The 144,179-nt window shown below is 36.9% G+C and overlaps 3 protein-coding genes, 2 long non-coding RNA genes and 2 pseudogenes across 15 annotated transcripts; 3 read left to right on the top strand and 4 right to left on the bottom strand.

Annotated features, from left to right (window-relative positions):
• Positions 1 to 37,781: 37,781 nt before the first annotated feature.
• LOC147516780 (uncharacterized) lies at positions 37,782 to 38,751 on the bottom strand. The gene is made up of 2 exons (XR_015211165.1): positions 38,524 to 38,751; positions 37,782 to 38,166 (listed from the first exon to the last, which is right to left on the bottom strand). It is a non-coding gene; the product is annotated as an uncharacterized LOC147516780 (long non-coding RNA).
• Positions 38,752 to 40,883: 2,132 nt separating this feature from the next.
• On the bottom strand, positions 40,884 to 46,871 carry LOC147516779 (protein MOR1-like). 8 transcript variants are annotated; one of them, XM_086594623.1, is made up of 9 exons: positions 46,318 to 46,871; positions 45,829 to 46,237; positions 45,503 to 45,707; positions 45,202 to 45,401; positions 43,622 to 43,753; positions 43,428 to 43,493; positions 43,143 to 43,260; positions 42,979 to 43,069; positions 40,884 to 41,326 (listed from the first exon to the last, which is right to left on the bottom strand). In XM_086594623.1, the coding sequence occupies exons 5-9, from the start codon at positions 43,625 to 43,627 to the stop codon at positions 41,050 to 41,052; spliced, it is 558 nt and encodes a 185-aa protein (XP_086450749.1). In that variant the 5' UTR covers positions 43,628 to 43,753; positions 45,202 to 45,401; positions 45,503 to 45,707; positions 45,829 to 46,237; positions 46,318 to 46,871; the 3' UTR covers positions 40,884 to 41,049. The 8 variants fall into 8 exon arrangements, with proteins under 8 accessions (XP_086450749.1, XP_086450750.1, XP_086450752.1 ...); XM_086594624.1 differs by having other exon boundaries at positions 45,829 to 45,964; XM_086594626.1 differs by lacking the exon at positions 45,829 to 46,237.
• Positions 46,872 to 48,514: 1,643 nt separating this feature from the next.
• NAP57 (NAP57 homolog) lies at positions 48,515 to 50,638 on the top strand. The gene has a single exon (XM_086589229.1). It carries the CDS (start codon positions 48,607 to 48,609, stop codon positions 50,410 to 50,412), a length of 1,806 nt encoding a protein of 601 aa, XP_086445355.1. The 5' UTR covers positions 48,515 to 48,606; the 3' UTR covers positions 50,413 to 50,638.
• Positions 50,639 to 50,944: 306 nt separating this feature from the next.
• Positions 50,945 to 52,873, top strand: LOC147516777 (uncharacterized; annotated as a pseudogene). Its single transcript, XR_015213041.1, has 3 exons — positions 50,945 to 51,192; positions 51,685 to 52,195; positions 52,589 to 52,873. The product of XR_015213041.1 is annotated as an uncharacterized LOC147516777 (transcript).
• Positions 52,874 to 64,416: 11,543 nt separating this feature from the next.
• LOC147516776 (uncharacterized) lies at positions 64,417 to 65,243 on the top strand. The gene is made up of 2 exons (XR_015213739.1): positions 64,417 to 64,716; positions 64,992 to 65,243. It is a non-coding gene; the product is annotated as an uncharacterized LOC147516776 (long non-coding RNA).
• Positions 65,244 to 74,225: 8,982 nt separating this feature from the next.
• LOC147516775 (uncharacterized) lies at positions 74,226 to 78,692 on the bottom strand (annotated as a pseudogene). The gene is made up of 3 exons (XR_015211164.1): positions 78,149 to 78,692; positions 77,405 to 77,411; positions 74,226 to 76,103 (listed from the first exon to the last, which is right to left on the bottom strand). The product of XR_015211164.1 is annotated as an uncharacterized LOC147516775 (transcript).
• Positions 78,693 to 89,926: 11,234 nt separating this feature from the next.
• Positions 89,927 to 98,470, bottom strand: LOC147516774 (uncharacterized). Of its 2 annotated transcripts, none has more exons than XM_086589226.1 (4): positions 97,858 to 98,470; positions 97,661 to 97,776; positions 97,224 to 97,579; positions 89,927 to 90,756 (listed from the first exon to the last, which is right to left on the bottom strand). In XM_086589226.1, the coding sequence occupies exons 1-4, from the start codon at positions 97,969 to 97,971 to the stop codon at positions 90,473 to 90,475; spliced, it is 870 nt and encodes a 289-aa protein (XP_086445352.1). In that variant the 5' UTR covers positions 97,972 to 98,470; the 3' UTR covers positions 89,927 to 90,472. The 2 variants fall into 2 exon arrangements, with proteins under 2 accessions (XP_086445352.1, XP_086445354.1); XM_086589228.1 differs by having other exon boundaries at positions 89,927 to 90,750; positions 97,858 to 98,280.
• Positions 98,471 to 144,179: the final 45,709 nt, after the last annotated feature.

Below are 144,179 nucleotides of genomic sequence, written 5' to 3'. Positions count from 1 at the left end.
AAGGCACATGAAAATTACCTTGATTGTGAGATTGTCGATTCGAGTACGAGATCGTGGATTCCAGTGTAAGAAGTAGTGATGAGTAGTGTAAGAACCCTAAGATCATGGATTCCACACTAAATAACCCTAAATTCAACAGACGAGCGATGAGATGAGAAATAGAAGTGAAGCAAAATAAAACCCTAAGTTGGGGGTTTTAATCTAAGTTATTGGAGTGGGCCATGTTTAATTGGGGGGGAAAATAATTTGCTCTCGCAATTTTCTTGAAAGGGTAGTTTGGGCATTATGGAAAAAATGAACAGTGTTTTTAGAGTTCTGAGACAGATTGGGGGTCTAATTGTGATGATTGAAATTTTGGGGGTTAAACACAAAACTCGACATATCTTTGGGGGGATAACTCAAAAAGACTCTATTTTAAATCGATGTTCTTCCATTCTTTTTTCTATATTAACTTCTCTGCCACATGGGTTTTGCCCATCCACTAAAGAGAGGGCGCTGTATAGACCCCCACTTTGTGGCTCATTAACCCACGAATCAAGCCCAAATCAATTAAGCCCAAGGGCTTAATCCTAGCTACACCCAATAACTGGTCTATTTATGAATATGTACAGGTTCATTATTGTAGAAAGATAAGGATAAAAGTTCAAAGAGATAACAATTCTTTGGACAAACAAACACAGTCCTCTTAGGACTCAGTCTCTACCAATTCATAAAAAATATTCTCTCTCACAGTAAGGAACTACGTTGAAACTTGATCCCTAGATAATAGATCTTGGGTACGTAGGCAGCTATTATCTTGGTTCAGTTTCATCTCCCCCAACATCAAATTCCTCTGTTTTTTAGTGCGTTCTTTACCATTGCTCTCGTTGTGTTGAAGCGGGTTACTGCCGAAATATATACAAAATTTAATTGTGGGGCTTTTATAGTAAGAGGACATGGACGACTTAAACTCTTCAAAACTTTGGTTTTTTAGCATTGTCACCAAGTACGATACTGGTTTAAAATGTTGTACTTGAAGAAAAAAAAACATAGTTCGTGTTTTAAACAGAACGTCTCTTAAAAAAAATGGGTAAAAAAACGCGAGACATAAAAAACGGGTTTAAAACGTATAATACGTAAAAGAAACAATAAAAATAGATGATAAAGAATATGATAGGTAAGGAGTTTGATTTTTTATAAGAGTGGAAAAAAGAATAAACACACAAAATAAAATTAATAATAGTACAAATGAAAGAAAATTCAAATACATGAAGATATTAAATTATCAATTACTTATTCAAATACTAGAAGTTTTAGATTCAGTACCAAAACACGACTCTAAATAAGATACTACTAATTACCAACCATAATGGCATAATCAAATACTACAAATAAGTGAATAAATTTAAAATTTCCAAGTATTAATAGTCCAAAGAAAAATAAAACTGTCTCAATAAGTCAATCTAATGCCCACTCTTCAAAAAGATAACTCCAAAACCCTTTTTTATTCTCACGTTTTCTTTCAGATAAAAAAATAATAATAATAATAATAAAGTTTTAAATGGGAGATTTTCAAAATCTCGCGATAAATATGTTTTTTAAATTTAAAACGTGATATTTAAAAAAAAAAAAAAAAAAAAAAAAAAAAAACTCGGGTTTTAAACTGATACAAAACGTCTTACCAATTTAAAAGGTTTTGAATGTGTTTTTTTTTTAATAAAACGCCGAACTTGGTGACAATGTTCTTTAGTCCTTAGATATATATTATAGTTGTACCCTTCTTGGCTCTATTTTTTTGAGTATTCACAGAGTTTCCAAGAGTCTCCAATATTTGTAAAACTCTTTGGCTAATTACGAAAAAATATGAGACTAATATGGAAAAATCAGACAATTGGCAATCACATAGACTCCAGTTTTTTCTAAACTCTATTACTAATTACGAAAAAAAATATGATACAAAGAAAGAAACAATCTCATCTACTGTTTCATAGATTCTCCAACTTTTCCTAAACACTATAGCTAATTACGAAAAAATAGGATACAAAAAAACTAAATTGCTAAAAGTAACAGTTTCCACCGAAAATGATTTTCCTAAAACTCTTACGCTACAAAGAATAGTTTCCACACTAATCTTAGGTGAAGTTTAACATAAAAAAGTTTCTTTCTAGAAAAAGACAATGAAATAACGAAGGAAAAAATGAATTGAGTTGCCTGAACATTTACTTTCTACATTTGTTAACCTCACATGTGACTGGGACAAAAACAGAAAAATAAAAGTCAACTAATCATAAAATAAGTAACAGTGTACACCCAAAACTAAGCGGACAATAAATAAAATTGTATTGTATACACTATATGTCTATATGGGCCTAAACAAATAAACTTGGATAGATTTAATGCATCATCCACTTTGGGATTTAGACATTTAGTCATCGTTAAGGATTTCAAAAACCACAATAATTACGACATATTCTAATTAAATTTCTGAATTTATAAATTTTTTTTCAACACTATAATGTAATTTCCAATTTTATAAATTTTATAACATGAGGAGAGAAAGAAGTTCTATTTGCATGAAAGAAGTCTTGTAGCAGCTATCAGTTAGTCTTGCCTAAAAGGCATACGCCCATGCCATGAACAACTTATAGTACATTGAGGGTACAAGACTTTCGACATTGGCCTTGCCTAAAGAAGCAAGACCCATGTCTATTTTCATAGTTTTAAGTTTGCTCTGAAGAATCGCGAGATTAAGGGTTACTATATAAATAGAAACAAGGTTTTGGAAAACCTAAGCAACATGAACCAAGGCAACACAAGAGAGAGAAAACCCAATCTTGAAAGCAATCAAGATTGAGAAATAACCTTTACAGAGAGAAAAGCCTGTAAAGAGAGAGGAGTGATCTAGTAAGGTGAGAGACTGAAAGGAGTGATTGTAATCATCCTTCCCACTTTATAAAAGAATTAGCTCTTGTAGAAGTAGGCACCATTGGCCGAACCACGGTATATCTTTGTGTTGTGGCATGTGTTTTACTTCTTTACATTATTATCTGTTGTTAATAGTTGTTTAGAGAGTTGGGCATGCTAGGTCAGCTACAGTGAATATTTAGAATTTGTCTGGAGTTGAAGTGAGTTCAAATACAAGTTATCTGTGTAGTGGGGATCGATTGGTATCGGTATTAACCCCAACAAGTGGTATCAGAGCCTTGGTTAGATTAACCTAGGGTGTTATCCAAATCTTGGTCGGAAGGTGTTTGACGAAATTCCTAAGAGAATATTTGAGTTTAAATAACTTGTAGAGATGGACCATTCCATGAACACTCGCATGACAAATCTGAATAGAGATAACTACACTATGTGGAAAGCCAGGATGGAAGACTTGCTCTATTGTGAAAACTTGGCACAACCCATTGAGAATGGGGGAGTAAAACCGGATACAGTATCCGATGCCGATTGGAAGACGCTTGATGAAAAAGCGATAGGGTGCATTAGACAGTGGATTGACAACAATGTAATCCGCCTTGTATCCCAAGAGACCACAGCTTTCAGCCTGTGGAAGACTTTAGAAGACCTCTACGAGAAGACAAGAATGGACACACATAATAGCTCCTGTTACTCAGAGATCCTTGTTACAGAAAAGCAAGAGGGAGGCGCGCAAAAGCAGAAAACCATCTCATTCTAGAGGTGATGACAGAAGCAAATCTAGGGGTGAAGCTAGAACTCCTAAGGCAGAAAGGCAATGTTACTATTATGCCACCAAGGGTCACTTCAGGTATGAGTGCAGAACACTGAAGAGGGATGAGAAGAATAACTGTGTACATGAAGACATGGTACAGAGGAACGAAAACACAAGCAAATATACTACCGCACTAGTCGACGATCTAGTAGGAATTGTGTCAGATTATGGTGTGTGTTGTCTTAGTACCTCATGCCAGGATACAAAGTGGGTGATAGATACAGGAGCATCTTATCATGTCACACCGCACAGGGGATTCTTTATTACCTATAGCTGTGGTGAGTTTGGTGATATAAAGATGGGTAACAGTGGCATCTCGAAGATTGTAGGCATTGGTGATGTTCATGTAGAAACCAATGTCGGCTACACCTTGACACTCAAGGATGTAAGACATGTCCCTGACATTCAGCTAAGCCTAATTTCCGCTGGGAAGTTAGATGATGATGGCTTTCTAAACTAGTTTGGTAACGGGTATGGAAACTAAGAAGATATTCCATAATAACAGCCAAAGGGAAGAAAACTTGCTCTCTTTACAAGGCACAAGCTAGTTTGTGTCAAACAAAAGTAAATGCGGCAGAAGAAGAAGTTTCCTCTGAATTATGGCACAAGAGACTGTGTCATATGGGCAAAAAAGGCATGGAAGTTCTTGCCAAACAAAAGGCCTTGCCATACATCATAGGTACACATTTAAATAGATGTAGTCACTATTTGGTAAGAAAGCAACACAGGGTGTCTTTCCAAAGATTCCGGTCTCACAGAAAGGACAATGTCCTTGAGCTAGTTCACACTGACTTATGTGATCCTATGAAAGTAAAGTCCCATGGAGGAGCTTTGTACTTCTTGACTCTCATTGATGATGCGTCAAGAAAGATATATGCATATAGTCTGACCAAGGATGAAGTACTTGGCGTGTTCAAGACATTCCACAGCATGGTGGAAAAAGATACAGGGAAGCCTTTGAACTGTATTCACTCAGATAATAGGGGTGAGTATATAAGACCGTTTGAAGAGTATTGCAAGAGTCATGGGATTCGTCATGAGCAAACCGTTCCCAAGACACCGCAACAGAATGGAATAGCAGAAAGAATGAACCGGACCATTGTAGAGAGGATGAGATGCATGTTGTCTCACTCTAAGTTACCTAGAAGTTACTAGGTAGAAGCAATGCGTACAGCCGTGCATGTGATCAGCCTATTGTCGTCAAAGTCTCTGAATAGTGATTATCTAGAGATAGTATGGTCAGGCAGAGATGTTGATTATGGATACTTTAGGGTATTTGGATACAAGGCATTTGTTTATATTCTGAAATATGAGAGATCCAAGCTTGATGACAAAGCCAAGCAGTACATTTTTCTGGGTTATGGGGATGAGAAGTTTGGCTACAAACTCTATGATCCGATTAACAAGAAGGTAATCCGAAGTCGAGATGTTGTGTTCTTGGAAGACTAAACCATAGCAGACTTTGAGGAGGGTGAGAAGCTATAAGCTTTCACTAATGATCATGTTGATTCAGAACCAAAAGTTTCTATTGTGGAACGTGTAGAAGGTATTGAGAATACAGAAAACCATGGGCTTGAAGCTCATGATGAGAATCTTATTGCTCATGATGGGATAGAACCTATTGGTATAGAAGATGCAGGTAAAGTGCATGAACCACCACCTGGACAAGCAGAAGTGCATCCTCCTGAGGCACCAGCAGATGGGCAAGGAGGTCAAATAGAGAGAGACAAGCTTCAACCAGGTATCCACCATATACGTATGTTTTACTATTTAATGGTGGAGAACCTATGTACTATCAAGAGGCACTTGAAGGTACAAACAAAGAGAAGTGGTTGAAGGCCATGCATGATGAGATGGATTCTTTGCATAAGAATCACACTTATAAGTTAGTTGAAAAACCGAACGGAAGAAAAATTCTCAAGAATAAGTGGATCTACAAAGTCAAGCATGAGGAGAACAATCCACACCCAAGGCACAAAGCTCGCCTTATTATGAAGGGATTTGGTCAAAGGAAAGGTATTGACTTTGATTAGATTTTCTCTCCTATAGTCAACATGACTTCTATCAGGGTGGTATTGGGTATGATCGCAAGTATGAACTTGGAGGTTGAGCAGCTAGATGTCAAGATAACTTTTCTTTATGGAGACCTTGAAGAAGATGTCTACATGGACCAGCTAGAGGGGTTTGAGGTCAAAGGCAATGAGCACCTAGTATGCAAGCTGAAAAAGAGCTTGTATAGGTTGAAGTAGGCACCGAGATAGTGGTACATAAAGTTTGATTCCTTTATGGCGAAGTAAGAATACAAGAAGTCTGCTTTCGATCATTGTATGTTTGTTCAGAAATTTTCAGATGGGGATTTCATAGTGCTCTTGCGGTATGTGGGTGATATGTTGATAGTTGGCCCAAACATCAACAAGATATCCAAGATGAAGAAAGACTTGAGTAAGTCCTTTGAGATGAAGGATTTTGGTCAAGCAAAGCAGATACTTGGGATGCAAATCACTTGTGATAGAAAGAGTGAGAAGTTGTGGCTTTCTCAAGAAAGCTACATTGAGAGGGTGTTGAAGAGATTCAACATGGATCAAGCGAAGCTAGTCAGTTGTCTGCTTGGTGGTCAGTTCTGCATGACCAAAGAGATGTGTCCAAATGGTGAGCATGAGCAGAGTCAAATGGAAAAGATTCCTTATGTATCCGCAGTGGGTAGCTTAATGTATGCAATGGTGTGTACAAGACCGGATATTGCTTTCGCCGTGGGCGTTGTAAGATGTTTTCTGTCAAATCCGAGTAAGGAGCATTGGGAAGGTGCTAAGTGGATATTGAGATATCTTAAGGGCACTTCGAAATTGGGTTTGTGTTTTGGTGGAAGTAAGCCCTTACTTGAAGGCTACACTGATGCAGACATGGCAGGTGATGTTGACTCGATGAAGTCTACCTCCGGTTATCTGGTTACTTTTGCAGGGGGAGCAGTTTTGTGACAATCTAAGTTGCAAAAGTGTGTTGCCCTCTCCACTACAGAAGCCGAGTATATTACAGCCACTAAGTGTTGCAAAGAGGTGCTATGGATGAAGAGGTTCTTCAATGAACTAGGGCTAAAGCAGAAACAGTTTGTAGTCCTATGTGACAGTCAGAGCGCCATCCATTTGAGCAAGAATCCTAGTTTTTATTCTAGATCCAAGCACATACATCTGCGTTATCATTAGATTAGAGAAGTACTCGAAGACAAACATTTGTGCATTGAGAAGATCCATACCGACAAGAACGGGTCGAATATGATGACCAAAGTCTTACCGAAAGGTAAGTTTGATGTTTGTTGTGCTACCGCTGGAATGGTAGCACACTCCTCCTGTTGATTTGGAAATTGCATGAAGGTATCCCCCCTCACTGTTCGGGAGGGGGAGATTGTTGGAGTTATCCCTCACATGAGGAGAGAAAGAAGTTCTGTTTGTGTGAAGAATTCTGAACGCGCGCGCGCTCAGATTGGTCTTACCTAAGGCGCGCTAGTGCCCATGCCGTGAACAACTTACAATTATTGAAGGCGTGCGCGCTCGACATTGGTCTTGCCCAAGGCGCACCCGCGCCCATGTCTATTTTTGTAGTTTCTAGTTGCTACAGTAACCGCGAGATTATGGGTCACTATATAAATAGAAACAAGGTTTTGGAAAACCTAAGCAACACGAACTAAGGCAAACAAGAGAGAGAAAAACCAATCTTGAAAGCAATCAAGATTGAGAGATAACATTTATAAAGAGAAAAGCCTGTAAAGAGAGAGGAGTGATCTAATAAGGTGAGAGACTGAAAGGAGTTATTGTAATCATCCTTCCCACTTTATAAAAGGATTAGCTCTTGTGGAAGTAGGCACCATTGGCCGAACCACGATATATCTTTGTGTTGTGGTATGCGTTTTACTTCTTTACATTATTATATGTTGTTAATAGTTGTTTAGAGAGTTGGGCATGCTAGGTCAGCTGTAGTGAATATTTAGAATTTGTCTAGAGTTGAAGTGAGTTCAAATACAAATTATATGTATAGTGGGGATCAATTGGTATCGGTATTAAAACACTTGGCTGCTAGATTTTCTAACTGGAGCGGTCCAAATGACGGATCTTGTTGGTCAACTACATTTGGACCCCATAAGAGGAATGCTTCACAATATCCATCGATGTTGATAACCTCATAGACCTACTCAATCAGACACCCAACCTTTTGTTTTTCGTTTTCTTAAAAAAATCAATTAAACAAGTGTAGTGGTGCTACAAATATTACTAGAGTCCTCTCTGAATAGCGACTCATATTCTTCCAAATACATATTAATTGGCTCCTATAGGCTATAGTCTCTATTATACTATCTGTAGTGATCAGAAGAAACTGACTAAAATTGACAAGAACGGATTACTAGAAGTAAAGGTTAAGAATGGAATTGAGTTGAAAAGGAAATTGTTATTAAAGAACAATGTCAGTTACAATATTCTCTCTCTTTCTCTCTCCTGTTCTAAGTTTACAGATTTTCTATAATGATTTTGGAATGAATCATCTTCTTCCTTTCTAGTCTTTATATAGCGTTTGAGAAAAGCTTTGACCAATCACCAACTGCCGCATGTCCATACCCTTCTTCTTCCTTCACTTTTTCTGCCTTAAACCTGTAATTTACCAACTCTAATAACCATTATTGATATATCACAATATCTGGTCTGGAATATCGGAGTGACGATATTTGCCCACGACATCGCCCCCTCTCGAAACTTTCAAATTTTAACCTTGAAAATTTTGAATGTTTCGAGACCCAAAACAAATTTCACCAATTTCAAAATTTGAAAACTCAAGCGGTTACAGCTGTATACAACCCGGTTACATCGAAATTACAAACGCCGTATTTCACTTTCTCTTTCCTCATTTTTGAAATTATAAAACCCTTATTTCATTTTCTCTCTCTTCACTTTGCAAACAAGCTTGAAAAAAAACACCTAAACCCCACCACCATTAACGTCTTCAAAAAAGCTCAGTTTTGGCCGTACTCGTGTTGCTTTCAACAAATCACTCTGCATAATATCAGGTTAGTACCAAAAAATAACTTAACATGCTATTCCTTATTCCCATTTTATCATTTGGTGATAATATTTTAACTGATCTCACCATCTTCTTTTTCAAGATTATTCTACTTAGGGTTTAGGCTTTGAGTGTTTCAAAATTACCTGTGTATCCTTATACTAATTAGATTTTGAATTATAATCTTTGACAGTATGGCTAGGAGAAAAACTTGTGTTAACTTTATACACACTCTCTCGAAACAATCCTGGTTCAATGTCAAGAACGTATGCATTTGAGACACAGTTCTTCACCTCGAACCCCGACATTACCATCTCGTGACCTCAATACGTGCTTAGTAAATAATATATTATATACTTATACTATATATAGCGATAGTGGCTCAGATAAAGGATATAATTCTAATAAAAAAATTTATTGTTTCTAGTGATACTGACATGTCGAACGAAAGTATTGAATCTGCAACTCGAGTGAACTCGTCCTCTTCAGCGTCGTCATCACAAAGAACTGAGACTGACGAACCAACATGGCGTCCCTCGTATCTGGCTGATGGCCTACCCTGCCATCCCTTTAAGACTGTAGATTCAGACACTAATTGGGAAATTATTGACGATCAGAGTATTTGGAGTAATGGTTTGGATCCTTGTTTCTTAGAAAGACCCAATTTAGATATTGTTAAAGCTGCCTACAAAATACCAGATTCTATCCAACTTCGACATTATGCTGGAAATAAAAAAGTAACTTGATGCCAGAGTGGCGAAGAGAAAACCACCATTATTACTGTTAGGCAACTGGCTGCCGCCTTACGCCTTCCCTTATCTCACCTCGATCGAGAAGTACTGAACTATCTGACCATTTCTCCTGGCCAAGGCACAGGCAATTTCTGGAGATTGCTGTACATTTGTAATTTCTATAATTCTCACCTTGCACCCGATGTCCGGTCATCCTCAAGAATTCATCTCATCGATATCCAAAAACATTATACCTTTCTTGAACGTAACGAGAAGAACCAATATGATAAAAAGGAGCCCAGTGGTTATTTTTATCCCAAAAAATGAATGAACCGTGCTGGCATTATAAGGATAAACTGAGATAGTGATTTCAGATGGCCATTATACCCTATCGTTGTATCTGGGCAATGGGAGTCATCCGCTTCGATTGTTGTTCCATCCTTGATACATCATGTTTTTAACCTTAGAGGTACGTTATTTTACGATACTCCCTCCCTCCTCTATCTCGAGGCTGCTATTTGACTGGTCTATCGTTGCGACTTTGTTTCAGTGCTTAAACCAGCCTCGATGAAAAGTCTTGGAGAATCCGCTAGAGTAATGGATCTTCTAAAAGGCACTGAGGAAGAAGTCACCGCTCGAACTGGTGCTGATAAATACGGCAATCCCAAATTGACCGTCGACCTCCGGGATATCGATAATTATGTCGCTCCTTTATACTTCTTAAAAAGTACCGTCCTTCGAGGTCAAGATTCTTTACCTCCCCAATCTGTTATGCCATGTAAAACTACTCCATGTCCCTTACAGCCTTGTTCCTCTGAAAAAGTGCTTAGGAAAACTTTTGATTCCACTAAATTACCTACTAATACTCCTCGATGTTATTTTGAATATATGTTTAATGGTTTTAAAATGACTGAAGATCTTTTTCCTCAGATCAAACAAGAAATTCCCGATTTTTATAATTATCCTCTTTTAAACGATGTATTTGATCACCACTGCTTATTGTTCACAGATATGACATCTCGCATTCCCCAAGTTCCAGTCAAATCATCGAAATCCCTGGATAAGTTTCTGCTTCAGAAAAAACCAACCGATGACAGTTCTTCCCAAGCTCCCACTTCTTCCAAAGATAAAAATGTCGACACAGGATTTCATTCAAAAAAGGGAAAAGAACCTTGCCATATTCCAGCACCACCAGCCTCGAAACCAAACAAAACTACCAAAATTTCTACTAACGTTGCACCTGTTAATATTCCCTCCAAATCTTCAACTATCCCAGCCAATACGCGAACTACTGCTTCTGATTCTTCTTCTTCTTCTGGTGATTTTGAAGTTAAACTTGTCCTTCGAGATCAGACCAAAGTCCCCAAGATTGCTTCTCTGCTATCTGAACCTGCGATACCGGGCCTCAGAGAAGCTCTCGTGCTGAATACTATACTTCCTCGAGATAGGTCAGCAATGACTGAAATCAGCACAGATGAACAATTCCAACTTCTGTGTTCATCTATTGAAAAAGTAAGCATCTATCATTCCCCTTATTCTTATCTTAATTTACTTATTCTATATTCATTAATTATATCTCCCTCCCAAGTTAAAATTGCTATTGTGGGTCAATTTGACAGTGAAATGGCTAGCTTTCGCCGATATAGGGATGAGAATCAACAGCTGAAGAAGGACAAAGACAGTCTTGAACAATCTCTTGAGAAAGCTAAAAAAGACCATGCTGCCGAGATGCAAAAATATTTTGCTGAGCACACAGCGCTGCACTAGAAACTAAACAACACTTTTCAGGCTATGGAGAAAGAACTTGCTCAAACTAAAACCTCCCTCGCTACTGAAAAAGCTGAATGGGCAACTGAAAAAATTGACCTGGAAACTGAATTAGAGAAAGCCCATTCCAAAGTGGTTGCTTATGCTGAAAACATGCAATATTGTGTGGACACCATGAAAAGCTTCAAGCGATTTCTTCCTGCTGATATCATTAAAGAAAAAGGGCTGGATTCTGATAACGAGAGTGAGCTGCCCTCTGAGATTGGTGCACAAGATGCTGATAACGATGTTGTGGATTCAACCTCTCTTGCAAATAAGGCTGTCGAGACGAAGATATCTACTCCACCTTTTAATCCTGACTCCCTCCTTAGTACTCGTATCATTTTGGATGATCCCGAAATTCGAGCTGACCTCAACACCCTTCTTGAGACTAGAGATCTTGCAACAACCCAAATCGAAACCTCAAAACAGCTTTAGTTTCTTTGTACAGTTGTCTTTGTAACTGTAATGTTGATATAATGATGGGCCTGGCCATCTATATTTCTTTAAACTCCTTTTTGAAATATGAAACTATAGTTTTTGTGTTCTACCATCTGGTTATATGTGTCAAATAACTTTTGAAATTCTTTCATATAGCCTTAACTGATGCTTATTAACATTTTTACACAGTACCATCGACATTCGATACCACTCCAACCAAAAATAGTATCAATACTTAGTAAATATTGGAAAATCAATTTTGATTTTCGATACCACTCCAACCAGAAAATAGTATCGATATTTAGTAAATATTTGAAAATCAATTTTGAGTTTCGATACCACTCCAACTAAAAAATAGTATCGATACTTAGTAAATATTTGAAAATCAATTTTGAGTTTCGATACCACTCCAACAAAAAAATAGTATCGATACTTAGTAAATATTTGAAAATCAATTTTGAGTTTCAATACCACTCCAACAAAAAAATAGTATTGATACTTAGTAAATATTTGAAAATCAATTTTGAGTTACGATACTGAAAATCAATTTTGAGTTTTGATACCACTCCAACCAAAAATTAGTATTGATACTTAGTAAATATTAGAAAATCAATTTTGAGTTTCGATACTGAAAATCAATTTTGATTTTCGATACCCCTCCAACCAAAAATAGTATCGATACTTAACATATATTTGAAGTTAAAAAATGATTTTTGATACCACTTCAACTAAAAATAGTATCGATACTTAACATATATTTGAAGTTAAAAAACGATTTTCAATACCACTCCAACTAAAAACAGTATCAATACTTAACACATATTTGAAATTAAAAAATGATTTTCGATACCACTCCAACTAAAAACAATATCGGTACTTAACATATATTTAAAGTTAAAAAACGATTTTCGATACCACTCTAACTAAAAACAGTATCGATACTTAACATATATTTGAAGTTAAAAAATGATTTTCGATACCACTCCAACTAAAAACAGTATCGATATTTAACATATATTTGAAGTTAAAAAATGATTTTTGATACCACTCCAACTAAAAACAGTATCGATACTTAACATATATTTGAATTTAAATATATTTTGAGATCAACTTTTGCATTAAAATATCACTTATAAATACATACCTTATTAACTCACCTCACATTGTTGCCCGACATCGAATTGACCCGAACTTGACATTTCTGCCAAGAACTGGATTTAATTGACCTTAACTTGCATTTCTGCCAAGAACAGGATTTTATTGACCTGGTATGGAGATGAGGATCTACAGATCACCAGGATTTTTTTACCCGAACTTGACATTTCTGCCAATAACTGGATTTTATTGACCTGAACTTGCATTTCTGCCAAGAACAGTTTTTTATTGACCTGGTATCGAGATGAGGATCTACAGATCACCAGGATTTTCTTGACCCAATTATCAATCATATAATTCTAGAGATACGAATATGTGTTATCCATGTATAACTATTGATTTCGAGAATGACAATATATTTATTGACTGTATAACCTTGATAACAAAAATTACATCATGATACTTGAAATATTCTTTATTGATAAAATGCTTTCAAATTGCTTACATTTTGAAGCTTTGGTAATATTACACCTTCAACCATTTTTAAGTAATAAGCTCCATTGATTCCAACCTTGTGAATGATATAAGACCTATCCCAGCTTGCTGCTAGTTTGTCAGCCTCTTTTTCTTTAGTAGCTTAAGTGACCACCTTCAATACCAAGTCACCTTCCTAAAAATGTCTTTCTCTTACTTTCTTGTTGAAAGCTTTTCTAAGCTGCTTATGATAGGTGTCGAGCTTTAGCCTTGCTTGCTCCCTTGTCTCCTCGAGATTGAGAACTTCTGAAGCCATTCTTTCATTATTTTGAACATTCTCTATCATCTTTGTTCTGGATGTCGATACCACCATTTCTGATGGAGTTACTGCCTCCATACCATAAGCCAAAGTAAAAGGTGATTCACATGTAGCTGTTCGAGGTGTTGTTCTATAAGCTCATAAAATGCTATTTAGCTCATCCACACAAAGACCTTTCTTGTCTTCTAATTTTTTCTTGATATTATCCATAATGGTCTTATTTGTTGCCTCTGCTTCCCCATTACCTTGAGCATAGTATGGCGCAGATGTGAAGTGTTTAACCTTGTAAGATTCCAAGAAAGCTTTCACCTTTCCTCCTTCAAACTACGGACCATTATCTGATATGATAGCATAAGGTAATCCATATCGACATATGACTCGTTCAAAAAGGAAATTTATGACATCCTTTTCTTTGATATACTGCAGAGCTATGGCTTCTATCCATTTTGTAAAATAATCTGTGATTGCCAATATGAACCTTCTTTTGCCTCTCCCTGGTGTAAGCGGACCGACAATATCCATACCCCATAGAGCAAGAGGTCATGGGTTTGAGACACAATGTAACTCTTCAACTGGAACATGTATGACTTTCCCATGAATTTGGCACTTTACACACTTTTTCGCATATCGAAGGCAGTCCCTTTGCATTTGAGGCCAAAAATATCCCTGTCTCGTGATTTTATTGGCCAACGATCTACCAGCTAAGTGGTTTCCACATTCGCCTTCGTGAAGCTCAGCAATGATTAGCTGCACTTCCTCATTTGATATGCATTTCAAATGTGGACCTCCAGAATTGTTTCGATTCAATTCATTATCAACCAATACATATCTTTGGGCGTCAGACTTGATTCTTCTGGCCTCATTTTTGTCCTCCGCTACTTGATAAGAGCCCAAAACTGTAGTTTTAACCCTGTAACAGTCATACTTTTAGACCAATTATGTGAGTAATAATTAAGAGTTAACACTGATCACGTGTTTTTATGCATTTCAGGTTTCAAAGTCCATTATGTGCAGAAATGTGTCACTTTAGCGAGATAAAAGAGCAAAGGTCGGTTACTAAAGAGTTCCGTGATTAAAGGCCTAGATTCAAGAAGACAAAGCCTTCCTAAAGCCCGGTCAAAAGCTGAAAAGTCAACACGGGCAGAAACAGCACACAAGTCAGCAGAACTTCTGATGGCCGTATCTTTGGACTCAGACCTTGGAATGGGGCCTACCTTATGTCAAACCAACCGGCTCGGAAAGAGCTTTCCAATGGTCCAAGCCTTGACCCAATCAGAGGAGCAGAAGTGGACGAAAAGTCTGTTGAAGCCAACTGCAGCTGAAGAGGCCTGTTTGGATTAGAAAATATTGGGTTTTGGGCCTGATTCTCTGGCCCAAAACATGGCTCCAAGCCCATGCACGATTTTTGGATCTGGACATATAAAAACCAAAGCTTAGCTCTTTGTTAATGGTAGCTAGTTAGACATAAAACAATATAGATAATTCTAGATCTAATTTAATTAATTAAATTAAGTTTTAGTTCCATTTTCAATTCTTGTTTTAGATTAAGTTTTTGAATCATTGTTCTTGATTGATTAGATAAATAAAATAGTTATTTTATCAATTTTGAATTGTGTTATTTCAATCTATTAGATCTAGTTTTAATTATTGTTGGTTACCATTTCTTAGTTGTTAATTAGAATTTAATTATCGTTTAGTTTAGATTAGTAAATTTCGAATCTTGATAATATGTTTAGTTTAAATTCATATGGGAATGATTGCGGAATGATTCAAGGCTAAAACCTCCATTAGAGGGGTTGATGAAGCCTTGATGAAAACTTAGTGGTATAGTGTAGAAGCATTGTAGAATCTATTCCAATCTAGAAGGTCGTGATTCGCCATAAGAATGGGTGGACGACCTCACATGCTAGTTAGTACTCGGTAGAAATGTCATGAACACTAGGGATTAGAACTCGAATTTCTTGCCGTAAGAACGTAAGAATCGAGATACAAGAATCTATGCTAGGCTATTAAGTTGGATTCGAGGTGGATTCAATTCCCCTCTAATCCTTTATCTAAATTCAAAACAATCATATTTCCATAGCATTCGTAGTTAGATTCAACATAATCAATTTCATATAGGTATCGTGAGTATAACACACCCCATTAAAGCTCTCATTAGACTTAAAAACGACTAATTAGATTATAAAACAATTCCATGCTAGAGCACTAGGAGTGGAACGAACTTCCTACTCCACTATATCTCATAGGATTGAGAGTAGAGAAATCTTTGATAAGCATATAGGATCATAAATAGTTTTAGTTTACTTACGTTTTGAGTTTCATCGTTCATTTCGTAGGTAAGCTATTCAAATTTATCATTACCAAATGGCGCTGCTGCCATCTTAGTTGCACTTTAGCATTGTTTTCATAATAGAATTAGTCATTTTTAAAGTCCCATTAAACCCACCCACCCTTGTTTGATTCATACTGTGGTTATCCGTTTCAGCGTCGAAAAAATTCGCGACAAAATTACATCGAAGCCGACGGCGCTTATAAGGAGCGCGACTCTGCGCTCTATAGTTCGGAACACTGGCGCCTCGCCCTCATACCGTAGCGACCAGCCCTGATTTTTATGGACCACGAGACCGACCTGCCTCACACCGAAGCGACATGGGCTAAGTCATCGAACAAGGAGCGATCAAGCTATGCGCGAAAGCACACATTGCGTTCTAAGCCAAAAATCCCGGATTTCAACGGGTTTGTTTCAAACTTCGATTTTAAGTTTTTCGGTTGTTCTAACTTGTTATTTACATCGAACACGCAGCGTAAACAAGACGCTATTCATAAGCGAAGCAAGGACGCTATCAGGTATTCCTTTCTTCCATACCTCGCATCTCCAGTTAGAGGTTCATACTAATATATCAAGATTGTTTGGATTGTTGTCGTGTTTAGACTTAGACTTGCATGAGATTAAGGTCTGGTCGGAGAAAAACACCGAACGTAATTAACCGTCAACGTCAACAAACAAATCTATCGAGTATACCAATCACTACACCTCTAACTAATATTCCACCAACCACACCTGACATAATGGCTGAAGAAAGAGAGACTCCTCTCTCCGACTTTTACAAAGCCTTGAGCGATAGCCCTAAATCTTGCATCGTTCTAGCAGACCCAGTGGGGGATTTTCAAATTCCCCCAAATATATTTAATTTGTTACCCGTTTTCCATGGTTTAGACCATGAAAAACTTTATCAACACATGCGTAGGATTGAACAAGTCCTTACAACATTCCATCATCCTACGGTTGGTGCGGAACAAATTAAATTGAGGGTATTTCCCTTCACTTTAGCTGATAAGGCAGCGTCTTGGTTAACTGCCCAAGCGCCTAACTCTGTGGACTCGTGGGCTAAACTTGTTCAGCTGTTTATGGAACATTTTTACCCACCCCTAAAGACGGATGAGATGCTTTCCAAGATTCATTTTTTCCGACAAAATCCTCATGAATCGTTTTCTGAGGCTTGGAATCGTTTCACCGATCTGCTTATTGAGTGTCCACACCATAACCTAGCAAAAGACACATTAGTTCGTGCCTTTTTCAAAGGACTTCAACATCACCATAAAGAAGTCCTTGACATAATGAATGGGGGTAGTTTCCTAAGTAAAGGAGCCTCGGAGGCTTACAAATTTTTAGAAGATCAAACTAAACGTAATAACAATTGGGGGTAGTGATGATATCCCCCGCCTCATTAGTTCTTCTTCAACAGATTAAGGGCGCCGTATGTTTGAGATGAAACCCGATCTAGAACTTAAAAATTTAATTGAATCTCTAACTAAAAGGTTGAGGCTATTTTTCAGGCAACAAAAGCCTATCCCCCGTAATGAATGTTAACTCCAACCCATGTAATGTCCGTTTTGAGTCCCCGAGCACCTCGACTCCTATTGTCCTCTCGCCTATGAACAACAACAATTAGAGCAAGATAATGTTTATTCCATTAATAACTATCCTATTCCTAATGCCCCATGGAGACAACATCCCAACTTTAGTTGGCTTAAACAATCAACAAGTTTCACCTCCGTGGTCTAATAACCAAAATGTTAGGCAAGTGTTTAACAACTATAATCAAGCTCCACCTAGGCAAGGCCGGGGACTAAGTCGGGGAAATTATAATAATTATAACAACCAAGCGCTTAACCGCGACAAGGTTTAGCACAAGGTCGGGGTAATTATAATAGTTATAATACCAATAGAGGTATCGTTCGGTTAACAATAGTAACTATCACAACCCACCCATAAATAATCAACGGAGATAGTTCCAGTCCACACCACTGTGACTACTACACAATCACACCGGATCAGATAGACGCCTTTATACAGGTTACCCAACAACTTTTCCAATCAATGACTCAATCAAACCAACAGATCTTACAATCTATAAATCAGGGCATACAACAGTTAGCCCAAGAGAAAGCCCAACCAAAAGGCGTGTTTCCAGGACAAGCCATACCCAACCCTAAAACAACAAACACAGCCTTTGAGGTAAACGGTAATACTAGTACGGAAACGACAATAGTAGGTGACCTGAATGCCATCACCACTCTCCGCTCTGGAAGAGTGGTTGATAACAAAGTAACTATGCCTATAGTTATCCCATCAGTACTCCCTACACCGGATATCAAACTAGATACTGAAATAGAAACTGAAGAGCCTACCACTGTAGAGGTACCAATTAAACCACAACCTAAGAAACAGAAAGTCAAGGTAACACATCAAGTCGAGCCATACGCTAAATATAGAGCAAAACCACCATTCCCTCATAAGTTAGCCATGCTAACCAGGGATACAAACTTTGAGGAGATTAGGAACGTTTTCAAGAATCTAACGATAAACCTTCCTTTTCTCGAAGCTATTAAAAAGCTCCCTAACCACGCTAAGTTTCTTAAAGAGTTGTGCACTACTAGGCGTAAGACCAACATACCTAAAGACGCTTTTTAACCTGAACAATTCCCAACTTTATCCGAAAAATAATGGAATCGTTAAGTACAAGGACCCCCGGTCGCCCCATCGTAAAATGCACCTTAGGAGATTCCCACTGCGGCGACCACTTTATTAGACGGGGGAAAGTGTTAACTTACTCCCGTGATTACTTGTATAAACAAATAGGTCTACAAGAAATGCAACCTACAAAAAAAATAACGTTGCAATTAGCGGACAGGTCAATTAAGTATCCTAAGGGTGTAGTGGAAAACGTGCTTGTTAAGGTTCAGGATTTCTACTATCCTGCTGATTTTGTTATCCTCGATACAGAAGTCGTCAACGACTCATTACCGATCATCTTAGGGCGCCCCTTCTTAGCAACTGCCAATGCACTTATAAATTGCCACGATGGTAAGATGTCCTTATCTTTTGGCCATCTTACAGTTGAGGTAAATGTTTTTAAAATGATGAAACAATTACCAGATTCGTCTATAGATGGGGAGGTTAGCATGATCGAGAGCTTAGCTCAAGATTATTTTAACAACACGTTTCCTGAAAACAATATGTACAAATTCCTTTCTTTTGGAACTTCAGATTTTGTAAATGACTCCTACTTAGAGGAAGTCAACACCATCCTTGAGTCCACACCAATTGTAGACACTTCGGTTGCTCCACATATTGAGTATGAAGACTTGCTACCTAAGCAAGTATTCATTATGCAAAATGAGGACCCCGACGAAACATCTATTGATTTTCCTTCCACCCAAGTGCTTAAACCCCTTCCACCAGAGTTAAAATATATTCAACTTGATCCGGATGGTAGTCATCCGGTAATTATATCTTCTCTGTTATCTAAGAATGAAGAGACACGTTTAATCCGGGTGATTAGGGAATATTGGTCTGCGATTAGTTGGTCCCTAGCCGACATTAAGGGAATTGACCCTAATGTTTGCACTCATCGTATCCATTTGGAGGATAACGCGAAGACTTTTCTGAACCTCGGCCGCTTTGAACCCCGCCATGAAAGAGGTGGTTAGGGAAGAAGTCTTCTTACGACTTTCGATCGCGGGTATCATATACCCAATCTTTAATAGCGAATGGGTAAGCCCCATTCATGTAGTTCCTAAGAAATCGGAGTTACCCATGGTGCGAAATGGGAAGGGTGACTATGTTGTCACACAAGGTCCTATGAAATGGAGGATCTCAGATTGATTATGACGGTTAAATGCTATGACACGAAAGGATCACTTTCCCTTACCTTTTATAGATCAAATCCTCGAACGCCTAGTCTGGTCATGCTTTTATTGTTTTCTCGGATGGCTACTCGGGCTATTTTCAGATTATTATTGATATTGATGACCAAGAAAAGACTACCTTCACATGTCCCTTTGGAACGTATGCCTATAAACGAATGCCTTTTGGCCTTTGTAATGCTCCCCGAACCTTCCAATGTGTATGCTTCATATATTTAGTGACATGGTAGAGCTTTATGGAAGTTTTCATGGATGATTTTTCTATCTATGGAGACTCCTTCACGATTGTTTGTCTAACTCGCCTAAGGTTTTGACACGGTGTGAAGAAAAGAGCCTCGTTTTAAACTGGGAAAAGTGTCATTTCATGGTGAAAAAGGGCATAGTACTAGGTCACATCAGTATCTAGTGATGGCATCGAAGTAGATAAGGCCAAACTAGATAAGATAGCGACTCTACCTAAAACCACGGACCGTCTCGTGATATTAGAGCCTTTCTAGGCCATGCAGGTTTTATAGGCGATTTATTAAAGACTTCTCGAAAATAGCTAGGCCTTTAACTAATCTGCTTTTGAAAGATGCAATCTTTGATTTTAATTTTAATCGTAAGCAGGCTTTTAAAACTTTAAAAGCCGCCCTAACCTCTCGCACCAATTATACTGACCTCCCCGATTGGTCTAAACCTTTCGAACTCATGTGTGATGCTAGTGACTATGCAGTTGGTGCAGTCTTGGGACAAAAACTAGATAATAAGTCCACTATTATTTATTATGCTAGTAAAACATTAAACGATGCTTAACGGAATTATTCAACTACAGAAAAAGAATTCTTAGCCGTCATTTATGCTTTAGATAAGTTTCGTCCTTATTTGGTTGGTTCTAAAACCTTAGTTTACACAGACCATGCAGCCCTTAAGTACCTTCTTGTGAAGAAGGATGCTAAGCAGAGATTAATCCGATGGATCCTTCTCCTGCAAGAGTTCACATTAGAAATAAAGGACAAAAGAGGGTCGAAAAACGAAGTTGCCGACCACCTATCTAGACTCACAAACGACGATCGATCGATTCGAGTCCATACTGGGACTCTTTTCCCCGATGAGCAGCATCCAGATGCCATTTTTCAAGCACCATAGTATCTTCGACATTGTAAATTATTTAGCGGCTGATGTTATGCCTTATAATTGGTCAAGAAATGAACGTAAGAAGTTCTTGGTCAGGGTTAAGTTATACTACTGGGATGAGCCCTATCTTTTTAAGTATTGTGCGGATCAGATTATTCGTCGTTGTATTCCCTAGTGGGAATACAATGAAGTTCTATCGTTCTGCCATGACAAAGAGCGTGGTGGCCATTTTAGTGGGATGAAAACAGCCGCTAAAGTTCTTCAATGTGGATTTTATTGGCCTACCCTTTTTAAGAATGCCCAAGTGCATTGCAAGACGTGTATTCGTTGCCAACAACTTGGGCGAATCACGAAGCGTAATATGATGCCATTAAATCCAATCTTGATAGTAGAAATTTTTGACGTTTGGGGCATTGATTTCATGGGTCCTTTCCCGGTTTCCCACGGTTTCATTTATATTCTAGTTGTTGTGGACTACGTGTCTAAATGGATAGAGGCCCTAGCTTGCCGTAGCAATGACCATAAGACCGTTGTATTTTTTATTAAAGAATATATTTTCTGTCGGTTTGGCATTCCGAAAGCCATCATTAGTGATGGTGGAACATATTTTTGCAACAGAGTTGTTGCATCCTTAGTGAAAAAGTATGGAGTTACACACAAAGTAGCAACTCCTTATCATCCACAAACTAGCGGACAAGTAGAAGTTTCTAATAGGGGAATCAAAAAGATTTTAGAAACAACTGTAAACCCTGATAGAAAAGACTGGTCAAAGCGTCTATCAGATGCCTTATGGGCGTATAGAACTGCTTTCAAAACTCCTATAGGTGTCAAACGCAAGTTGCAATTGAATGAGCTTGAAGAAATCCATAGCGATTTGTACGATCTCGCGAAAGATTATAAAGCTAACATGAAACGTGTTCATGATAAGCATATCTTGCGCAAAGAGTTTGTGGTCGGTCAAAAGGTCTTGCTTTACAACTCCCGTCTACATATTATCCCAGGAAAACTAAAACCCGTTGGTCCGCCCCTTTCTCGTTATGAAGTCACCCCTTACGGGCAATCACCTTGGTAAATCCAAATGACAACAAGCATTACCTTTCAAGTTAATGGTCAACGGTTAAAACATTCTCACGAACTTCACGTCCCCCGATGTAGAGGAGTTTTTATAGGACCCTGTCTATGAGGACTGACCTTGTCATTTGGTGTACTTCCTTTCACTCCCTATAGTGGTAAGTGCACCATTCAGGTAACCGGGCCCTCCCTATGGAGTGTGTGGTTGTAAGTACCGGATCCTAAGTTCACGGTTAACATAATTCACGTTTTCCACTTTTGCATGTTTTCTCGGTTTTTGAGTCATGTTCCTCTATGGGGTGAATTATGTATTTATTGTTTTTCGTGTTTCTTATAATAAACTAATAAAAAATAATAAAAATTCTAAAATCATAGAAATAGCAATCCAACAAGTCTTGGGAATCTGACTTTAAACGACCCACGTTTTAAACAAATTTTGTGTTTAAAAATTTGTTTGGGGGTCGGCAGTTGATCTTTCCATCAAGATTGCTCGAACTTTCCATTGGTGTTGCTTAGGCCCATTACTTGTAGTTCAATTGGGTTGACGTAATCTAAACCTAGAATTCCTTCGTTCGCATAACTTACGTCACACACGCACTTCGAGGCGTTCTTCCACCCTTTTATACGTCACCCATGGTTGGAATTGAGTGTTTTATGGATCATTGGATTGGAAATTCTCTACTAATCATTTCCATAACTCATTCGCCAAAATCGGGCCAGTAACGAAGCGGCAAATTGAATTTGAAATTGCGCGAAAAATCGAAAAATTTCGGAATTCAAATTGGGCTTGGGCCCAAACCGCACGCACAGTGTTTCCCTTTCAATCCCGCCGGTTACAAGTTAAATCAAACCTTGAAAACCAAAATAAATTAAAAAAAAAAAAAAAAAAAAAAAATAGAGAGAGAGAAGGAAACCTAACTACACCCACACCAAGATAATCAAAGCCAACTTAAATCTTCTCTAAACCATTACCACCACCACCCCAACTCCGAAAAAACAACCACCAGTTCAAGTAACCACCGCCACCACCGTGTTTTTAGTAGTTTTTCTTCACACTCGCCTCCCCCACAGTCTACAAAACCATTACTTGTCTAAGAAACTTCAATGGCGCTACGACGTAGAATTTTGCCGGAGCACGCGTTTGCTTCCGACAGTTTCGCGCCATTTTACGACGCGGAGATGATTAAGAGGCATTGGAACAGACTGTGGTACTCGACTGAGGAGTTATATCACTATGATTTGATAGAACAGTTTTATAAAAAGCGAGAATTGGAAAGGGATAGGATTTTCATAAAGTTAGGAGGAACGAGGAGGAAAGTAACGAGACAGTTGTTGGCCGAACTGTTAGAAATTACGCTTAAAAGCAACCTGGTAACGACAATTCAGGAATCCCAGTATACTGGAGTTCCTACTTTGATGAAGAATACTGTCCTGGAGGGTGAATACAATCCGACATCTCATTGCGTCCACCAGTCCACCCTGAGAACCAATCAACTGGCTGTAGCTCAGTGGATTGGTAGGAACGTCCTCGGGAAAGACAAAGTCGGTGATATCGGCCCGCAATGTCCGTGACGTTCTCGGATTTTGCAAACAAATAAGTATAATTTCTGCATCCTTGATTTAATGTTTAATGTGATTCGAGGAGTGGGGAAGAGCTTTTGGCCTCTTCCCGTATTGATCACTAAGATCATGCTCTCCTTTAGAGCCGCCGCAAGATCTGCTCCCCTATTAAGATCAAATTGCATTCTAATGCAAGTATCTATCTGGATTGCATCCAAGAGACTTGGTCGTTATGCGAAGAAAAAATGGTTGAGTCGAGGATGAAAGGGAAGATATGACATGTCCGGATGAAGATGCATTAGATAATTGTAATTTAATTTAGAGAACGATGCAAGTGTTGCAAACTGCCTTGCGGATGCGTTTATGGTATTTGTGGAAATATCCGAGATAGACAGATTGTAGTTCAAAAGAAGCAAGGGAACCTTCGGAGGAGATTTGAAATGCTCGGGAAGGGGTTCCGGACGATATCTTGTCTAACATGGAGACTATCCACCAAAGATCAACAAACCCAAGATGCGATTTTCGATCGAGATGGAAGCCAGCTTTGTTCGAATAGAGATGCTACGACGATGCCACCCGTGGAGGACTCTGTTTCAGCCCGAGTCCGATTGGGCATGAGCGTCATCGCCAAAGGACAGATGGTTCAAGCCAATCTCCATCCTGGGCCCATCATCATCACGTAACTAGGTGTTCACCATCGGTTGTGTTATTTGTTATTTCATAATTTTGTTTTATTAGTTGGATTTTAATTCAAGAGTTAAATTTAAATAGTAATGTGTTTATTTAATGTTGTTTTTTTTTTTTAATATAATTGGTTATTTTCGAAGTCGCTTGTTTTATCATTAATCCCACCTCCCCGAATTTGTTTGGGGTGGAAATATTTATACCGAGCATAAGTCGTTATATGATCATCTGCTGTAAAGTTGTATTGGAGGAAAGGTTGATAATTTGGCCGATATCAGCATATCTATGATTTGTGTGGTGGTAGCATGAAATCTAGGAGAGTTTAGAAGTTACTATTCTAAATCAAGTATGAAAGATACCAGGATTTATAGAAAATCATGGAAATGGTTTGTTTCCGTTTTCGGGTTTGGAATTTTTCTATTTCCGGAAATTGCCTTCAAACAAATTGGGAACTTCCCGATTCATTTTGGTAGCTCAGAACCTATTTAAACTCCTTTCTTTCTACACTAACAAACCACACTACACCCCACCATCATCCCGCACCTTCCACTCCAAGTTTTTCTTTCTTTTTGCTCTAAACACCGGTTTCAGCACTTACGAGCGCGCCTGCGCCCTCTACATTTTCACGAAATTTTGTTAGAGCGCGACCCGCGCCCTCCTTGAACGCGACCCGCGCCCAAAACACTGTAAAAGCATTAACACACGAGCGCGACCGCGCCCTATGTGAGCGCACCCGCGCCCTGCCTTCTGTTAACGCGGGAAATTCCAATTTTCAGAGGGTCAGTCCAGGATTTTTTGGAACTGTTCAAAGAGTAGTTAAGATGACATCTCCTATAGTCATACCTGAACAGTCTTTCGAAGATGTGTTGGGCACCGAGACCTATGGACATTGGTTCCGGCTACGGGATCCCGCAGAAGATTAGGATGGCGCCATCTCATCGGTAAGTGATGACGATTCATATTCACCACGCCTTACCGCTTATTTCTACGACCATGTTAAATTCTATTGTAATCAGGATGGAGAACAAGAATTCTCCATCGTAGTCGAAGACACGGCACATCAATTCGATAAAATGTGGTCGCTTTAGTTTCAGGATTACCAATACCTGATCATGTTCACACATGGGCATATATGACCGATAATGCATATCTTTATGATTATACATATTTCCATGAGTATTATGGGGAGGGTATTTCGAGTAATGGACCGAGGCGATATAGCATTGCCCTTGGTAGCCTTTCCCTAAACGTAGGCACCACCATGTTATTCATCCCGATGAATATTTTAGGGGAATGGCGGTTCATTTTCGCAAACAAGATCGGCTGGTGATATTTTCCTCGCTTTAGGCGAGGGACGTCGCCGATATGACATTCCCGAAAGTATTAGTCGCTAGTCTTAAGAGAGCCCAAACCATGAGGCGTAAGTATCTTCTTATGCCTGTGTTAGTAAGCCGCATCATGCGTAGTTGTTTACCCGTATTCTATGCACAATTCACAGATTGGAAAGGGTTGAAGTCATGAGACCCAATTAATCGGGTGGTTCGTTCATAATAATGACTTGGCGGGATGGCAGGTGCAGCACATTTGGTTGCCCCGTACATCCCATCGCATTACATGATAACACTTAACAAGGTTAGCATTAGTAGATGATAACCGGGCAAGCTTGGCAAATTACAATGGACGGCGGGATGCGAAGGAACCTCGCCTCACTAACGAGGGAAGAGGATGCTTAAAAGCGGGGAGATAAGGTAAGTTTTTAGTTTTGTTAGTGTCCGCTTATGTCCCAAGCAATTTAATTTGGTTAACCCCATAATGGGTGGAACTCTTATAGAGTTCGTCGGTTTTATTTCCTATATTAGTACGCTCTAACTTTGTTTTGCGGATGTTCCCGAATTTCACACGCTTCAATGGTATTTTTCCTACCCTTTTTATTTACAATACTTTGAGGACAAAGCATGATTCTTGTTTGGGGGGACATAGAAACACGTGTAATTAAGGCATCTGTTAGGATATAGATATGTATAATATGCATTTGTTTTCTAGTTAAAGTTTCAAAAATTTCAAAAATATAAATAAATAAGTTTATGCTATACACTTAGGAATATTGGTATTGTTTTCTTTTCTATGCTCTTAACAATCTAGAAGTCTCACGTAGCTTTTTGCATCAGAATAATTGTTAGAAACTTAGGTTAATATGTGTAGGTAATAATCTTTGCATCTATCTATAAATATATTACATGAGTATCTATGATTGTTAGTAGTAAGTTTTCAAATCTAGGCTAGAGTACTTATTCTACAAATCTCGTGAGAATATAGCCTAAAGCCTTATATGTTTTAAACATTTGAGAAATGACACAAGGGAGAAGTAAAATCGGATAGAGAAATCACACGCCCACTTGCTTGATCACTATGCCATATCCTAAGCGAGAATTTAGGCCTTCTTTTGGATCGATATAGCCAGAAATTCAAACCTATGAATTATTTTCGCTAGTCGCCCCTCTGAGCCTTTCTTTAGCCTTTCATAACTCACAAATCCTTACCCTGTTACAAAACAAAACAAAATAAAAAATTCAACTTACCCAATATAGAATAAGTCTGAGAATAGAATGAGTGAAGAAAGAAGAAGAGAAAAACCTGTGTAAACTGAAATTAGTAGTTGCTTCAAAAAAAGAAAAGAAATTTCCATCCAAGGAAAAGAAAAAAAAATAGAAATAAATAAAAACTCCAAAAAATAGAATAAAAGGGAGTCAAAAGCCAAAGAAAAGAAAAAGAAAAATATGGCTAAGGATGGAAACAAAGTATAGAAGCAAAAGAAAATAACAAGGTTTTCTCTAAGTTACATAATACGAAGACTCTATTATCTCAGACTTGTCCTTTTGAATATCCATTTCATTCCTTCTTAAACCATTTCCTAATCCCCGCAACACCTAATAAAGACCTCTAGCTCAATTAGGATTAGGTTAGTGTGATAGTAAGTGGCAGATGTGTTTGATCGACTCTGGCTTCCTTGTTTGTCATTGAGATTGTAAGGTAAAGTGTGCCCCATCGCATTAATCGGAGTAAATAAACTCGAGCGGAAAAAATGAGTGGTTTTTGTCTTGACATTTATGTGAGGACCTACTTAAGGACGCGTTATTCGAAGTTTCATAAACTAACCCGCTAGGCATTTCATAATATTACTCGTAGTATTTATATTTGTATCATAGATGATTGATTATTATGCATGTATTAGCTTAGGGTTTTGACTTAGTTATTCTTATTCAGGTTGCTAGTGAGATGTATAGATAGTTGGGACATGAATGAGGAAACAATAGTTTTATTTCTTAGTCGTTGTAGTATAATTGAAGTTTGTGAGTACCTTCATCGGAAAACTCTCACGAGGTTATAACTCGGCCCACTAGAGAATTCCTAGTGGTTTAAGGCCTTGTTGTGATATGGTCAATGCAATCGCGACTCGGAAAACGAGAGTAGATAGAACTCCATTTTTGGTCACTTATTCTAATTTCTCATCTTTGCTTGAGGACAAGCAAAATGCTGTTTGGGGGTGGTTTGATAAGAGCCCAAAACTGTAGTTTTAACCCCTAGAATACCATCATACTTTTAGACCAATTATGTGAGTAATAATTAAGAGTTAACACTGATTACGTGTTTTTATGCATTTCAGGTTTCAAAGTCCATTATCTGCAGAAATGTGCCACTTTAGCGAGATAAAAGAGCAAAGGTCGGTTACTAAGGAGTTCCGTGATTAAAGGCCTAGATTCAAGAAGACAAAGCCTTACTAAAGCCCGGTCAAAAGCTGAAAAGTCAACACGGGCAGAAACAACACACAAGTCAGCAAAACTTCCGATGGCCGTATCTTTGGATTCAAACCTCAGAATGGGGCCTACCTTATGTCAAAACAACCGGCTCGGAAAGAGCTTTCCAATGGTCTAAGCCTTGACCCAATCAGAGGAGCAAAAGTGGACGAAAAGTCTGTTGAAGCCAACTGCAGCTGAAGAGGCTTGTTTGGACTGAAAATATTGGGTTTTGGGCCTGATTCTCTGGCCCAAAACATGGCTCCAAGCCCATGCACGATTTTTTGGATCTGGACATATAAAAACCAAAGCTTAGCTCTTTGTTAATGGTAGCTAGTTAGACCTAAAACAATATAGATAATTCTAGATCTAGTTTAATTAATTAAATTAAGTTTTAGTTCCATTTTTAATTCTTGTTTTAGATTAAGTTTTTGAATTATTGTTCTTGATTGATTAGATAAATAAAATAGTTATTTTATCAATTTCGAATTGTGTTATTTCAATCTATTAGATCTAGTTTTAATTATTGTTGGTTACCATTTTTTAGTTGTTAATTAGAATTTAATTATCGTTTAGTTTAGATTAGTAAATTTCGAATCTTGATAATATGTTTAGTTTAGATTCATATGGGAATGATTGCGAAATGATTCAAGGTTAAAACCTCCATTAGAGGGGTTGATGAAGCCTTGATGAAAACTTAGTGGTATAGTGTAGAAGCATTGTAGAATTTATTCCAATCTAGAAGGTTGTGATTCGCCATGAGAATGGATGGACGGCCTCACATGCTAGTTAGTACTCGGTAGAAATGTCATGAACACTAGGGATTAGAACTCGAATTTCTTGCCGTAAGAACGTAAGAATCGAGATACAATAATCTATGCTAGGCTATTAAGTTGGATTCGAGGTGGATTCAATTCCCCTCTAATCCTTTATCTAGATTCAAAACAATCATATTTCCATAGCATTCGTAGTTAGATTCAACATAATCAATTTCATATAGGTATCGTAGTATAACACACCTTCGTAAAGCTCTCATTAGACTTAAAAATGACTAATTATATTAGAAAACAATTCCATGCTAGAGCACTAGGAGTGGAACGAACTTCCTACTCCACTATATCTCATAGGATTGAGAGTAGAGAAATCTTTGATAAGCATATAGGATCATAAATAGTTTTAGTTTACTTACGTTTTGAGTTTCATCGTTCATTTCGTAGGTAAGCTATTCAAATTTATCATTATCACTACTTTCCCATCAACTAAATATGAGATATATGCTTCCATCCATGACGCCCCCAGTGTATCAATCTCCATGACTGTTGAGTCGTCAATGTCGATGCTTGGCTTTTCTTGAACTCCGATATGCAGAGTACGACCCTCTGTGCTTTCCATCATCGCTGCAACATATGCCAAGCCATCCGCATGCCTATTCTCATTTCTATTGAGATGTTGCAGTCTTATTTTACTGAAATTCTTCAACTTGGATTTTATAAAATTCAAATAATCAACCACATTTTCACATTTTGCGGAGTATCCCTCATTTATCTGGCTGACTACTAGCATCGAGTCACTGAAAATCGATAACTCTTTTATATTGAGAGATTTAGCCATCTCGAGACCAGCTATTAAGGATTCATATTCAACCTCATTATTGGATGCATGGAAACCCAATGTTATTGCAGTCTCGAGCCTTTGGTTTTCAGGAGTAACCAACACTACTCCAATGCCACACCCCTTTCCTCCAAAGGATCCATCGACAAATAGTCTCCAACCATTTGTTCCTGCCCATGGATCGTCTGCATCGATAATATCTTCAGGCTCTTGCAGCATTGTGAATTATTCTTCTTCCATGCTCCAACTGGCATCCTCAGATGGAAAGTCAACCAAGAAATCAGCCAGTACCTGACTCTTTTCTGATACGTAGTTTCGATACTCGACTCCAAATTCATTTATTAGCACAGACCATTTAGACATCCTTCCTGACTTAGCAGTTTTTGCCAGAGTTTGCTTTAATAGAAGATTCATCATCACGATCACCGAATGTGCTTAAAAATATGGTTTCAATCTTTGAGATGAGAATAAAAGTGTCAAGGCATACTTTTCTATCATTGAATATCGAGTCTCCGCCTCGAGCATTGTTTTACTTTGAAAATATACTGGTCTTTCCAACCAATTTTCTACTTCACGAGGACAGAACTTATCGCAAAACCCGATACAGCCAAATAGAGAAGCAAACTTTCTCCCTCATCTGGCTTTGTCAAAGTTGGCATTTCTTACAGATATTTCTTTAATTCAGAAAATGCTTCTTCACATTCCTCATTCCAACAGAATTTGACATTCTTTTTAAGCAACTTAAAAAGTGGCTTACAGCGATCAGAAGTTGTGGATATGAATCTATTGAGCGCCGCTATTCTCCCTGTCAGCCTTTGTATTTGCTTTCGAGTTGTAGGTGATGGCATTTGTTGAAGCGCTCGTATTTTATCAGTATTAGCATCGATACCTCTCTTCGTAACTATGTATCCCAAAAAATTTCCAAAACTGACCCTGAAAGTACATTTTTCAGGATTAAGCTTCATATTAAACTCTCTCAATATTCTGAATACAGTGTCGCGGTCCTTTATGTGATATCCAACTTTCATAGATTTGATGACCATATCATCGATATAGACCTCGACAATACGTTTGATGAGTTTCTTGAACATCTTTTCCACTATCCTTTGGTAAGTGGCTCCCGCATTTTTCAATCCAAATGGCATTCTGATGAAACAGTATATCCCTCCATTGACCACGAATGCCATTTTTAATTGATCTATCATAGCCATTAGAATCTGAAAATATCCTGAATACCCATTGCAAAAACTAATCAACTCGAAACCAGCTGTTTGGTCGACCAATTCATCAATTCTAGGCATGGGATAGTGGTCCTTTAGACACTTTTTATTCACTTCAGTAAAATCAACACAAATTCGAACTCTACCCTCTTTCTTGGGCACAACCACTATATTTGCTACCCATTCAAAATGCTCAACTTCTCTGATGATGCCATTATCAAACATATTTTGTATCTCCTCTTGCACAGCTTTTTCATACATTGGCCTCACTTTTCTATGCTTTTGATGCACTGGAGTTGCATTTTCTTCCATATTCAGTTTATGCGAACATATATCTGGATCGATACCGGTGAGATCCGACACCGACCATGCAAAAATATCTTGATTCTCTTTCAAGAATATCACCAACTCCTTTCTTATACTTTCACCACCATACAATGAACGATGATGACGCCACTTTCTCACATCGATATTAATCTTCTCCACCGCCTCTATGGTTTTTCTTTCCCATGGTGGTTCTTCATGTTTGTTCATCTCTTGAGTGAACTTTACCTGCTCCTATATCTGCATGTTGGCATCGGTAGGTAAAGCTTGTCAGAATCGCTTGTTGAATTCTCCAAGGCGCCCGATTAATGTCTTGGCTTTTCCCTTTCATCATTCCCTTTACTGTGATGAAATTATATTTTTCTGATTCGGACTGATCACCCCTGATCTTGTGCAATCCATATACAACGGGAATCTGATAACTTGATAAAATGTACTAGGCACAGCACGCATTTTATGTATCCATTTCCTTCCCAATATGGCATTGTGATCAGATTGGTGCTTGATGACCATGAATGTCGTCATCACCATTTGAGGCCCAGCTCGAACTGGCAATTTTATCTCTCCAGCAGGTTTGGTAGAAGTTCCATTAAAACCATATAAATTGAACTTTGGTGGTTTCAAATGTGACTCATCGAGACCAATTCCTTTGAACGCTTTCCAAAATAAAATATTAACTGAACTACCACAGTCTACTAATATCTTCTGTACATCGTAACCCGAAATGCACAAAGTGATTAGCAACACATTATCATGTGGCAACATTACCTTAGACAAGTCTTCCGGTATGAACATGATTGCCCCAGGAATGCTAGCCGATATTAGCTGCTGACTCACCGATACTGGTTCGTTCGATATTGACCTCGAGCACTTCTTTACCCATCGAGATCTTCCTTATCTTATCTCGAAAAATCTTTTTTTGAGGAATTTCCCCCTTATAAATCATGTTTATTACGCCCAATGGCTTCTCCCTTATGGTCGATGTCTCTGCAGGTCTAACATCAGCACGAAACTCTCTCAGCTTCCCATCTTTCATTAGCCTATCTATTTCTTTTAATAATTGGAGAGACCTATTAGTCTCATGATTCTTGATCTTGTGAAATTGACAATAAGGCCCTCCTTTCATTTCCCTAAGAGTATATTTCGGCCATACCACAAAATCTTCCTTTGCTATCCTTCACAAAATATCTTCGGGTGTGGAATTGAGAGCTATGAAATTGCTAGGATCGAGTTCCTCTTTCAATGTTCTATCATACTTTCTTCGCTGTTGTGGCTGACTTTCTCAATTTGTATAATGCTCCTGAGGCCTTTTGTTTTCTGACCTCGAGGAGTCTCGACTTTCATAGCAATCATTATTATCCTTATCTTTCTTCCCCGCATCGGTGACTTGTAATACTGTTTGCAGCGTAGCGGCTCTCAACCCCTCCTCTACTATGATATCTCTATCCACCTTATCGTACAACTCTTGCAATGTTTTCACCTCTTTCCTCAACAGATATTTATGCATATAATATCCTGGTATTACTCCAGCTTGAAAAGCTATGACAGCTGCCATCTCTGATTCATCCAATCTTTCTACTGACTGTGTTTCAGCCTTGAACCTTGTTAAGAAATCTTTTAATGACTCCTTCTTCGCTTGCTTCAATTGGAACAAGGCTGACACCTGCTTTGGCTTCACCCTTTGGTGACCATAATTAGTAAGGAACCTTTCTTCAATTTCTCGAAAGCGTGAAATGGACCCCTCTGGAATTGTACAAAACCACTTTAATGTCTTCCCTTTCAAGCTTGACGAAAAAGATCGACATAGTACAGTATCCCAATATTCGGTGCCTTGATATATTGAGAACTGATGTTGATAACTAAAAATATGGTCCATGGGGTCAGTAGCTCCTTCGTATTGGCTCAATTTTGGATTTTTGAACTTCGGAGGTAACGAGGCCCTCTCTATCTCCTTTTTTAATGGATTTCTACCGACATCATCTGCCATCTTTCTTATCGACGCCGAGACCTTTTCCAATAACTGATCTCCTAATTGCTTCTGCACCATCTCCTTTGTGACTAGTGCTTTACCTTCTTCTTCTTGCACCACTTTCGGTGTCGTTCTCGCTACAGATTGTACTTCTTCAAGATGACTCCTTCTTCTGTCTTCAAGATGACTCTTTCGTACAACTGGAGTTCCAGAACTCGACTCCTTGTCATCCTTCTCATACAAAGCGTCTTCAACACGCTTCTCCTTCTCTCTCCTTATTGCTTTATTCTCAGCCATTAACATCTGATTCTGTTTTTCTAACTCATTCATCCTTCTCAACAAGTCTCTCAGAGATACTTCTTTTTCTTGTATCTCATCCACCTCTTCCACCAGTCTACTTGCTGACCTTCTAGTTATTCGATATGTATTCTTTGAAGCTGCTTGAGACGTACTTGCTTCTTCTACCATTAATGTTTTACTTGTTGTCGCTCGTTTAAAAGGCATCTTGATAACACTCTTTAACCAAATTCCTATTCTCCACTGATCCTCTCAAACTCTTTCCAACTCCTTCCCAATAGATTCGCAAACTTCAAGGAAACCAAGAAAAGAATGTTCTTTCTTGATCCTTAATCCCTCACCGACCTTACCAACAGTTTCTCTTTCTCACCAAGATTTCAATCAATGGATTCGATCAAAGAAAAAGAAACGAAAGACAAAACAATCGATCTTTGTCTTTAAACCCAGACGGCGCCAATGTAGTGATCAGAAGAAACTGACTAAAATTGACAAGAATGAATTACTAGAGGTAAAGGTTAAGAATGGAATTGAGTTGAAAAGGATATTGTTATTGAAGAACAATGTCGGTTACAATATTCTCTCTCTTTCTCTCTCTCATGTTTTAAGTTTACAGATTTTCTATAATGATTTTGGAATGAATCATCTTCTTCCTTTCCAGTCTTTATATAGTGTTTGAGAAAAGTTTTGACCAATCACCAACTGCCGCGTGTCCATAACCTTCTTCTTCCTTCATTTTCCCGCCTTAAACCTACAATTTACCAACTCTAATAACCATTATCGATATATCGCAATATCTGGGTTGGAATATCGGAGTAACGATATTTGCCCACGACACTATCCATCACTTTTGTGATCTCTTTAGGACAGATTCTGGCGCTAAGAATCCGAAGGTATCGACAGCGAATGGGATGTTAGCTTAGGTGTCGAAATTCAAACTTAGACCAAACCAATCTTATATTTTGCTTGTCTTTTTAGCAATCACAGGCTCACAGCACCTATACTATCAATTCAATATTATGCCAAGTGAATATGGATGAATCATTTCTCTTTATTAAATTGATTAGAAGTTAGTACGTTCTAGAAAGCCACTATTAAGTTGTCTTACAAAATAGAGTTAAGGACTTAATGAAGCGCCAGACTGAACCTGGGAGCCCGGATCCGACACCAAGCTTATGCATCCTGTATGTCGTCATCTTCTTGAAATCTACCAATGATCCAAAAGAAAGCAAGGCGTGAAAGTTGCACTGCCGGATCAAAAGCATGTGAATTTTGAATATACACACTGGCACTAATAGTAGTGGGGTTTTTTGTTTTAATCCGTGGACTATAAATTCTTTAACAGGAAAATGAATTTTCGCCCTTCTTTAGTACGAGTGTATGTCTGTATGACGACTTGTAAGGTTTTGTAATACGGTTACTTGGCGACTAACAACTTAAGCATGATTAGAGATGCTTTCTAAGTCATCCTATTTTGGCATTTATAAGCACAGTGAAGTCAAAAGAACTTGATTACCAAAAGAAATGAATCACTACTGGATTAACTCGTTAAGAACTTGTTCGATATCGAAATTAAAGTCAAACTTAGTACAAACCCATTTTATCTATTGCTTGGCTTATCCATTCTGTTGAAATATGTAAAGTATTTCACGTTTCTATAAGTGTGGATATGTATTTAGTAGTTGTTGTTTTGAATAGTTTGACACCCAAGTAAGTCAAGTATAAATATATGAACTAAAGGATAGAGAAATAACACTCTCGAACCCTATTCTCCCAGCCTCCACTCTTCTCCATTATTCTTCTTCTTGGTTTTCCTATTACAACAATGTCACAACTCTCATAGCATCACTACTAACATGGTATCGGAGCATCAGGTTTAAATCTAAATTTAGTGATATGCTAGGAGAGGTATCCCCCAAAATAAGTATACAAAAAAAAAATCAATTCTTTTTCAGCTTTCAGTATTCAAATTTCAATCTTTCTCATAAGAAGAGACTAACAAAGTTTGTAGTTCTTCTGTCTCGATTCATAGTGCACGCCTATATTTTTGTCTTCAATCATAGGCGCGCACCCATCTATTTGAAATAACACGTTTCCGCTGGTGTTTGCTGATCTAGTCTTCTCTTTCTCTGGATGAGCTCTTTTTGGAATGAAGCTCTTTGGTTGACAAGGCTGAAACTTGTCTGTCTTTTATTCTTTCTGGTGGTATTGTTTATTTGAGTTAGAGATTTTTTTTTCCGGCGAGCAGATCTGATTCTATTCTTTTTTGCTCTTGGGTTTACTATTCATGGAACTATTCACAATACGGTTCATGACAATGTTTACAAGTATTATTCACCACCACTGTTTACAGCATTATTCACAGTACTGTTCACGGGCACTATTCACTGATATTGTTTACAACACTATTCACAGTTACTGTTCACCACTGATTTGTTGATATGATCTTCCCTTTCTCTTGATGCACTATATTTAGAAGCTCTTCAGTTTAAAAAAAAAAAAAAAAAAAAAAAAAAACTAAACTAAAGTTTTCCATGACTTGTTCATATATGTTTCCGCATCCGAGTGTTTGTTAAAATACCCAACTAGTTTTCAATTTACTCTGAGTATCTCTTGCTTTCCTCTTTGGTGTTTGTTAATTCTATGAGTTATGAAAATATGGCTATTGGTGAATACAATATTGTTCTTTGACATGGGCATTGGTTGATCTTTGGTCGTATAAATTCGTCTTTGCATTTTTTTTAAGTGGGTATTGGTTATTGGTTGGTTGTTCCACTATGGGGATGGTCAGTCTATTTCTTGTGTTGGTATTTGGTGTCCTTTATTTCAAGTTCAAGTCGGAATAGACAAGTCTATGTATGTTCAAACTTAGACTTGTATATTCCAACTTGAGTGGGAGAATATTGAGATATGAGGACATTGAGTAGTATATGAGGCAAGGAGAATATGGAAACGTATGTGGAAGAGTACTCATGTCTTAGAGTACTCACTTTATCAAGGCGTGCGCCCCCCTTTGCATCTCAACAGTATGAGCAATTATGTCCCCACTATTCAGCACTAATGTCTCAGGTAGCAGTCAAGCCTAAATTGCACTTATCTATTCAAGTAGCAGTCACGCCTAAACTGCACTTTTCAGTCTTCAGTATTCAGGTAGCAATAAAGCCTAAATTGCACTCATCTATTCAGGTAGCAGTCACGCCTAAACTGCACTCTTTAGTCTTCAGTATTCAGGTAGCAGTCAAACCTAAACTACACTCATCTATTCAGGTAGCAATCACGCCTAAACCCCACTCTTCATCTTTAGTATTCAGGTAGTAGTCAAGCCTAAACTGCAGTCTTCAGTATTCAGGTAGCAGTCAAACCTAAACTGCACTCATCTATTCAGGTAGCAGTCACGCCTAAACTGCACTCATCTATTCAATATTCAAGAGTACCCATAACAATATTTTGTTGACTTCAACAATGATATTGATAGTAGCAGCTAAAAAGTGCACATCAAATCAGTGTTATTGTTTGCAATTTGTATTGTGACAGCTATAACAACAAATGGAGCAAGCAGCAGCCAAAAAGCGCGCCATTAAACATATGTTATGGTTACAGCTTGTGACTGTGGAACTACTTCAGTATTCAGGTTAGGTCATTGCCTAAACCGACAGTTTCACTTTCTAAAATGTCTCAACAGTTGTTTGAGTTCTTCAACTAAAGACGTTATATGCGAAAAGGGGAGTAATATTCTTGTCTTTATTTCTGTCATCCAAGCTGTAATATGTATAGTTTGTGTAATTACAATTTGAGGGGGAGTGTTGAAGTATGTAAAATATCTCACGTTTCTATAAGTGTGGATACATATTTAGTAGTTGCTGTTTTGAGTAGTTTGACACCCAAGTAAGTCAAGTATAAATATATATGAACTAAAGGATAGAAAAATAACACTCTCGAACCCTATTCTCTTAGCCTCCACTCTTCTCCATTCTTCTCTTTCTTGGTTTCCTATTATAACAATGTCACAACTCTCCTAGCATCACTACTAACACATTTCAATAGCACATTTTTAAGTAATCAGAGCACCTAGACATCACGAAATGGTATGCAAGCATTAATGAATAATAATCTCTTCATTCTATTCTCAATTCTACATGCAGTACACATGTAAAGTTCAACACATGCCCCTTAGTCACATTGTAATGGAGGATAGACAAGAGATGATGTATGCTGGAAATATTCAATAAAAAGCTAGGGGGTTACCCAAAAAAAAACTAGTGATGTAATCCCCCACATTGAAGGTACTTTATGCCTCTATCGAATTAATGAATGATTTGTATTCTTAAATTGAATGAAAAATAATTCTAGAAAGCCATAATAAAAGGGCGCGAGCGCGACTACAACACATGGTCCAGCACCCTAAAAACTTAGGAAATCCAACCTGATTGGCTAAAAAAGAATGATGTGGCGAGAACTAAAAAAGAGCGAGAAATTAAGATAACCAAAGACCGAGAACAACACAAGTCCACTTCTTCTTCCTAATTTCTCTATCTCAAGTCCTCATCTGCAAGATCAAAAGATGCAATTGTATCCGACAGTTTTAAATCCACCTTTTTGCTTAAGTCTACCAGCTTTCCAATGAAGAGCTCCATTGACGAAATGCCCAAAGGATGATATCTCCTAGCCGAGAAAGGGTGTCTTGGTTCACTTCATAAGTTGAAATAAGAGTGACAGTTTATCAAACTTGGATAGAGACGCAACCAAATTAAAATCTAAAAAGCAAGGAAGATAGAGTAAGCACAAAAGCCTGTTTTCTTCTTCACAAAATATAGTCCAACAAAGTTCGATAAACAGCAGGATTTGAAAATCTGCTTTATTTTTCTTAGTATTAATGCTATCGTCCAGCACATTCAAAATAACTCCTCTTAAAACACTAAATTATAGCTATGACTATCCTACTAAACTCATTGCGTTATTTCCCTGAGTGTATTTCTGTTTCTATGTGTAATAGCAACCCTGAAAAATATACAAAGATTGTTTCCAGGGAGAAGGGAGTTACATTACCTATTATTAGTTCAACCCTTCAAATTTCTAGATCGTCCTTTTCTTTGACGGACAGAGAAGCATGGTATAAAAAATTAAGATAGAGAAATCAGGAAGAAGAAGTGGACTGTTAGTTCTCGCCACGTCATTCTTTTTTAGCCAATCAGGTTAGACTTCGTAAGTTTTTAGGGTGCTGGGCCTTGTGTTGTAGTCGCGCCCATAATAAAAGTCGTCTTCCAAAATAGAGTTAAGATAGCAATAATACAATAGCTGATGCGTGATGGCTAAATGGAGAAGGACGGCAAAGAAAAAGGGAACCTGATTTATAATATATTTATTTTTATTTTATTTTGTAATTAGAGCGAAGAGGACTTTTTGAAGTGTAGATTGGAGATGGTCAGATGGAAATGAATAATTATATCAAGAAGTAAGAAAGAAAATGTTGGAAATTCTTATCTAATTACAAACTCTGGTAAGTATGAAAAGCAGAGTGCATATAAAAAAATAAAACAAAAAGCCGGTGGCGTTTAAGAGTACTGTTTTCTTAAATCTGCACAATATAACTTAACCATTTGATCTTATCAAATATGTAACTTGAATAAAAAAAATGAAGTACAAGAAAATTAAAAACATTTTTATATGTCCACAATAATCGCAAAGAAAGAGAGATATAAAGGTATAGTTGCGAGTTTGTATTCACATTGTGCATTTTTTTTACATAAAATTGGGTTGTAGCCCAAGTATAGTTGCGAGATTGGGAGTGAAACTCTGGCTGTCTGGCATGCTTTCGGCAGGACTGACCTTGAGTTTCAATGGCCCAATGAAAGGTCCACAAAATGGACCTTTACATATTTATTTATTTTTTTTAAATATAGGTTTTTGTTTGGGTTTCTAACAATATAATGGATTTTTTATAGTTTAATGGGCCTTTTGTTTTGGTTTATTTTGGGGCCTATGCAAATGCTTAAACAACATATGCCCAGGGCGGTCCTTGCTTTCAGGCTGCTTCAGTGCACGGACCAAAGATCAACTGTATGAAAAGATAGATTGTTTACAAGCATAGTATGATGTACAAACTTACTTTGGACCCAGCCTATTAATAACTTTCCGCAACTATTAACCAACAACGTAGCCAAATCTCTTTGGCAACCACATCATCAAGTCCAATCTTCATAGTTACGTAGGGATAATGTGCGAACATGTGTTAAGATGGTTTCAGCGAAAAACGACACTTATAGCCATCCAAACTGATATTTTATGAATTGGTTGGCTGATATTTTTGGTGTTTTGGTAGAACAAATGATGTTGATCGACTCCAAACTCTCTTTACTGTTATTCTATGGTTACTTTGGTTAGAAAGAAATAAGTTCCACTTTCATCAAATTTCATCATTGATTTACCGCCATCCAAGCATTGAAATTGTCAGATGAATTACTGATTGCACATTCGACAATTAAACTTGTAGTTCTGCATATGCACTCGTCCATTGTTATATATTGGTTGCCACCGCCTTCAAATTATTTAAAATTTAATGTGGACACTTTTTCGTACGGAAATCTAGTGGCATTTTACGTGATGCTTTTGGAAAAATTATATTAGAATTTAGTATTCCTATTCGGAGGGCTTCTTCTCTCTATGCCTAGACATTGGCATTGCAAACGAGCTTGCAAATGAGTATCAAATTACAGCTAGATTATGTCATCTTTGAAACTAATTCATAGTACCTTTATAGTTGCATCAAGAACAATTCACAACTTTTGTCTTGGGAAATTATGTCCATTATAGTGGATATCAAGGACATGTTAGTTCTTGTTGGAATATCAGTTTAAACTTCATTGGGCGTACAAAGAAGGTAACTTTGTTGTTGATCATTTTGCCAAGCTTGGGTTTGACCAGGCTAGCACTACTACAGAATGACACTTATACCACTGTTTTTAAGTGTGGTATAAATATATTTACCACTGTTATACAACCGTGACAATAGGTGGTGTGGTATATAATAATAGCAAAACTGTGGTATATATGTTTAACGGATACCACGGTTTTCAAAGAACGTGGGTTTGTATGCCCATTATATACCACGGTTGTCACCGTAACCATGGCATATAAGCTATTGAAACCATGGTTTATATTAGTGTATGTGTTATAATACCGTGGTATATAGTTATACTAAACACTATGGTTTATGCCAAACCGTGGTATATATATATAATAATAATAATAATAATAATAATAATAATAATGCTAATAACAGTCTTCCACTTAAAAACCGAACCTGCATAACAAAATTTACACAGCCTGCCTACATACAACATTTCCATCCCAACAAATTCCAAAATGTACAATAAACTATCAAACATTGCAAAAAATAATAATAATAATAATAATAATAATAAAACTTCCATTAATTTTTTGAGTGCACTAAGAAAACAAACTTCAAATTCCTTTTCATAAATTAAAAAGGTAAGACTCATAAATTAAACTGGAGGGATCCGAACATAGCTAAAACTCATCCTCATTCGCTTCCAACTGAAACACCCCATTTTCCTAGATGAACTGAATAATATCGAGTCGAACACCGTCAAGTTCATCTTGCGTGTATGTCTCCTTCAGTGTAGCAATTCTATACCTCTTTGTAAGATTTCTGAAGAGGTAATTAGTGTGCAGGAGATCATATGTTTGAGGATATGTATTAAAAGCCTCGCACCAGTCATGATATATACCAATCAAACCTCGGTCGAAAACAACACACATAGTATCTAGTAGATTGATTGGTACCACACTCATTAACCAAAGGGGCTTATCAATCAGTGTTGCTGTAAATCTGAAAAAGAATGGGAACATGTGTCAAATTCTGTAACTGAATTCACATACAATTATCTCATATTGTGATTATGTTAATAGTGACACTCCTAGAGCTAAGCACAGTGTCCAACAAACAACACACTTCAAACACAACAATAATCATCAATATCATTTATCCCAATGTTATGTTCCAAGACATAATACGTTAGCAAAACCAGAATAAGCCCTGGAACAACAAAAAAAAAACACATTATCAATGAGCACAACAACCAAAATCTTATTATGCCTTGCACACTAACATGTATGCAGGATATCTAATCAAAACCCAAAGCAATCCAATTGTAAAATTGGAGGATAAAAGTCAAATTAAATGTTAAATCGGAGATTTTTATTGACTTTAGCCGGATTCAGTCCACTTTTTGGACCAACAAGACCAGCAATATTTAAGAGTTAAAACCTTTAGATTTGGTCAGTACATTTCTTTAACAGAAATTGATATAATCATCATGCTCACAGCCAAGATGGGGTGATCCATGTCAACCCCGTGATGATGCCCACTTCCTGAAGACTAATGAGCTATTTTCTAACATCCTACCAAAAGATCAACTCTAGGTAATTTCATAGCTGTCATTATTGAAAGTGCACCAACATGGAGGCAAGTGTACAGAGACAATTAACAAATTGCGTTATTACAAGGTCTGGAGAAAATGGCCATTTATGCTTTCTCATGCAGTGGCTCAGTCACTTTAACTAAATATAAGTGCAAGTGCATGTGACAACAACACACAACATTCTCTTTTCGTCTTCTTTCATCATTCTATCTTCTCTTTCTCCTTCTACATTGAACTCTTCAAGTCAAATAATTCAAACTATTACTTCAACAGTCTTATAAAAATATTTATGGACTTTGTAGCACTGAAGTTAAACACAGGCAATACACTTAAATACAGTACAATACAAAAGCCACAAGATAAATGAAAATATAAAGGGAAAAAAGGTACAAAATCATATTAAGCGGATACAAATAACAAACCCAAAAACAAGAAAACATAAAAGAAATGTGTGGTTGGTTAATGCTAATGGTATGGTATGCATTCAGTACAGGACTACAAGTATTGGTCATCATGTTACTTTAACAAATAAGCAGTAAAGAAGGGTCAAATGAACCTACTTAATCACTGAATTGTAGTTTTCACAACAACAAATAATACACCAAACAAACAAAATGGACAATGAACTAGCACAAGAGGAACAAATTTGGTAGAAGAATCAAAGAGCCCCTGATAACATTTAGAACAGGTAGACATAATAGTACGTAATCGAGGGTTTTCTTTTCTTAATCAATAATACAACGTAATCGATCCTTCAAACTTAAAAGCAGATTTCCTGAGAATATCAAATAAGTTTGTTAACTGTGGAACTGGAAACAATATTATACACTTGAAAATTTAGTATTGGCATGATCGGAGCATAATCAATTAGGTATATGTTAATAAGAAATATGAACTAACTAAATATTTTTCTATCAAATAAATAACGAGAGACAGAACTCATAGAAGAACACAACAATGATAATAGATCCTAACGATGAAGCCAGTTGAATCATTGCCACAACAAAAAAAAACGATAGTAAAAATATGTGAAAGAAGATAAACCAAGAACTGAACACACCTCTGGACCTGAGAGGCTCCCACTTGAAGTTGAAACCGGTGCTGGTAAACCAAATTGTGAGCAAAACAGCGAAAAGAACAGCGCCAAAAGCCTTCCGAATATAAAAAATTCAAAAAAATGCATATTCTAACAAAAAAGGATGACTGAATTAAAAATACGCGGACCTGTAGTTGTGCTAGGAAGCAGACCACCTCCAGAGCCCCCAATCATTTCTGCGAGCTTCTTTTTCCTCACCTCGTCAAGTTTCTCAAGAGACCTTTCTAAAGGTCTCATTCCAACAGACTATCAGAAAGAACAAAGAACAATAAAAAAAACATTCCATGTCAAAAGAGAGCAGTAGAGACTACAAAAGTAGAATCTAAAACACAGTTGCTTTCAAAGGTTGGATTTTTCCTTTAGTTACCATCAAAGTAATCTCACTAACAGTAACATACTTTACAACAAACTACCTTAGCTATTGCTGCCATGACAGAAAATGAGGCATCTCTAACTTCAGGGGTTCCATCATTTAAGCACTACAAAACACATAAAAGTTTATCAAATGTACGAAATAAACAGCTTATACTTATTTTGCCCAACATCATAATGTAAAAAAAAGTAAAAAGAATAATAAGTGAGCATTGATGTGCACATATTCACTGACCTCCATACATATGGGCTTCCTTATGCAACTTAAGAACAACAGCCTTGTTGCTAGTCTCGATACAATATGTAACCCAATTCAAGGTTAAAGAGCAGACGAGGGGAACTTTATTTTTCACTGCAGTTCTAACATCTGCAATGGCATAAATTCTCAGGAGCGTGAGCTTATAGGTTTCAAGAAAGCCAGCAGTTTATGCAATGTTAAATGTAATATAATCAGCTAACCAAAAAAGTGCATAAATGGATAAACATGTACCACAATTACTTGCAATTACTTATATGCTGGTAAGTAGTACCATAGATAAGGAAACACATGTCCATGTGTAATACATAAGAAAACATGCAATATGTAATAACTAATAACTCAAGTAGTAGGGTAGAACTTGTCTTTTTTGTTTTTTTTTTTATCAGTAGGGACTTCTTATTTTATGCTTTCATCGGTAAAGTGAAGATTTTCATTCAAATAAAAAAGGAGTAACCTAAAAGCACAAGGAAAAAAGGAAAGAAAAAAAATACAAGAACATCATCAAAGACTAAAACCCTAACAACCCCACATCCAGGAACTCTATAAATAATATCACTCCATCTCACAATAAAAGACTCAAAATTAATGCTTCTAAAATCCACAAACACTTTACTCCACTAGCAAAGAAGGCCTTTTATGGTCAGGATGACATTCTGGATATTCATACATTTACCATCAAACTGTCATCTAATACTTTCCAACCATATCCCACACGATCACAAATGGAACCATTTTCTAAATACATTGACCTCTGGGTTGGGTCTCATTATGAGAATTCTGAGCCTATTGTGAGCCCGGTCAATTTCTACTTCATTTTGTTATGCTTGCTGCAGTTGAGAGATATCACAATCGCATTCAAACCTATACCCTCCCGGTGGGCTAGAGATTGCCTCCATTCCATTGAAAGCTTACTATTAAAAAGCTAGAACAGTTTAACATACAAATGTTATTACAACCACTTAAAATCAATTGATTGATTCCATTTCAAAACTTTAAAATACCATATAAAGACCGTAAATATATTTATTTGCAGTGTCCATAATTTACTGCCAAGTCTGCATCCAATAACGTCGTTACAGTAGATCAGCTAGTCTCTTTTTTTTTTTTTTAAGAAGCTAGAGGTTAGGCAGACCTCGACTTGTATTAATAAAATCATGTTCTCAAGTAGACCAGCTAGCCTATGGTCTCTCTCTCTTTAATTAAGCTAGTAAAATAAGGACAGGTTGTAAAGTTGACAAAAAATGAATACAGTGGTTGAAACATTAATAAGATCTTGACAAAATGGGCTTGGAGGACCTATGGCATTAAAACAAAAAGGCCCAAAGTAGAAAAGCAAAGGACACTGAAACAAATGCGTATCCTAATTTTGCCTTAAAGTAGCAGTAGTTACCAGGCAATGGTTTCGAGTGGCACCTAAAGTCCAAAGCGACTATGTAGATCTCCTACTAAATCTGCAAACCCCCACATAAACAGAGCTACATGCCCACACCCTTGCATTCAGTTACTCTGTTCTGTGACATACTGACATGTAAGTACTAGGTAGAAAACTGACTTACTTGAGATAGCCTGCTGAACTTTTATCGCTTGAATAAATAGGCACAATAGAAAACCAGGTTTTGAAACCAGTCCTTCCTCCTTGCAGCGTTACTAGACAACTAGTACCAAATCATCACTTTGATGTCCAATGCCACTATCTCTGCATGATTTTTCCCCTCCATATTTTGTCAATGAGGGGATACCAGATCACACCATAAACCTGAATAAGGTGTTGTAACCTTAGGACCATCAACATAATTTGATAACTTCTAATGGAGTTAAAAAAAAATAACAGGGCCGCTACGTACTTGTTGGTTTTACCTGTAACAAAATGGTTGTTTAAACTTAAACACAAAACCAATACTTCCACAAGATATCCTTCCATCCACCCTTGTCAGACTTGCAACTTTCCAACCAAACACGAGCAATTTGAGGTTCATAGCTTAAGTGTAACTTGTTTTGAATTAAGTTCCAGATACGTTGACTGCTACTTTCTCTCTATTATAGAAAAGCTTCGGTAACCAACCTGGCGTGCAATTTTGAAAAATAAAACAAAAACAAAAGTTGCAGCTATCAGATTCAAGATTACACAGTTTCCCTGTTGAAACAATATTAAGCAAATTCTACAAGGAAAGCCAGATTGATACCTTTGGTGACGAACTATAGAAAAGAATGGAATAGAGATGAAATTAGCAGCATATTTCTTCTTTGTTAACATACACTCTTTGTTTCTTTTTTAGGACTCTCCCTCATTTGACCAGTCACATTTGCCTTAAGCTTTTACTGACAACAAAACATAAGCTGCATCATTTTTAGGAACCAACTGAAGTAAATGCTTGGATGCCCATTCACCCAAGTTTCTGTTCCCATGAATCCTACAGCCATTCAGTATGGATCTCCAAACAACTGGCCAAGGCATGAAGGGCATTACTTCAAGCACATGTTTGGCTTCTTCAAGGAACCCATTTCGTGAAAATAAATCAACTAAGCTACCGAAATTCTCTTCTGATGGAATCATTTTGTAGACTGAACTTATTGAATCAAAGAAACTGCAACCTAGCTCAACAAGCCCCAGATGACTGCATAATGAAATAACAGAAACAAAAGTAACTAGAAAAAAAATGAAAGATTATTACCTCAAAGTGCAAACTACTTGTTTTCTTCTTCTTCTTCTTCTTCTTCTTTCTTTACTAGTAACGATTTTGATTTTGATTTTGAGGAGTGTGAAAATTAGGGATCTTGAAATAATGCGGCGGTGAGAGAGAGAGAGAGGAGAGAAAAAAAAGTTGTGTTTTATATTTCGATTTTTTTCGTTTCCTCTGTTCACCAAATTTTTAAGTTTTTAATTTGTAACACTTCTCCAACGCTTAAAAAGCGTTAGCAATTAATTCTGGAAATTCACCCAAATAAAACAACGCTTTACAACATTACCAACGCTTATTTAACGTTGGAAAATTACTAACGCTAAATAACCGTTGCAAATTAAAAAAGGTGCGTGTTGCAAATATCCTATTATGGTGTAGTGTATTGTGTAGTGACGGTGGATTTTCTCACTGTTGCAGGAATCCTAAGAGTCGTAGAACTGTAGAAGTTGTGGGGAGAGACCGAGAGAATAGCAGGAATCCAATTTGAATGAGTTTCGTACTGTGTATTTTTTTTTTTCGTATTTGACTATTTGGCATAAAGTCATAAACCACGGTAGAAAGTGGAAAATTTATATACCATTGTTTATGTTTAAGGTAGTGGGAATGTGCAGTACTCTCATGCTGAAAAAAAAAAAAAACTAACCATGGTATATGGCCCAACTTATCCCACGGTTTTCATGTAACTGTGGCATATACTAGTAAACCAATGACCAAAGAAATTTCCGCCGTGGTATATAAATATTTCCCATGGTTTTTGGAAGAACCATGGTATAAACGTTCTTATTGACCGTGGTATATGTGTCATTCTGTAGTAGTGTAGTGATCCTACATGCATGGTGGTCACATCCGATAATCGAGAGAGAAAATCTACCTTCTAACTTTGGATTTGGCTAGTGGTACCACTTCTCTATAGTGTATTAGGCCCTCCACTTTGTGTTAATAGTTTACTGTTTAATGACTTAGGCTAAGTCCAATGGTTTGGTGCGTCATTGCGCGAAACCACAATAGCAAAGTGTATAGAGTTAGTGGGATAGTGTTCGTGAACCCAATGTATTTTTTTGTACCCACCAGTGGCGTAGGCGTGCAGCGGAAAAACCCAAAAAAATGCATGCAGCTAGTTGCCATTAGTACTGGCGGGGTGAGAAAACAAATTTTGCTTTTGGTATCCGTCACTTACAAAGGCGTGTATAATTCTTTCTTTAATCCCCTCTCTATTTTACTCTTTCTCTGAATTCTCTCTCTATCTCTTTTATTACCGGAATGGTGATTTTGAGGTGGGAGAAGCAGTTAAAAGAGCAGCGACAAGGAAGACAGTGAAGCATGAGGAAGCTTGCAGGGCTAACCATCATTGTTTCATTCCGTTTAGTTTCGACACGTTCGGTTTCTTGGAACAACAGTCTGTTGGGCTTTTCAAGAGACTTCAGAAAGTTATGAACAGTAACGTTATGACAACTGGTTCTAACGAAGTTTGTTTTTAGAAGGATAGGATTTCTTTATTCGGGAAGGACTTTGCAGATAAATTTTGTTGACTTGTTCCTAATTATTTCAAAATTCTTCATAAAATCAATAAAAAAAAAAAAAAAAAAAAAAAAAAAAAAAAAAAGGTGTAAGATAGAAATGTAATTGGCCAAACTAAATACTTTCAAAATAAAATTTGGTCAACTTTGGTTTCTAGCCACTATTGTGAGTGATTGTGAGTCCGCGTGTGGAAATGTTGAACCAAATTTCTACCCGCCACTTATACTAGCGTGCAGACTAAATGGGTAAAATAATAGCGATAGCGGAATAGTGGGATAACACGCCATTGGATCTCAATTTTCTTCATATATAATGGCACCATTGAGCTTAGTCTTAAGGCTGTTTGTACGTTTCGTAATATAATATCACACAAATAAAATTGCAGTTACCAAAATAATTTCCTAGATGTTGACTGCTAAACAAATGCCCCCTTATATACCGTTCATAACATCCAAATACAAAAGCACAATCTCGAGACGAATCAATGATAATTAGTGTGGGGAGTCAGTGTCAGCCTATATATAGTCGACTACATCAAAAGCCGACTAGAATTCCAACAGTGATCCCATCTTCCAAGCCGTCGATCTTTCTAGAACTAAAGAAACTCTACATTAACAAATATCAACGGTCCAAACTTGCTAAAATCTCAAAAACCCTAAACCCTAATTTTGCTTACCTTCTCTCCATATAAATTCCAAACGAAAACTAATTCCCAAAACCCTTCTCCATTTTCTCCCTCACTCACTCAAACCCTAAAAAAAAATGTCTGACGTTGAACTCGCCCATTCAAAGAAGAAGAAGAACAAAACCAAAACCAAAGAACAAGACCAAACTGAAACAACAACAACAGCTCTAGTACCCATCGTGGACACACCAAAACAAAACGATTATCTGATCAAGCCTCAAAGTTTCACACCAACACTAGACACATCACAATGGCCAATACTACTCAAAAACTATGACCGGCTAAACGTTCGAACCGGTCATTACACACCACTCCCATCTGGTTTCTCCCCTTTGAAACGGCCACTGGAACTGTACATAAGGTATGGTGTTATTAACCTTGACAAACCTGCAAACCCATCATCACATGAAGTTGTTGCTTGGATTAAACGTTTATTACGTTGCGAGAAAACTGGTCATAGTGGTACACTAGATCCTAAAGTTACTGGAAATTTAATTGTTTGTATTGACCGTGCTACTCGTTTAGTTAAATCGCAACAGGGTGCTGGGAAAGAGTATGTTTGCATTGCTAGACTTCATTCGGCTGTGCCCGATGTGAGTAAAGTTGCCAGGGCGTTGGAGACGCTTACTGGGGCGGTTTTCCAGCGTCCCCCACTTATTTCTGCGGTTAAGAGGCAGTTGAGGATAAGGACTATTTATGAGAGTAAGTTACTTGAGTATGATGCTGATAAACACTTGATTGTGTTTTGGATTTCGTGTGAGGCTGGGACGTATGTTAGGACTATGTGTGTTCATTTGGGTTTGTTGTTGGGTGTTGGTGGACATATGCAAGAGTTGAGGAGAGTTAGGTCTGGGATTATGGGTGAGAAGGATAATATGGTTACTATGCATGATGTTATGGATGCGCAGTGGGTTTTTGATAATAATAGAGATGAGAATTATCTTCGGCGTGTTATTATGCCGCTTGAGGTTTTGTTGACTAGTTATAAGAGATTGGTTGTTAAGGATTCTGCGGTGAATGCTATTTGTTATGGTGCTAAGTTGATGATTCCTGGCCTGTTGAGGTTTGAAAATGAGATTGAAAATGGGGAAGAGGTTGTGCTGATGACAACTAAGGGTGAGGCTATTGCTCTTGGTATAGCTGAGATGACTACTGCAGTTATGGCGACCTGTGATCACGGTGTTGTGGCAAAGATCAAGAGGGTGGTCATGGACAGAGATACATATCCCAGGAAGTGGGGTCTGGGTCCCAGGGCTTCAATGAAGAAAAAGATGGTTGCTGAGGGATTACTAGATAAGCATGGGAAGCCAAATGAGAAGACCCCTGCTGAGTGGTCGAGGAATGTAGTTCTCCCAACTGGAGGTGATACTATGGTTGCAGGTCATGCTGCTGCGACTGAGCCAATACCTGCAAAGGGGGAGGTTACTGTTGTGGAGGAGAAGAAAAAGAAGAGGAAGCATAAGGATGAAGATGACGGTGAAGCCCCAAAGACAGAGGATAACAATGCGAGCCCTGCTCCTGTTCCTACAAAGAAAATTAAAGTCGAAGAAGCCGAGGAGACTGTTCTGAAAAAGGGGAAGGAGGAAGGAGAGGAACTTGTGGAAACAGTTACTTCAGAGAAGAAAGAGAAGAAGAAAAAGAAGAAGGCCAAAGAGAATGGTGAAGCTGCTTCGCCTGATGTGGAGAAGTCTGAGAAGAAGAAGAAGACAAAGAGCAAAGAGAAGGGTGAAGCTGGATCTTCTGATGAGGACAAGTCCGAGAAGAAGAAAAAGAAGAAGAAGAGCAAAGAGGTGGAGGATGGTAGTAATGGTACTGCAGAAGCGGTAGACAAAAGTGAAAAGAAGAAAAAGAAGGAAAAGAAAAAGGACAAAGAGGCAGAGTAACAACTTCAGATAAACTAAATTAGGGATTTATCTTAATGATTGGTGAACAGACTGTAATGTTCTTTTATGCGTTGTCTTACTTTTTATTAGCAGCTTTTGTGATTCCTTCTGGTCTGTTGCGGAAGTATTTTAATTTATTAGCTCGGCATGAGAGACTGCTTATTAGCTGTAACTATTTTGATAACGAGTTTTTTTTTTTCTAAGTATGGATTTGAAATTGCATGAATACCTAGAATGTATAGCTTCGGTTCTGTATGGGTCGGGAACTTGTTTCTACACTTTCAACTCTGTAGCTCTCCGTTTCTATACATATGATTTTGATGCAGATGTTACTTACTTTTTAGTTGTTTAAAGTCAGTTCCAAGTTTACTAGGGATCATATTAGCTACTGCTTGGAACAAGCAATGATGCTTGTATTGTCAAGTTTATTCTTATATTTCACAGTTTGTTATATGTACTAATTGATAATCTGAAGTTGAATTGCGGTGGACAAATAAGCTAAAGAGGAAGCTTGAAGCCTTAAACTTGTCAAACTGTAAATGTGTTAGTGGTGTTGTTGGGTGGCAGCATCTTACGCAGGAGAACTTTATGTAGGCATATTCCTCTCAGCTGTAGAAGAATTCTTTTAAAATTTCAGAGCTTGAAAGATAAGAAGCTGGAATTTCCTCTTCTCTGCAGACTGTCAGCGAAGATAAGTTATTTGAAGTTCTTTCTGATGTATTTTGGAGAGAGAGTTCCTCTACATTTTCAAGAAGATTTTTGTGGTACTGCTCTTCTCAGGTATAATAATACTTCAACCCCTCTTTCTAATAAGATGCATGTAGTTGTGCATTATTTTTCCAAGGGGAATGGGTGCATTTTTAATCTGAAATGGAAAGCGTGTTTAGTGTATTCTATGCAATGGGCGACTTTATTTCTGTGTGTGTGTTGAAGTGTTGATAGCTTTTTGGCTTCATGTTTTATGAAATGAGAAACTATATTTTGTGTTATAGTTAGTTTCTATTGACTTAATTCTTTCATAGCTTCTGGGTCAGTCAAAATTAATCTCTGTTGAATTCGAATGACAATAGCAACTTATATACCCTTAAAATGCAGCACATATAGAATGAATACACATGACTTTTAAGAATGCCCCTTATATTACTGCTGGAAAAAAAAAATAGAATAAAAAAGATCTACTTATATAGTCTTTAGGATCAATACAAAAGATTTACCTTCACCTCCTTTATTATTTTAGACACCCCATGTAACTCTTTCCTATATGTTCTTCAGTACAGAATGGCTCTGCACTGATCCTCGACGAACTGCTGTTGGCGTTGATTTGGACCTTGAGGCACTTACCTGGTGCTTGGAGAATAATGTCAATAAGATTGGGGCAGATGTGTATTCCAGAATATCCCTGTTTCATTGGAATGTTTCGGAACCTATGGAAGTTAAAAGAGTCAAACTTAAGCTCCACGATCTCAGTAATAATGGACATTGGGTGAGAATGAAGGCTGTTCGGAAACTACACCACAAGAATCTTCCAAGGATGAGGTTCCTAGTAGTGCATTTGATGATGGGCTCTTGAAGAACTCTCCTTTACCTGCAAGGGACATTGTCTGCACCTTCAATTATAGCTGTTGTTGCCTTCATAAGTGTTCAGAGGTAGTATTGTATTTCAAGCATGTTCTTACTTCGTTGTCCAGAAGGAGTGGAATATTTGTGATGGATGTAGGATGTATATGGAGGTACGTCATCAGAGCGCGAGATACATCTTCAGTGGAAATTCCCAAATTTCATTGTAAGCTGTTTTTGCATAATTTTTCTTGGAACTTGTTATTAAAACTTATTATTGGTGGTTAGTTATCGTCCCATGTTGGAATATCCAACTGAACCCACAAATCCAAACGTCCAAGCATTTGACCTATGTTGGTATCATTGTGCACCTCAACGTTGTCCTAGCCACCAAATAAAAGGAACACTTTGTATTCTTTCGTTCATTGAGCAGGAGCTAACCAAGTTGGCTGAAGAACGAAACTGTTGGCAACAACACTTTGTATGATAGTCATACTTTACCCAGAGCTAGTTATTTCACCCATTTTATGTTCAAGCTTCAATATAGCGACTACCATAAAAAAGTATTATGTTTTGTTGTTTTGATACTCCATCTAGTTGTTATAATCTTCCACTACAGTATATTTGGGAGCAAGCTGAGTTTGATGCTATACAGCGTACAAGAAGGATCAGTCTCCACTTCAATCTCTGAAAGGAGCAGCGCAAGCTTCTCTGTGCATTTTCTTATAGCTGGAGGCTGTAAGTTGTGCTTCTCCTTCACTAAGACACTTTAGCTATAGAATTTGATGGTTGTAAAGAAATATTGGTCAGTCTTGTAGTTGAAAAAACGTGTAATAGAATAGTTTATCGTACTTGCACAGTTGCACCAGTTTTGTAGGAAGGCAGTTCCTCTTTCTGAATTAAACTATAGACCCAAAATTTTCGTTCTTTCGGCATTTGTGGTATTGTGAATGGTCATTACTCATCACTGGCCAGGTTTGGCAAAACCATATTTGGATCCTGAAAGGAGTCATTAGTTTCCTGTATAATTTTCTTGTCCTCCGTTGAACTTGCAAAAGTTGACTGCTGGGTAGCTAGACTTCTTATATACGGAGTAAAATCCTATGAAAGACCACACTGGTATCTCTCAAATGCAGAGGTGCAGATCTGGTAGGGTACCCATATGGCAGAAATCTAAGGTAGTAAGCTTGGATCTAAGTTCTGAGCTGCCTGTGTGTAGTTTGCTTCAGTTTGACGATTCCTTCACCATTTTTTTTTCCCTCTTTGGTAGATTTTCTTTAGTGTGTTGGTTTATCCCAAGGGCTAGTGAAAGGAAAGTTTACTAACGGTTACACTGGTGGAGAGTTTGAAACTGAAAAGGTCCCTGTTCGTGAGGTGGAAGTTAAGCAGAAGGATTCGTTACCTGTTTTTTATCATTTACATAGCATCAAATCAGATTGGGATGATAGGTAATTTAATTTTACAACCCAAGTGGTGCTCATGGTTTTTGGTTCATCTGAATTGAAGAGAACATCGCCAGTAGCTTTTTGGTGTTCTTTTGTAAGTTTTGGGGCTTCAGAACTTGTGCTAAAACTCGATGCTCAAGTTTTATGAAAAGGAATTATAAATGGTTAAATAAAACCTAATTCATAAGAAAAAAATGGTATCTAATCGGTTGTCAATTCATCCGCATGGATATGTTGAATTTGTCAGCACTACTAATACTTTGCCTCTGCTAATCAGGACAGTGGATTCATTGGACTTAGGTATCCTGGGGAACGTATTAAATTCAGATTGAACTATTTGTTAGTTCTGGTTAGATAAATAAAGTTTTCTGTTAGAAATTATGTTTGAAAGTGGTACTAAACTACTACTAATAGACGTACTATATTATTCTTACATACGTGTACAATCTCATTGTGTGTATCTGTTCAAAAACTTCAAATTAACCTGTACTTTTTCTCCCTTTTTAAGTCCCTTCAGTTATGTATTATGTGATTTTAGTATGGAATGCTACCTATATTAATATCGGTTTCTCCCAAGATGCTCATAGTGAGCCACATCAGCAAAGTTTTTAAAATAGTCCCTATTTGAAAAATAATTACTTGCCTTCTTACCAAACTAACCCAGAATTTTGCCTGCTCTCTAATTTAATATAAATTAAAATTGTCCTTTCATGTGTTATGCTAAAACAAAAAACAAAGCTACGCATTATTTCATTATTTCAAATGTACGCATGGGATAAAAAAAAACAAATTCTAAAAAACAATAGATTAGTTAATTGATATGTATTAGTTATTGGATATGGATATGTATTAGTTAATAGATATGGATATGTATTAGTTAATAGATATGGATATGTTAAACTTCCAAGTGCTTCCCTTAAATATAGGCCAGACATGATGGGTTTAAGAATAAACAGGCCCGCCACAGGTCGGGCTGCATGGCTAGTAATCAGATAATCTTCAAACATCAGTATTTTGCCGTAGAGAAATTGTTAAAAAGACTCTTTCACTTTTCAGTAACAAGTATGCAAACCGTGATAAGCATTGGTGTTTTTTCAAGCCTTTAAACCTGTAGCTCTAACATTTTTTGGATAGTATGAATTTTTGAATTCTAGTTCTAATCTAAAAAATAATATAAAAATATTATGAGGGGTTGAATATAATTTTAGTGCATGGCTAGTAATCAGATAATCTTCAAACATCAGTATTTTGCCGTAGAGAAACTGTTAAAATGACTCTTCCACTTTTCAGTAACAAGTATGCAAACCGTGATAAGCATTGGTGTTTTTTCAAGCCTTTAAACCTGTAGCTCTAACATTTTTTGGATAGTATGAATTTTTGAATTCTAGTTCTAATCTAAAAAATAATATAAAAATATTAGGAGGGGTTGAATATAATTTTAGTGATATGAATGAAGTTTTCTAAATTATTTTAAATAATATGAAACTATTTCTAATTTCAATAAAGTGATAGAGTTTTTTGTAAAATATTTAAAAAAAAAGAAAGCTGATTAGAGTAATTAAAGGAGGTGGTTCTAAAATTTTAAAATAGAAAGATTAGAAATATACTGTTCTGTTGAGAACTGTGCCTGGCTATCTAGAGATATCTAGTCTAAGTAAATTAAGTGTCTTTAACGTTATGGATTTTTTTTTATTTGTGCAACTAGCATGTGTCTTGTGCTACGCATCAGTTCGCCAAGTTGTAAAGAACTAAAATGAAAATTGTTAAAAAAAAACTAAAGAGAAACAATTTTTTGTAAATCTCTCACTAAGAAAAGAAAAATAATTTTCTAAAAATGGGAAAGATATACAATTCCTATACATAAATTTTAGCTTTTAAATTAAGAAGACTATCCTAAAATTATTGAAGAAGGAGGTGGTTCAATTTTAATAGAGATTAGGGAGCCAATTATAATTAATAAATAGGAGAGATATAATTTAAATAAATGTAGGGAGGTGGTTCTAAAATCTTAAAATTGAGAGATTAGAAATACACTGTTCGGTTGAGAAGTGTGGTTCCTACAAACCCGGCTATCATATAGTGTAGAGATAAGCATATCTTTATCCATTTCGTGTACATGTACAAGGATGCTATTTGGCGAATCTATGCAGGATCTTTGTTGGGGACAATATCCTAGCACTTTTCTTTATAGGCCTAATCGGGAGTAGAGAGAAATTCAAAGAAGAGACCTCCAGTTACCACGCCAGGCCTGCATCTTTTGGCTCGGTTGAAAGATGCAGATGCAGGTGAGAACAACATTTGAATTGAAGATGATGTTTAACTCACCATGACCTAGCATTCCATATTCTTGCATCAGATTTCTAGATTCTAGATTCTTAATTTGTTTTTCTCCCACAACTTTGTTTACATATTGGACTCCTCTGTTTTGTTTTTTGCTTTTCCATTAGGATCGTCAAGAACAAGTGAGTGTCTACTTGATCTGGATCAGCTTACTCGTGTCAATTGTGATCCACGCACAAATGAGACCTTGAGTGTGGTTAATGCCGGAATACTGTGATCACCTTCAGTAGGTCCATGAGCTTGTGATAGAGATTGCGTATCATCTCTCTTGGAACATTCTGACGAGGATAAATCTCATGTAGGGACTGGCTGTATTTCTAAAGATACATCCTTTGTAGAGAGTAAGATAGTTTCTGCTGTAGAACCTACTGCTCAGAAAGCTTTATATTCCTTTTTTCCGGGAGTGACTCTCGAGGCCGAAAAATTAACTCTTGACACTATTTGTTTTTTTAATCACTCACAAGGACTAGATAGATGAAAGATCAAGTGTGTTCTTGACGCGAAATAAAAACGGCTTAGGTAGATGAAAGATCAAGTATACTCTTGATGCGAAATAATAAACGGTCCAGCCCAACCAAAACGACCCGGTGTATATAGTTGAACAATCATTATTCATACCTCAACATAATGTATGATCAGTAAGAACACTTATTGAAGTATGAACAATTATTGTTCACACCTATTTAGAGTATCATTGTTCATACCTTAACATAATGTATAATCAGTAAAAACACTTATTGAAGTATGAACAATTATTGTTCACACCTATTTAGAGTATGAACAATCACTGTTCATACATCAAACATGACGTATAAATATTAATTGTTCGTATTACCTATTTGAGATTCATATATCAACATGAGCTATGAACAATCAATGTTCATATTTCAATATGAGTTATGTTGTTTATAGCTCATTTTCACTATTCATACCTCAACATAAAGTATGATTAGAAAGAACACCTATTTGGGATATGAATAATCACTGTTCATACTAGGGGTGGGAATTTGGCCCTAACGACCCTAACCCGGCCCTGACCGACCCGACCCTAAGCCCTATAAAGCCCTCACAACTAAAGCCCTCACAGAGTTTAGGGCCGGGCCGGGCCCGGCCCTAATGCCTTCTAGGGCAGGGCTAGGGCTAAGATTCTAAAACATAGGCCCGACCCTAATTCAGCCCTCATTAGCCCGACCCTAACCCGACCCTAACCAAGCCCTAACCAAGCCCTAACCAAGCCCTAACCGGCCCTGTTTCACACTTTCACTATAAATACACATACCATAATTGTCCAACTCTTTGTTAAATATTTTCAATTAAAATAACATTGTCCTTTGTAATTTATCACTTACACCCAAGGGTACTTCCAATAACTTGTCTTATATAACAAAAACTTGTCAACTTAGCAGCCATGAAGAACAATGAGCACTAGCCCAATAAAAAATAAGACTTTATTCCTTTGATCATCAAGTCAAAGTCCATAACTTATTATTCTCAATTTCTTTTCTCACTTATTTCTTATAAATTATATTTTTATTCACATCCAAGTCAAGTCTAAAACTAAAAGTTTCCTTTCACACCATTAAAGCAAAATACAGAGCAGACATTTGTAACATAGAAACCAAAAAACACCCTTTGTCAGAAAAATGACATTTGTAATCTCAAACCTTTCTCCATCACTTGTTCAAAAGCCAATATTTTCATTTCCATATACAAAGCTTGAATCACTTTTAAATTAGAAGAAATGTAATATTATATTTGTTTGAATCTATTATAGAAATAATTTATGATATTACAAATAGTTTAACAACTTCCATGACCCTTAACCAAAACTATTATGTTTCTTCTTTATATCTATTACTTCTTCCTTTAAAATGATAATATAATTATTTGTCTATGTATTTCAATGTTAAATGTAATTTTAGTGAGGTTTGAGTACAAGGAAGAACAAATTTCGAACTCTCGATGTACTTCAGTTCATTAGATTGTGGATGTGCATTTTAAATTTTTGGACTTATTCATGATTATTACTAGATTGGTTGGACTTTGAGTTTGTAGATTATTGTACATTTTGTAATATAAATGAGTTTTAAACTGATGTAGTAAAAAAAAAATATATAGGCCCGGCCTAAAGCCAAAGGCCCCCTAAAGCCCTAACCCTAAAGCCCGGCCCTAAAGCCCGACCCTAAAGCCCTTAAAGGGCTAGGGTCGGGTCGAGCTTGAGATTTAGACTTGTGACCGGCCCCGGCCCGCCCTATATCTTGATTTTAGGCCGGGGAATCTCGCCGCCCTAATATTTGAAGGGCTTTAAATGTTTAGGGCCGGGCTAGCCCGACCCGGCCCATTGCCCACCCCTAGTTCATACATCAATGTTGTTCATACCTCAAACATGAGCTATAAACAATTATGAATATTGATTGTTTATACCTCAAAACATGAGCTATGAACAATTAATTCGTATGAACAATTATTGTTCATACCTCAACATGAGCTATGAACAATCATTGTTCAATCATTGTTCGTACATCAATATAATGTATAATCAGTAAGAACACCTATTTGGGGTATGAACAATCATTGTTCATACTTATTTGGGGTATGAATAATCATACACCAATACTATTCATACATCAACATGAGCTATAAACAATCATTGTTCATACTTCAACATGAGCTATGCACAATCACTGTTCATACCTCAACATGAGCTATAAACAATCATTGTTCATACAACAACATAGTGTATGAGGTATGTTCACCTATTTGGGTATGAACAATCACCAAATTTCTCTGCTTTATAAACATAACACAGAGGAGTGAAACTGGTATTAAAAAAAATTATATGCTTTATATAATTATATCTATGATAACACGGAGAGGTAAAATTGGTATTTTAAAAAAAGTAAAAAGGCCGGGCCAACTTATTTTATCCTTAAGGGTTACTAAAATTAAAATCGTGGGTTCGTAGGTTACTTTATGCTGGAATTTGTTCTTGTTAGTTACTAAAAAAAATGGTGTTCTCTAGAGTTGTTTTCTCCTGAAATTGGTCCTCTGGACCCTTTTCTTGTCTTCTTTTTTGGTAAAATGAATTCTCAATTCTGCATGTGGTACTTCACGTAAAGTTCAACACTCACCCTACCTTTAGCCACATTGAAAAGGTATTTTATGCCTCCATAGAATAACGGATAGTGATGAACCACATGAACCATCACCAGAAGAAATAGTGAGTATCAATGATGATCAGCAATTTGATGTACCCCCGCAAGTAGAGAGGACTTCTTCGCTGCACCCCACTAATGCCGACCAACCTCTCACTTCCATTGCTAGTATTGATCTACCCATTGCTCAAAGAAAAGTTGCTCGGCAGTGCACACTTGATAAAAAAAGTACTGCTCCTCCTATTGTTGAGAGAAAATGTGTTTGACATTGCACACATAATAAACAGAGGTATCCAATTTCTCATTATGTTTCATATGATCACTTACCTCCCTCTGTCAAGTCCTTTGCTACTTCTTTGTTGTCTATTTCTGTCCCTAAAGGCTATAGAGTGGCTTAACATTGTTGTGCGACAATGTGAAAATAAATTTGCGCGACACTCCGATTGTAACCATTTTCACACATTTTTTTTTTTGGTATAGATAGTTCTTTACTTCTCAAAAAAAAAAAAAAAAAAATAAAAAAAATGGATTCCGATGACGAATATGTCTATGATAATCAAATAAGATGGAGTGATGACAGCGAGGAAAAGCAAAACAATAGTAACAGTGCACTATTTTAGAGCAATCCAATGAGTGATCTAGATGATAAAGTAGGAACTTCTGGAGTTGGAAATCAGGGAGACACTGGAGTTGGTAACCAGGGAGGTGAGACGGACAATTCACACTACTGCTTCAGTATCAACAAGTCGATTTTGAATTTGTTGCAGAACCTATATGGATTTCAGACATCTTATACCGGTGTCTAGGAGGTGGCATGATAAGCATGTGTCAAGAGTTGTTCTTGACCAGCATGTATATTTTTTTTAATTTTATATTAGTACTAGTGGTTAACTTTAGTAGTTAATACGTGTATTTTTATTTTTATTTTTTTAATTTTAGTTTCATTTTGCGTAGATTAGAGATGTGTTATATATCGGGTTCGGTGCACTAACCTCCACGTGCGCTTAAGACGTGGTGGGATGATATTAAAAAAGTCGAGTCCTATTTGAAGAGTATAGTTAGTAAATATATAAATACATAGTACAGTAGTATAGTTTAATGAATCTCCTGAATTCTCAATCTTTATCTATCGAGAAATACTTCATAATCTAAGGAGAGTTTTCTCATAATAAAGAGTTTAAAAATGTACAATCTGTTGAACACCTCTATAAATCCTTCTATTGGACTTCAGTAGTACTTAGTATCCATGGCTCTGTACTTGAATTCATGAAGGCATTTCCATTCAGGACTATTACCAACAAAATACCTTCATATGGCGATATAGGTAAGCTTTCACATACAATATAAGCATTTCTATTTTATTTAGGTTGCTAATTGCATTACTTTAATACCAAACATCTAATAATATTTTCGAGAAAAAAACTTTCGATATCTGACGGCTAATAGCGCGCATTTTAGTGCAAACCCTTCCTACAGCAGCATAGTTTCTCTGAGAAAACACATTTTTAAAAGTTAAATCAAATCCCTATGATCCGAAAACTAGCTTGAGGGAGTTATGTGCTCTGAAGTGTGTTATGTTAGCGTTCTAACATATCACTTCAATGTGTGTGTGTGTGTTTTTGCACTTCTTCATTCACATTAGAACTTTTTTAGGCATATATAAGTCACCTTGCCAAAAATTCTCAGGATCTTATGATTCTCAAATGGTAAAACGCCATTAAAAAGTGTGGGAGAGCCAAGCTCAAAGGTGCGCATCATTTTCACCCAACCGGCCATGTCAAACTATGCATGCCCACCACAAAGTGCAAATTTAATTGGTTATAAACATAGTTATAGATCTAACCTCAAATTCAAATTGGTATCATTAGATACGATGTGAAGCATATCAAACTTGATATATTGAATAAATATTTGACCTGCGCGACAGTATCGATCAATGTAGCTCATGGTAGGCCCTACGTACAAATTTGCGACTAATATTTGCTTCCATCTAGAGTTGGTCAAATTTTGGGCTCAAACATGCAGTTGATGCCTCCACCACCTAGAGATGCTCTTAGGCCTTATCTTTTCACCGATGACCGACCTTAAATATTATGAAAAGAATGAGTGCCCATGAACAACATACCCACAACTCATGGCCGACTCAAATAGGGGAATTGCACTTTTAGAACAGTAGGGTAGTCGATCAATTCTTCAACTTCTTTGGCAATGCCTATTGGGGTCACCATCAATATCAAAAATTCTATATGAACAAATAACTTTGAACAAATAATTGTGAACAAACTGATGTGGTAGTGCAACATTCATGTTGTAGTGGGAGTTGACAGTGCAATATTCATGTTGCAGTGATATTTGATAGGGCAACATGACTACTATTCTTAACAAACTGCTATGGCAGTGCAACATCCATATTGCAGTGAGATTTGATAGTGCAATACCCATGTTGCAGAGGTAAATAGTGCGATTTGACAGTGCAACATCCATGTTGTAGAGGTAAACAGTGCAACATAGCAATGGGAGTTGACACTACAACATCCATATGACAATAGTAATTGACACTAAAACATGAATGTTGCAGTGCCACGTCAGTTTGTTCAAAGTTGTTTGTTCATATATAACAACTCAACAATATTGTTTCTTTCAGATTTGGCACAAAAAACACTACACGGTAGCAGCTCCTCCCCTTCGTATCTTTTTGTTATTATTCATAATATTTCATATTTTGCCCCTAGGAGAAATTTCTATCCCCGTCGAAACCAAGCATAATACGATCGAGTTGTTGTGAAAAAATAAACTAAATTCCGAACTATTTATATAAGTGTGATTCCAAAAATTATTTGGACTACAAGAAATGTTGGCTTTATCCCTCACATGAGGAGGAAAAGATTTTATTCTGCGTGGAAATGTTTGAGCGCGACCCGTGCTCAGATTGGCCTTGACCAAGGCGCGACCCGCGACCATGCTGTGGAAGACTTCTAGTACCTTCAGTGCGACCCGCGCTCGACTTGGTCTTGCTCGAGGCGTGACCCGCGCCCAAGTCTATTTTGAGAAGAAATTGTGGACCGCGAGTTTGCAATAAGAGTTAGAGTTTTTGACAAAACCTAACACCCAAAAAACACACGAGAGGCAACACAAAAGTCAGAGAAAATCCAATCTTAAAAGCTATCAAGATTGAGAGATAACTTTTACAGAGAGACAACCCTGTAAAGAGATAAGAGTGATCTAGTAAGGTGAGAGACTGAAAGGAGAGATTGTAATCTTCCTTCCCACTTTATAAAGAACAAGCTCTTGTGGAAGTAGGCACCATTGGCTGAACCACGGTATATCTTTGTGTTGTATGCGTTTAATTCTGCTTTACATTATTATTTGTTGTTAATAGTTGTTTAGCGAGTTGGGTATGTTAGTATAGGTTGTAGTTGATATTTCGAATTTGTCTGGAGTTGAATTATGTTCAAATACAAATTATCTATGTAGTGGAGGAATCGATTAGTATTAGTATAAACCCCAACAAGAAAAGCCTTTCCGCGATTAGTATATAGGAGTGTACGTGTAACATAATTAAGAGTCCAAAGCTAATTAGAAATATTCTTTTACGTCAAACTACTCTAGGATTTTCAGGAACATTTCTTGGATTCCATTAAGTACCTAATTTACTTTATTTATTTTTATTTTTTTAAAAATGAATGTCCAAAGAAAAATCATTCAAATTTGCCAGAAAATTTAAATAATCTCTCTCCTCTACTAAGGCCTGAAGCAAACTTAGAAGCTTGATCAGCTCCAAATTAGCTTCTTCTATCGAATACTACTTCATATTGTTTTACACTTTTACTACTAAAACTGAAACTGATCGATAGAAGAATCTCATGGAGGGATGATTTTGTGTATACGATTATATTGTGCACATGCTAATAGCTTACCATGGTACGTGTGTACTTAAATACTTCAGTAACCCCTTATGATAGAGAAAGTGTACGTAGGTGGTGATCCTATTAATCTAATGATCGAGACACTATGGAATTCTTTGTGCGTTGTTTGATGATAGTGTGTTTTCTGACTTACATACATTTGTACTTGTAACCATTTTGATTATCTAATACAATTACCCTTTTAATAAAAAAAATAAAAAATTAGTTAGATATTAATTAGAACCGTTTCAATTTCATGGTTCATCCGGACTTCCGAAATTAACTAGTATTGCGAAGCTAGTGAGGAACTTATACATGTTCTAATTGAGAAGTTCAATATGTTCGAATGTCAGATTTAAGGAATGTGTCTAGCAACATAACATGTATTGGTAAGGGTGCGGTTGGCCAGGAATCCTTAAGGTTCATTCCACCTTCGATCATCAATGGAAAACCTGGGGTTAAAGTAAACACAGACTTTTGAATGTATGAACGCTAAGAACCATAAACTAGTGATACGGAGTTTCTTGGGAAGGAAGCTGAGTTTCTCTTATGTGAAGGACATAGTTTCACGAACATGGCAGTTGAAGAACCTTCACTATGAAAACTTATGGTCGAAATATGTTCAGCTTTGAATTGAGTAATGATGATGATAGAAGAGCAGTTCTCAACATAGGCTCTTTCCACATAGCAAGTCAGTTGTTCATTCATTGAAGCAGAAAGTACTGAACTCAAGACTTTACCCATTTGGGTGATCATGAAGAATTTTCCAATGGAATCCCTATGTTTACTGATAAGCTGAGGGAAACCAAAAGAAGAACCACTTATGCAAGAGTTTGCATAGAAGTTGATACCACATGCTGTTATCCAGATTATGTTCCAGTGCTAGTTAATGACGCAAGGGAAATCAAGGTTGAATTGGAGTATAACTGGAAACCCCAAAGGTGCTCCCAGTGTGCGGTCTTTGGTCATGGAGGTGCTAACTGCCCAGTAAGGAAGATACAAGAAGAGGAACAGGTCAAAGAGAAGAAGAGCAAGCCAGTGTGGGTCAGAAAAGAAGGGGGTGAGCCAACTGCTGCACAAGCCCAGAGCAATAATGAGGAAGTAATAGAAACCCATAACCTAGAAAAGCTGAATAATACTACAGAGGAAGAGTCTGATTGGGAGAGCCCAAGCAAGAAACACTCATTCAAGCCAAGGAAAGATATCATACCCATAAAGTCGACTGATGCACTGAGAATCCAAGGGGATAGAGGAAGTGAACAGGTCGAGAAAACACATGAAAATCCAGCAATGGGCATGCTTACTACGACAGACAGGAGGATAGAAACAAAAGAGAGAAAACCCCAAAGAACTGAGCAAGCAAAACACAAAAGCAGAATTCAAGCATTACTCCAATGCAGAGAGCTAGTTCAAGTGGCATGGGAAACAAAACTGTGAAGACAGTTATGGTGGGTGCAAAGTACACTCACCTTAATCCTAATCCCAATGTTAAATGATTAATGTAGGATGTTGGAACATGACGGGCTTGAACCAAGAGTTTAAGCAAGTAGCTAGATAATAACCTCTTATCTACAAAATTAATGATTCTTTGATTGATAAAGAATGGTCCACAAACCTGTATTTCTCAGGATCCTCTTCCAATGCCTGAATATATGCTTTGGAAATAACTTCTCTATCTTCGTTACTCGTGTAACCTTCCATGAGCTTATCATACACAGTAACAAAACCAAGAGCAAATACAGCATCATAACAGTATGTCTTCTTGTACCTCATTTAATGTTGTTGAACAATTAGCTCCTGCAACACAGTGTTGTATATACTAGGAATTGGTCTGTTGTACGCCTTGAGAAAATTCATTTTCGTCTCAGATACCGGTGGCACATCTGATCCACATAATCTCAGGTATAGTTTTGTTTAGTTGAAATAATACTTAGAAATCTCCTTAAGACTTAGAAATCTCCGAATACTGTGACCTTAAATAGTTTTGTTTAGTTGAGATTTCATGTTTTTTGTTACCTTAAGAGATACACGCTGTGGACCTTTGTTGCCAATAATATGTTTTGTTTTTTGATGCATTGGATATTAAACGACGTATCTATATTTGCGCTATACATTATGTGATTCTGATGCAGATGGTTGTGTGTCTTGTTTTGATCCCCCCCCTCCTGTTTATGCAGGATTTTAAATGTTCAAAAAGGCAGGACATGGAGTTGCAAAAGCCTCCTCTGGGTAGAAGTGTTTTGTCTATCCCGGATCGTAGTTATGCCTGCAATGGTATTGAAAATGCGTCAACCGACACATGATTTAGTAGATTTTTGTCAGAATATAAAGCCCTTTCTTATATGTTGAATTATGTGTTGGGCTTCTTTTGGCCATGATTTAGTAGATTTTTTTCATAATATAAAGCATCATGTTCTTTTCTAGTTGAATTGGCAGAATATCTGAATCATCTTGTTTTATCTTATCTCTATATGTGGCTTTGTTATAGTATGTAGCTTTCTACAGAGATTTTGTGTTAGGATAGAAATTGATCCAATTGAATGGATCTGTACTGGGCATTCTCGGCATTCTCTGTATGTAGGCTTTGTTCTGATTTGGGCTTCTATAAAGATTTTGGGCTAAGGATGAATTGGGCTCAATTGACCTGGGCTTTGTCTGTATGTAGTAGGCTTTATTAGGCCATGATTTAGTAGATTTTGGGCTAGGGGCGTTTTTTGGTCTTGATTCGGCCTTTTTTTAAAAAAAAAAAAGAAAAATGACACATGTCGAGTGTTGTAGAAAAAAACGACTGCAAAAAAAATGGGTCATCATTCGACACCCAAAAGTGTCTTTCTCAACAGATATGGTGTACCCCCCCCCCCCCCCCCCTAGAAAATTTTTGTGTGTATTTGGGATTGCATTGGCTTGTAATGTGAAGTCTAAATTCTTGTGTTTGTGGAAAGGTTGTAAGCTCTGAATTTAGCATCTTGCTAAGTGAGGATTTATCTTTCGCATTGTATTATCCCGTTCCAAAAACAAAAACAAAAACAAAAAAATTGAGAGTTAGTGCCCAAGGATTAAAACTTCCAAGGATTAAAACTTAGAAATTTTTAGTTATTGAATCTCCTTAGGTTAGATGTCACGATTGGTCTGAATTTGTTTATTTCCCTAGAAGTTTGCGGTATATCTTTATATTGTAGCATAGCCACTCTAAGTTTCGTTCACGTAGTTAGAAAAAAAAATATATAGTAAAGCTGCAGACTTTTTAGAAGCCTTTTTCCGCCCCTCCTCTAAATGTAGAGGTGAATAATGTTGTGGAGAAACTTCAAGTGAAGAGTGTTGATATGAATGTCATTTTTTTTATTAGTGGTTGTAGGACGTCTACCTAATAGCAGCTAATCTTGCCAAGCAGGTGTGGAGTAGATATTATTATTATTATTATTTTATTTTGGTCAGCAAGTAGGGTTTTTGACGATGTCCCTTACCCCTTTTCATTAATAACATAAAAGCTCGTTACATTCTCAAGTATTGTTTGCCATTGGCATCATCAAAGACAACTTTCCTAATGTCCTTAGAGAAAGAACTAGGAATGGATTTCCACATAAGTGGTACTAGGAACATTTACAGTTAGATTGTTAGCCAATTTATTGGCTTCTCTATATATGTGCTTGACATCAAATGCCTCAAACTGAGTAAGTGATCTTCTAATGCTCTTCATAATGTGTATGACCTGCCAAGGATACTTGCTTGTGTTCTTCATGTGAGAAACCACATTTAAGGAGTCAGTTTGTGCATGTACGTAGCTTCTTGATATTCTTCTTGGTGGCTAATTTGATCCCTTGTTCTAATCCATGTAGTTCAATGCAATCAATAGATCTGAAGTCAGACTTACCCTTTGTAGCTGTAATAACTTCTCCCAAGTGGTTCCTAATTGTTACTGCCCATCCGCCATTTGTGCCCTGTAGTGTACCATCTGTATTAAGTGTAAAGTAATCATGCATAGGCTTCTCCCAATGTACACCACCTCTGAATTGGGTGCTGGATCTGTATATCAATTCTCCACAAGTCTACTAGCCTCTGTCTTTCCATTCTCATTTCCAGCTTGTATTCTATGGCACATAGCTTTGTTCTGACATCACCAAGAATTAAGATAACCATTTGTGGAGCCAGGCAGGTTTTCTTATCAAATATTCTAATGTTTCTCTCCTTCCATATCCAATACATGAAGCTATTAAACATTAGCCTGAATGCATCCTTGCTGCACCCGTTCCAAGTTCCAGTTTTAATACACCATTGAATTTCCTCATGCCATGCCAGAGCTTGCTGTCTAGTATATCCTGCCTCTTGTAGGAGTTGCTTCCATACCCATTTAGAAAAAGAGCACTCATAGAACAAGTGCATTTCTGTCTCACATTCTCTCCAGCACAACACACATAGATTGGAAATGGTGACACCATTCTGTAAGGTTAGAGAGTCTTCAGATATTCTTGCAATGCAAGGCAACTTATGAAGGAGTGCCTTGGGATTATGTTAGGAAACCAGACCAAAGCATGCCATGGTATGGACTGTTTTGTCTGCCTAATGGCTTCATATGTGTCCTTCATAGTGTATTCCCCATGTAGCGATGCAGTCCATACCACTTTATCTTCCTCTCCACCAATTCTTATGTTTTCTTCAGCTCTTGCAACAATGTCAAGTGAGTGCACTCTGATTTGGCGAGAGAAATGCCACTGGCCCTCCCTGATAACAGATAACATAAGTAGAACTTTGAGTTTCCCTAAGAAGTAGATATTAACAAAAGTAGAAATTTGTGTTAAACATTTAAACCCAATTAATAGTGTTACTTCTTAGTTCTTATTGGTTATTGGTAAGTACATGGCCAAGTATGCAGCTCATGTTCTATCTGTTGTAACGCTTGAAGTCCTAAACTTGTAAACAAATGAGTGATAGTTTGTCTGAGATAATGACCAAAAAATACATTGAACTTTGCACTTGGTTTCAAAACAGACAACGTACTTTTTTTTTTATTCAAATAAACATTGTACTTTCACAAAGTTTCAATTTAGGCATTCCGTCCAATTAATTGGATGTCCAGCTTACATGGACCATTAAAAAATTTCCCAATTCTAATTTGCCTATGTGGCAGTTGTTTAGACCATTATTCATTCAACATTTCGACACACCAACTCATCAAATTACAACTGATCAACATTTTGACATTTCGACACGCCAACATTTTGATATTTTGACATTTCGACACGCCAATTCAAAATATCAATATTTGGACTGATATATCAGTTGTAATTTGATGAGTTGGCGTGTCGAAACGTCGAAATATTGGCGTGTCGAAATGTCGATCATTTGTAATTTGATGAGTTGGCGTGTCGAAATGTTGAATGAATGCCACCTCATGGTCTAAACAACTGCCACATAGGCAAATTAGAATTGGGAAATTTTTTAACGGTCTATGTAAGCTGGACATCCAATTAATTGGACGGAATGCCTAAATTGAAACTTTGTGAAAGTACAATGTTTATTTGAATAAAAAAAAAGTACCATTATCTATTTTGAAACCAAGTGCAAAGTTCAATGTATTTTTTGGTCATTATCTCTAGTTTGTCTTTATTAAATTTAATTAATCTCATTCATTTCCCAGTCCATCTCAGTGAGAGGGGTTTGTGGGTATCAATCCCAGTTCTACTGATTAAGATAATAATACAAATAATGCTGATAAATCAAAAGATAGATAAGTTTAGGGTTTAGGGTTGTTGGGGATTATATCAATACCAATCGATTCCCCCACTACACAGATAACTTGTATTTGAACACAATTCAACTCTGGACAAAATCTAAATATCAACTACAACCTATACTAACATGCCCAACTCGCTAAACAACTATTAACAACAGATAATAATGTAAAAGCGGTAAAAGCAAACCACAACACAAAGATTTACCGTGGTTCGCCAATGATGCCTACTTCCTTCAAGAAGAGTTCTTAGTAAAGTGGGAAGGAAGATTACAATCTCTCCTTCGGTCTCTCACCTTACTAGATCACTTTTATCTCTTTTGAGGGTTGTATCTCGTAAAGGTTCTCTCTCTTTGTTTTATGCGGATTCCAATCCTTCTGACTTGTTAGGTTTTTTTTTTTTTCCAAAACCTTGATTTTGGTTTTTATCTCCAAAAACCAAATTTCGCGAATCTTGTAAGCGAACGAAAATTAGACTCGAAGGCGAAGGCCGCTCTTTTTGTGGCCAATGATATCTTGAGATCGCGAATTGGCCCCTCTATGGCGCTGGTCGCCCTAGTCTCATTGGAACCCGGCCTTGAAGTCACGCTTTCATCCGGCCGGTGGCGCTCGACATTTCCAACGCCGAATTCGTCCGTTTCTCTCCAGCTCTGTTTTCTCTCCTCATGTGAGGGATAACTCCAACAATCTCCCCCTCCCGAGCGGTGAGGGGGATACCTCCATGCAATTGCCAAATCAGCAGAGGAGGTGTGTCGCCATTCCGCAATAGCACAACAAACATCAAACTTACCTTTCGGTAAGACTTTGTCTGGTCTTCATATCCGACCCGTTCTTGTCGGTATGGATCTTCTCGATACACAAATGCTTGTCTTCGAAAGTACTTCTCTAATCCAATGATAACGACGTGTATGTGCTTGGATCTAGAATGAAAACTCGGATTCTTGCTCAAGTGGATGGGCCTCGACCGTCACATAGAACTAAACTGTTTTACGCTTTTAGCCCTAGTTCGTCGAAGAACCTCTTCATCCATAGCAACTCTTTGCAACACTCGATTGGCTGCAATATGCACGGCTTCAGTAGTGGAGAGGGCAACACACTTTTGCAACTTAGATTGCCAAGAAACCGCTCCCCGCAAAAGTAACCGGATAACCGGAGGTGGACTTCATCGAGTCAACATCACCGCCATATGCGATCGGTGTAGCCTTCAAGTAAGGGCTTACTTCCACCAAAGCACAAACATGATTTGGAAGTGCCTTTGAGATATCTCAATATCCACTTAACACCTTCCCAATGCTCTTTACCGGATTTGGATGAAATCGCTTACAACCCAACGGGCGAAAAGCAATATCCGGTCTAGTACACACCATGGCATACATCAAACTACCCATGCGGATGCATAAGGAATCTTTTCCATCCGACCGCTCATGCTCACCCTTTGGACACATCTCTTTGGTCATGCGGGCGGCCACCAAGCGGATAACCGACCGGCTTCGCTTTGATCCATGTTGAATCTCTTTAACACCTTCAATGTAGCTTTCTTGAGAAAGCCACAACTTCCCACTCTTTTCGTCACGAAAGTGATCCGCGATCCCAAGTATCCGCTTTGCTTGACCCAAATCCTTCATCTCAAAGGACTTACTCAAGTCTTTCTTCAGCTTGGATATCTTGTTGATGTTTGGGCCAACTATCAACATATCATCCACATACAAAGAATAGCACAATGAAATCCCCATATGGAAATCTCACGAACAAACACACAATGATCGGAAGGACTTCTTGTATCCTTGCTTCGCCATAAAGGAATCAAACTTTATGTACCAATCGTGTCGGTGCTTGCTTCAACCCATACAAGCTCTTTATCGGCTTGCATACTAGGTGCTCCTTGCCTTTGACCTCAAACCCCTCTGGTTGGTCCATGTAGACATCTTCTTCAAGGTCTCCATGAAGAAAAGCTGTCTTAACATCTAGCTGCTCAACCTCTAGGTTCATACTTGCGGTCATACCCAATACCACCCGGATAGAAGTCATCTTCACTACAGGAGAGAAGATCTCATCAAAGTCAATCCCTTTCCTTTGACCGAATCCCTTCACAACAAGGCGAGCTTTGTGCCTTGGGTGAGGATTGTTCTCCTCATGCTTGACTTTGTATATCCACTTATTCTTGAGAACTTTTCTCCTGTGGGGTTTTTCAACTAGCTTCATAAGTGTGATTCTTATGCAAAGAATCCATCTCGTCATGCATGGCCTTCAACCACTTTTCTTTTATGCGTACCTTCAAGTGCCTCTTGATAGTACATAGGTTCTCCACCATCCGATAAGTAGCACGTCACATTATGTGGTGGATACTGGTTGAAGCTAGTCTCCCTGTCGGACCTCCTTGCCCCATCTATCGGTGCCCGGGAGGTTGCACTTCTACTTGCTCGGTGGTGGTTCATGCATCTCATCTGCATCTTCTATACCAATAGGTTCTATCCCATCATGAGCAATAGGATTCTCATCATGAGCTTCAAACTCATGGTTCTCTGCATTCTCAATGCTTCTACACGCGTTCACGGTAGGAACCTCGGTTCTCAATCAACAAGATCATTGGTGAAAGCCACAGAACTTCACCCTCCTCAAAGTCTGCTATGGTTTGGTCTTCTAAGAACACAACATCTCGACTTCGGATTACCTTCTTGTTAATCGGATCATAGAGTTTGTAACCAAACTTTTCATCTCCATAACCCGAGAAAAATGCACCGGCTTGCTTTTTGTCATCAAGCTTGGATCTCTCATCCTTCGGAATATGCACAAATGCCCTGCACCCAAATACCCTCAAGTATCCATAATCAACATCTCTGCCTGACCATACTCTCTCTGGATAATCACTATTCAGAGGCTTTGCCGGCGACAGGTTGATCACATGCACGACTGTACGCATTGCTTCTACCCAGTAGCTTCTAGGTAGCTTAGAGTGAGATAGCATGCATCTCATCCTCTCTACAATGGTACGGTTCATTCTCTCTGCTATTCCATTCTGTTGCGGTGTCTTGGGAACGGTGCGCTCATGACGAATCCCATGACTCGGCAATACTCTTCAAATGGCCCAATGTACTCACCCCCATTATCCGGCGAATACACTTCAACAACTTCCGGTCTCTCTTTCCACCATCTTTGTGGAATTTCTCAAACACGCCAAGTACTTCATCCTTGGTCTTCGGACTATAGGCCCATATCTTTTCTTGACGATCATCAATGAATGTCAAGAAGTACGGCTCCCCGGTGGGACTTTACTCTCATAGGACCACATAAGTGCGTGTTGCACTAGTTCAGGGACGTTGTCCTTTTTCGTGGAGACGGGAATCTTTGGAAAGACACCGTGTTGCTTTCCTACCAAACAATGAGTACATGTATTTAAATGTGTACCTTTAATGTCCGGCACGGCCTTTTGCTTAGCAAGAACTTCCATCCCTTTTATGCCCATGTGACCGGTCTCTCTTGTGCCACAGTTCGGATGAAGCTTCTTCTTACGCGCGTTTCGCTTACGCTTTACACAAACTAGCCTGTGTTTTGTAAAAGAGCAAGTTTTCTTTCCTCCTGGTCGCTACAATGGAACCTCTCGCTTTCGGTTTCCATACCCGTTACCAAACGAGTTTACAAAGCCATCGCCATCTAATTTCCCCACGAAATTAGGCTTAACCGTATGTCGGGGACATGTCTTACATCCTCGAGTGTCAAGGTGTAGCCGACATTGGTTTCTATATGAACATCTCCAATGCCTATAATCTTGAGACGCCATCGTTACCCATCCTCACTTCACCATATTCACCACGGTAGGTAGTGAAGAATCCCCCATATGCGGTGTGGCGTGATAGGATGCTCCCGTATCTATCACCCACTCAGTATCGACATGAGGTACTAAGACAAAGACACACCACAATCGACACAATTCCCACTAGGTCGCCGACTAGTGCGGTAGTATCTCGCTGTGTTTCCGTTCCTCCGCACCATGTCTTCATGTACCACGGTTATTCTTCTCATCCCTCTTGATTCTCGCGACTCATATCCGAAGTGGCCTTTTTGGGCACAATAGTAACATTGCCTCTACGCCTTAGGAGTTCTAGCTTCACCCCTAGATTTACTACGCCATCACCTCTAGAACGAGATGGTTTTCTGTTTTGACCTCTCCCCGTTTCTCGTGAAAAGGATCTCGCGAGTGAGAAGAGCGCTTCTTGCACTCCTTCTAGTCTCCTCATTCAACAAAGGCGTGGTAGCCATCTCCATGGTAACAATTCCATCCTTGGCCGCTCCATGTAGAAACCGCTAATGTCTCCCAACTTTTCGGGTAGAGAGCCTAATAGAAACAAAGCCTCAACTTCGTCTCCCAAATTGATCTTCATCAAATGCATCGATTGATGATATTCTCGTACTTCATTAAGATGCTTTCGGACATTGAAGAACCTTCTTGGTACTTCGCGGTAATCCGCAAACTTCTTAACGACTAGCACTTTGTTTCCACCCGACTTCCTCTCATAAAGGTCTTCGAAGTTTCTTCCATAGATCGAAGGTCGTAGTCTCGGGCCACATGGTGAAAGACACCGTCGTCAATCCACCGTCGAATGTATCCAATCCAATCGTCAAGCTTTTTCCACTCACTCATCGCCTTTTTTCGGTTTTACTCCCTCATTCTCAATGGGAAGTGCCAAGTCCTTGCAAGATAGCAAGTCTTCCATCTTGGCTTTCCGGATGGTGTAGTTCTTCCTATTCGGACTCATCATACGAAAGTGTTCACGGAATGGTCCATCTCTACAAGTTATTTAACCTCAAATCTTCTCTCGTGAATTTTGGCCAAACACCTTCCCGACCAAGATTCGGATAACACCCTAGGCTATTCTAACCAAGGCTCTGATACCACTTGTTGGGGATTATATCAATACCAATCGATTCCCCACTACACAGATAACTTGTATTTGAACACAATTCAACTCCGGACAAAATCTAAATATCAACTACAACCTATACTAACATGCCCAACTCGCTAAACAACTATTAACAACAGATAATAATGTAAAGCAAAGAAAAGCAAACCACAACACAAAGATTTACCGTGGTTCGGCCAATGATGCCTACTTCCACAAGAGCCAGTTCTTAATAAAGTGGGAAGGAAGATTACAATCACTCATTTAGGTCTCTCACCTTACTAGATCACTCTTATCTCTTTACTGGGGTTGTATCTCTCAGAAAGGTTTCTCTCTTTGTTTTAGTCCGGATTCCAATCCTTCCGACTTGTTTTTTTTTTTTTTCCAAAACCTTGATTTTGGTTTTATCTCCAAAACCAAATTTTCAAGGGTTGAAGCAAAGCCCACGAAAATTAGACGAAAGCTGAAGGCCAATGTATCTTGGAGATCGAAGCGCTGGTCGCCCCTCTATGAGCTGGTCGCCCTAGTCATCTGGAACCCCGAGCGAAGTCGCTTCATCCGAGCTGGTATCGACATTTCCAACGCCGAAATTCGCTTTTTTTCCTCGGCTCTGTTTTCTCTCCTCATGTGAGGGATAACTCCAACAGGTTTGTGGGTATCAATCCCAGTTCTACTGATTAAGATAATAATACAAATAATGCTGATAAATCAAAAGATAGATAAGTGGTTGACTAAGTAAAGACTTTCGTTATATCACTCTTTCATTCTTTCTTTTCGTTGGTTTTACCATTAAATTTGCTTATTTTCTACATATTTTCTTCCTTCGCCATTTTTCACGTACAACAAGCTAAGTTGCAAGCGTGCTGTTCAAAAGTTGTAGATGGAAGCCAAATTCTTTCGCTTTCTAAAGATTGTTGGGGTTGGATTCAAAGCCAGAGCTGAGTCAGAGGGCCGCCTATTGTATTTGAAATTGGGTTACAGCCATGAGGTGGAACTGAGTGTTCCACCAGCTGTTCGCGTGTTCTGTTTCAAACCCAACATAGTTTGCTGCACTGGGATAGACAAACAGAGGGTGCACTAGTTTGCTGCTACTGTTCGCAGCTGTAAACCTCCTGAGGTTTATAAAGGCAAAGGTATCATCTATGTTGATGAAGTCATCAAGAAGATGCAAGGAAAGAAGTCCAAATGATTGTTGGGAGCTGTTATAGGGTTGCACTGCTTGAGGATGGCCTTTGTTTTGTTTATGTTACCTGTTGCAGTGTACTGTTCTAAAGATCCTCAGACTTATGAGAATGTAGCCAGAAGTATTTGCAGCTTAGTTCGGAGAGTTCTTGTGTAGGGTACTGTTTCTTAAGATTTTAATCCAAAGGTCCCAACGTCAGTTTCTCAGTTATGATTATCAATAGTATTTTTTTTATATTTATAGTAATCCACATTACAAACCCCTTTTGTCAAGGAACACCTTCATGTGAATCACCCACACACAAAAAATACTTGTATAGTGTAAGAAGTGTCAAAAGGAAACTGTACGTGTTCACAAATTTGCACAGAATTAAACTTTTTATTTTTATTTATATTTGGTGCTGAACCCAAGTTACTTCTGGTCTGCCTACGTACATGGAGGGGACATAAAGCTTTACCCCATTGACAGGATCAAGTAAACACGTAGTTCTTTTTTCAATTACAAGCAAGAGGATTCAGTTCTAGTATGTGAGAATAGGCTCCAAAATCCCGATTTGTGGTCGCTTCCTCTAGCAGCTCACTGCAACTCCTTTGCTATACCAGGTATGAAAACCAAGTACCTTGTCTAAGTCAGCGTTTTCTGATATCACGTTGATCAATCGCCCTTTTCGCTGGAGATTTCAACCATTATTATCTTTGTCTCCCTCGTCACCATTTTCTGAAGATGCTTCAGCGGAAAAACTTTCCTCCTCGTCCTCAATAAGGGCTGCCTGTGCCTTCAGTTCTTCAATATCAAAATTCCAGTTGCTTACTCCCCTTACATACTGATTATGCGATATCTCCTCTTTTTGCACATCCTGAATATTACTAGGTGCTTGCATATGTTCTACGTTCACCTTCACTGTTTTTGGGCCCTTCCCAACAGTAGAAGGAATCTTCACCAAAAGTGCTCGTACGCAACTAGACTTGTGATTCTTAAAGAATCGATGCCTCAAAAGTGTTGTTGCTGAAGGTCTTTTTGATGGATCTTTTACTAAGCACTTAGCAATCATCTGTTTAAATTGCTTTGAGAACTTCTGGTCTTTTGTATCATCTAAACGCGGTGGATCGTCCGTCAGGATTGTAAGAAACAGTTTCATAGGAGGATACTCTGAGAAAGGAGCATGACCGTGGGCAAGCTCTATGGCTGTGATGCCGAAGGACCATATATCTGCTTTAAAGTCGTATCCATGCCCTTCTTCCATATCCAGGATCTCCGGCGCCATCCAGCAAGGTGTCCCTGTTATTGTATTTCTTTTGTGTCGCCTATCACCAGAATCGAAAAGAGAAGCAGACACACCAAGATCTCCGAGCTTAATTGCTCCATGTGAGTCGACTAAGATGTTTCCAGCCTTGACATCTCGATGTATACACCCTTTCCCATTGAAGATACTCCAAACCCTTCAACGCCTCATATAGAACAGTAGGAATAACCCCCTCGTCTTGCAATCCGTTTTTATAAGCTGTCTTTTTTTTTTTTTTTTTTTTTTTTTTTTTTTGGGGTTAAGGCTGACCCCCACCTGTTTTATTGATAATCAACTTGTTACATATGGAGTTCCTGAGGCATCATCCTCATACATACCTTCCCTAAGAGTATAGTCATTAGAAAGAGGTTCGACAAAAACACAAATTCTAAGGCCTCAAGCCTAACACCAAATCTATTCAAAGTACACCATTACTAGAAGTACCTCATTCCACCTACTTTCCTTTCGAGAATTGTTTTGCTAAGGCTGGGTGATCTTTCGAAACATGCTTTTGGGCCTTATCAAACTCTCGGAAGAAGGTTCCACAATGGATGCAAGCAAATGTTTGACCCATTCGCTCATCCCAAATCTCTTTAATATAACCATCAAGATGCTTAACCTTTTTCCTGGCCAAAGCGGAAACTTTCTTCATCATGGCAAGAGTGGGATCATCAATTTCACGGGGAGATCGTTGAGCGTGCTTCTTAGTTTTCTTTTTTTCTTCTCAATAGTTCTCCATTCATCTCCATTAATCAGAGGTGTTACTGCCAAATTTTCAGAAGTAACCTCAACAAAATCTTGAGGATGAGTGCCTTCAACTTGGTTTGTAGCAAGAATAATGTGGTCATTGAAAAACTCATTCTCTTTCTCTCTACTGACCTCACCATCGATAGTATTCGAGCATTCATCCTCACTTGTATTCACAAGAGCTTCATACATTTGGTGGTGCTTGTCTTGGAGAAAACGTAGACTATCTTGCTGAGGTTCTATGCCAATGACACATTCTCTTATTGTAGTAGCTTGAACAATATCAGAGATAGCAACTAGTGTTGTGTCATTTGCAAGGGCAGCAAAATTGTTACCTGCATTCAAATTTCTCACTGATGGGCTGCCTAGGGTGGCTTCGATGATTGGCTCATCTGCGACCTTCTCGTGTCTATGTTCTTTTTTTCTCCATACCCCTTGAGTGCTCTTTACATTCCCATCGTTCTTACGCATCGTTTGGTCATTTCTTGCACTGTGAGCGGCTTTTGGTATTTGTTTTTCACATCCTGTCAAATTGTGACCAAAAACCTTGCATTTGGTGCAAATCAAGGGCTTCCATGGGAATTCTAATAGAATTGTGTAGATATTCCCACTTCTACTCTTCAATTTAATAAATGCAGGCAATTCTTTATCAGCATTGATATCAATACAAATCCTAGCAAAAGTAAGCATTTGTTTTCCCTCAGTTGTTTTATCCATGAATAGAGGCTTACCCAGAGAGCTAGCTATGTAACTAAATCCCTTAGCATTCCACAGATGTTTTGGTACATTATAAAGCTTCACCCAAACAGGGACTCTACTAATTAAACCTCTGTTCTCTTCAACCTCCATTGTCCAAGGTCGGATAACAAACAGTTTTCCTGCAATATAGAATGACCCGTTATCAAGGACACTTTCTCTGTCTTCATTGTTGTAAAACTTGAAGTAGTATATATTTCCATCAAGAGCTAAGTCGAAATCGCCTTTCAAGTTCCATCTTTTTGATACATTGGTCTTTACCATAGTATACGGGAGCTTTTTGTCGAGAAAAAACCCCACTACACGGTCCTCCCACTCCTTGGAACCTTCTTCAAACACCTGGTCTTCAATAACCAGTGTATCACCTGAAAATTCAGGTTCAAAATAAAATAACTCCTCACAACCAGCGGAAGGTGGGATTTCCTTGAGCAACGAGCTCCATCTTCTTCCCTCATTGTTTGGCTGTGAAGGATTTGGATTAGATGCTCTAGAGATATTCTCAAAGCAGGAAGTTTCCTTCTCAAGAGATGGAATCACCACAACCAAGGAGGAGTTGGTGGAAACAGCACGAGATGGGTTGGTGGTTGAAGTGGGTTGGAGTGGAGATTGGACAGTGGGAGGTAGAGGAGAAGGGGGAGGGGGGATGGGTAGTGTTGGAGGGGGGTCGGGGCCTGTCATCCATGATATCGGCCTGCAGGGAAAGTTTACATTTCTTTACTGTCAGCTTGTTTGGATTTGGCTTCGGAAATATAAGCTGTCTTAAGTATGTGTTGAAACGATTCTGCTTCCATAAACGGCATCACGGCCCATAAATCATTGCTGCTAACAAAAGCACAGTGTGCTTTTAAAACATTAACGTGGTCGACAAGTTTCATAAGGCGAACTTCTTTTGCAACCTTGTCGGGGCCTTCGTGATCAAAATCCAGAATCTTTATCGCAACCGTCTCCTTCAAAGGTTTGCACAACGCACGGTACACTGTTGCAGCACCACCCTTTCCTATTTCTTCGTATAGCTAGTAATGTTCTTGCCCTACTGGAAACTCCATCACCCTTGTTGCCGCAGGAACATGTCTCCAGAGATGAACCATTGCTTTGTATATTTATTCTTCTTCTTCTTCTTCCAGAAAACAAATTGAAACACAATTTTTAAGAAAAGGCTCAACTCCATCGCATATTTATATAGCTTGTGCCGTGATTCTGATTTGGAGAAGGACTCCTTTTTCAGTTAGGACTTGGAGTCCGTCTGTGTTAAGAATTTGAACTCTTGTTGTATCTAGGAAGTCCTATTCCTGTTTTTCCGGCCAGGATTTTGAGAAACATTTCTTTGAGGCCAAGAATTTGTGTTAGGATTCGAACTCAAATTTTCCTCAACCTCTTTTAATTTTCTTGATATGCACTACTGGATTCTTCTATACTAGTCCAACAACAACTTTGAAGGGAGCAGCATGATGATGTCTCGATGGTGCTTCTGAACATTTTTCGAAATAATTTTGAACATTGCAAAAAACCATTTTCTTGTGGGCTTTGGCACTTGAGTTTAGGCCTCACAGCCTAACATACAAGCCCAATAGCACTGAAACATTCAGGCCCCGCCCAGCCCAATAAATCTTAATATTTAGAAAATGCTCACAAAGAAACATATCAGAGACGGACGGACCCACGGGATTTGTAATTAAGTTAAGCTCCGAATTTGATTTCTGTAAGTTTAAATGGGTAAACAGAAGAGCTAATGGAGAGGCACATGTGCTAGCACAATGGCCATCCATCAGCTGCAAATGGAGCAGCTACCCTTTTGTGTTCAGGCAGACAAGATTATCCCTGTTCTGGTTTAATGGTTATTAATAATATATATGGTATTATCAAAAAAAAAAAGACGGACCCACGGTATACAGAAGGTATTTCGTTGAAGGGCGCGACTATCCCACGTGATCCAGCACACATTTTTTTAACGAAGTCACACTTGATTGGCTGTGAGTCATGACATGGCACCATAGATCGAGAAACAAAAATCTCACTAGTTAATGAGCCCAAAACCAAGTGAAGAAAACAGACTTCAAATTAAAAGTTTCTCTCTCTCTTCGGCTCTCTCTCCTCTCTCTTTTCACCATTTTCCCTTCTCTTCAATAATTTGATCTTGAGTTCATATGTATATACTTTGTTTAGGTAAACCCTATATACCATATTAAGAATTCATTTTCATTAATGATTTTTTTTCTCTCTAAATTTACTCTTGAATTTGTTTTAAAAAAAATGGCAAAGTGATTGTATAAAAGTCAATTTTTCTTTAATCAAAATCAACAATTTTGAGGTGCTTGAGAGGTGACACCAAAATTTGAATTATCGTAAGATACAAAGGAAGTGTTGTTGGGTTTGTGAGAATGGATGGGTTGCAGCATTTTGTAGTCAAATTCTTAATTTTTATAACTTGGGTACTTTAAAACACCAAATAAACTCGGTGAACATTCTCATCTCTCCCACCTGAATTTGTATTTGGAATTTGTATTTATGTATGAGTAAGAGAAGGAAAAGTAAGAAGGTTTTATTTCTTGGTATCTTAGTAGAAGGGAAAATAGTGAAATAGGAGAGAAGAGAAGAACGAAAAGATAGATACCTTTAATTTGAAGTCTATTTTCTTCTGTTTTCTTCCTCTTGGTTTTGGGCTCATTAATTTCGTGAGATTTTAGTTTTTCCATAGTGCCACGTCATGACTCACGGCCAATCAGGAGTGACTTCGTTAAAAAAAGAGAGACCGGTTCCTCTATAACCGGCGGGTACAGAGATCAATCTCTGTACCACACACACACACATCTCGGCGCACACACACATCTCGGAGCACACACACAGGTATCGAGGTACACACACACATCTCGGATTCGGATCAACGGCGAGATAACACGGTTACAGAAATGATCTCTATACCGGGTTGTAGAGATCTCGACTCCTTAAAAAAATGTGTGCTGGGTCATGTGGGATAGTCGCACCCTTCGTTGAATACTCAATTTGACAGAGTATTCAAACCTTTGCTATTTAGCCTTTGCTTGCCTATGATTCTTGTATTCAATCTTGATGTATGTTAATTCAACGTTTGCAATTTAAGCTAGTTTTGTTTGATTGATTATTTAAGGTACTCGACTACTCGCTATGGATACCTTCTATTTTGTGTTGGGCGGACCCAAAAAAAATAAAAATTATTACAAGTTTATCATTTACTTAAAAAACATATTTTGTGTTGGGCACCCCCATCAAGTTAACCTGTTGCCAATCTGTTTAGCCTTTCTCTTCTCTTCTCCCCCACTCCCTCCACATTCCTAATCCCTAAAAACTATATCCTAAGTCCTAAACTTCGAAATATTAAAATGGAATACCCCAACTTTTAAGAACATGAAGTTGAACCATTTAAGGAACAAATGTTTGAGGTATAAGAACAAATTAGATAAATGAGAGAACAGGTGCAGCAACATATTAGAGAAGATGAAAGTAGATATGAAATGAGAGATAATGAAGAAAAGAGAGGAATGGAAGATGACCAAATGAGAAAAAATGTTGAAAGTGAAGAAGTTGCAATGGAAAGTGAAGAAGTTGCAATGGAAAGTGGAGAAATTGCAATAGGAAGTGAATACGTAGATGATGCGATTAGTCAGACAATGGAGATGCCAAAAAATTGTCGACGACCAAGACAACCAATTAATAAAGTAAACCTACATTATGTGTTGTGTATAGACAATTCAAACTATGTAATTATGTAATGTGTATAGAAGTTCTTACACCCGAGACATTTTCCCTAAACGACCATAATTATACCAAACCATCAAAAATGACATGACCATGTCGTTACTCGAGATTTTGTGGCTTAACGACCTATATAGATCGCTTGAGTATGCTCTAAAAGATCTCTTCAGACCATCAACTTAACACTAAAACGACCCAGCCATGTCGTTCTGGCTATATACCAAAACGACTCAGCTATGCCGTTTAGTAAAAAAACAAATTGGAATTTTTTTCAGTTTATTCTTATCCAAATTCCAAACATACATACATCCAAACCAAACAAATTTTACCAATATAGATATCAAATTCAAGAAAATTGAATTAAAAACCAAATCGTCCATCATTTATATGAAACGATCTGTATGGGTCGTTTAGAATAGTTCACACCCGATGTGGTTAGGTTTTTCTGGGGTTACATTTGGTATACATTGGGGTCGTTTGGAGTATAATACATCACTTAAAAATTATTCTTCATGCAGGATCCTTTGCGGGGTTCCGAGAACCCTGGAAACTCGAATGACGTGGATGATGTTCAACCGCTTTCAATGGATACAACTGAAATATTTACTATAGAAGAAAAGGTACAGATTAGGCATTGATTTTATTTGTTTTTATTTTCTAAATGAAATTATATTAGTGTATTGATTGTTGTTTTCTTTCATGTTTTTAGGTATTTCATACACGTAATGAGGCAATTGGTTGGGCAACTGTGAGGGGAAAACTATGTAATATGGTTGTGGTAATTGGTATGATAAGGGGAACCAAGTAGCAAGGCTGGATTTAGCTTGTGAGAGTTCAGGTGTGTATCGTTAACACAAGAAGATAGGTGTAGATAAGGCTAATAAGTGAAATACAAGACCCATAAAATGTGGATGTCAATTTAAGTTAAGATGTTGTTTCCAACGCGACACTATCCATAGTTAGAAAATTGATGTTGTTAATGGTGTTCACAACCATCCACTGGCGAAGACTCCTTGAAAGACATGCATTTGCTATTCGGCTAAACGTTCCATAATTTGAATACTTGTCAGAGATGACTCAAAATTCAGTTAAGCCTAAATAAGTTTTAAAGTTCATTAGAAATATAGGTATCCTGAAAACCTATCCAGCATATATCAAGTCTATAATGCGAGGCATAAGGTGAGGATGTTGGATATGAACGGTCGCACGCAAATGTAGAGATTTCGTGAGATGTTAGCAAAAAACCATTATTTTGAGGAGGTGAGAGAGGATACGAATATGGATGAGATAACGGGGTTGTTATGGGCCCATCCATAAGATGTTAAGTTGGCTCGGACTTTTCCAAAAAATTTCATCATAGACGCCACCTACAAAACCAATAGGTATCAATGACCTTTTGTACAGTTTGTGGGGGTGACTTCAACCTGGAAAAGCCTTTCACAGTCTGTCAAGTGTTGCTTTGGTCTGAAACAGCGATAGACTATGAGTATATTTTGCGTCATTTTAACGATTTTCCGGGTGACGAAAGGTCATCCGTGATTATGTCTGATAAGGACTTGGCCTTGATAAGTGTCGCTGATATTGTGTTTCCTAACGCACACAAGCATCTCTATAGATGGCATATCACTACGTGTGTCCTTCAGAAATGCCATGATTTTTTTCCAACCACATAACTTGTAGAGAAATGCCAGTTCTCATGGAACACTGTAGTAAAATCAAAGACTAAGGATATCTTCAACCGTAGATTTGCTGCTTTGGAAAACCAATATAGGGTTGAGTACTCCAATTTTGTCAGTTATCTGCGGGAGACTTGGTGGCCTTACAAGAAAATTAATTAAGTCAAAGACTATCTTATGGTTACTGATGGAATTAGTTTCTATTGCATATGGCAGTGTTAAAATGTATTTGAGAATGAGAAGATCATGCGAATGATCTTGGAACTTGGGAATAACCAAAGCTTTCAAAATCTCAAAAAGGTAATTGTCTTCAATCCTTGACACTGGTATTATGAGTTCATTATTGTTGAATCAAGGTCCATAAACAATATGCAAATTGAGGTTGGATTTAGCTTTAATATTTATTCCAAATTCATCATTTATTTACAATGATTTATCCTTTCTGTCATTTGCTATTAGTCTACGTATGTGTAGTGTAATTGTGATAGCTATTAACATGTTTATTGTATGTATTTGCACTTGCTTGAGGGAGATCTATTTGTGAAATTCTAAGTTGCATGCTCTTAACGGGTATGTGTTCTCTTCTTAAGAAAACACGTGTAAGCTACTATTTCATAATGTTTATGATTCTTTTTCTTTCGTACTATACTCACTCTTTAATATATATATATATATATATATATATTAGCCTAGCTCCTAAAAAGACCTTAAATAAGTACCAAATCTAAAACAACCCACAACTTTACCTACAAAATGATTTAAAACCTCATTTTTTGTGGATATGATCTACTAACCACAAATAATATCTCTACAAAAATTCAACTTGTTTGACAATTTTTAACATCGTCAAAAGATGATTGCAAAAACTAGACATTTCTGGATCGTTAGGTATTTTTTTTTCAAAAGTGGACAACAATTTTTATCTAAGTTAGAGAATATCAAACGAGTTGAATTTTTGTAGAGATGTTCTTTATGGTTAGTAGATCATATCCACAAAAAATGAGGTTTTAAATAATTTTGTAGGTAAAGTTGTGGGTTGTTTTAGATTTGGTACTTATTTAAGATCCTTTTAGGAGCCTAGGGACGGAGCGGGGTGAGCAAGGGCCACTGCTCCCCCTTAAATTTTGATAAAAAAAAAAATATAGTAGTGTAGAGAAGGAGATGGATGTTTGCAAGCGGGTAGAGATGATAGTGTTTGGGTCGCCCAGATCCATCTTCATTTCTTAGGCCTAAAACATGTTGGGCTTGTAGTAAGTAATATCTAAACTGTTGGGCTTATAACAGATTTTGGGCTTGGATATATTGACATTTTTTGTTTACTTTATGTTGTAACCTATTGGGATTTTACCCCCCCGATAGAATTCCTGGCTCCGCCCCTATAGGAGCATCTATATAATAAAATAGCTTGGTTTTTAAGTGGTTTGTGTGAAACCTACATTGGATGGCTAATAGTTAATACAATAATACAATTAGTACATCTGATGGTAGACTGGCACGAGTAAAGAGTAAGTTGGTTCCAATTAGGAAACAATCTTTATGAAAATGCACTCAAAGAAATTACTACTAACTTATCTAAATTTATCTAAAACAACTTGGTTTTTAAGTGGTTTTTATGAAGCCTACATCGGATTGCTAATAGTTAATACAATCAGTACATCTGACAGTAGACCAGTACGAAAAAGAGTAAGTTGATTCCAATTAGGAAACAATCTTTATGAAAATGTACTCAAAGAAATTACTACTAACTTATCTAGAATTTATAAAACTTATCTAAATAACTTATCTAACTTATTTAAATTCCAACTTATCTAAATTTATCTAAATTCTAATGTGCTGATGATATTAATTCTCATAGCCTTCTTATCGACAAACTCTTCGGAGAGTATTTCCTTGGTGTTGTGAATCCTCTATATAATAAAGCACAATCTTTATAAAAACGTACTCAAATAAATTATTACTAATTTATCTAGAATTTATGAAACTTATCTAAATAACTTATTTAACTTATTTAAATTTTAATTTATTTAAAGTTATCTAAATTCTAACGTACTGATGATATTAATCCTCATAGCGATGGCTAATAGTTAATACAATCAGTACATCTGACGATAGACCGACATGATTAAATAGTAAGTTGATTCTAATTAGGAAACAATCTTTATGAAAACGTACTCAAAGAAACTACTACTAACTTATCTAGAATTTATGAAACTTATCTAAATAGCTTATCTAACTTATTTAAATTCTAACTTATCTAAATTTATCTAAAGTTATCTAAATTCTAACGTACTGATGATATTAGTTCTCATAGCCTTCTTATCGACAAACTCTTTGGAAAGTTAATAAAACAACTTGGTTTTTAAGTGGTTTGTGTGAATCCTACATCGGATGGCTAATAGTTAATACAATCAGTACATCTGACAGTAGACCGACACGATTAAAGAATAAGTTGATTCCAATTAGGAAACAATATTTATGAAAACGTACTCAAAGAAATTACTACTAACTTATCTAGAATTGATAAAACTTATCTAAATAACTTATCTAACTTATTTAAATTCTAACTTATCTAAATTTATCTAAAGTTATCTAAATTATAACGTACTGATGATATTAATCCTCATAACCTTCTTATTGACAAACTCTTCGGAGAGTATTTCCCTAGTGTTGTGAATCATCTATATAATAAAGCAGTTTGGTTTTTTATGGATTTATATCAAGCGGTCAGGGAGAAAACAGTTTTGGCATGATCTAACGGTAATTATAACACTTACTAATACCCACAAAATTAGGAAATAAGAATAAGAATCATTCATCGGGCTAATATCTCTTTTTCCTTCAAATCACTTTTAGTTTTGGGATGATCTAACGGTAATTATAACACTTACTAATACCCACGAAATTATCTCTTTTTTATTTAAATCACTTTTAGTTACCAATAAACAAATCAGTTTTAGTTACCGGAAAAAAAAAAAAATGACCCTACGTCTTTCACTCTTTCCTCTTCCTCTCAAAGATACCTTACAATTTTCTTCTTCCTAACCAGTAAGGTAACACCCTTCTTCTCACCCTGTCACGTTTGAGTGCAAGGATCTCCCGATGCAATCCTCAGTTTAAGGTAAAAAAATCTCATTACTTCGTTGTCAGTGAGTTTTGTTGCTTTTTCCATACTATTTTTTCATTAATCTTCTTCAATACTATCTTCTTCTCTTCAGTAAGAATTCTTAACATGATTTATCTATCTCGGTTCTCTCCACTACATCATGCTCTCTCCACCACTCTTAGTCTCTTCTTCAATATGTAATATTAATTTGTATTTAGTTTACATAGTGGTTTAGTGCATAGTTTTATGGGCGTAATGAAAACTATGCCTTTAACACTCAATTTAGATTTCGGCGGGATGGGATTTTGGCAAAATCCATTGATACATGAATAAATATTTTCTATTGAATACGATTTCTCGGGATTAAACGACAGTTGTGAAGGCAAATACATTTTAACGTCATTTTCTTCTAATTGTTCAAGTTTATTTCTATGTACAGAACAACAAAGAATCTACATTCATTTTGGTATGTACAGAGTGCAGAGACTTCAACGCTTCTTTTGCAAGATTGAACTAATCAATGGAAGGTTTACGTGTTGTTGAATGGGAACTTTTTTCACCAACATGGTGAGAACGGTCCGAAAGTTACAAGAAAATGTAAGAGTGAAGAATTAGCTATAATGGAAGCAAGTAAGTTAGTGAAAAAATTGTTTTTCACTATTTATATTTGAAAAGTTATGTCTTATTTGTCTGTAGATGTATGCTTCATTTTGTGCATTTTGTAGTTGTAAAGACGTGTAGAGTGGGAAGCTAAATGTAGAAGAATGTATCGTTTCCTAATCCCAAATGTTTGTGCTGGACTCATTCCCTATGTTTATTGTGTTGCATAAGTGCATGGTCAAGGATGTAACAACAACTAAAAGAGTATAAGTCAAGGCACAAGTAGAACTTCTACTTCTTATGATATCATCACTCGAGTATCGAGGATCAGTATCCTCTCTTCTTATCAGATTTTTGAATCCTCATAATTTATAATATGATATTTTAGTTTCGATAAATTTTTATATTAAGGTTGTAGTTTCTTGGATGTTTTCGGCCTCTTTGTATTGTGACTTTGTGTGCACTTATTAGGACTTCATAACCGTACCTCACAGTATATGAATTTAGTTATCATTTGACAATTATTAGTTATGTTAAATCCAGGTACAAAGGATTGTGGGTTGAATTGAAACCAACATTTTGAGAATGTGACACATGAAGACTACCTCACACTAAGATCGGAACAAGTAGATAAAGGTAGGCAAGAAATCACCCTCTTCATAAGATACAATTGAGTTGCATATTTGGGCTCAGAAGTTTGAAAACTAATGATTTATATCCTTGGATTGTATAACGAACGTAGCCAGATTGACAAAATATTATATTTTCATTATTGCATTGTGAAAGGTTGGCTATGGCTTTGTGATTAAGATTAGTTGCAAGAAGTGGCTACAGAAGTTCAGATTTCATTGTCAATTGGGCTCACTTTTTAATAGCTAGCTATTAAACTGCCCCATGTTGTCTTGAGCATTGGTTGTGGGCTGTCTTTAGCTTCCTACGCAGTAGTGTTGGTTGCATATATGCTGGATTTAGCAAGGATCCAATTTGTTTTTACTTATTAATAGATCTATGACTTTCACTATTATTATATTTATGCAAGAACTATCCAACGAAGGAAATAAAGACGACAATATTTTGGCAACTGACAGATTCTCCACCCATTGAAATTTGCAAATTGGGTATTATAGGCATTAAGAGCAAATTTTGGAAGTTCATTTGAGTATCAAACCTATTCCCAGTGGTATCTTTGAGTGGCAGATCGAACTATTCCCAATACAGTAGTATCTTTGAGTAGCAAACTTATAAATTTGTTTACAATAGCTATGTTTTAATTGGGCATATTTGAAGCTCCATGGGCTCTATATTGGTCATTTGAAATATCTTTGTTTGTTCAATGTAATGACATGCATAATTTGTAGTGCATCTTACATATGATCTCTTATGCATTTTTGTAGTAATTGTGTAATGGATATGATTAATTAGATACATTGAATTCATTTAGCTACTGTCTTCGAACTTTTGATGTTGACAAAATCAAGAAAACTCGAGAACTTTTTGTTACTTCAGCAGTTCATATTAGTTATTGCTTTTGTTGTTGGTTGTTGACACTTCGTTTGTCAGTCCATTGGATTGCAGACTTGCAGACATGTCCTTTAACATAAAACATTTGATATCAATTTGGGATCTTAATTGTTTGATCCAAGCATGTTCTACCGCAGGACTATCTGTATAACTATTGATGATAATAATTATGTGCTCATGATTGAATAAGTTAATCTCGCTATGTATTTAGTAAGATTAAAAACAAGCAAGCCAAAAGACCCACAAAATTTCTCTTAAGAAGATTGTCATTGACAAAAATTGCATTTGCTTGCTTAACGATACGGATGGGGTGTGCTTCAATGTTCAGTCTAAGTATACACATGTGCGACAAGTTCTCACTAAGAGCTTAATAGTGCTCCAACAGCGTTTGTATAACCCTTGAGCTTTAGGTTCTTATTGATAGCAATATATACCTTGGATTATAGGAGTTTGTTATTGACTTTTTATTTAATTTTCTAATTCTTATAAAGGAACTTAACAACTATTCAAGTTTTGTTGGCATAAGACATATTTACTCATGGGATTTGTAGCACTTGTGGGTGCATTACTTTTATGGGCATATTGCCATGTGAAATTGAGTATGTATGATGTACAAAAGTTCAATTTAAATGTAAAATAATAGTGAAAACACTCTTGATTTTTTCCCAATAAAATTGGGGTTAAAATAATAAATTGACACGATTTTATTTTACGAAATTCACCCATAATGACTCGAGTGGCATAGCCACAGGATAAATTCTAGTATATATATATGACATCCTTTTATATGTAACTGATTACTTTAGTCTCAAAATAATAAATGGATTTTGAACAAATTGGTGATTACCTAGTTCAAATATAGACATCATATCACAAGGACACCATAGATACTACTTAGAGTGCCTCTCGCGATAGCTATTGCTTGAATATTTTTAAATTGAATGAAAAATAATTATAGAAAGCCATAATAAGAGTCATCTTACAATATAGAGTTAAGATGGCAATTATACATAGCTCAGGTCGAACCCGGAACTAGGGCTGTCAATGGATCGGTTTGGATCGGGTTTTGGAAAATCCGAACCCAAACCGATAAGAAAATTGGAAACCCAAAACCAAACCGAACCGATAATATTTCGTTTAATCCGAAACCGAACCGAATTGATAAAATATATTGCAAACCGAACCCGAACCGAAAACTATAAAATTAATTAAATTTTAAATTAAATTAATTAATTTTAACCACACAATTGATAAAACATATACAAAATTAATCATAAATATTACTAAAATGCTATCTTATCGGTTCGGTGGAGGGCAAACCCAAAACCAAACCAATATCTTATCAGTTCGGTTCGGTTTCGGGTCGGTAGAGAGCAAACTAAATTATCAAAACCCAAACTGTTTTTTATCGGTTTGGTTCGGATCGGTTATCGAGTTATCGAAACCCATTCACAGCCCTACCCGGAACAGATTCAGTAATCAGTATCCATGAAGTAAAAACCTGGGCCTCTAGTCATGTAATGCACATGGAATTCAAAATTTTCAAAACAAAAGAGTGGAGGGGGCCGAGATGGAGTTTTCAGAGCTTCTTCAACCACATTCTCTCTAAAAATGTCCAAATTTTGGCGCATAATTTTCTTAGGGCATACAACCACGAAGCCCAATCACTGACATCAAGACACAAAACGGCCTAGAATAGATGGAGTCACTACTTCTATGTACAATGTGTTTCTTTTTGGTTCACGTCTATGGCGGAGTTCTTCCTCTTATTGGAATGAGTAACAAACAACAAATCCATATCCACTTCCATGTCCTTGTTACACTGAACACTGAACACCCATTGCAGTAGAAACAAATAATTATAGTAATAAAAACAGAGAGAGAGAGAGTTAAATTAACACTAGACAAATATACACATTATCTGTGCAAATATATCCTGCAAATTTGCAAAGTTTTCCAAATAAAATTTGAACTAGAGTTGGTGATGAGCAGAAGACTTGGCAAGTGTTTCCACTTTCCACTACAAAAATCCTATTGAAAATGTAGAGACCACGTGAAAAGTTTGCTGCCATTCAAAACTGCAAAAGTTTACCTGAATTGGCATTCTTTTAGAAAGATTTTGAAGGTGAAAACAGGAAACACCAACCAAGCCGTCCACTTATCTCCTGTTCTTGTTCAATTTCCAATTGCTAAAGTTAACAAGTTTGCAAACGAAACAAGTACAACGGGACTTTGTTAACTAAGATGGCATACTATGACCATACTTAGACAAGGAGGGTCACCTTGCCTGTCTGATCTCCCTCTTAGTTATGGGTTCGAAGAAAGGAGATGGAATCTTGTCTAGTAGATCAAAATCAAATCAGGACTCTATTCCATACGTATCACTACTCTAACAACAAAAACACGGCAGGTCTTGATGGGTAGCAGGTGAGAAGTTAAGATGGTGATGAACTGGGTATATCAGGACTTGAGTCGACCATATTATTTGACGAGGTAGCTTGATTGGTGCTTTCAACTTGTTTCTTACGGGTCTTGCCTCTATTTGTTTTTTGATCAGTACGGGCCTTGCCTCTATACATGTGTTTCTCACAGTACTTCTGATCTGGGTGACAATCCTTTGTACATCTCCAACTTTTACCATCTGTTCTTCTGCATCTCGTATCTGTTTCCACTCTCTTTTCACAACCTGCTGAGACAGTTCTGGTACGAGGAACTGAAACTAACCAAAAAAAAAAATCAATAAACAACCAAACCCTCTCGAACGAAAGCCAAAGGGGGAATGATGAAAGCAAAGCAGATACCAAAATACTGATATGTTATTTGAAAGTCAATCAAATATGATCCCATTTGTACACAGACCAAGGACAAACTAGACGGCATAGGACATGAGATACCTCCGACTTGTGAAAACATGCAAGAAAATCAAAACAAAGAGGGGGAAGCTCATTGAAAACAAAAAATCCTAGAATCCTAAAAGAACAAGAATGCAGGTGCCGACTAGCAAAGTCGGTAAAACCTTTGGATGATGATACCAGAGGTTTGGGGTTCGAACCCCGCCAGCATCAAAGAGTTACTGATCTCATTTAAAACAGGCTTGCCAATCAAAAAGAAAAAAAAGAAAAAAAAGAACAAGAATTACTTGAAATAAAATTAAAGCTAAAATGTTACAGACTTGTCACTGCTTTTGTCCAAGACTTTTAGGGACATTAATTTTTCATTTCTTATACATTTTGTGTTGGGCAGACATCTTCTAAAGGATATGATTTCCGGGGGTGGGGGTTAACAACAAAATAAACTTAGGCGTCACTAAAAGATCATGTGGAACTAACTTTTGCAGACATTTTTTGCTTTCTTTAATAAGCAAGCCAGTAACAGAAACATCCTACAAAACCATTTTACACTATTCAATGAATACTAAATAGAATAGTTTGAAACACGCCTGTCAAGGGGACTTAACAAAACATACTTAGTCGTCACAATAAAGACTTGATGTTAACTTTCGCAGACAATTTTTGTTTTCTGTAAAAACCAAGGCACCTTTCATTCAATGATCTTCCAGCAGTCAAACGCGTGAATAACAGAAAGGTTGTACAGATCCAATTTAAATTAATCAATGAAATTTAAATAGTTTGAAATACTCTAACAAGCCTGTGACATAAAATGGAAATACATGGAATGATTCTCTTTTACCCCCCTCCCCCCCCCCCTAATGCAAGTATTCTTCATTGCATAATGACTAGAATTTTAAAAATTATATTGCCTTTCAATTCCTATCTATCGATTTGGAGACCACCTATCAGGCTGCTCCTAAAGTTGGTCTAAGTGCACCGGATCCTAACTATAACTACAGTTGAAACTTCCACACCCTTTTCCCACTATTAAATGTATAAAATCGACAGATATGCAAAATACTATATTAAATTGGTATACACAATGATCAATTGCACATATAAATCTATTTAGTTTTAATTTTCAGTAAAGTTTAAGAATTGTCAAAAGTGCAATATCAAGCATCCCAGTGTATCATCTTTCCCTTATCACCATTCCTAAAAGTGTAGCGAACAAGAATGGAAGGATTATGTGATGCTTCCAATAGGGCTCTTCGATGTTGTGCCATAGGAGCATGTCTGCAAGCCAAAGAAGCTTGGGGGCTTCAACGTGAGATATGTTCACATGACCAACTCAGCTCTCTTGACTAAGTTGATATGGCGCAGAAGATCAAGTTCTTTGGAAGGAAATTACCAAGTCAAAATTTGGAACACCCCCCCCCCCCCCGCCCCCTAGGATGCTGATGTAGGGACGTAAATGGTTCCCACAACTGCATCCTTTGGCAAGCAAGAGCAAATTTAAAGAAATACCACCAAATTGGTTGGGAAGGGTAGTAATGTCCGATCCCAAAATGATGTTTCATGCCTCAAACCCTTCAAGGAAGAGTTTAGACAACTTTCGTTACGACAGTGCCAAAGATGGTTTGATAGCGGCTCATATGATATGGGATAACAACCAGCTCTCATGGGACTTCAAACTCAGACATAGTGCGAGGGATTGGCACATCGACGAACTGGTGCATATTTTGGGAGCTCTCCCCAACTACTCCCACTCAGATGAAGATGCCAAACTGGCTTAGGAAGGGACGAAAAATGGTAAATTTAGCTCACGGTTTTTCAACACATCGCTCATCTATAGCATTGTAACTCCTCCACAAAGTGCTTCACTGTTCACCTTTCCCTTGTTTGGCATAATGGGATCACTCTCGAGGCACAGTTCTTTAGTTGGTTTTTGCTTCAAGTGAAAATCATGACACGGGAGCAGCTTAGAATTAGAGGCAAAGATGTCTCCTCTCTTTTTGCACTTTGCGGCCTTGACTTTTTTTGTATTTTTTATCGGTAAATTTCACTTGTATTCATAGAACAATGTTCAAAAGTCTAAGTAGCAAGAGCTACTCGACCGCACTCAAACTCCCCAAGACCCCAATTAAGCAATTACAAAGCTCGCTCATCTCACTAGCCCATCCCAATTACACATGAAATCAACAAATGTTACACCCATAAACAATGGTGTAGCACGTCCCCAATCAAATAGGAGATCTTTGATTTCCTCTACCAACTTATGCAACTCCTTTCCGTTTTGTTCAAAAATCCTCGTGTTCCTTTCTTTTCATAGTGTCCATACAACAACGGAATTTTGTAGATGATCCGCTAGCCATTTGGCTTTGCTAGAGAGTGGACCCCATGATAATACTCTTGCCCAAGGCCTCATTAATATTTGATGGTGGCACCCATTCAATACTGGAAGATGCATAGAATAGTACCCAAATTCCGAAAGTGATGGGACACTTGAGGAGAAGGCAATCCACATTTTCTTCCAACATCTTGCAATACATGCACACATTGGGAATATTCATACTTCTCTGATTCAAATTGTCAATGGTTTGAATCCTACCCAAGTAAGTACCCCAACAAAAGAAAGCAACTTTATGTGGGATGGAGTGTTTCCAAATCCTCTTACATGGAAAATTGATGATCCTTTCATTCTCCTCAAACACCACTGAAGACTTCCTTAGCCAAAACTTGGTAAAATGATTTCACTATAAATGAATCATTGTCATCCCACACCCATAGCCTCTTATCCACTTCTCCAAATTTTCTACCCACTTCATATATTGCGGTCAAGAGATCTTCATATCTTCCAATCTCTCAATCATTGAGTCGCCTTCTAAGTGTCACGTTCCATTCCACACCATTAGCAGCTCTCTCCATGTCGTCTGAAGTAAGTGCTATTTTATTAGAGGCAAGTATGTAGATTCCACCAAATCGTTCTTTAAGTAAGGTCTCCTCCGTCCAAATGTTATCCCAAAAAGAAATGGATTCTCCAGCGTAGAGAAGAAAAGTAGTCCATTTAGCAAAAGTATTCCACCCACTAGTGATACCCCTCCAAAGAGTGATGCTAAATGGGATTCTAGGTTCCTTAATCAACCGCTTCCTCTCTCCCTCTCCATACTTATCCGCCACCACTTTACTTCACACATGATCCTCATCTTCCCCATACCTCCAAAGTCACTTGCCCAACAAACCTAGATTCGTAAACAAAGCATATTTGCAACCCAAACCACCCTTTTCTTCAGAAAGGCACACTCTATCCCATTTCACAAAGTTAATCTTCGATTTGTCACCTTCACTACCCCATAAGATTCTTCTAATTAACTTTTCTAAGTGTTTCACGACTCCCAAAGGAACTTTATAAAGTGAAAGATAATAGTTCGGAATATTAAAGAGAGTAGACTTATCAAAGTCAACCTCTCCCCTTTGGAAAGACACTTGGCTTTCCATCCCGCAAAACGAGAAGCAACTTTCTCTATCACCTTGTTCCAAATATCTCTCGATTTGCTCTTGGCTTCCAAGGGCAAACCCAAATATGTAGTAGGAAAGGATTCAACACCACACCTTAACAAATTGGCAATCTCTCCCCCAATCTGCTATTCGGTTTATGCTACTGACCTTACTCTTTGCGTGAGCGATCTCATGGAAAAAACTTGTGTTATCTTCACCTTCCCTGATGTAATGACTTTGGGATTTCTACCTCTAATTCATCTCGTCCTTTCTCATAAGAACTTGTAATTCAAATCGAAGGCTGGCTCGTTGGACTTCTCCGTCTTGGGACAGAACTTGGCTTTCCTCTTTTCTCTCCAAAATTTCAGTCTCTTGCATTTTGGACTTGATGAGCAAGTCAACATCTCTATTCCGAACTCGCAACCTGCTTTTAAGCTCCTTGCACCATAACTAGGTGTTCCTTTGAAAGAAAAAGACAGCCACCACTCCACGATCAAATCCACCGTGTTAGAATCTTTAAACCACATAAGTTCGAGCGGAACGGTAATGAGAATCTAGAAGATTGGCAACAATTCAAGACTATTACCCTATGATCAGAAACAAGTTTAGGCTCTATTTCCTTTGCTTGAGGGTAGCGTGCGTCCCAATCTGTTGAGGCTAGATACCTGACAATTCTGCTTAAACCTTTTCTATTTGACCAAGTATGTAAGGCATTGTTCAGCGGATAGTCCACCAATGAATTTTTGGATACAAAATCGTCAAAGATTTGCATATATTTTGTTATACTACTTCCAGTTCTCTTGTGCCTGAATGTTATGAGATTAAATTCTCCACCCAAACACCATGGCAACTCAGACCAAGCCCTCACATCCTCAAGTTCTTCAAAAAAATGAGCCCGAACACCATCCTTGTTAGGATTGTACACCCCAGTCATTAAACACACAAACCCAATTGTTTTCAGCGAGCATTCAACGGACAAATAAAAGGCGCCAAAAAGATGGTCGTTTACCTCAACAAGATGAGAATTTCAAGAAAATAAATTACCCCCCTCAAAGGCCCATCGAAGGAAAATGAAGGAACTGCCATGGATGTTTCCATACTTCCAGTAATATTAGGATGTTGCTCCTCTACCATTTTAGTCTCTTGCAACAAGAAAATTGTTGGGTTGTGAGTGCTCCTCAAAAGACATATAAGTGACTTGTCTAACTCTCGAGATAAAATCTTTCCTTTGGTGGGAGGCTAGGATGGGAGCCACTAGACCTCGCCTAATCACCTTCTTCTCAATTGTCCCTTCGCTTTTGGAACTTGGGTAATACTCTTCACATATTCCTACATTACTTGGATGCCACCAATACAATATTAAGGACGCTTTTGGGATGAATCTCATTTTGGGTCCACTCTCTAACAAAGCCAAATGCTTAGGGAATTACGTGCCAAACGCTATTGTGGGGACACTGAGGAAGGAATAAAGTATGAAGATTCTTGAACATAATGAAAGGAGGTGCATAGTTTAGTGCGGAAGTCAAAAAGTTTCTCTTTGTTTGTGTATATGCTTCTTTGTTGTCCAGACATGTAAAATTTAGTTGATTTTATGAGCCATTGGAATGGGATATTGAGATGAGCGAAATACTGTAATTGGGGGAGGTGTGCTGAGTGAGGTCGAGTAGCTCCTTTCTATTTGAAACTATAACAATGCAATCTCTGTCATCATTGTTATATTATTAATTCAAAGTGTACTTTACCAATCCAAAGAAAAATGTAATCAGTTTTTATCACAAAACAATAAATTTCTGCATAAGTTCTTACCATTAGGGGATTAAATAAGAACTAAAACCAGTCACCTTTTGATAATCATTCAACTTGAATGTAAATAAGTAAATATTCTCTTGTTCTCCCTGCAGTCTCATTCTCTTCCTCTTTCTCCTCAATCTCATCTTCTTTCTCTTTCCATGCACTCTCATTCTCTTTCACTTTATTGTTCTCCACTTCACTAATTGAAGGAGGAAACAATGGAGGTTCACAACAACTTAATCGACAGAACACTCTTTCCACTGTTCCATTTATTTCTTTCCCTATCCCATCATTGTGACATTCTCAAGTAACATTGTCAAACCAGCCCAAGATTCTATTTTCCAATAATTCGACCACCGACCTAAATACCAAGAATAATTGTTACCATCACCACATCTCATCTCCATAATCAAGACATTCTTCTTGTTAAATGTTATATGTTGCCTAATATCTAAGCTTCAATAGTTGACTCCTAACAAAATGTCCTCCCAAAACCGCACTCTAATACCCTTTCCACTATTGAATTTACAAAGATTCACCTATTCCTACTTGTTATTCATATAATCCCCATCCACAACCCTATGACAAAGTCACCGGCTTTGTAAATCATTGGTTTCCTTCAATCTCCTTATCCCAATCCAAATTTACAAAGGTAATAAAAGTATTGAGACTTCCTTTTCATTCCTATCTTTTTTGCTTTGGAGACAGCCGGTCAGGCTGCTCCAAAAGTTGGTCTGCAAGTCATACAAAAATTCATATATGAACTGGACCTAACTCCAGTTCAAACAACCACACCCTTTTCCCACTAATAATTGTTTTAAAAAAAAATTATATTACTATTAACTTAATTAACATGAGCCATGTATAAATGCACACAGTCTTCATCACAAAATATAAAGTTCTGGGTAAGTTAGTATACTAATGGGATTAGATAAGAACTCAAACATTTCAGCTTCTGAGACATCATTCAACTTTTACCTAGATCAGTCAATATTTAACAATAAAGGATAAACAAGCTAATAGTTTAAAATTAGATTAACATATATATAGAGAGAAGCCAGGTTACCAGAATCATCACGTACGGACGGAGAATCACCAGAACCTACAGCAACTTCACGTTCTTCCACTCGCACACTCCTCTTCCTCTTCTTCATCTTCTTCTTTACAGAAGTATCCAAACCCTCATCCTCTTTCTCCTTCCCCAAACTCTCAGTTTCTTTCTCTACCCCCTCAATCTCATCTCCATTCTCTTCCACTTTATCAGTCTCCACCTGAGTGATCAAAGGAGAAAACAATGGCAGTTCACGACCACTTAATCTACAAAACACTCTTTCAACTGTCCCATTTATTTCTTTCCCTATTCCATCATTATCCAATATCAACTCCCATACTGCTTTCGATGCCTTCTCAAGCGCCGGAACTCTACACATATAATCATAACTCCACAATAAGAAAACACAACAAAAAACATACAAAATCAAGAAAACAAAGGGCAATGCTTACTCGAGTTCTTGACGAAGAGCGTCAAAGAGTTCCCTCTTGGTATGTTTCTCTGCACCAGGACTATTAAGGACTTTACTCTCCTCCACCATTGTGATTGTACTGTTTTTTAGCTCTTCCTGTAACCAATAATAAAAAGAAGGTGCTATAACATTATTACGTAGTAATAAAAAGTAATAATTAAAAGGATAGATACGTACATTGGCTTTGAGGTGGTTGATGATTTTTAAACGGATAGCATCGATTGTACCGTCGTTCATTAACGACTCTAATACTTCTTGTGGTGTAATCACGCTTACAGATGTTGATCCCATTTCAAATTTTCGTTTCTAATAAGTAGCGGTTTTTGGAGGAGGAGTTGTTGTTGAGGACATTTTTTTTGGTCACAAACGGAGGTGAGGATTCGGGAAGCTTATTTATACTTGAAGATATTTCGACGAAATATTTCGCCCTATCAATAATCGGCAGATATTGACGATATTTTGGAGAAATTGGCTTCTATGCTGGAATGGGTCAAGAGTCAAGACTCAAGACTCAAGATCCAAAGAAGTTTAGGCGGCAGCAGCATACAAGATATTCTAGCTCAATTGGTTGTATACCTCTCTCATTATGGGATTTCTTTCTTGTCTAATTATCTGATGGCTCTTTGGGCTAGATGCTACGATGGGTGGACCAAAGAGTGAAAGCACTTGTGAACAAGGTGGAGGCAGTGTTGGGTCTACTCAAAATGGCGGCATCGGTGAGAGTCTTCCGGCTAGGCTCCCTTCGTGGTTGATGAGCCTTCGGGTTAGAGCCCATCAATGTAACCGGTGTGGGTCTGCCTTAACCCTCTAAATATATATATATTTTTTAAAAAAACAAAGAAGTTTAGCATAAAGAAATCATCGTAAAAGAGCATGTCTAATGGGGAGCTGCTAAAAGGTGCCACCTAAGTTTTTTTGGCAGTTCAGCAGTTTTAGCCAAACCAAGTCAAATTTGCCATGTGAAAACTGAAAAACATTTCCAATCGAGGTTTTAAAGTTGAAGTGCCAAATTGATACGGACGACATAATTAAATTGTGTCGTCCGTCCAATATTTTTTAAACTCAAGTTGAAAGTTAAAGCATAGACGGCAAAAAGTGTGTCATCCGTCGAATTTTAACATACAAATGGCAAGAATTATGCCGTTCGTTGATAAGCACCCAAAACTGTGTTATAAACCCCATAGAAACACTACATATTGGTTGATTATGTGTTTAATAAATGTAAATTAATTGTATTTTCGTATTTTCACAGATTTCGGTAGTTAATTACAAAATTCTAGCAAAACCTGCGTTTTAGCATGAAAACGCTATATGGAATAGTGCTTGAACTTGAAGTCTTCTCTCTCTGCCCATTTGAAGCTCAAAAATGCCATAATAAAGCTCGTGGACTCAACACCAACTATTTCCGGGTCAAGTCAAGACAACGGTGCAGAAAAGCCGTGTAACTTCTGACGATCATATCTTTTGATTCTGGACTCCGAATTCGGCACGTGAACTGTCAAAATGATCAGTACGACGAACTCTACGCAAAGACGTGAAGTTGTAAAAATTACTAGGGCCCACATGGACTCACCATTGGTCAAAACATGTGGGCCATCACTTAGTAGTTGCTCCATTATTTGACTAATTGAAGACAAAGTTAAGTGGAGCACTAAATGAGCACTAAATGAATAAGTGGATCACAAAAGGAAATGGAGAGAGCACTTATATTTTGCACTCATTCCATTCCATTAAGTTAGAGTAGAATTTGTAAGTAAGTTTGGTTTTTGGTTTTTAATTCTTAGAAAAACTGGTAACTCATTAATGGAGTCCTCTCCATAGTTTTAGAATAAACTTCTTATTCTTCTTCTCAACCTATTCTTCACTAATTTCTTTAGAATCTCTTGTAATTAGTTCATAGATCCTAGGATCATGAGCTAAAACCCTCCTTGTGGAGGGTTAATGAAGCTCATGTGAGGAATCTTACTCTGTTTCTATCTTCTAGTCATTTGCTCAGGGCGTTCAAGCTTGATTTTATATCCTATCACAAAATGGTAGCAAATGACCAAATTTGAGGACCTAGATTCAGAAGTCAGTAGCGGGGCGCTACTACTTTAGTAGCTCCCACGACTCTTTTGTAAGATTAGACTCCCATCTTGGAACTACAGGTGCAAGGTTAAGCTAGGAATTGAAAAATACTCTCAAAGATGAGATATTTGTTCAACTCCTCATGCTAACAGGATGTTCTCTGAGATGAGTTCATCGTGTTAGGGATCACAACTCGACACTTGCCTTTGATTTGTCTATGAATCAAATGAAATATTAGATATGCAAGATAAGTTGTAAGCAGTGTAGGAGTAACCTACATGAGTGGATTTAATCCTCCATACATTTTCTCTCTCTTCTATCTTCTCTTGTAATTTTAGAATTAAATTGTTATTTGTGCACGAATTTAAGGTAAGTGTATAGTAGTGTAAAACATCCAACAAAATCCTTTTTTCATTTAAGTTCTCTTTTGAGTAGTCTAGCAAAGGTGTGAACAAGTGCTCTAATATTTAGGCATGGGATGATTCCCTTACTTGAACTAAATTTCAACATGAATTGAGAGTAAGGAATTTGACTTAAGTGTGAGTTAGAGTAACATCTAATAAACACTTATCATCCGTTTCCCAGAACATAATTATGGTAGTTGCTAGATAAGCTACAAATTTAGGCTGGGTTTATCACACCAGCCAAATTTAAGACCCTTCTAACCATTCTAACCATTGGAATGACATTTTGGTGTTTGAGGTGCTATATGGCATTCGTATTTTTGACACCCCTTTCTGACTTTTTCATCGTTCTACGTGCACCACTTAACTATCATACTACACTGATATTTTTGTGGTTTTTTAGCCCCCAAAGTTTGGTACACTTTGTAATGAACCCCCCATGATTTGGCAACTCACACATAACTACTCACTCTGTCCCGGTTATGTTTCTCTAACATCCATATTTTTGTTATTGACAACTCTACCCTTTTAGTTGCATTTATTTTGTTTGTAGAGTCAAACCCCCCCATATTATCACGAATAGTTGTATCTAACACAAACACAGTCGATCTCTTTATCGCCTCCATGAAACCCTAAACCCTAACCCCAACTTTTCCATCAAACTTGATATTTCTTTGTCTTTATCTCCATTGCTTTGGTTAGCTTCTCTTATTTCTTCATCTGGTGGTCGTATTATTTTAGATCGCAAGAAAATGTAAGTTTTGTTATCAAGTTGTGATTTTTTTTTACTAATATGCTCAAAATGTTGAATGTTTTGTTGCATTATAAATATTTGGGTTAGATTAGTTAAATTTTTCGTCCAGTTGTGCTAGGGTTGTACTTTGCACTCGTACTTTTAGTGTTAATTGTGCTAGGGTTTTTGTTGATGTCAATTGTAATTGGGGGGTTTTTTTATTTTTATTTTTATGTTAGTTGTTTATGTTAGTTGGTTATACATGCATGGTTGTTAAATGCAGTAAAATGGGTGATTTTGGTCTAAAAAATCTTAGGTGTCACTATGGTGGGAAGTTGTGTGAAACTATTAGGAACAATCGTAGACGTTACAGTTATATTGGTGGGGAGTATGAAGATACAGGTCTAATACATGGGAATCGGGTAGATGTTATTGGTTTGGTTTAGTGGATTACTTCTAAGTTTGCTTCATGGGCAAACCCTGTTATTGAGATAACTTGGGTGCATGGTCAGGAAACTAAACAAATTATATCAGATGATGAGTTGATGTACATGTGGAGGCATGCTAGTGAAGATAAGGATGGCTTTTTGCTAGTGAAGATAAGGATGGCTTTACTCACTTGTTTATCCGCATCACTGAAGTACTCTCTAGTAGTAGTGATGATGATGAGGGGGCATTTGATGATGAACCATCCTCTGAAGAGGAACCTGTTGCATTTGATATGGATGAATGGCCTACTGTGGAAGAATATGATTGAGAAGACGAAGTCGTAAATACGTTGGCAAATACTAGGTCCCAACTTCTTTTGGGATATGAACAAAATCAGACATGTAGGACAAATGAAGTGCCTAGTAAGGGGCAAAATGTGTCTGCTTCACATGGGGGAGGGGGCTGCAGGCAAAATAAAAATAAAAAAATGCTGAAAAGAGAGAGAGAAAAAAAACAAAAAACAAAAAACAAAAAACAAAAAACAAAAAACAAAAACCCCAACTCTAGATCCGGGAGGTTGAATAAGAAGAGAAGCAGTGTTCCATATGGTATTATTGATGAAGACTTTGATGATGGTTGGCTGGAGTAGAATCCAACTTATACTTTCATAGAGATTCATGAGGAGAGAATTGAAGTGAACCAGAAGCAGTTGAGAATATTCCAAGTGATACTTTTGTAGAGATTCTTGATGGGAGAATTGAAGCAGAAACAATTGACATCAACCCAACTTGACGAGCTAACAACAATCCAACTAGATCAACTTTTGAAGTTGGATCTTCTAGTAATAGTGAGCATTTATTATAAGTATGAATTAATTTAGACCATTTATTATAATTTATATTCTATTAAAGTTTCTTATGTTTTTTTTATGTTCATAGTGAGAAGAAGAGGTGCTAGAGAGGTGGACATAGATCAAATAGATGTTGAGGATGAGTACTATTCAAATTCTTCTGAAGATGAGGACTATATGCCTGAAGAAAATGAAATTAATGAACCAGATGATGTGGCCCCAGCTGGCTTTGTAGTTAATGAAGATGAAGGTCACACTAATGATCCTGAAGAAGATGTGGCTAAAAGAACTTTTTAGATTCCAAGTGATGAAGGTCCAGTTGGAGTTACAACAGAGAATAAATTGTATGTTGGCCAGATTTGGGGTGATAAGTATGAATGCAGGGCTTCTGTGAAGCTTCATGCTATAAGGAGAAGGTTTTCATTTAGGTACAAAAAAAATGAAAGTGACAAGATAGAATTTGTGTGCTCAGATAAAAATTGCAGTTGGAGGTGTTATGTGAGGGTGACAAATGATCATCATACAATGAAGTTGAGGAAATTGAATGATGTGCACACATGTGAAGTTGATCCTGGAGATTGGAATTCATTAGCTAATGCACCTTAGGTTGCTACACAAGTTGAAGCAGATTTATGGGATTACAAAAACTTCAGGGAAAGTGATATCATAACTTTGATTTTGGAGGAGATATTAGGTACATATAAATTGCTATATAGCTTGGTATGCTAGGAATATAACTATGGAGGTAACTCATGCTAGTTATGATGGTTCATACCAGAGACTTCCTATATTGTGTAGGCAAGTCTTGAAATGGAACCCAGGTAGTATAACAAAATTTAATATAAACCCAAACTACATGACCTTCGAAGATATATGTATAGCATTGAACCCTTCTTTATATGGCTTTGTCGCTGGATGTAGGCCTATAATAGGGTTGGATGGGTGTTTTCTCAAGGGGAAATAATAAGCACCCAAAACTGTAATATAACTCCATAGAGACATAACATTTTGGTTAAATATGTGTTTAATAATGTAAATTAATTATATTTTCTTGTTTTTACAGATTTCGGCATTCAAACGACAAAATACAAGCAAAACCTGTGTTTTAGCACATAATACGGTCGAATAAAGCTTGGTCTTGAAATATTCTGTCTCAGCCGTTTAAAGCTCACAGATGCCAAAATAAAGCTCATTGACTCAACGGGCCAGAACAGGTCAATAGTGCCAAAAAGTCAACCAAATTCCGAAGCTCATATCTTCTTATTTTGAACTCCAAATTCTTCAAGTGATCTGCCTAGAAGATCAGTGCAACATGCTCTATCCAATGCTAGATTTTGCAAAAAGTCAACTTTCGGGTCTCATAGGTAAAAGCTACAGGTCCCACCACAGGAATAGACCCCACCATGGAAAGAGTCATAAAACAAGTCAAAAGAACAAACCTAAGCCCCTGACCCAGCCAAAGGAGTCATTTTCGAGTCAAGACTTGGTCAAACTAACCTAAAATAGCCCGAGAATTAGGAGAAAGTTCAATTGGTGACATCTTCCGTCTCCTAACTCTGATTGAAGCATATGACCTGTCAAAATGATCAGTGTAGAAAACTCTACGCAACGGTATATTGTTTCTACAAAATAGACATATGATTTGAAATCAGAGATAAAGCAAAGTACATCACTATTCATCGAAGACGACATAGATATTTTAGATTTTTTATTATTTAACTTTGGGTTAACTAATATTACCCCCCCCCCCCCAACTAGATGAGAAATTAGGGTCTCCCCCCTAAAGTCAAATTGGGTTGACCGTGTTTTTTTTGTGTGTATTTAGGGGGCGTGTTTTTTTTGTGTGTATTTAGGGGGGAGACCCTAATTTCTCATCTAGGGTTGTTGTTAATACTAGTTCACCATTTAACTTTTTGTAAAGTCAAAAGATGAATACTAAAATACTACAAAGGGCAATGTAGTATGTGCAGTTAACCAATTGGAACAATGTACTATTTTTTGGACCAATTTATGCAATGCATTATCTCAATTTGAGCAATTGACATAACGACTGTAATTCAGGCCAAATTAGATTGGCGGAGTGATGACGTGTCAGGTGGAAAAAAACCCTAAATTGAAATTGACAAGAAATTCAAGATCACTTCAACATCAATTGAAGTAAGTTTTCACATTTTCATTGTATTCAAATCTTATTTTACCTCTCTTTACAATTTTGTGTTTTAATTTAGAGTTTTTTTAATTTAAGGTTTTTTCTTCACCTGACACGTCATCACTCCGCCAATCTAATTTGGCTTGAATTACAGTCGTTATGTCAATTGCTCAAATTGAGATAGTGCATTGCATAAATTGGTCCAAAAAATAGTACATTGTTCCAATTGGTTAACTGCAAATAGTACATTGCCCTTTTTAGTATTTTAGTCAAAGATGAATAGTTCCGAATAGTGTCAAATAATGTTGAATATTTCTTAAAGTCAAAAAGTTGAATAGTGATCAAATCTCAGTCGTTGGATCAGATTTCTGAGATTTGATCACGACCGTTCATTCAACTATAAGTAGAAGGGTCTAGTTTTAGTTTTTCTCATTGAATGGTTAACATTCAATCATAGGATTTAGAATAGTTTATTGTTAAGTTGTTCTAGTATAATGAAGAATTTAATTTCTAGTTTTTAATTAAAATGTTTTTAATTTAGTTTTATTTTATGGTAATTAAAATAACACCTTAGTTCTGTGATCTCGGAGCAGAAACTCTGTCCGAATGAGAAATATCTCTGTTAGAGAGGGTGTTTCGATAATTATAGCGATTATGAATTGAGTAAGTTCACCCATATATGGGGTTCTGAATCGATTCCACGTGCTATAATAACGTTCGTTCAAAGATGAAGAGTCGTTATTAGGGATAAAAAAATCGAGACTAACTCTTTTAATGGAGATATGATTCACAGATTTTCTATCTCCGAAATCAAAGTCTATTTTCTTTTATTTTCATCATTTTCTCACCTAAATTCACTTTCACAAATTCAAGTGATCAAATTAGTTTTGTTTATAAATAACGTTTTGCAATTTTATTGAAATGTGAACGAAATGACAAACCTAATTGTTGTTTTATAGTTAGATCAATGGCACAGCTGCCGGGGAAGAGCTTGCCGAAACTTGCATTACTCCTTAGTTAGAGATTTCTAAAGGTAGAGATTTCTTAAGATCAATTTAGTTAGAGATCTATTTTTACTCATTTGTTAGTTTTTTTTTCCCTTACTCCATTAGAGTTAGCTTTCATTTTTCTTAAAGCTTCCATGTTTTCTAAATTTCTAGTTTTGTAAGTTTGAATCATTGTAATAGCTTTTACTTTAAGTTGCTAATAAAAATCATTTCCAAAGGTAAATTAGAAATTTTTATTTCTTCTATCTCTACTCTTATAATTCTAAGTACACTACTGCAAAAAAGTCCCAAAATAGCATGCGAAAAACGCTAAAACACTATGAATGACGGTGTTATGCTTTTATCAATAGCGTTTTCTATACAAACGCAATCGATTCTATAGCGTTTCATGGAAAACACTATTAATATAATTGCGGTTTTGCTTTAGCGCTGTTAATAATCAATAGCGTTTATTATGTAAGTATTATGCTATTCTATTGAGTTTGTCTATATCGCTATCTATTGGATAATAGCATATTCCCTTTAGCGCTATCAATTATATAGCGTTTTAGGTTGAGCGCTATCTATTTTAAAGCCTGATTTTAGAAACTTGTACGTTACACAATTGCATTTTCTGTGCTATTACTAAATTGTTGTAACCACTAAACCACTTGCCTGCACATACATATACTTTAAAATCCACAATATAACAATATCTATAAAATACACACGAGAATCAACAATAACCTCGTTCATTAATACCCAAAATATACTATTCCATTATGTATGTACAAGGACAAAAATAACAAAAAAACTTAACACGATTCAAGTTTTCACAAAATTAAGTTTCTTTCAATTTCAACAAGACAAAATAAACATCCTAATCCCAACCTACTTCCCGTGGTGATCAGTAAATATGACGTGCTCTGTGGGCAATGCAATTGCGGTTCCTTTAGCATCTCCCATTGTTTACAACTCAGAATTTTCTCTCCAAAGACGTAGTTATGATTTCACAACTTCCTTTACCCAAACTTTAGAGGCCGACATTATCTCCAAGAGGTACATCATGTACCGGTTTAACAGGATCGTTAGTCTCCCAATGTCCTTTAGCAACTAAATCATGTGGAGCCGTCCAATTCATCAACTTGCAATGTCGTCCATGACTCCCTATGCCATGACCCTACCCAAAAAAAAAGGAAGCCACAAGTATAATAACTAATTAAGAATTTAGGTAACCAATACAGAATCAAAACATGATTAATTAGAAAAAAAAAAAATAGAACACTAAAGTCTAGACCTAATTCTAATTCTAACTATGTCAAAATGGACCTCAAATAAGCTCAGTGCTACTGCAATGTGCATACTTAAACATGGCAATGAATTATTAGTGTGGTTACTCACCTGACCTTTGAGCATTTGTTTCAGTCGACAAATAGAAAATTGTTTGAAATCAGTCAACATAGTAATTCATTATTTAAAACTCCGCATTTCATTAAGCATAAGAAGTGCATGAAGTTCAGTTGGAATAGCCCACTTCGAAACATATAACTCACAACTCATATATCGAAATGAAATGAGATAGGGTTCATTAGAAAGCAGACACAGAGCACTAACTTTACTGCCTAGGTCACTGAAACTCAAATCCATCTCTAATTACGACAAAATCGAGCGCCAAGTCAGTCCGGTCACGGTTGAGCTTTGAAATGATCAGAAGTACAAGTATATATTCTTAATTAAAATGTCTACAATACATGCACAACAGCCCTTTGATATTGTCTAGTACATTACAAATGAGAACTGAATGCAAAAAGAAATATGTTACCTGTGGAAGAGAAGTCGTAGTAGTTCGTACACCCTGATCATCATGAATTTAATGTTTTTGAAATGAATAGGAACATTTTGAGAATTGCTAATGCTCAAAATGGATTAAGCTTTGTAAGTTTTTTTTTTTTTTTTTTTTCATTTTTTTTGTTTTATTTTTAAAGTTAAATGCTTTATATATATAGGTGCAATTGATCCTTGACAATGTGGTGCGTCAGTACCAAGAATATTTAGATGTGCAGAGTGCTAGGATTGCTAGCTTAGTGGCTGACGATGAAAGGTTTGATATCGGAACCAATGTTGGTAGCAATATTAGGAAAGAAACTGAAGGAGCAACCACACAGAAGGTTGCAGATACCAGTTTGGAGGAGAGAAAGCATCATATAGTTGAGTTAGAGAAAGCTCTAACTCAGTATCATCTGCGTGTTGAGGAGCTATAGGAAAATCAGATGACTCTGAAAAGTCTGATAGAGGCCCAAGAATTTGATCTCTGATGAACAGATGGAAATCGCTTGCGAAGCTGATCAGCTCCCAAATGTGCGTTTTATTACCCGTATATTACTGCATTACAGTCCCTCTTATGCTTAATGAAAAGACAACTCATAGTTTTTATTGCCTTTTTCAGGTTAAGGAGTATTTCAGACCACTTATCATAAAAGTTGCATCTTAGCACCAAAAGGAGCCTTAAACACGCTTATTATGAAGACCAGTAGTTGATATGGAAAAGTGCTAAAAAAGTCAAATTCAACGATCAAAGTCAAAATTCAAAGCCCTCAAATCAGAAAACTAAAGATGGATGCCTTTATCTCAAAGTATGATGACTTTCTCCCTAAACCTATCTTAGTAAAAAAGAAACCAAAAAGCAAAAGCAAAAGCAAAAGTGAAGTGTGATGTGTCTAGTTTGTAATGGAGAAGGGCAAATCTATAAAAGGTAAAAGTAGGGGTATATAAGCTAAAAGCAAGGGAGAGAGAAACCATCCATTGTCTTATGATCCAAACCATTTGTTTGTTTAATTTCTTGTCTAGTTTTTCAATTCATGTTTTTACTTGTTGTTTTATTTCATTTCAATTCAAACTTGTTATTTACTTGTTCTTATTTAAATCTTAATCTTATTTTCCTTTGTTCTTATTTCAAGTTTGCTTCAATCTTTCTTTCCATGTTTTCAAGTCATTTTAATACAACAATTAAAGCTTTCAAGTTTTCAAGTTTTCATTAGCTTAGAACCATTCCAATCCATACAAGAGTCTACCTTTCTTCTTCACATCTCCCTCACTTCTAAACAAACTTTTTGAAGTTACACACCACTATCTAAAGCGAAGAACATATCCACATGTTGGAGACAGCGATATGTAGGTTAGAGGCGGAGATAGTTCGGCTAAAGTTGTACCGGAAGGATATGAGGAAGGATCTATAAGGCTTTGCCCCACTGATCGCAGATGGAAAATATGGTTAATTGAAAATTATGTTAACAGTTGGTATACATATATTGATATATATACATTTATTCGTACAAAATAAAATAAAATTTATATAAGTTTATTATTTATCCCAAAATTTGTGTTATTTTATAATATTGAAGTATGGTAGACACAATGTGAGTTGCTTCTTACTTTTTTTTTATATGCCTTAATTGATAAGTTACCAATTTTGTTTTTTTTAAGTGGTAGATAAATGGACATTTTTTTTAAATTGATTTTTCCTATATAATGGGTTCCACTTGGTGAATAATCAAAACCAGATTTTTGAATGTGTTGATTTTTTTCCACCAACAAATGAACCTCATCATATGCTAAGTCGCGCCTAAAGTATTGATTATTGATTTTTTATTATTTAATTTTTGTTAAAAATTTTCATCATTTTGAGATAAAAATTAAATTCAAGTTTGAAATTATGAGATATGCATTACCATTTAAGTCATTTTCTTTAACTTAATCAATCGAAAAAGTCAACTCTTAATGCTATAGGGGTGATAGTGAGGAATTTATAGCCCTCTTTTTAAAAACATTATGAAAAACGAAAAGAATACACGTGTATTCTCAAAACATGATTTATCATTACCAAACTCTTAAATGGGTTATTCAGCACAATATAACTATCTATATGTTAATGTTGTGAAAATTAAGTAGTATATGGTGTTAATTAGAAGAAGCAATCAAACAAGAAGATGATAGCACATGTGTTGTATACCCACAAAGTGTATTACAGGATAGTTACTATACATTCGGTTAATCTTAAGAGTTTGAAACAAAAATGGATTAGATCGAGGAGAAATGTATTTAATTCATATTTTTTTTATAATATTTAAATAAGTACATTTTATTGATGGGAAGCTCATGTAGAAAGGTTATTATAATTGGTTACAACATAAAGTTATTAAAAAGTTAACATATGTACATAAATATTATTACAATACACTTAACATATGTACGTTCGGTATGGTGCCTAAATTATATCGACGTGCATGCACGTTTTTGGGTTGAATGTGGTTGCGCGTGCCTACATTACTCCACATAAGTTGACCAGAGTAAAATCCTCAGCATTTATTAGATAACCTCACATCGGATGGAAGTAGCCGTAGTAGTTTCTCATTTTCCATTTTGCAGTAGACCATATAATGAATTAAAGATAGAGATATAACACAATTTACTCTTCATTCATGGATGACTCCTGCAATGTAGGTAAAAAACAATAAACGTTGTTATATTTCGTCCATAACAAATAAAGGAGATGAATATTTAAATAATAACATCCAAAATTGTGTGTTATACATTTACCTAGAATTATTTTCTTTTGCATTTTTTTTTATGGTTGTATCTCGATGTTGTTTTCGTTGGCTGAACCATATTTTCAAACCATTTCACTAGTTGCGAGCGGATTTCCCTATGTTTGTTAAAAATGTTTAATTGTTAATGCAGTAAAATAATTTTTTTTTGGGAAAAAAATGAAAAACAAAAAACAAAAAAAAAAAAAATGCATAACTTTACCTTCTCAACCACTTGACTATCTAAGTCAGTTTCTTCAGGGTAAACTTTGTCAATGGTAAACGATTCAAAAGTTTCCTTGGCACTAAAGTCGCTGATTTGCACTTGAAAAATATAAGATCTTCCTTCAATTTTCTAAAGCTCTTTTGAAACCGCATCGGGACCATTTTCCTATTTTTTGGATGAGAAATGTTTTAACTAATCATAAGATGTATAAATGAATTTTGAATTAGCTTGCCTTCTGGATAATGTCCAATTCTTCGACCAACTTAATAAGCAAGTCTTCAGCATGCTTGTTGAAAGCGACAAAAGTGGTGATATCCGAGAAATCATTCACACACATTCGAAGCTTATACCTATTTTGAAATTAGAATGTGTTGAAGGAAGAAGTTGAATACATAAGGAAAAACAGGTAAAATACGTAAGTTTTATTTTACTAACCTTTTTTCTATGTCCACCTTACATTTGGAATAGGGTGTATCAGATTCAATTTGTTGGATAGTTTTTTTACAACGTCTACAACAATTGTAGAACCAATTAGTGTTGTATACCTTGTCTATTATGGCAAAGTGATCTTGCTGTATAACAGCGGTCGGGTTTGTCATTTCATTCACATTTCAATAAAATTGCAAAACGTTATTTATAAACAAAACTAATTCGATCACGTGATGTTTGTGAAAGTGAAATTTGGTGAGAAAATGATATGAAAATAAAAGAAAATAGACTTCGATTTCAGAGATAGAAAATCCGTTTGAGAGAATCATATCTCCGTTAAAAGAGTTAGTATCGATTTTTTATCCCTAATAATGACTCTTCATCTCTGAACGAGCGTTATTAGTGCATGTAATCGATTCAGAACCCCATCTCTGGGTGAACTTACTCAGTTCCTAATCGTTATAATTATCGAAACACCTTTCCTAACGGATATAATCCTCACTCGGGCAGAGTTTCTGCTCTGAGATCACAAAAACTGTCACACCCCGAATTTCGACAAAATTCGGAAAAACAATATTTGTTCCCGACTCTTCGATTTTCGAGGTGTGATGCACTCTCAACTCCCAAAAACCCATAATAAGTTTAAATACGCGGATAATTAAAAATTAATAAAAATTTAAGATAAACAAAAGTCATCTTCATTACAAAAATTCACATATAAGATTGGGTTACAAATCTCCTTTCAATAACTCTTTAATTAAAATTGCAAATGAAAATACAAAAACATTGTCTCAACTGAAAATCTATTTCACCTCAAGAGAAAACAAAATATATCCTGAAATGCGACGCTAACGCAAACCACAAGCAGCAACTAACCTTCTTCAACACTAAACCTGTCAAGACTTATCAACTATGTTCATTTAATGAACACACTCGATAAGTAAACATGCAAATCAGGTCAGCATTATAAACAATGCTGGTGTGAGTAGCCCAAAAATACAACATATACGTATATATATATTTACACAATAAATAAGGCAGTTAGTTCCTCCACCGAGGCGCCTTAACCTCTAATAATAAAAATAATCATATCGATATGTACATACAACATGTAAGGCAGTTAGTTCCTCCACTGAGGCGCCTTAACTTCTCACTAACCACACAACAAACCATACGCATAATAAAAAGGCATTTAGTTCCTCCACTGAGGCGCCTTAGGTTATGACTAAACTAATAACCAGCCAAACATATTCTATACTTACTGCATTTCCTGCTCAATTACAGAGTGGGTCGTCTCTGCACAAGTAATTAGTTTGACCCACCCTTCTGCAAAACCATATACGATACATTTAAAGATATATCATTAACCAACATATTACCATAATTATATTATTTAAGGCTTTCTTTGCGTGTCCCTAAAATCACGTCGTATCTATATCTTACTTAGTTTTCCTAGCTACCACAATCGCTACCCAACACCGAACATGTACATCCACATGCCTCCCCTCACATAGTGGACCACTTCGTGCGCAATTACCCTGAGCGGGATGTTGCACACCAGGTAACCCTCACACGAAAGCCATTATGTAAGTACTGCCACTATTCGACATAAAATATCACACATCTCGTTTTAATTTTGTGAACGGAATAATCAAGCCACTATTCAGCTACGCCAGAAGGGCCATTCAGATTCACTAAAACTCCAGAAGGGCCAATCCTATCACATACGCCCATCACAAGGGCCAAATCACATGAGTTGTGATAGCTAGGTTCTAGAATTTTCGTTACGTAATTTATTCAGGTGTCATACATTTATATCGAATAATAATTCTTGTTCTATCTCATGCCAGTATACTTAATTATATTGAAGCTCAACGTTTCTCGTTATAATAAAATCCACATTATCACGTGACAATACTATTCATTTTACGTTATCCAAGCATCTCTATTTCAAATCTCAAAACTTATTATTTCACGTGCCAATCATATATTGCACTACACTATATGGAATATCTCAAGCCTTCATAAATACTACAATTCATTTAAGTAGCAACTCGCAATAGTAATCGATCATGTAATGTATTCGTTCAAAATATTATGTGAACTCAATTCACCATCAAAGGCATGCATTATTTTCATTTGTGCACAATATAAATAGTAAATAAATAATCAAAATATATGTCCATTCCACCAATGTCAAAATAAAACGACTTTAAAAAAAAAGAACAACTCAAGTCCAAATATCATGCATAATTATTCGAGTCCAAATCACAAGTCAAGTCAAACTGATCAACCATCAAAAGCCCAATACTAAAGTCCATGAATCTAAGTCCGTATGTAGTTTAATTCTCATAAAAACGTATATATCTAAGTCTTATAAGAATTCCCCTCTTGTTACGTGCCAATATTTATATGCTTTACACACTACTCAAGTCAAATCTCAATTAGATAATGACAACCCAATTTATACAGGCTTCCATAACATTTTAGCATTTGCTTTGTCCATACAATTTATAACATAAAACGTAACACAATTATACAATCAAAAGTCCACGATCAAAGCCCAAAACCAAAACCCAAAAGTCTAAACATTTAAAGACCCAATTAAATCTATTTTAATTATATGGACCGACCCCAAAACAAACTTGAAACTGGCCCAAAAAAAGCTAATAGATTTCGGCCCAAGCCAACAAAAAATGAAACTTAAACTAGCCCAAAACTTTAATTGGGTCGGCCCAAAGAAATAAAAGAAAATTGGCCTAAAGACTAAACCCAACAGAGAAATTGGCCCAACACTAATAAATAGAACTGGCCCAAAACCAAACTAACTTAGCTCCGGCCCAACTAACAAAACTAAAGGCTTTGGCCCAAAGCCCAAGCCCAACCGCTCGTCTCCCTCACCAGCTCCAGCAGCCTCTTCCTCCACCAGCCACCACTTGTCCTCCCCTTTCAACCCAGAGGTTTTGATCCCTCACAAAAACCCAATAACTTTAATAAAATCCCCAACTCGATTTCCTATATTGCTAATCCTCCCTTTAAATGGGATCTGGGTCGTCCGCCATTAACAGCTTGCTTCAAGCTTCCAGCAACACCCATTTCGACAGCCCTCACACACACTACACTACCCCACTTCAACCAATCATCAATCAACCAACAAAATCAACCGAATAATAGTTCGAAATATTTTATAGCAGGATGTTTGGGCAAGCCGCCATTAACACTTTCTTCAAGCTTCGACATCCTTCAAACCCACGTCAATACCACATACCCAACACTTCACCACAACCACCAAACATCCTTCAATCCTAACCACATCAGTAAGGGTTCAAAACCACCACAAAAGAGCTCAAACAAAAAAATGGTAGACGATTTCTTGATGTTGGGCTTGCGCCGCCATTAACAGCCCAATAAGCTTCAACAGTTCAATAATTAAGCAAAACAATCTACTAACATTTAACCAGTTTAACACTTCGAGAATATAGCAGAATAACTACAGAAGAACAAGCAAAAAAATGAACGAAAACCTTGGACAGTAAAATTATGTCTGTATCGTAAAACTCTAGATTCGGTGAAATGAAAAAAACTAACTACTCACCTGTATCGCGAAAAAGAAATATAGAAGAAAACTACACGATAACCAATTCCAAGCTAGCTCGCACAATGCCTCATAGTCCGAATCGTTGCGCTCCAACTCTCTAGCAAGCGAGCCACCTCAATTTTATTTTATTTTATTCTCAGAACCCTATTCTCTGGAAAAATATGAATATATATCTGGGTTTGAAACCTAAGCCTAACACAGACTCGAGCCCAGAAATCAGGCCCACCTATCCCAAATCCAATCCAACAAATTAAATAATAATAATAAATAAATAAATAAATGCAAATTACAAATACGGGCGTTACAGAAACTAAAGTGTTATTCTAATTAATAGAAAATAAAACTAACTTAGAAATATTTTAATTAAAAACTGGAAATTAAATTCTTCATTACACTAGGAAAGCAGTAAACTACTCTACTCCTACTGATGGAATGCTAACTATTCCATCAGAAAAACTAAAACTAAACCCTTCTATTTATAGTTTTTTAGATGGTCTAGATTCAATCCATCTAATCTAAATCTAACGGTTACAAATAAAATATAATATCCTAGAAAATATTCTAGTTAATATTCTATAAATATTCTAGCGAATATTCTAGAAATATTCTCTTGAATAGTAATGGGCTTTCGCTTTATCTTCATATTCCAAACTGTACGACCATTTTTTGGAAGCTAGATACCGTTACGTAGAGTTTTCTACGCTGATCATTTTAGCTTGGTCAAATACTTAAATCAGAGTTAGGAGACAGAAGATATCACCGTTTGAAGTTTTCTCCTGACTTTCGAGCTGATTTAGGTCAGTTTGACCAAGTTTTTTTATCTGGAAATCTCTTCTTTAGCTAGCTTAGGGACTCAAGTTTGGATTCTTCAATTTGTTTCATGGTTCTCTGAGTCCATGAGCTTTGCTGGCAGTTTGGAGCTTTAAATGAGCTGATACTGAAGATTTCAAGTCCAAGATTTATTCGGCTATATTTCTTGCTAAAACGTAGGTTTTGTGTGTATTTTATAGTTGTCTATTGAAACCTGTGAAAACATGAAAATACAATTAATTTACATTTATTAAACACATAATTGATCCAAATGTAATGTCTTTACGGGGTTTAAAACACAGTTTTTGGTACTTATCAACCACCCCTAAACAACACTTTGTTTGTCCTCAAGCAAAGAAGAGATACTAAAACAGATAAGTGGCCAAAAATGTGTAGTCCTAAGCTAATTCTTGTTTCGTAGAGTGCGATTGCATTGACTATATGCAACAAGGCATTAAACCACTAGGAATTCCCTAGTGGACGAGTTTTAGCCTCGTGAGTGTTTTCCAGAGAAGATACCCACAAACTTCACCTATATATACTATAACGACTCAGTAACAAAGGCTTGTTACCTAAATTAGATATTAAATATCTATACATCTCAGTAGCGGTGAACGAGGATTAATTCCTTTGAAACCTACGTTAATAAATGTACAATAATCAAAACATCTACATATGAATATGCATGCAGTGAACTTTACAATGAAATGTACAAGCAGGGCCGTTTCTAGATCCTTCGGAGAGCGTCCTTAAGTAGGTTCTCACAGGTATGTATCGAAATACAAATTCTCTCATATTTTTCACTCAAGTTTTGCTTACTCCAGTGTGTAGTGGGCACACATTTCCTCACATTCTCAATGACGTCCAAGGAAGTCGAGGTCGATCAATCACGTCTACCACTTTTATCACACTACCCTATCCTAATTGAGCTAGAGGACTTTTATTAGGTATTATGGGGCTTAGGAAGTGGTTTAGAAGGAATGGAAGGGATAACAAAACAATGAGTTAGAGAAAATATGGTCTTCAAATAATTACTGGAGAAAACCTAGTGTTCTTCTATTTCAAAACTGTTCCATACTTCGCCCTTTTTGGCTTTTCTACTCCATTTGATTTTATTTTTGGAGTTTATAACTTTGATTTTTTTTTTCTTTCATGGAATTTACTTTTTCTTGGTATTGACACAACTAACTGGATTCATTAATCGGCGCCAACTGATAGAACGAATTTTCATATTTGTATAGGTCTTTCTCTTCTCTTTTATGCTCTTCATCATATTTCTCAAACTCATCAAATATGGATATGGGTAAGGAAATAATGGTTGAAAAATGAAATGACTAATATAAAAGCTCAACGGGGAAAACTAGGGGAAATTTATTTATTTATTTTTTTGGGTTTGTATATTTGTTTATTTGGTTATATCGGTCCAAATCATGCCTAAATTCTCGCCTAGGATATGGTATAGTGATCAAGTAAGTGGACATGTGATTTCTTTTTATTCGGAATTGCTTCATCCTTGGGTTATTACTCAGATACACTTATGTTGAGGCTTTTTTGCTAGATTCTCACTGGATTTGGAAATTAAGTATTCTAGCTGTAGGTCCTAGAAACTTACTACTATGTACAATCATTGACACTCATTGCATGAATATTCATGAAAAGATGTAAAAACTATTGCATACGTATTAACATAAGTTTCTAAGAACCAATCCTAATTATAATGCTAATGTGAGATTTCTAGACAATTTTTATCATATAAAAGGAAACAAGACCTTTATTACTAAATACGACTAACTAATTTTTGAATTTTTGATTTTTTTTTATAAAGAAAAATAAATAACCTAACAGTGCATAATTTTTGCAAAATGTTTCCCTCCCACCCCCAAACAGATGGATGCTTTGTCCTCAAAGTATCAAGAGAGATAGGGAAAGAAATTACTTGAGAAATGTGAGCAAGAATTCCACTGAAAAAATTACAGCATGTAACAAGAAAATTGAAAATAGGAAACCAATCAAAGAAAACAACCAAAATACACACATATATAGACATAATAATTTAGGTCGTTTATAGTCAGATTCCTAAGACTTTTAACAAGCATAAGGGTTTGTAGAAACCCTTGGCATTCGCACCCAGATGGTGGAATGATTTAGCAAATACAGATTATTCGCTAATATGTTGAACAAATAAACTTGCTTCGTTGATAAACATTACCCTACCACCTATCAGGTACTAAATTGGAATACACGAGTTATTTGGACGAAAGAACCAACACTTACAACTATCTCTCAAAATAGAAGGGCGCAATTACTTTATTATGGAATTACTTGAATGTAACGGAAAATGAGTCATTTAAAGTTAGATACTCAAGACTTTATGCTGGGGTTTTTTTTTAAGTTAGATTCCCGAGACTAAGTACATGGGGTCTTTTTACGTTAGATTCCCGACTATGCACACCCCCAAACAGGATGAAACTGGGGTGGCATGTTTCTCGATAAACTATTAGGTAATAGTTGAAAGATTTGGGGGTGGGAGTACCCCCACAAAATGGTATTTTTACATACTCGTGTCGAGATAGAAAATAAAAAATGCATCAGAAATTGTCCTTCATGAAGCTCAGATGATGTAAAATATGGCAAACTAGCATTTTTCAGAAACTTAGTCGAAAGATTTCTCTCAACTACAGGAATGATATGATTGATTTATCTCTTGTATGCAAGGCAAATGTTCATTACTCTTAGGGTGGTCTACATTTTTTTTAATAGATTCCCTAGAAGTATGTTTCAAGTACCCGATATAAAAGCACGTGTTTAAAGTTGATCATGTTTGCAAAATTATTAAGCATTCATAAAATTTGAATTCTAAATATGCTTGCTAATCATACGTTCTAAACATGCATTAACGTTAAATCACATAAACATGCTATCATATCATTCCAAAAGGCTAAGATTGATTTTCGTTTAAGTAGCCTAATCATGCTTGGAAATTGCATATAACCTTTTGACATGAGATTCAAGGGAGAGATAAAAGATAACGTACCTTCTCAAGTTGTGCTTACACGCACTTGGGTCGAAGATGACTTGAGTGGTCATTGACCTGTTGACAAGTCGGGGTCAATGTCAATCATTTGTTATTCACGAAAATTTATTACAAACATATAGAAGCCCACAAACCAAGCCAAAATGGTGGCACAAGGCCAATAAATTACAGAGTTTGCCTTCGAGGGCTTTATTACATGAATATAAAAATAAATAATAAACTAAAATTATACAACACAATTAATTAGTTTTTTTTTTTTTTACTAAAAATTAAATGTGTGGTGTTCAGACGATGGAATCAGAGTCCACAGTCCGTATGTGTTCGGCATAATCAAGCATGAAAGTCGGCGTTTAAGGATATGCGCAAGACATTGGTTTGTTGTGCAAAAGTCTGAAATCATAAGTCCAAGTCCTTAAGTCTGTAAGATTTAAGTCCATAGGTCCTTAAGTGCTAAACACACACACACTTAATTATTTAATTATTTATTAATATTATTATTACTACTAATATTGCTATTATTATTATTATTATTATTATTATTATTATTATTATTATTATTATTATTATTATTTATTTTTATTTTACATATGCTCATACACCTCTACATGAAGTTGCAAGATCACTACAGATGTAGTAACATTGTGTTGTTTCTAACCAACCCTGATAGTAATGAGCTTCAGCCACAGGCACAGTTTTGTTGCTAGGCACCAACTAATTGTATGCGTTCTTTAACTGCAAAAACATATATTAGTCTTGTTTTGACTTTCCCTTGCTAGCTGACTTAACAGATAAGGATAAAGATTTGTAATCAAATGGCAGAGCACGCAGCAGCACCATCCTACAAACATCAGCTTCACATAATGCAAATAAAGGGAGTAGCAGCAAGCATCAAGCAACAAGAGCAGCAAGCAGCAAGTAACAAGAGCAGCAACATGAGGGGTAGCAGCATCAGCAAGAGCACCGCTGCACCATCTCAACCTGCCACCATTGCCTCCAACAAAATAGAACAGACCAGTCAGCACAACCAATCAACAACTAGACCAACACCACCGTCTTAACCCAGCACCACCAAAACAGTACCACCAACAACACCATCTCCATGCATCCTTCTCGACACAACCAACAACACCACCGAACAGCACATCACCTTCTTCATCCAGCAACACAATCGTCACCACTAGCATCATCCTTCACAGCACCACCGTCAGTCACCTCCAAACAAAATATAGAACCACCAATTCAACTCACCCCAATCAGAGACCGTTCCGACCACCATCTTGACAACAACCAACACCACGACCGTTAGCATACCCACCCAAATCAAAACCAACCAATCACCACTTATCCGTCTACACAACACCACCTCAACAGAAAACCTTCTTCACCACCGATAGTGCACTTGCATCTAACGGCAACACCACCGAGCAATCACCACCTATTGAACCTGACCAGTCACCAATCGTTTGCACCACTACTCCAATCCAGTTTCAACAGCAGTACCATCAATTAAAGGAAATCTTGATTAGAAGTAGAATTTAATTGTTAGAAGAAGAAGAAGAAGAGTTGATGTTGATTAGAAGAAGAGAAGGAAGGGAGTGGAGAGAGAAAAGAAAAAGAAAAATAAAGAGATGGGTGTGGGGGGTTTTTTTTTGGTGAAATAAAGGCCCATTTCCACAAATAGGCTGATTTTGGGGGGTTGTTTTTTTTTTTTTTTTTTTTTTAATCTGGAAAATAAAAAAATATGTGGAGGGAGAAGAAATGAATTTTATTGATGTATGTAACCAAATTAATTTATTTTGCAAATTCAAAGAAAACGCAGCGGCGCCATTGATCTTGCTGTATAACAGCGGTTGGGTTTGTCATTACGTTCACATTTCAATAAAATTGCAAACGTTATTTATAAACAAAACTAATTCGATCACGTGATGTTTGTGAAAGTGAAATTTGGTGAGAAAATAATAAAAATAAAAGAAAATAGACTTTGATTTCGGAGATAGAAAATCCATTTGAGCGAGTCATATCTCTGTTAAAAGAGTTAGTATCGATTTTTTTATCCCTAATAACGACTCTTCATATCTGAACGAGCGTTATTAGTGCGTGGAATCGATTCAGAACCCCATCTCTGGGTGAACTTACTCAGTCTTAATCGTTATAATATCGAAACACCCTCCCTAACGAATATAATCCTCACTTGGGCAGAGTTTATGCTCCGAGATCACAGAAACTAAAGTGTTATTCTAATTAATAGAAAATAAAACTGTATTAAAAATATTTTAATTAAAAACTGAAAATTAAATTCTTTATTACACTAGAAAAGCAGTAAACTACTCTACTCCTACTGATGGAATGCTACTAAAACTAGACCCTTCTATTTATTGTTTTTTAGACGGTCTAGATTCAATCCATCTAATCTAAATCTAACAGTTACAAATAAAATATAATATCACAGGAAATATTCTAGAAATATTCTATGGAATATTCTATAAATATTATAGGGAATATTCTCTAGAATAGTAATGAGCTTTGACTAAATAGTAATAAGCTTTGGCTTTATCTTCATATTCCAAACTGTACGACCATTTTTTGGAAGCTAGATACCGTTACGTAGAGTTTTCTACACTGATCATTTTAGCTTGGTCAAATGCTTGAATCAGAGTTAGGAAACGGAAGATATCACCATTTGAAGTTTTCTCCTGACTTTCGGGCTGATTTAGGTAAGTTTGACCAAGTTTTTTATCCGAAAATCTCTTCTTTAGCTGGCTTAGGGACTCAAGTTTGGATTCTTCAACTTATTTCATAGTTCTCTGAGTCCATGAGCTTTGCTGGCAGTTTGGAGCTTTAAATGAGCTGATACTGAAGATTTCAAGTCCAAGCTTTATTCGTCTGTATTTCTTACTAAAACGTAGGTTTTGTGTGTATTTTATCGTTGTCTATTGAAACCTGTGAAAATATGAAAATACAATTAATTTACATTTATTAAACATATAATTGACCTAAATGTAATGTCTCTATGGGGTTTAAAACACAGTTTTTGGTATTTATCACAAAACACAAGTATAGCTTGATCTCTTATGTGATTCATCTTTTCCAATTTCCTTTAATTAAGGTATGGTGACTCTTCTATCTCTCAGTAGTTTTTCTTCAGATAGATTTTTAGTGGGACCCTCAACCTCGACAAAAATGTTTGTAGCTCGGATGCTAGTATCCCTAAAAAAAGGTATGGATCATAATGTGAATAGAAAAAACAAATGCAAATGAATTGCAGTCTACCAAATACGCAAACCAATTTAGGAAAAGGAAATTGAACCCAATGTCATAGGGTTTTATTAAAACACATTCATTTATAGTGTTAACCAATATAGTTTATGTTAATTATATTTATGTAAAAAAATAATCTTATATATATACAGAAACAATGAATGGAAAGATGTTATATATATATAATTCACCTTCGCTTGTATTCAGCAACAACGTCAATTTCCAGGTTGACATAGATTTTTGTTCCGCTAAGAGATGAAAGTGTAATTTTGTCTACAATAGAAACTATATTAAAAGCCTTTTTTGTTGCGAATCAAATTTCAGATGTGATATAAATTTGATATTAATTAACATTCGTTTCCAACTTAAATTGTAAACAATATAAATGTATATGTACCTTGATAATCTTTTGCATTCAGCAAAGTTGCTATAATGATCACATTATGCTTTGTCATAATGTCCTCTGGAATTGATTTGACCAGACCACCCCACAAAGCAATTGTTATTTCGGTGCCACTAAAGGTTGGATAGACTTCATTAGGTTACAACAATATGTTTGTTTTGTTAACTAAAGATATTAATGTTTCACTCACTTCTTATCCATGATTACGATCTATTGTAAATTTGATCCTGATTTTTCTTTTGTGTTGCTGACTCTCTTCAAGACACCAATAACATCTACGTGTTTACATAAATAGAACATTATAACTTGTATAATTTATTTTCTCATGTGAAAAGAATGTTTCTAATGCGAAATTACAAATGAGATGGAATATTTAAGCATAAGGTTGTAATATATAACCTGATAAAAGAGTTTTCTGTTTAGCCCTTTCTTGAAGGGCTTTGAAGTCAACGAAATTGAAATTGTGTCTTGCAATTTCAGTCCCTTCTTCATCTACTGATTCTATCAATGCCTCTGGCTTGAAATGAATCACAAATGGATGCACCACCAGACGATAGGTCGTTGCTAACATCACATCACATCTTTGAATGAGGTAGATATTGCCTTCTTTTATAACATTTCCTTTTGCAAATTTGTGAAATTCTTTTAAAAAAATTTATTCCAATTTTGCATGTACGTGAATTCCCTATTAATAAGGAATAAAAAAAGAATTAACTTTTTTTAAAATGATCTAACAACAAATCTCACCGATTACCTTAGTATCTAAAAGTAAAAAGTCTCTGCTTAGGACGTCGTTGTTATTCCAGTGAATTGACTCCCACAATATTCTTGTCACACGAACCTTAACTTTCCACTTATATGTACCTGAACGGAGATTAGCAAGGTATTGACATGCTTGCGCTGCCATTTTAGGTAGTTATGCAAAACACAATTTTGAATGTAAAGAAGAAGTTAAAATGAATTTTTTTTAATATCAATGGTAGTTTGTGGAATAAGTTTTATGCAGTGGAATGAACATACTTTTTTTAAAATGAACGAATCTCTTTAATGAACTCATAACTTTAAAGAGAAAGTGAACATATTATATAAGTTATTGCATTAACAGAATTAGGTACTCTAGTCTATATGGCAACGCTAGACAACGTAGCTAATAATAAATTTTAATAAGACAAAGTACATATTTTTTTTATAATGAATTTGTTGCCAATATACATTATTGTATCTCTTTAATTTAAGTCTAATCTAGTCTATATGTCATTTGACACATAAAACAATATTTTAATGTGTCACGGACATTGCTATCTTTTTATGTCATTTTAACTATTTTACAACTTTCATTTTGCTAACGATAAGATTTAGAGATGTACTGAAGATATCTAAATTTAAGTCCCGTTAGTGATAATAATGTGCGTCCCAGAGCTGTGCGACCCCACTATCACTATGCAATCTACTAACTTTATTTTTTTAGAAATTTTTTGCTCCTCTACAATGTTCTTATTGCCTCTTAGAATGGTTGAGCGGGGTTTGGCCAAAATGAATTTTTGAATGTGAGGAAGAAGGTAAAATGAATATTTTAAATATATATATTTTTTTATTGGCAAGCCTGTTTTAAATGAGATCAGTAACTCTTTTAGAGGGTTAAGGCAAACCCACACCGGTTACATTGAAGGACCCTAACCCGAAGGCTTACATTGCCCGAAGGCTCATCAACCCCGAAGGGTCTCACCGATGCGCCATTTTCAGTAGACCCAACCGCCTCCACCTTGTCCATGAAGACTTGCTTTTGCTCCTCGGTCCACCCATCGTAGCAGCACCTTGTCTCTAGCCTGAAGGCTCACTTGGCCCAAAGGCCCATCACATAATTACACAAGAAATAAATCCCAACCAACATTTGGTGAGATTCGAACTTGCAACATCTCCCATGAGGAGAGGGGTACACAACCAATTGAGCTAGAAGCTCTTGTGTAAATATATTTTAAATATCAATGGTTGTTTAAGGAATAAGTTTTGTGTAGTGAATTGAACATGTCTTTTTTAAGTTAACGAATTTTTTGAATGAACAAAGAATTTTAAAGAAAGAGTGAACACATTATATAAGTTAGTGCAGTAACAACATTAGGTAATCTACTCTATATGTCTATTCTAGACTACTTAGTTAATTATAACATTGAATAAGATAGAGTCCATACTATTTTGAGATTAGGTTATCTAGTTTATATGTCTATTTTAGAAAACCTAGTTAATTATTACCTTGAATAAGACAGAGTACATACTATTTTGAGATAAGATAATCTAGTCTATATGTCTATTCTAGACAACCTAGTATATTATTACCTTGAATAAAATAGAACATATACTATTTTAAGCTTAGATAATCTAGTCTATATGTCAATTCTAGACAACCTAGTTAATTATTGCCTTGAATAAGACAGAGTACATACTATTTTTAGAATAAATGTGTCACCAACATACATTATTACATCTATTTAATTTAAGTCTAATCTAGTCTATCTATCAAGCGTAGATGAAATATTTGATTAACAATTTTATCTGACACAAAAAACATTTTAATGTATAATAACGAATCTTTGTATCTCTCTATGTCGTTTTCACTATTAGACAATGCCCATTTTCTAACGATAAGATTTGGAGATGTACGGAAGATATCCAAATTTGAATCCTGTAAACAATAATAAGGTGCGTCTAAGAACTACATAATTCCATTGTCACTATGCAACCGACCTACTTTATATTTAAATTTTTTTTACTACCTCACAATTATCTTTTTGCCTCTTAGAATGGTTGAGTGGGGTTGGGCCAAGATGATCATATATCAAAATAATTGACATTTTCATAATATGTAAGATTTACATTTTTTAATATAAGGGGAATTATATGTAATTGCCCATAATTACATGCTCTAGTGTACATGTAAATTACCTTGAATAAGACAGATGGCATATTTTTTTGAGAATAAACGTATTGCCAATGCACAGTATTGCATCCCTTTAATTTAAGCCTAATCATCAAATAGTAATGTGATCATAGTTCAGTTTTAAAAACTTAAGAAGACCGCGTTTTTAGGATTATGAATTTAATAACATTTTTTTTTGGAGAATAGAATGTGGTAAACTATAAATCTCAGTCGTTGGATCAGATTTCTGAGATTCAATCACAACTGTCCATTTAACTATAAATAGAAGGGCATAGTTTTAGTTTTTCTCATTGAATGGTTAGCATTCAATCATAGGATTTATAGTAGTTTACAGTTGTTCTAGTGTAGTGAAGAATTTTAATTTCAATTTTTAATTAAAATATTTTTAATTCAGTTTTATTTTATGTTAATTAGAATAACACTTTAGTTTTGTGACCTCGGAGCAGAAACTCTGCCCGAGTGAGGATTATCTTCGTTAGAGAGGGTGTTTCGATAATTATAACGATTATGAATCGAGTGAGTTCACCCAGATATGGGATTCTGAATCGATTCCACGTGCTAATAACGCTCGTTTAGAGATGAAGAGTCGTTATTAGGGATAAAAAATTGAGACTAACTCTTTTAATGGAGATATGATTCACAGATTTTCTATCTCCGAAATCAAAGTCTATTTCCTTTTTTTTTTTCCATCATTTTCTCACCTAAATTCACTTTCACAAATTCACGTGATCAGATTAGTTTTGTTTATAAATAATCTTTTGCAATTTTATTGAAATGTGAATGAAATGACAAACATAACCGTTGTTTTACAGTCAGATCAATGGCGCCGCTGCCAGAGAAGAGCTTGCCGAAACTTGCATTACTCCTTAGTTAGAGATTTCTAATGGTAAAGATTTCTTCATATCAATTTAGTTAGAGATTTATTTTTACTCCTTTGTTAGTTTTTTTTTCCCTTTACTCCATTAGATTTAGCTTTAATTTTTCTTTAAGCTTCCATGTTTTCTAAATTTCTAGTTTTGTAAGTTTGAATCATTGTAATAGCTTTCACTTTAAGTTGCTAATAAAAATCATTCCTAAAGGTAAATTAGAATTTTTCCTTTCTTCTATCTCTACTCTTGTAATTCTAAGTACGTAGAATTCACAAAATTAGGAACATGAGCTAAAACCCTCCCTGGTGGAGGGTTAATGACACTCATGTGAAGATCAGGCTCTGTTTTAGGAGGAATGAATCATTACTTAGGACATAGGTGAATCATTGCTTAGGAGCATATGGTTTATTTTACATCCTGTCACAAAATGACAATGATCGACCAAGTTTGGAGTCTAGAGCTCTAGATAAGGTCGTGTGCTTGACCCAAGTGACACTGGGGCTAGTCACACGCGTGACCCTCAGAAAAAATTAGACTATAAAAAGTGAACGACTGGTGTAGAAAAAAAACCAGGAATTTGAATGGTATCTCTAAAATACCAGTTCAATTCCTCATGCAGTCATGCTAGCAAGATACACTTAGAGATAGGTGTATTTTTGTTAGGGATCAACGCTCGCGTCCATTTCGGGTTTGTCTATTAACTACAAATGAATTACAGATAGCAGTGAATTGGTCTTCTAAGCTAAGGTAGCTAATCTTGCATGAGTATATTAACTCTCCACATATCATTCTCTCTATTTCTCTATTGTAGTAAGTAAATTAGTGAAAATTAATTTTTAGTAATTTGCATATCAAGTAACGTAGTAAGTAGTCAAATAAATCCCAATCAAAATATTTCTCACATCGGTTCCTTAGAAATTTAATTTCATTGATCTGTGAACAAGTGTTCTAGTCTTTAGGTGTAGGACGAAACCCTTGCTCGAAGTGTATTTCAATGTTCATGTGAGTGAGGTATCTTAAATGGGTGTGTTGTATTTGAGTATATGATCCAAAAATCTTGTACCCAAAGTGCATAAAGAGCAAATGGCACCGATGCCGGGGAGTGTAAAGTCCTTTGAAAAACTTGTCGAAACTTGTTGCTGAAAGTGTGGTCGTGGGTTGTGAAGTGAAGAGCTAGAGGTGCTGCGTCGAGGTGTTGTTGCTCCTGTGCTATTGTGTGTTGATATTGATTGGTGAACGAAGATGAAGGTTGAGGTATGTTCGTGGCGAAAGTGCATTGGCTGTGGAAGAGAGTGTTTGCTCTCTGCGTGACTAATGGGTGGTGCTACTGCCAATTTATTGTGAAGTGAGGAGTGATGGTGCAGGAAGTGTTATTTGTGTGGTGTTGAGTTTGAGTGAGGAGTGTGTGCATTGCCTAATGCTATACTAATAGGCCTTGTCCTTCCTGTTGTGTGCACCCGCCTTGTGTTTGTTGTGATGATGAAAGTAGTTGTATTTGTTGAAGTTGAGTAACGGTGATAATGTGAGCAAGTGAGGGTATGTCGTGAGATAAAAATGAGTGAAGTGCTTGATGTAAAAGAGACCAATGATAGGGACTGATTAGGTGAAGATTAGGTGATACGTGTGTGAACTTTGAAGACATGAGGAGTGTATGGAAGTGAGGTGTTGCTACTGCTGCTGTTGTGTGACTTTTACCGCTGTTGCTGCTACTCCTAAGTGCCAAAGCCTTTTGTTTTGCTGTTGAGTGTTTTGTTTGTTTGTGATGATTGGTGGTTGATATTTACAAAGTTTATGTAAACTAACTATTGTTTCGACCCCCACCTACGTGGCAAACATCCATTAGTAGGGGTCTCTATTTTATTCATTTAATCAACAGGGCTAAAGCCCAATTCGCAATATCATGGATCAATGTACAGGCCCATTAACTCATGTGTCTAAGGCTGAACCTTAGCCACATGGCTTGCCACTAATGTACGTTGATTTATGTCCAGATTCATTTCTTATCAAAGAGATAGTTATCAGTTGATAGTTATACTCTATCACAATTACTCAAGCAACAAGACTACTTGAGCTACAAGGACTCTCTACTCTACCTATATAAATACCACATTATTTTTCATAAGGAACTACGTGGAAACTTGATCCCTAGAGAATAGATCTTGGGTACGTAGGCAGCCATTATTTGGTTCAGTTTCATCTCTCCCAACATCAAAATCCTCTGTTTCTTAGTGCATTCGTCACCATTGCTCTCGTTGTGTTGAAGCAGTTTACTGCCGAAACATAATTGGCGCCGTCTGTGGGGAATAGAGAATTCATTATCACGTAAAACAATCAAGATGGTAAGCACAAGAAGCAGACCAAATAGTCAACATATTCCTCCTACTAATAAGAATCGCAACCCTCGAAATTCAAATTGGCCGATGCATGAACCGTTGAACAATCAAGTTGCTCCTAGTAGTAGAATCAATTCTCAACATCCAACTGTAGCAGCGCCACCGCCTCCGCAAAAGGCAGTACAAGTGTCGCCACCCTTAACAGCCTTGCAACAAGAAAATCGACAAGTCAGTAATCCTCCATGCGGTCCGCCGTCTGTCCATGTCGATCCTTCAGTTGACATGGATATGGACGTGGACATTACTCTCACGCCAACTAGCGGAAAAGGTGATAGTAACAGCCAATTCACCCCTAATACGGTTGAGCGGGAGTTACGACGAGTCAAAAATTTAAATAGGAACTTGAGAAGGAAGCTGGCAAAGAGGCAAAGGCCGGTGGACGATGTTGCAAATTCAACAACATCAAGGCGACCACGAAGGGACGCAGGCCATTCCAGTGTATGGGACCGTCTTGACGATCCACTTCGTTGTCCTCAACAACGTGCTATTTCTCAAGCACAATCAACCAGTGCATGCTCTAGGAGTAATGACCCTATTACCCGTACTTATGGGGAGAATCGGATTGGCAGGGATAACTACTACCCTAGACATGTCCGATCTCAAAGGGAAGATTTACCTCTGAGAAGCAATTTCAGGGAAGACCGCCATCCGAGATATGCCCAACATGACTGGGAAGGCGGGCATCCCAAACAAGAGCAACAAAACATGGAGAAGTGGTATAATTATTCCGACCACCCGGCCAAGGGTGACTACCGGCCTAGATAGGCTGGTTATAGGGATAGACAAAGACAATCACCGGTCAGAGCTGATCATGCGTACCGCCATAGATCTCTAACTCCAATAAGAGATAATGGAAGGTATCATCCTCCACATGGGGGACGACGGCGGCCCCCGTCTTGTTCGAGCCAATACTTTAACTCTGACAGAACAACAGTTGAAAGAGTTGATTGCAAAAGAACTTAACGATAGAGAGTCAAGGGAGGTAAGAATGAAAAAATTGACAGTCAATGCTGGAGTACTTGACAAGTTTTCGCTCGACATTCAAGAAGCTTGCCACCATCCCGGTTTCAAACAACCCGATTTTGAACTTTATGATGAGTCGGAAGGAGATCCTGGCTTGCATGTTCTATCGTTCAAAAATAAGTTGGTGTTATGGGGTGGAGATGATCCGCTCATATGTAAGCTCTTTCCATCGACTCTAAAGGGAGAAGCATTATTTGGTTTAGTGAGTTGCCTTCAAGATCAATTCACCAATTCAATGAACTAGAAAATCAGTTTGTTAATCGTTTCGCCACAATTGCAAGGCGCCAAAGGATGTCGACTCACTTCGAACATCAAGCAACAAGCGTGACGAAAAGTTACGTACTTTTGTTACTAGGTTCAAAGGCAAGCAGCAGATGTTCCAGAAGTTTCTGATGGGATGCTTCTTTTCGCCTTTAAAGAAGCATTATATTATGAAAGAGACAGAAGTTCGAACTTCATTGTAAGGGATCTTTACCACTCTCTAATTAAAGATGTCCCTAAAACTTCGATCACGATCGTATGTTAGGGCTGAACAACACATCCGTGATCGAGGAGAACCTATCGAAAAAGCAAAGGGACAAAGATATTCGGAGTAAAGATTTTTCTGAAAGCAAGAATTTTAAGCCGAAGCAAGGACAGTCAGATCAACAACATAACGATGGAAAGAATGACAATCAGAAGCAAGTCAATTTCAATCGTGATGGAAAAACTCTACCTGAGCTAAAACTGACCCCGCTCAATGCCAAGTACTTTGTTATATATGAGAAGTTGAAAAGTGGGAATCTTCTTTCCCCGCCTTATCCACTTTCAGAAGATACCAAAGCGACAAGGGACAAAGCCTTGTGGTGTAAATTCCATAATGACTATGGCCATGAGACAAAACTTTGTCGCTCTCTCCGGGGTCGGATTCAGAAATTAGTGGAGAAAGGACTTTTAAATGAATATCTTATGAAAAATTCTCAACAGGCAGTTGCTGCAACTTATGAGCATGTCATTAATGTTTCCCATTCTCATGTTGACTCTCTTTCCAAAAGTCAGAGTAAGAATCAAAAGCGTTTGAAAGTTAGTTATGTTGGTGAGTTTAACCGTATCAACAAAGTCGATTTTGTCAAAGGAATCGGACCGAAACTTCGAAGAAGAGCCCTCCGATTCATCGATGATGATGATCTCCGTGGTGTATATCACCCTCACTATGACGCAGATTATAATTTACGTGTCTATAGGTGCTTCTCGTGTTCAACGGGTAATGATCGACACGGGGGCCACTTCCGCGTCATTTTTCAGTGGATGTTATTCTCGGATGCAACTTGGCGAGGGTATGATCATCGCCGAAGACAATCCTATCATCGGTTTTGACGGGACAACATCTTCGCCGGTTGGAAGAATTACCTTACCAATCAAATTAATGAACAAAGAAGTTGAGCTCGATTTCTTATTGATGGATTTGTCGATCCCACTATAACGCAATTTTGGGCGAGATTGGATACATTCCATGGGGATGTAGTCTCCACATTTCATCGGTGTGTCAAGTTCCCATTCTCCGGGCATATTTGCAAGGTTAAGTAGTGACCGGTATCGCCCATTCTGTCATGACAAAGCAATGGATGACTATAAAAATCTGAAGTTCGAGGTAATACGATCCTTGCAAGTGCCCACGCCTAAGTTCTGATTACCAAGTGGCGTGCCCTCCATCTATAATATTGAGGCTCATGTGCAAGGGCCGCCGACAGTGGATCGACTTTTGGAAGTGCAAGTAGGAGATTCAGCAGAAGAAACCACTTTTATTTCCGCTGAACTTTCGAGCATAGAACAACAAGAGTTGGTTTCCCTTTTACAGCGAAATAAGCGTATCTTCGCTTGGAAAATTGAGGAAATGCCTGGAATAGACCCTTCTGTTGCATGTCATAAACTTGACATTGATCCAAGTTTCAGGCCAGTTCGCCAAAAGCCAAGAAGAATGGCACCTGATCGGAAACTCAAAGTTAAAGGGGAGATTGATAAGCTACTTGCGGTTAACTTTATCCGACGAGTTACTTACCCGAAATGGCTTGCTAATGTCGTCGCAGTGCCAAAAAAGAACGGACAAATCAGAATTTGTATTGATTTTACAAACCTTAACGCAGCTTGTCCGATTCATCCGTATCCATTGCCACGAATTTCCGAACTAGTGGATGCCACTTCGGGATTCCAACGCCTATCTTTCATGGATGCTTCTTCAGGGTACTACCAGATCTCTTTGAATGTTGATGACCAAGAGTTCACCGCTTTCATTATCGACCAAGGCATTTTCTGCTACACTGTTATGCCTTTTGGTCTGAAAAATGCCGGTGCAACCTACCAAAAGCTTGTCAATACAATTTTTTCCGATCTGTTGGGGATAATAATGGAGGCTTATATTGATGATATAGTCGTTAAATCGAAGCTTACTGGTGATCATCTTTCCGATCTTCAACTTGTTTTTGATAGGCTTAACAAGTATAACATGAGACTCAATCCCGCCAAATGTTCTTTTGGCCTCTCTTCTGGAAAATTTCTAGGATACCTCATGACTCGTAGAGGTATTGAGGCTAATCTGATCGATATCGATGCCGTTATTGATATGCCATCACCAAAAATAAGAAGGAAATTCAACGGCTTACCGGGTCGGCTTTGCCGCTCTTCATAGATTTATTTCTAAATTTTCCGATCGTTGTCATCCCTTCTTCCGGACTTTAAAGGGGGGGCAACTTGGAACATTGATTGTGAGATGGCATTGCAACAACCGAAGAAATACTTGTCGGATCCTCTTATATTGACAAGTCCTTCAACGGGTCAACCGATTGGCATGTACCTAGCAGCTACAACAAGCTGTTAGTCTTTGTTCTTTTCGTCGATGATGGTAGACCCGTCTTTTTATCGAAGAAGGCGTTAACCGAGTGAGTCTCGTTATTCAAAGATGGAAAAAATGGCACTTGCATTGGTTCATGCCGCTCGTCGGTTAAAACCATACTTCCAGGGGAGGTTGGTCAGAGTTTATACTGAGTATCCCTTACGCAAAATCTTTCGTAATGCACAGGAATCAAGCAGATTAGCCGAATAGGAAAGTTATCTTAGTGCATATAGCATTGTCTTTGAAAGTCGTACTGCTGAAAAAGGACATGCTCTAGCTTCTTTGATAGCTGATTTTCCGATTGATGATTCTCCTATTGACGATTTCTTGCGCCAAGAAGAATCTATGGAAGACATTCTGCCACCAATAACTGGGGGCGACGAAGACCAACTTGCAAACGCAATTCCTAATCCCATTGACCTATGGATTGTTTATTCAGATGGCTCCCATAATAAATCTGGGTCTGGAATTGGATGCGTTTTTGTTAAACCCGGCGGAGAGAAGATTGAAAAATTTGTGCGACTTGGCTTCGCCGCTTCAAATAACGAAGCCGAGTATGAGGCTGCCGTTTGTGCCTTGAGAACAGCTTTGAAACTGGGGGCGCGAAAGCTCCAGTTATACACGGATTCTCGCCTTGTGGCCAATCAGTTTGGCGGGTCTTTTGAAGCAAGAGATGACCGTATGGCGGCTTATCTTGGTTTGATACATAGCCTTGCTCGACAATTTGATAGCATCTCTATCACTCAAAGACCCCAAAATGACATACGTCATGCTGATTCATTGGCTTATCTCTCCGCTGCCGTTAGAAGCGAAGAGTCAAGACACATCACTGTGGAGTTCCAGAAAGAGCCAAGCATTGACTTTACCGAAAAAGAATTGCATGACTTGTATGTACATGAAAGCAATTACTTGTTTTTGTTTGTAATGCTAACAAATAAATCGACCCACGTATAATCGCACCAATCATGACTCGGAAGCGGAAAAGGGAGATGGAAAATTCACAACATGACCATACTTTGGATCTTCCATTAGAATCTGTAGATCCATTTGTTCCTCCTGAATTCGCTCCCGAAACAGATAGTGAGTTGGTACATGAAGCAGATGATAGTCCTGAAGTTCCCGATATGATACTATCAGAGCCAGTGATGATCTCCGATGCACAAGATTGGCGTCTTCCTTATATCCACTACTTGCAAGTTTCTTCGCTTCCGCCAGAACCAAAACTCGCTGAAAGAATCAAACGCGATACATGGAAGTTTTTGGTGATATCTGTTACTGACGGAAGTTTGCAATTATATCGCAAAGGCTCAGACTTAAACCCTATGTTACGATGCCTCTCAAAACAGGAAGGACTTCAAATTTTGGAAGAGATTCACTTCGGCTTATGCGGAAGCCACTCCAAGGGACGAAGTTTAGCTCATAAAGCTATGACACAGGGCTATTGGTGGCCAAAGATGCAAAACACCTATCTGAGAGGTGTGAGAGATGCCAAAAGCACGACAATATGAGTAAACTCCCTGTTACTGAGTTGCATCCCATGCTAAGCCCGTGGCCATTTGCCAAATGGGGCTTAGACATTATTGGTCCTTTACCTAAAGCTCCAGGTAGTATACGATTCCTTCTTGTGGCAACCGATTACTTTACCAAGTGGGTAGAAGCAAAGCCTTTGGTCCAAATCCATGCTTCCAATGTCAAAATGTTTTTGTGGAGAAATATTGTTTGTCATTTTGGCATCCCTGCGGCACTTGTATCAGATAATGGTAAACAATTCGATCAAGAAAAGAAATTCGGTTACGTGCGGCTAATTTGAAGATCGGCATAACTTCTCTCGCACCTTATCATCCATGAAGCCAATGGGCAGGCCGAAGCCACCAATAAGGTGATTTTGGCCAACCTAAAGAGGCGTTTGAATGGGCCAAAGGAAATTGGGTCAAGGAGTTACCAGTTGTCTTGTGGGCTTATAGGACAACGCCAAAATATTCAACTGCATTATCACCTTTTAACCTTGCATATGGTGCTGAAGCAGTCTTACCTACAGAACTGATTTCCAGTACATCTCGGTCAGTTGCTGTTGAAACAGGTTCTAATGACGCTGCTTTGGCTCAGTCAAAAGCTCTTATTGATGAGGTTCGCTCTGAGGGACTACAACAGCTTATTAAGTATCAAGCTGACATGAAACGGAATTACGACAAGAAGATCCGTCCTAAGTCTTTTGCTCCTGAAGACTGGGTTCTCTGTAGAAACCCAAAGCTTATAGAATTAGGTAAGTTTGGGGAAAATTGGCAAGGACCCTACATCATATATCGTCCAACATCTAAAGGGTCATATTTCCTCCGTCCGATTTCTGGAAGAATAATAGAGAAGCCATGGAATGCTTACCACCTTCGCAAGTTTTACCGTTAGGAATTTTTTTGCAAATTTACATTACTCCATCAATAACAAATCTATCCATCTATGTAGTTCGTTCTATGTTATCCATCAATAAAGGCATTCAACTTCCATTCTCTTAGTTTGGTTGTCATTTTACATTTTTCTATTCGTCTGTACTTTTACTTTCAACAATGTCATTCATTAACGTTCATTCTAGGGAGGTCATTCATATTATGCCTTTTTCGGTCCAAGTAAGTCGCATTCATGCCTACTTGACGGAAATCCGAGTCAATAAGATGGTTATTCTTGCTCGGAACAATTATTGCAATACTCCCACAATACAGTATCCGTGCTAATTCCACTACTAAGGCAATGACGTTGTGTTTTAGTTTGGTCCCAGTGCACGGGTGACGACTTTGAACCTGTGACAACTCCAAGCGGTTGTCGCCGCCGTGCTTCACGTTCGGTACAAATATTTTAACACCTGAATAGCTAGGTTCATGGAGGACGATCATGTCCCATTTGCCTTTCAATAACTTTTTCCAATGGTTCTATATTGGGAGGTTTGTCTCTCTACATGGGGGCATCTCGTTCTTTTACATTCATAAATCAACAACACTAAGTTTTATACAGGTATGTTATCTGACATCACAATGATATTCAATAGCCAACACATACTTTATTTTTATTTTCATAAAAAGAATTTTTAGCTCTACGATATTACATACTCGCAATCACATGATCATTGGTTTGGGAAAATCCAATGGTTTCTTCCCAACTTTTCGCATATACAACTCGTACAAATCCTTGTAATTCATCTTCTCACGTTCTAGTTCATCGCCCGTTTCTATTAAAGTCTCTGTCAGTTGTCTTACGGACGATTCACAGTGTGCCATTTGCACGTGATCTTGGCCTAGCCGCTCGTTTAAATCTGTCATTTGCTTGTTATTTTTCTCTACCTCTTTTTTGCGACGCGTTTAAGTTTTCGATCTTTGATCGCCATGAGTGACTTCAATTCTATCACATCTGCTTTTAAGTGTTTGTGTTCCTCCATTATCTCACGGCTTTCCCAAATTCTTTCAGACGATCTCTCCTCTGCTTCTTCCATCCGCTCGGTTAAGTTTTTGTTTTCGTCTTCTAACTCTCTGATGGTTCCGCTCAACGCTTTGTTTGCCTCTTCCAATTTTTGGTTGAGTATCTTCACTTTCTCTATCTCTTCTAAGGCATTGACTTCATTCGGAACGATATTTTTCTTCGCGACTTTTTCATGAATTTCTTTGGCCCGTACTACCGCCGTTTTAACCTGCGGCGAAAAATATCTGATTTCATCAATCTTTCAGACTTAAACACAAGTTTACAATAACTAAAAAAAAAAAAAAATACTATCATACCTGTTTTATACTATCGAAAATCATTGACACTGCTCTGTCATATTCTCCGATGTTCTTCGTATTCTGGTCACATTTTTGATATTTTTCAAGCCCTTCCATTGGCGTAATCCCGGGCGATCCCTTCACTTTGTCTTCCAAACTTGAACATCTCTGCTTCATCTACCAATTTCATCGGATTAGTGTTGGATACAAATTTCTTTACCGTCCTAACGCAATAGTAAAAATTAACGGTCAACTTACCATTAACAGATTCTGTGGTTTTCCTCCATGAGTAGTATTACCACTGACAGTATTTGCCAGTGGTTGTTGGATTCTTTGCTCCTGCATTTTGCGTTGCCGTTTATTTTCTTTCACCAACTTTGTGTTCTTCGCTGCACTATCTTTTGTAAGTATCACTGTTTCGTTCTTTTCCCCGCCATTCTTTTCCTGTGTATACCAGACCAAAGCGAGATATTACATCTCAACACACTTTTACATATCTATGTTTTCTACGGTACATACCTTTTCCTCTTGATGCTGCGTATGTATTATCTTTCGTCTGGGATGTTTTGTGCATTGTAGTCTCGTCCCTCGAGGCATCATACATTGTAACGTTGGTTGTCTCTCTTGGTCTCCGTTGGCCCGTTTTCTTGTAGCACATCTTCTTTTATACAATTCGCTTTTTTTGCTTGGCAAGACTAGTTAGTTCATTTGTGTTAACTCCGTTCCATCTTCTTTTTTCACTATATTTGTCCATTTTGCCAAATATTGCATTTCTGAGACTCTTACTCTTCTTCGCCATTTCGCTATGTGTCTCCTTGGACCTATCGGGCCGTTGTTCGATAACCCCATAATGTCGAAAATCAACGATATCATCAAAGTAGCTCAGATCTACCAATCTTTCATCCGAGCATTCATGAAAGAAGAAACGAAGATTGTTCTCCACTTCCTTGTCCAATTCAATGTCTGGTAGTGTACTCGCGTTCTCTGTTCGACACAATAATAACTCGTGTTAGTCAACAGTTTACTCGTAGTACAATTTTCTATACTTATGTTTTGGCTTACCTCGAAATTTGTTCGGCACTTTAAACTCTGTCGGATTCCACTTCCCTCGCAAGCGATACAGAAATCTATCCCATCCGATGTATATTTTTGGGAACCCTTTAAAACTTCTGTTTGAATCCTTGAATTCAACTTCAAATTTTATGTACCCTTTCGTCAGTATGGCTTTCGGTCGTATCAACGCAAAGATTTCTTGAGCCCCGAACCTTCTGTTAAATTCATTTTGTAAGCGGCGGCGGCTCTCGTAAAGATCAACCAGAACGATATTGGTAGTTGTCCCGGTGCTATTTGCCACCACTCCAATAATTGTGCAATTTCTTTGCTCAACGGAATTGCATTCCTGCAATTTAATTGTGTGTAAGCCATTACTACTTCATCTTCTTCGACTTTCATTTCAAATTCATACACTTCATCAATCTCAAATTTCTCGAGTCCTAGTATTTTCTGTATTTCCTTAAGCGACCATCGACGCGGTTCCAGGTAGTCGTTGTACCTGTCACCTTCTTTCCACCTCACCAAGTCTGCAATTGTCATCGAGTTTTCTTCTCAGTTATTTTTCGCTCATATAGTACGGTAGTTCTACCTGTAAAAAAAAAAAAAAAAAAAAAAAAAAAAAAGAAAAAACAAAAAACAAAACAAAAAACAAAAAACGGGTCAGAAAGCAGAAAAACCGGGTTCACTATGCCATATTAAAGGAGGGCAGGTATGGTGCCACTCCTTTACTGGCGCTGCACTAGATCGTGTTTGTTCACTTTTAAATTTTTGAAACCGCCAGCACAACACTTCTTCTTCCACGTTCGTCTATTTTCACTTCCAGAGCTTCCACATAATTATAAACAGCAAGATATCAACAAATCAAGGATTACACTGTTGCATCAAGCCATAAACGCATAGGTGGGCTTAACTAACTTCGAGCACTCTGGCCGATCCAACAACCGCTAGAACTTCGAGGATGGAGTAACATCAACGTTTTTCCGACTCCAAATTTCCTGGGCTGTTTGTTTCTCCTTGTGGTTCATCCTAATCTCTAGCATCACGAAGAGAAGCCTCAGAGTCAGTTGACTCGATTGCAATAGGAAGGAGACTACCTAGATCATCTCTAGCTCCAAAGCCGCCAGCTCGTACAACATCGCCGGCTTCCATGTTCACTTTCACCGATCTGTTGGTAGTGTGGTAAACTATCGGCTAGTTTGGTTATGGGATCAAGTCGTGCTAAAACACTTAACACCACCAAAAACAAGCAAAAACCAACCCAAAAACAAAAGAGGTTGTGCTGCAATGTGATCCAATCACGACAAACACATACCTCAGTACAAGCAGTAATGCACAACAGAGCATATTGACCATAGATTTCCCTGTCAACAAGAAACCAAATAAGACACAATCTCCAGTGAATATGCAAAAAAAAAAAAAAAAAAAGGAGAAGAAGAAGATGAGGCGAGGGGTTACCTGGAAGTAGAGGAGACAGAAGAAGAGGTTGAGTATCAGATATAAGACCGCATGTATAAATAAACAGCAAAATAGTACTAACCTTTTCTTCGTCTACCCGCAACTTTTCTTCGTTGAAACTAATGGTTTGGATCGAGTCTCTCTGTTATCTGTTATTTATTCTTTCCTTGCGCTGGTCCGGTATTTCAGTCGGTGTATAATTCTACCATCCAAACCGACTTAAGATGGGAGACTCGCTGATAAGCATTATCCAATCCGGATTTACTTGTGGAGTCCTAGTTGTCTATGGTGTTTTCACGTGCACCTCTTCTAGTTTTTTCGAAACATAATTTTTGACTTTTGTACGTTTTTCGAATTCCAATTATTCCGTTCACAATAATTCGCCAAATTTTCTCAACAGTTTTCAACGGTCTAATCCACGTATCGCTATTCCGTTGGCACGCATCATCGAATTCAAATTTCATATTATTACGTGACGTGTTCGGTACAGTTTTCGCCAATCGAATTTTTTTGCAATTTTATTTCTGTGCATCTTTTATTTTTTCTGTGTATTTTTGGCCGTTTTTTATTTAACTACGTCATTGCGTCCCGTATACGTTAATTTGACATTTTTTCATTTCTGCTAATTCACAAATTTTTCCCGATTGTCCATTTATCTTATCGTTTACGTTCACACGACACTTTGTTATACACTCCGCTTACTCTTTTCTTAATTCACGTTTTCCGTGATTTATCTTCTCTTCTTTGCCATGTGAACTTTGTTAAGCGACAAAGAGGGGATGTTTCGACCCCCCCTACGGGCAAACGCGTCCATTAGTAGGGGTCTCTATTTTATTTATTTAATCAACAGGGCTAAAGCCCAATTCGCAATATCATGGATCAATGTACAGGCCCATTAACTCATGTGTCTAAGGCTGAACCTTAGCCACATGGCTTGCCACTAATGTACGTTGATTTATGTCCAGATTCATTTCTTATCAAAGAGATAGTTATCAGTTGACAGTTATACTCTATCACAATTACTCAAGCAACAAGACTACTTGAGCTACAAGGACTCTCTACTCTACCTATATAAATACCACATTATTTTTCATAAGGAACTACGTGGAAACTTGATCCCTAGAGAATAGATCTTGGGTACGTAGGTAGCCATTATTTGGTTCAGTTTCATCTCCCCCAACATCAAAATCCTCTGTTTCTTAGTGCGTTCGTCACCATTGCTCTCGTTGTGTTGAAGCAGTTTACTGCCGAAACAACTATCTATGTATAAACACAAATAATCAACCAATTAAACAAGTGCTTAGATCAATATTCCTACTATCAAATAATAATGAAGTAATATAAAGAGAACGGATTCGTTCCACTCCTAAACTACAAAGACATAAATGAAATTCAACTAATTTAAATCACAAAGAAACAATGGTGAGAGTAATATTATGTTAAGAGATTTCTATTCTACAATTATACTACGGATTCAAATAAATCTAAATTAACTAAACTAATAGAAATAGGGTTTTGATGGAAGAGAAAGTTATAGAGAAGAGTGATCAATCTACCTAATGATTAGTTTCAAGCAAGAATAGAATTATTCATTGAAAAGATATCATATTTAGGTTTTCACACAATGGTCTAACCTAAAGCCTCAAACTTTATCATCCCTAACAACAACCTACATCTCTATAGTCATTATTACTAGCATGTAGGATTATTACAGCCAAGTCTCTCGACTTAATTATAACAATCCCTAATTTAATTTACTATATGCTTATTTTGGAAGTCATACAATAAACTAAATTTATTGAAATACATACATAATTAAATAATTCTACTAAGCAATCTATTCCTAATTAGGCTACATAATCACTCCCTCTAATGGGGATTAGCCTAATATCATTGGATTAATTAAACTAAAATAATGAAAAGAAGACATAATGTAAAGAAGAAGTAATTAAATTAAATAAACTAAATCTTTTATTAAAAGGTTCTAATGGAGGCTACAAACTAAACTAATTAACAAAACCTAAACTAAACTGAAAAGGGAGAAAGCGATATATTTTTGCGTTAGTCCTCTTTATATAGGAGAGGGCTATGTTTAAAAAATCATGCATGGGTTTCTAGGCTAGGTTATGGACCTATAAATCAAGTCCATAACCCAATTGGTTGAATCCAAGACTTCCAATTCTGATCGTGTTACTATAACGCATGTTTTCACCAACTTATACTACTTTGATCGAGTCAAGGCCTAGACCATTGGAAAAGGCTTTCTGAGCCGGCCATTTTGATATAAAATGGGCCCAAATCCGAGGCCTGAGTCCAAAGATATGGCTTTTTGAATTTCTATTGACTTTTCTTCAGCTCTCTAATCCGGTTTGACTTTCACTTAACAGTTTTGATTTGGGGGCTTTTAAAGGCTTTTTCTCCATGAAACTTGGGCTTTTGATAATCTGTAAAACGATTGTTTTGCCTACGAATAAGACGATACTCAAACGTAAGTAAAACTAGAACTAATTTCTGCTTAATTATCAAAGTTATTCTACTCTCGTTATTGTTCTATATATTTAGAGTAGAGAATTCGTTCCACTCCTAGTTCTTTAGAATTCTAAGTTAACTACGATTATCAGTCAATGAGAGTAATGATGAAAATTATACTACGATGGCAATTCAAATACTAAGGTTCGAATCTAGATAAAGAATTAGGGGAATTTGATTCCACCTTGAATTCAACTTAATAAACTAGCATAGATTGTTGTAATCCAATTCTTCCATTCTTATGATAAGAATTGGTCGTTCTAATCTCTAATCATTTATGACAATCTCTACCAAATAATGACTAGCGTGTCAGGAAGTTCAACCCATTCTCATGGCGAATCAACTACCTTCTAGAATGGAATATAATCTTATAACTATTTCTACACTACACAATCAAGTTTTCATCAAGGCTTCCTCAAACCCCTCTAATTGAGGTTTAGCCTTGATTTATAAAACTATCATTTCTATAGGAATTAAAACAAGACATGATATAAAGATTATAAATTTGCTATATTGATCTACTCAAGAATTCAAAACTGAATTAACATCTAAGAAATTATTAATAACTAAAGAATTGAATTTAGATCTAAGTGCTTTAATAAACTAAAACTAAATTTATGAATAACTAACTACTTTTATTGATCTAATGAATAATAACAATACTGATTCAAAACTGAAATTAAAACAAAGTAATTAAAACTAATTAATGGAGTCTAAGCTAATTTATTTTCTAATCTAGGTCTAGCTAATGAGTCTGCTCCTTCCTCCCCTCAAGAAGAGAAAGATATCCCCAATTTCGTGCATGGGCCTGGAGCCATGTTTTGGGCCGGAAAATCGAGCCCAAAATCTAATTTCTTCAGTCCACAGAGCCCTTTTCAGCTGGATTTGACTTTAACAGACTTTTCATTTACTTTTGCTCCTCTGATTGGGTCAAGATTTGGACCACTGGAAAGCTCTTTCCAAGATGGTCGTTTTGGCATAAGGTAAGCCCAATTCCAAGGTTTGAGTCCAAAGATACGGTCGTCGGAAGTTCTGCTAACTTTTATGCGTTGTTTCTGCCCACGTTGACTTTGACTTTTCAGCTTTGACCGGGCTTTAAAATGGTTTTTTCTCCTTGAATCTTGGCCTTTAATCACAGAACTTCTTAGCAACCAACCCTTGCTTCTTTATCTTGCAAAAGTGATACATTTCTGCACATAATCGACTCTAATACCTGAAATACATAAAAACACGTAATTAGCATTAACTCTTATTTATTACTCGTATAATTGGTCTAAAAGTATTATTATTAAGGGGTTAAAACTACAGTTTTGGGCTCTTATCAGCTTTCTTCATGGAATTTTCCCTAGCAATCACTTTAGCTCCTTTTAGCACCTAATTAGAAATGAATTGACATTTATTCTACTCCGAAGCCTGAAATACTCAAAAGCACGAAATTAGTGATAAACCTATATTATTAATAACATAATTGGCTAAATAGAAATACTATTAAATGGTTTAAACTATAGTTTTGGGCTCTTATCAGTGGTGGGAGAAAGTAGCTGTTGTGATGTTTGGTTTGTTCATGTGAGTAAAAGTCTATGTGGATAGTTGTTGACTTGTTGTAAGTGTTGACTTTGTGCTTGCTAGAGTGTGATTGATGTGCCTCCTACCTAACCGAAGCAATTACTCCAACTGTGAGATTGTGTGTTGTAAAGTGAGTGTAATGAGTTGAGTGCATGCTTGTATGCACGTGACCCGAGGGATGTGTGCACATACTGATGTAAAGAAATAAAATAAAATAAAATAATAACAATAAAATAAAATAATAAATAATAAATAATAATATGTAAATAAATAATAATTTTGTGTGTGTGCACTTAGGACTTACGCCTAAAAACCGAACGGACTTTGGACTAAATGACTTGGGGACTGCCACGCTTGATTATGCCAAAAGCACACAGATTGTGGACCCCGATTTCCATCATCCAAGCACCACACCATTGGAAAAAAAATATTAATAAGTTAATAAATTAATTATTATTAAGTGTTAAATATTTAGTTAGATTTTTTTTACTTATGTAAATATTTTTATATTTTGTAAATATATTCGTGTAATTAAGCCCAAAAAGGCCGAAATTATAACTTTTTGGCCTTGTGTCCCATTTTGGCTTGGTTTGTGGGCTTCTATATGTATGTAATAATTTTTTGAATAATAGATGAGTGGCATTGACCCCGAATTGTGAACAGGTCAATGACCACTCAAGTCATCTTTGACCCCATGTGCGTGTAAGCACAACTTGGGAAAGTACGTTTTCTTTTATCTCTCCCTTGAATCTCATCTTGTCAAAGGGTTATATGAAATTTCCAAGCATGATTAGGCTACTTAAACGAAAATCAATCTTAGCCTTTTGGAAATGATAGGATAACATGTTTAGAATCGTGACTTAGTATTTATGCATGTTTAGAACGTATGATTAGCAAGCATGATTAGAATTCAAATTTTATGAATGCTTAATAATTTTGCACACATGATCAACTTTAAACACATGCTTTTACATTGGGTATCTAAAACATACTTTTAGGGAATCTACTACATGTAAAAAATTTCTATCATCACAGTAAATCAAAATGTAGACCAACATACAAGTAACGAACTTTTACCCTGCATACAAGAGATAATTCAATCATTCCCGTAGTTGAGAACAATCTTTCAATGGAACATCTTAAAAATGCTAGTTGCCCTATTATATATATCTAAGCTTCATGAATGACAACTTCTGATGCATTTTCATTTGCTATCTCGACACGGGTGTGTAAAAATACCATTTTTTTTGGGTACTCGCTAAAACCTAAGTCTTTCAACTATTCTCTTATAGTTGATCAAGAAACATGACACCCAAGTTTGGGGGTGTGCATAGTCTAGGGGAATCTAACATAAAAAGACCCCAAGAACCTAGTCTCGGGAATCTGACTTAAATAGACCCAATATATAGTCTTGAGTATCTGACTTTAAACGATTTATTTCTCGATGCATTCAAGGAATGCCACATTAAGGTAATCGAGACCCCACTATAAGGTAATCGCTGGACCTTAAGTACACATAACTCGTGTATTCTATTTTAGAACCTTATTACGTGGTAGGGTAATGTTTATCAACGACGCGAGTTTATTTGTTCAACATATTAGCGAATAATCTGTATTCGCTAAATCATTCCACCATCTGGGTGCAAATGTGAAGTTGTAGATTTAGAAGTCTCTTCAAAGTTGATTTGAATGTGGTTTATCCTAGATTGTTTAGAGTTTGAGTGTGGGAGTTGAATAAGAAGGAAGGTAGACTCTTAGTATAGAACTTGTTTAGTTTTTTTAGCTAATGAAGAATATGAAAACTTAAGTTGTTTAAGATGGAAATGATTCAAAACATTGAAAGAAAGTATTAAAATGAATATTGAAACAAAGAACAACAAAATAAGATTGATTGATTGATTGAAATAAAGCAAAATAACAAGATTGAAATGAAAAGAAATGAAGAACAATAAAGTAAAGACTTGAAAATGTAAAAGACTAGAAATTAAATCCTACAAACCAATTGGTTTGGACCCTAAATGCAATTGATACTTTCTCTCTCCCTAACTTTTAGATTATATACCTTTATTTTATGCCTTTTACTGATTTGCCCTTCTCCGTTACAA

This window comes from Coptis chinensis, chromosome 2, assembly GCF_015680905.1.
Source record: "Coptis chinensis isolate HL-2020 chromosome 2, ASM1568090v1, whole genome shotgun sequence".
NCBI classification, from domain to species: Eukaryota; Viridiplantae; Streptophyta; class Magnoliopsida; order Ranunculales; family Ranunculaceae; genus Coptis; species Coptis chinensis.
Note: the sequence above shows the minus strand (reverse complement) of the source record. Positions and strands in the feature narration are given on the sequence as shown.

Bases quoted from the DNA above. Each gene is read 5' to 3' on its own strand.
- LOC147516779 (XM_086594623.1), bottom strand. The intron at 43,070-43,142 runs GTCCGCGTATTT...TATATTCGGAAG, and splicing joins GCTTCCTAGCACAACTACAG to GCTTTTGGCGCTGTTCTTTT. The intron at 41,327-42,978 runs GTGTGTTCAGTT...ATTCTTTTTCAG, and splicing joins GGAGCCTCTCAGGTCCAGAG to ATTTACAGCAACACTGATTG.
- LOC147516774 (XM_086589226.1), bottom strand. From the start codon at position 97,971: ATGGGATCAACATCTGTAAGCGTGATTACACCACAAGAAGTATTAGAG. The intron at 97,580-97,660 runs GTAAGCATTGCC...TTATATGTGTAG, and splicing joins GCTCTTCGTCAAGAACTCGA to AGTTCCGGCGCTTGAGAAGG. The intron at 90,757-97,223 runs GTAACCTGGCTT...TTTTTTGGTTAG, and splicing joins GTCCGTACGTGATGATTCTG to TTTCAGTTCCTCGTACCAGA.
- NAP57 (XM_086589229.1), top strand. From the start codon at position 48,607: ATGTCTGACGTTGAACTCGCCCATTCAAAGAAGAAGAAGAACAAAACC.